Raw genomic sequence first — 112,341 nt, 5'->3', positions numbered from 1 at the left:
GCATGGAGTCTTAACCACTGGACCACCAGGGAAGTCCTTCTCCTCTCACAGCCTTGACAAACTTCCTACCTCAGGTACCAGCCTGAGGGGCAGCGTACTGTCCCTGTGGGGCCTGGCAACTGGAATGCCTGCCTCCTCTACCCCTGCTTCTGAACCCCTCTCAAGTCTTAGTATTTCTGCTTGCAGGGTAGAGAGGACTGTGGAATCCTGGCCTTCAGACTTTGTGCTCCTGCATAGAGTGCTTGCCTTCCTGAGCCCTCACAACCCACTCTTATCCATCTCCCCCATCTTTCTGTCTCTCTGGACACAGTAAGGAAACATACTTTAAGGATATGTGAGCAGGTGTGATTTTGTGGAAGAGGTGTGTAGGTGGGTGAGAGGGTGTGCATTATGATGTATGAGGGAGGATGTGCGTTTGTGCAAACCCTAAATGTGACTGATGCCTTGTGGGTGGATGGGGAAAGGATGTGTGTGTGACTGGAGGAGGTTGGCTGCCTGTGCAAATACATGCCTGCAAAAATCTCCCTTCCTTTTGTAAATGCATTGCTTGGAAGGAAACTAATCAAATCAACAGGAAATGTATTTGACCTAACATAGGAGCAGATGTCCAGTGGTTCCTGTCCTTAAAACAGAAGCAGAGCCAGCTATGATCTATCTAGAGAGGAAAGGCCAGAAGCAGCCCCTTATTATGGGTGGAGCCGGGTTGGGCCTTGGCATCACACTACTCATGTGAAATAAGTATCTGCCCATTCTCTGCCTTTTATAATCCATGACTGTCCAAGGAGGTCAAGGAGCAAGAGAAGACAAAGACAAAACTGGAAATAAAAGCCACCTTCCCATAGCAGCAGAACACCTTGATGACAATTTCCAGCAGTCTCAGGATGTAGCTGTTTCATCTTTCTCAGAGTTAGGACTCCTCCTCCACAAGAGAACCAACTCACGGAGTCATGGCAGCCTTGCTGGCCCTGTGAGCAAGGCTATATTCTTTCCCAGCTACTGGTTAAAAGGTTAAGAGTTGGGAAGTTTCCTTTAAGGAAGGGGGCAGCCAACTGAATCTGTTCCTCATCACCTTAGAAAAGCAGAGAATCTATGACTTTGGGGTCTGGAGGAAAACTACCTTATGGTGTGATGTCACAGGTGCTAGGGACTATTGCTGTACCTGCCAAATGCCCCTTGCCTGAAATCTGTAAATCAGAAATAATGCCATGCCTTGCTCAGTTGACGATAAAGCAAAAAAGTAAGTTTCTAGGAGAGACCACACTCTGAAAGGGGGATTTTCAAATGAGCAGATTTTTTCCCAAAAGTAGATTTAGGAAATAGGAAGAGAGCAGTTAAGTCTGGGGTTTCTGAAATAGTAGGTGAGTCCAAACATGTGGAAAAAAAAAAACAACTGTACTCTTCAAAGTTTCACTGAGGGATGGCCCTGAGAAGAAGAGTGTAATAGGTATGTGCGTGTGTGAATGCCATGTATCTGGCTGTCTATAGTTCTTTTTTTGAACTGCTTTAATAGCAACATCGTAATTTAGGCTATTTTAAAAAACTTTTTTGGTTATGAAATATTTTAAACATATGCACAAGTAGAACAGTATGATGAATCCCCAAAGTACCCTTCATTCTGCTTCGATGATTATCTTAGCCAATCGTGTTGTATTATTCCAATTTATTTTTATTCTTTTGCTGGAGTTTTAAAACCAAATCTTAGCCATATAATTAATTTCAGCTGTAAATATTACAGTGTATCTGTAACAGGCTTTAAAAAACTCACCCATATATAGATTCAGATAGTTACATAAATATTTATAGATATGTGTATATGTTACACATACACATATATTCCCTTTGTCAGCTGAGAAGGGCTGACAGAATGAGTATATCTAGCACCCAAATCTTGGTTTTTAATACCATTTTCCAATATAAGAGAACCAAGGGTCCTTGGAGAAATGGCTGATTCTACGACTGGGGCAGGAAATACACAAGATGAGCTTGGAGCATTTTGTAGTGCCAGAAAGTAAGGAAGTGTTCAAAAACAAAAGCTGAAAACATAAATCAAGCATATACACACAGGGAATTCTGTCCAGTGGTTAGGACTCCAAGTTTTCACTACTGAGGGACCTAGATTACAAATAATTTACGTAGGTACTCCAGCCTCAAGGAGGGGGAGGACTTCAAACTCATAACCTCAGTCTAATCATGAGAAAATCATCAAACAAATCTCATTGGTGGGATATGGCACAAAATACCCTACCAGTACTATTCTAAACTGTCCAAGTCATCAAAACAAAAACAAAAGCAAAAAAAACCCTCTATGAAGCTGTGACAGCCAAGAGAAGCCTAAGGAGTCATGACAATGAAATGTAATGTGGTATCCTAGATGGAGCAGGAAAAGGACATTAGGGAAAAGTTGAGGAAACCCGAATAAAGTACGGACTTTAGTAATACTATGCCAAATATTGGTTTATTAATACCAACAAACCTACCATATTAACGATAGATGCTACTATGTTTGGGATAAATGGAATGTTTCTTTCTTTACAATTCTTAAAGCTAAAGGTATTCTAAAATAACGTTTATTTTTCATAAACAACCACATCCATACCCGAAACATTTAAAAAAAACACATTTTATTTATTGACTTGTTTATTTAGCTGCACCACTCGGCTTGCAGGATCTCAGTTCCTAACCAGAGATTGAACGTGGGCCATGACAGTGAAAGCACTGAATTCTAACCACGAGACCACCAGGGAACTCCCCATATCCAAAAAACTGTTTTAAAAATACTTAATAGTGTGTGTTTTAGTTTTAGTTTTTCCAAACAGTCTCAAAAAGTATCATTGTATAGTAGGTTTGTTTGAATCAGGATACAAACAAATCAGGACCACATATTTAGTTAATAGTCCCTTAATGCAGTTAGACATGATAGAGCTAGACGCTTGACTCGGTTTAGCTTCAATTTTTTTGTTATAAAGGCTTCCTAGGATGTGTTTTGCACTTTCAGTGGCATCTTATCAGAGGGCACATTATGCCCAGTGGCCCCACTTTCAGTGATGTTAAGATTCATCAGTAGGTTAAAAAGCTGGCCACCTGATCCATCCATCCAAAGTTCTCATCAACCTTTTACCTAATAGTTTTATCAATCATTGATGATCATTGCCTGCAGTAATTATGTCATTAGTGGTTGCAAACAATGATTTTCTATATCCATTCTTCCTGCATTTTTGGATTCAATTTCCCTCCCTCACTCGCCATCAACTTCTGACTAGCCAGTACTATTTGGATCCCAAGATTGGCTAAATCCTAGCAGCTGAAATTTACTGCCGCAGTTGAAACCAAGAGAGCTAAAGAAGGATTTTATAGAATACTTGGAAAGTTGCTAGAAATGCAAATTCTTGGTTCTTGTTAGAGACTGAGTGAATCAGAAACTCAGATGTGGCCCAGAAATCTGGTTTAACAAGACCTCCAGGTGTTTCTGATGCCTGCTAACATACTGGCTGCCCTAAGATGGCCTTCAATCAAGCAATGATTTACTAAGGTCATATGACCATGGCAATATACTGGGTGCTGAGCATGATGGATGCAAAAAAGAAGGCCTGATTTGCCCCAAGGAACTCAAAGTTTACGCAAGGGAACAGGGCACATGCCTGTGAAAAGGTAACTGGTGATAGTTGATAGTGGGCAGTATGCTCCCAACATGACACACAGGTAGTGTAGATGGAAGATTCGAAGGAATGCCTTGGGCTTCACCTTTCCTTTGTCCTGGTTATTTTCTTGTTCGGTCACCGTCGGCTCTTTGTGACCCCCATGGACTGTAGGCCACCAGGCTCCTCTGTCCATGGAATAATGCCGGCAAGAATACTGGAGTGGGTTGCCATTTCCTCCTCCAGAGGATTTTCCCGACCCAGGGATCGAACCCGGGCCTCCTGAGGCTCCTGCATTGGCAGGCAGACTCTTTACCACTGAGCCACTTGGGAAGCCCCGGTAATCTTCTTACTCGTCGTCCATAATCACACTGGGGAGGCTACCGTCCTGAGTATGCAGGTTTCTATGCGCTGCTTCTGAGCTTGGGTGCTGGAGTGTAGTAGCATACGGTTATCCCGGCTGGTGAGTGCGGGAGGGCGTCTGAGTAACTCTTTGCCTCTGTCACTGGTATTGTTTGTGTGGAGTCTGCGTAAAGCTTACTTGCTGGAGTACTTTCCTGTTCAAGCGTCCCGAACCCCCAAACAGCCATTCCCTCCCAAGAGTGGGCGGAGCCGGGATGCGGAGCGGAAGCTCAAAACCGGCGGCGGCGGAAGCCCGGCCCCAGCGAGGCAAGATGGCGGCGCCCAGGTGGTTCTATACCGAGTAGGTGGTTTGGCTGCCGGGACGGACTGCAGGAGATCCTGGCAGAGGGCTCTGATGCAGGGTGTTTAGTTCTTTGTCGGAGCCTGCTCCAGTGTCTGGTGTGGCCAGGGGCGGCCGCGGCCTCTTCGATGCGGAGACCCTAAGCACGGCCCTCCATCTGCAGGCAGCATAGTCTGAGACTCCGTGGTTTCTCTTTGCTGACACGAGTGATCCTGGAGCACTTGCGACCGTAGAGCCCAGTTGTGGGGCCTGACAGAGTACAAGTCATGGACTGCTTTGGTGAAATTTATTACTAAATATTTTATTGTTTTCAATGCTATTGTAAATACAATTGTTTTCTTAATTTTGTTTTCTGATTGTTCTTTGATAGTGTGTAGAAATACAAATGATTTTTATATATCAATCTTTTATAGCCCAAGGTTTTTAATAATTTGAATACTTTTAAACCAGGCGTGTTCCCACCAGTCTGATACTGAATCATTACTCCCTGGTATGACACATTTATCTGCCTGGCTTTTGAAGGCATTTTCCTTAGGTCCTCTGTGGTTGTTCCTGAGTTTTTATAATCCACAGATTGTAAACAACCTAAGTTGGCAGTAAATACTGTTGCTGGGCTGTTGACATCAGGGAAGGCTAAATAAAGAGAATGGCAATCAGGTATGAATGAGGAGAAATGAGTCCACATGAACCTAGGGAAAAGGAGCCTTCTCTGATGCACAAAAAAGAACTGAGGTTCAGTTGCAGAGGGCCCATTATCTTTATGGCTTCTAGGGTGAATCCCCTACACTGAAGCAGTGCTGGAAAGAGTTGAACTAGGGAGGCAGCTGGACCGTCAAGATGCTGTCAAGACCAAAGCCAGGGGAGTCGGAGGTGGACCTGCTGCGCTTCCAGCGTCAGTTTCTTGCAGCTGGTGCAACCCCAGCAGTACAGCTGGTGAAGAAAGGAAGTAGGAGAGCTGGGGATGCCAACCTGGAGCAGCCTCCAATGCAGGATCATCGGGATGTGGTGATGCTGGACAGTGAGTGGCTGTGGGTATGCGGTTGAAAAGGAGAGGGGTACAACCTCAGGGTCTTCTCCCTCTTCCTGATGTAGCTGGATTGCCTGTAATTGTTTCAGAACTGCAGAACTCTGTTGCTGCAGCCCCATTTTACATATGAAGAAACTGAGTCCAAAAAGATTAAATACCTTACCCAAAGTGACAGCTTGAGCCAGGGCCCCACAGCAGCTGCCTTTCTTTCTTTGGCTTCCCTCTAGCCCTCAGTCTCTTCCTGGGAAGATAAGAGTAATCTCACATCTGAGTTTTTTCCTTTCTTAGGTCTCCCAGATTTGCCCCCAGCTTTGGTTCCTGCCCCTCCAAAGAGAGCCAGGCCCAGCCCTGGCCATCTCCTGCCTGAACATGAGGACCCTGAAGAGAGGCTGAACAGGCACGATCAGCACATCACTGCTGTCTTGACTAAGATAATTGTGCGTCTCACCCTGGTTAAATGGAGCAAGGCATCCTAGGGCAGCAGGGATGTTGGGTGTGGATGGTGAGCCTTACTGAGTAGAGTGATTCAGAAAGATGGGACTCCATCCCCCTGCAGTCAGGTTAGGGGCTGGTTTAGAATCATTGTGCCTTAAGAAGAAAGGTGGGTTCATGACTCCTTAGGGTGAGGTTCTAGTCATACAGCACTAAGGTTAATGGGATAGCGTTGAGCTTGGGGATTTGTCTATATCTTTACTGCTTTGTACTTTTTTGCTGCAGGAACGAGATACAAGTTCAATGCCTGTGAATCTGCCTGTGTCCAGTGGCGTTGCTTTCCCTCCTGTATTCCATCGCTCACAGGGGAAACAGGTAGGCAGAGGTCACCTTAGGTGGTGTTTAGGGGACAGTAGTGAGCATCATAGTGAATCTTCCCCAGGTAGATAATCTTAATAATGATAAACAATTCCATTGTTAAAACAGCACAGCACTAAGCACTTTATATGCATTACTTCATTTAGTCTTCATAACAGTCATATAATATAGGCATTATTATCTTCATTTTTCAAATAAGAAAACTGATAGCTTGTCCTACACCACACATCTAATAGAAGAGCCAGAAGTCCACCCCAAGTCTGTCATACTTCAAAACTTGTGCTTCTATGGAGCCTTGCTTTTCCTGAGGACTAGGGTTGTGACCCTTGGAGATTAAGTCTCTTATATCTCCTTGTTCCAGCGACATCAATAGGTTGAGTAGAGAATAGGGTAATGAGCATTTGTCACCCGGTTTTTCTTTTTGCCCTTTAGGGGAAGCCAGTGACAGCTGGTAAGAGAAGCATCTTTGCCCAGGAAATTGCAGCAAGGAGAGCATGTGGAGCCAAGGTCTCACCAGTTGGAGAAGTTGCATCTATCTTGGATCCATCAGAGAGTGAGTGGGGATTGAAGAGGCTTGGGCTCAGCTTTTTTGTAATACACAATCATAGAGTCATCTCTGGATATTCATCTTTTCTGCTTCAAACCTGAAGTGCATTTGAGCCATCTAAAGAGGAGCTGTCCCATACCCTACTGAGAGTATTGAGTGTGGGCAGCTTGGGTCCATATCTGGGTCTTAGGTGCAGGCAGAGGACAGGTCATTACTTGACTATAGGAGAAAAAAAGGGCATAGAAATGTCTGGTGTGTGTGTGAGTGCGTGTTGAGTTGCTTTAGTTGTGTCTGACTCTTTGCGACCCTGTGGACTGTAGCCTGCCAGGCTTCTCTATTCATGGGATTCTCCAGGCAAGAATATTGGAGTGGATCTTCCCAACCCAGGGATTGAACCCGAGGCCTCCTGCATCTTCTGTATCGCAGGCAGATTCTTTACTCCTGAGCCATTGGGGAAGCCTGAAGCGTCTGATAGAGGCTGTAAAATAAAGATGTAGGCCAAAATTCTTTAGGGATGCAAATTACTAGGAGAAGAACTGGGGGCAGACCTCTAGAGGCAAACGTCCACCTAGACATCCAAGAGAAGAGTCAGTGGGATGTTTCTGAGGGAAACCTTCTCATGTAAATCCAAGGGGGGAAATGAATACAGAGGTCATCACCCCAAGCCGGGCCCAGGGTGCCTGGAGTCATGTGTCATATCCGGGGGGGGGTCTCCGCTCTGTGGCTGGGAAGACTCTGGGACCTCTCTCTCTCTCCAGAGCTAATGGGATTAGAGAATAGGCCCAGTATTCTTCTTGCAGGTGCTGTGACCTGTGAGGCACTCATACCTAGGGAGTGGGGCAGCCAGCCTCCATGGAACAGCTACAGCTTCCAGGGACCCCATCTGGTGACAGGGAAGGGGCTCAAGAGCCAGGAGGCGGAGCAGGAAGCCCAGACCATCCATGAGGAAAACGTAGCAAGACTGCAAGCCCTGGCTCCGGAGGAGATCCTGCAGGAACAGCAGCAGTTGCTGGCTCAGCTTGGTACGGGTACAGGCCTTTCCTGCCTAGACCGGACTAGGAAGGGATTGCCATTTATTGAGGAAGGCTTACTGTGAGTGCTTTTCATTCTGTCCTCAAACTGTACCTGTGAGGCAGGTGGTGCTAACCTGATTTATTTAATGAAAAGCAAATAAAACTGAGGCTCAAAACTTTAAGAAATTTTCCCCCAGGTCACGCAGCCTGGTACCACATCCTTTTAAGGAACACGAATGTGATGTAAATCCAGGTCTACCTGGTCTCGTGGGTTGTGCTTTTAACCAGTAGATCATGTATACAGTACAGATGTATTATAGTATACACTGTATTCTGGCTGTACTCTAGTACAGCTGCAGGGCACTCTGTTTTATGTGAATTATATACTGTGCCGTATTACACCTCCCTCCTAGTTTTTAGTCACCAAAACAGTAGTGTCAAGTCAATCTTATTTCAAACTATGTATCTAGCACTTACATAGAGCATAGCATATATTAGGTTGTTAGTGACTATTTGTGCATTAGTAAATAAATAAAATAACTGAAAGTGAGAAACTATTCCCCTAAACGCTTTCTTTTTGGCCCTAGTCAACATCGATTCATTTATTCCATAGCCCCTTGTTTTGGGCCTTGACCTGAAGCCAAGCACAGGGATGGGCAGAGAGGCCTGGACCAGAGGACTGTGAAAAATGGAGGGATAGGTGGGTAGGCAGGTTCCAGTGACAGATATGGGTCACTGAGGCTGCAAGAGAGCCCAGGGGGTGCATACCCTGGCTGGGAAGTGCCTTGCTTGGCCTTGGCACCCACAGACAGGCCACATTCAGCAGGTTTTGGGTCTACTGGATGCTGGGAAGGGTATGCCTCCAACCACTCTCCTCTCCATGCTCTGTTCTAGATCCCAGCTTGGTTGCCTTCTTGAAATCTCATAGCCGTACCCGTGAGCAAGCAGAAGAGAAGGCCACAAGGGAGCAGAGACCAGGAAGACCCTCTGCTGAGGTCACTGGAAAGGAGGCCATTGCCCCAACTTCTGCCAGTGTGCCCAGGCAGGAAGATGAGCTGGAGCCAGAAACCCCAGGTGTGGAGGAGGAGGGGACTTTGGAGGAATGAAAGCAGAGGAAAGTATTCCTTCTCCCGGGTCTGGCAGATGGGAAGAGAGAACCTTCTCTGTCCTTGAACATGTAATGCTAATCCTCATGCTTGGCTTGAAATCAGTCTTCATTTGCTCATGCATATATTCTTCCCGCACACGCTTCCTGTGTTCCTGTCCTGTTAACTGCTCCTTCTCCCCCTTCCCCGGTAGGAGACAGCACAGTATGATGGCTGAATGGCCCCCTCCCCCGCAGACCATCTGCCCCTTGCCTTTGCAATAGCTGCCCCAGCTCTGGCTCCACCCATCCCACAGTTCTTTCTGCCTCTGCTCTCTCTGCTGATGGCAGGGCGGTGGGAGAGGAAGGGCCTGATGCAGGTCTTGTGAACAGGCCAGACCTGAAGCAGAAAGGCCAGTGGGAGCCCTCATCTTCCAGGAACTGGATTATTTTATTAGTGATTAACAAAAGAAGAATTGAATTTGGAGAGCCCTAGGAACCTCCTGCTTGGAGATGTGCTCCAGAACAGCTGAGCAGGTTGGATGAGGCTTGGGTGGGGTGAGGATGGAGGAAGAGGAGGTGGCAGGTGTATGTCTCGGTATCTTGCTTTGCTGAAACGTAGCTGCCGCCTCCTCATTGTCTCCACTCCCCTGCTCCTTTGGAAAGTCAGTGCTAGAGTGGAGAACTGGGTTTTCCTGATGTCTGTGGTCCTCCCTTCCTCGTTTGCTCCTCTCTCCTCTCTTCTTTATCTCCTCCTCTTCCTCTTTCCCCTCCCAGCAAATCTTTGGGGTCAGCAAGGGGCTAAAACCCAGGACAGGATGTCTGCCATAGTAGTCATTCCAGGCCATGCGCCGTGCTGTGAGCCACAGCTGAGGGCAGAGGCTGCCAGACGCTTGGGCAGAGGTGGATGTGGCAGCTGCTGGACACCTGGGACCCCAGTGGATCGGCAAGCTGAGCCCCTTAGGGAAACTGTTGTGCTCCCATCTCCCTAGCTCTGGCCTTGCCTGTGACCCCCCAGAAAGAATGGCTGCACATGGACACTGTGGAGCTGGAGAAGCTCCACTGGACCCAGGACCTGCCTCCACTCCGGCGGCAGCGGACACAGGAGGTGGGGAGGGCCCGCTGGCCGCCGGGTGCAGCGGGGCGGGAGGTGGGGAGGGCCCGCCGGCCAATGAGGGCGCAGCGGGGCGGGAGGTGGGGAGGGCCCGCCGGCCGACGGGTGCAGCGGGGCGGGAGGTGGGGAGGGCTCACTGGCCAACGGGTGTAGTGGGGTGGAAGGTGAGAAGGGCCCACTGGCTGACAAGGGTGCAGTGGGGTGGGAGTGAGTGGAGCTATTGCTCTTGCACCCAGAACTCAGGCCCTCCTCATCCCTCTAGCTGGAGAAACTTCTCTGTGCTCACCCCTCTCTTCCTGCCTGGCCCCTCAGGCCAGAGGAGCCCCACTTTGGGTCAGAGGTCCAGGCAGGACCTAAGTCCTGAGAGGCCTGGGGTTACAGTGAGGAAGGACGTGAGGAATTCACACTGCCCCAGTGCATAGTCCGCTTTCTCTACCCATTAGAGGATGCAGGCCCGATTCAGTCTTCAGGGAGAGCTGCTGGCCCCCGACATGGACCTTCCCACCCATCTGGGCCTGCACCACCATGGAGAGGAGGCGGAGGTGAGGCGTGGGCTCCTAGGAGTACTGGACAGTTCTCAGCAAGTGCTTTTAACAACCATGTGGAGAAGGGCGGCTGCTCAGCTGCCTCGACCCTCCTGTGCACCGATTCCAATTCTTGACCCTGCTGGTTCTAAGGCTTGAAATCCTTCTCCACGTTCTCTCACACTCCAGCCAGTCGCCAGAACTTGCCAACTTGTTTGTCAGCTCTCCACGTTGCTTCCACCCTTGTTCCTTCTTGTCCGCTCAGTCACCATGTCTTCTACTCACTCTGTCCTGCGGTTCGCTCCCCCATGGGATTGCTGTACTGATTTCCTCTGACCTCGTTCAGACTATCGCTTGCCTCAGAGTTTCCTTGCCCAGGGAATGCTCCCAGAATAAGGCCCTGGCTCCTCAACCCAGCAGAACAGCCCTTCTGCTGTCTGACCCTGCTGACCCCACAGCTCTGCCTCCTTCCCTCCCGCTGCACATTTGGCCACCTTCCCCCTACACACCCCCTCTGCCCTCCAACACACAGTTCCTGAAGCCCGCTCCAGGGAAGCCTTTACCCTTCACTCCATGCCCGGCCATCAGGGCTCTATCCGCTCACTGAGACCACATCACTTTTCCGGGACCCCTTCTCTCTCTCTCCTGTTCTTTAGTAACAAATTAAACACCGATGACTACATTTCCCCCAAGTCTGCCTTAGGCTGTGGTTACTTGTATGCAAGTCTTATTTTCTTTACCAGTTTAAGGACTCATGGAAAGCAGAGGCGAGAAACATCACTTACTTTTCTTTGTCTTCGCCTTGACAGCCAACTCCATGTATGGCAGATAGGGATTGCCGCATATTTGTTAATGGGTGCTGCCCTCTGTCATGGCTCCTTCTGACTTCTTGTCCCTGTTCCAGAGAGCAGGGTACTCCCTTCAGGAGCTCTTCCACCTGACGCGTAGCCAGGTGTCCCAGCAGAGAGCCCTAGCGCTGCACGTGTTGGCCCAGGTCATCGGCAGGGTGAGTGGACCGCTGGCCTGGTCCTGTCCCCCCCACACCCCTTAGACTCTCCCACCCCTTGCCCATTTCATTCTGACTCACTGGTCCATACCTCAGCTGTCTGTGGGTCACACTGGGAACAGGTCAAACCCAGGGTCCTAGACAGGCAAGTGAAGACTCTAGGACGAAGACTTGGTACCTTCAGCAGATTCAGCAAGGTTTTCTCCTCCTGCCCTCAAGGCCCAGGCTGGAGAGTTTGGGGACCGGCTGGTGGGCAGCGTCTTGCACCTCCTTCTGGATGCCGGTTTCCTCTTCCTGCTGCGCTTCTCCCTGGATGACAGAGTGGATGGGGTCATCGCAGCTGCTGTCCGGGCTCTTCGGGCCCTGCTGGTGTCCCCTGGAGATGAGGTACAACATGCAGAGGAATGAAGCTTCGCGGCCTCATGGTCCCTACTCCCCCTGCTGGGCCTGCCCTCACTGACGACCCATTTCCTGACCCGATCCCTTCTTCTTTCCACCCCTACTTTCCTCTCTCAGGAGCTCCTCGACAGCGCCTTCTCTTGGTACCACGGAGCACTGATGTTTGCTCTGATGCCCAGCAAAGAGGGCAAGGAGGACGAGGACGAGGATGAAGAACCCCCAGCAGAAAAGGCAAAAACCAAGAGTCCTGAAGAAAGAAACCGGCCTCCATCTGACCTGGCCCGACATGACGTCATCAAGGTACAAGTGCGGGCAGCTGCACCAGTCCCGTGACCTCTAGGGCAAGCACGTGTTGGGCAGGAGGGTTCCTCAAGGCCTGGGGCCCAGCTACATTTGGCGTGGGGCTTGTGTCTGAACCTCAGGGGCTTCTGGCTACCAACCTGCTGCCTCGGCTGCGCTACGTACTGGAGGTAACCTGCCCAGGACCTTCTGTGGTTCTTGACATCCTGACCGTGCTCATCCGCCTGGCCCGGCATTCCCTGGAGTCAGCCACAAGGGTGAGAGACAGGAGGCAGGGACTGGGCAAAGAGCCTTGCTGGGCCTGGCCTTGCCCCTCAGCCGCCCGCATCCCTTTTCCTCCTGGCCCTCACAGGTGCTAGAGTGCCCTCGGCTGGTAGAGACTGTGGTTCGAGAATTCCTGCCCACCAGCTGGTCCCCCATGGGGTCGGGGCCTACCTCCAGTCTACACAGAGTGCCCTGTGCTCCTGCCATGAAACTGCTTCGTGTCCTGGCCTCAGCCAGTAGGAATATTGCTGCCCGGCTGGTGAGCAGGACACAGGGCAGGGGATGGGGGCTTGAGACAGAGCTGGACTGGGGGCTAAGCATGGCTCTTGTACTTTTAGGCAGCCCAGTCATGCCATCTTTCTCTTCCTAACTGTTCCAATTGCTTAAAAGTGCAACAGAAACCCCCAGGAAGGAGCCTAGTGTATCCTGTAGGCTTGCTCTGCGCTCATTAAGTGACAAGAAGGCTCCCTGTTCCCTGCACCCAGGCCAGGAGGGCCACATACAAATAGGCACCAAGCAGCCTTGGCAAAGGTGCCCAGCAAGTGCCTGCTAACAAGAAGGCAGGCAGGAGGGTGGAAGGGAGGGATGGATGAGGTAGTTTCACCCGAGCCCTGAACTATGACCCTGTGGCACCAGAGGGTCCTAGAACAGGGCTCTCAGTGATCCTGATCCCCGGACTCTCTGCCCACCCCCAGCTGAGCGGCTTTGATCTCCGGAGCCGCCTGAGCCGCTTTATAGCGGAAGACCCACAGGATCTGGCCTTGCCCCTGGAGGAAGCCGAGACACTGAGCACTGAGGCCTTCCGCCTGTGGACAGTGGCGGCCTCCTACGGCCTAGGCAGCAACCTTTACAGGTGAGAAAAGATGATGGTAGGCCCCTCAAGACCCCTCCAGCCCTGCACTCTGGACTGAACTGACGATTCAGCCTTGCTCGAGGTCCAGGCTTGAAGGGAGGCTGAGCATGAGGAAGAGGTGATTCTGGGAGGAATGAAGACAGCTGGGGCGTCAGGGCTAGCCAGGAGGGAGTGGAGCAAGGCTGGGTTAAGCACATTCTGTGCATCACAGCATTGGTATCTGGGTGAAATCAGATTGAAATTCCCTGTGGTGTGTAGTGTGGAAGCCTTGAGGGGCTGTCTCCCTCCCTCCAGCCCCCAGCCTCCCTCGAAGCCTCACCAGAGTACCCGGCCCAGGCCTCCCTCCTGCTCCTCCTCAGCCAGCCTGCGGAGGCCCCAGAGCGGGCCTTGCTCTGTGTCTTCTGTCTCTGTCTCCTCCTCACACTGAAGAGCGGTCTTTGTCTCCCCTCACCACCACCACCAGGGAGCTATACCCTGTGCTGATGCGAGCCCTGCAGGCTGTGCCGAAGGAGCTCAGTAGCCCACCGCCTCGGCCTCCTACCCTGCAGAGGATCGCCTCGCTGCTCACCCTCCTCACCCAGCTGACCTTGGCAGCGGGCAACATTGCCCTTGAACCCAGCAGGTAGACCCTAGCCCTGAGCTGCCGGTGGAGAGTTGTCCTGCCGGGAGCTCTGGGATCAGTGGGAAGGCACCTCCACAGAAAGAAGGTGGCCAGAGCCTAGAGGGCAGTCCAGGCAGCCAGATCCTCACCGCGGCCCCTTTTGGCTCTCCTGTAGTGACTCTGCTGAGGTCAGTCTATTGGCCACCCCTTCCTCAATCACTTGGACACAGGTGTCTGGGCTCCAACCTCTAGTGGAGCCATGTCTCAGACAGACCTTGAAGTTGCTGCCCAGACCTGAGATGTGGAGTGCCCTGGGCCCGGTGCCCACTGCCTGCCTGCTCTTCCTGGATGCCTACTACCAGGCCTGGAGCCAGCAGGTGAGTGTTGCCTACTCGCCTTCCCCCCTGCGCTAGGTGCCCTGTCTGTGTCTTAGCGTTCTGCCCTCTTTCTCCCTGTCTCCACCTGTCCATACCTCCCTCTTGCCACCTTTTCCTGCCCTCCACCTTTTCCCTCCTACCATTCTTCCTCTTTCCACCTTCACGTCCAGTAGAGCTTTCAAGGAGCCATGCTGGTGGAGGCCAGAGAACCCCAAATAGCAGCTCAGCCTCCCTGGAGCTGTTATACTCTCTCATGACCCCTGCCAGCACAACCTCAGACTCTTCTCTTCCTCCAGAAGGGTCAGAAAGCAGAAGCCTCTAAACACTGGCTCTGGGGATCTTGGAATCATAGGCTCGGCCTGAGTGCACAGGATCTAGGAGGATGGGGGCTCCTGGGCCATCAGCTCAGTGAGTGTCATGGTCTTCCAGCCAGGCCTGTGCCCAGAGGATTGGCTGCAGGACATGGAGCGCCTGTCAGAGGGGCTGCTGCTGCCCCTGCTGAAACATCCTTCTCTGGGCAGCCTGTGGGATTCCCTGGGGTATGTACTATGTGTGTGGTGGAGGTTGGTGAAGGGAGGCAGTTTCACTCCTTGTGGGGTTCCTGAGTCTAGCTCCCTGGTCCATTCAGCTTGAGGGAGACCTGAATCCCTAATAGGCAGAAGCTGGGGGCTCCAGGGACTGTGGGCCCTGTCTGCATGGCCACCATGCCACTGGCCTTGGTTGCAGACAACCCAGCACACCTCAGACCAGAGCCCCCTCGGCTTCTCCACTCTGCCTCCAGGTGCTGCTCCCCTCTGTGCAACCCACAGTCCTGTGCTGTGGCCCCCGAAACTATCTCCAGCCTCGCATCACTGGGCTGTGCAGGGGGCTGCCCCCCTCTCAGTCTGGCTGGCTCAGCCTCCCCCTTCCCGTTCCTCACGGCCCTCCTGTCTCTTCTTAACACCCTGGGCCGGATCCACAAAGGACTGTGTGGCCAGGTGAGTGCTGGGGGCCAAGATGGCAGGATTCCAGGGGAGGGCACCCCTTGGGGAAAGGAGGCCTCTTTTGTCAAACCCTCATTTCTGAGTTTGGCAGAGGGGGCCGGCTGGGGAGCCCCAGAAGGCATCGAAGTCACCTTCTGAATCTGAACACACTTACTCTTCCTCAGCTGGCCACCGTACTGGCTGCTCCGGGACTCCAGAACTATTTCCTGCGATGTGTGGCTCCCGTGGCTGCTCCGCACCTCACCCCCTTCTCTGCGTGGGCCCTGCGCCATGAGTACCACCTGCAGTACCTGGCACTCACCCTGGCCCAGAGAGCGGTGGGTGCCCCTAATCCCCCACCCCCATTAACCCCATCCTGCCTCTCTGAACACATGCTGCTTCTAACAGGCTGTGCAGCTCCTACTTTCCTGAAGACATGCCCAGAACCTGTGCCCGTTGGCACGTACTCTCTTCCTCACTTCTGTTCCCTATGTCTCCCCTCGCCCTCTCTGCCTCCTCCTCCCCCTTCCCCCTTTTCTGTCCACAGGCAACACTCCAGCCACCAGTGTCAGGCACTGACGCGGCCCTCTGTCATGGCATGGCTTTGGCCCTGCTGGGCCGGCTGCTGCCTGGGAGTGAGCACCTCGCCCATGAGCTGATGCTGAGCTGTGTGTTCCGGCTGGAGTTCCTCCCGTAAGTCCAGGCTTGGTAGCATCAACTTAGCCCTTTGAAAAAGCTGCTGTGGTGGTTGCCAGAGCAGCTCTGAATTGGGAACCAGAAGACCCGGGCTTAATTTTCTTCCTTCCATGGATTACGCTTAGCCTGTCTTGAGTTTCTGTTTCCTCATTAGTCAAGTGAGGATGAGGATGACACACTAGGGTATTTTTATGAGACTTCTGTGACTGTATGGCTAGTAAATGGTTATAGACTAGCTGTACACTTGTAATAGCTAACAGTTACTCAGTGCTTACTCTTTGTCTCATCCCCCCTTAACTATATGTCTAATTATTTAGCCCGTACCATGAGGTGGGTATTATTATCATTATTATCATCCGCATTTTACTATGAGGGAACCGAGGCACAGAGTTCTGTAAACGAGCACCTAGGTAACTGGCTCTAGTGTCCATCCTCTTAACTGCCACGTGGATGGTTATTAGGGGGACAGGAAGGAGCAGCATTGGACCTGGGAGCCTCTTCTGAGAGGCCCTGGAGAGCTGGTGGCCTTGTGGGTTCTTGCCCTCATTTTTGTTTTTGGGTTCTGTTACAGAGAAAGAGCATCAGGGGGTCCGGAGGCAGCTGACTTCTCTGACCGGCTTTCCTTAGGAAGCGGCGGAGACCTTGGATGTGGGCGAGGGGCTCTCCTCGTTCAGGCCTGCCAGGACCTCCCCAGCATCCGCAGCTGCTACCTGACCCACTGCTCACTGGCCCGGGCCAGCCTGCTCGCCTCCCAAGCCTTGTACCGAGGGGAGCTCCGGCAAGTCCCAGCCTTGCTGCTCCCTGTGCCTGAGGAGCCACTGCTGCCCACTGACTGGCCTTTCCTGCCATTGATTCAACTCTACCACCGGGCCTCAGACACCCCCTCAGGGCTCCCTCCTGCTGACACTGTAGGCACAGCCCTGCGGGCCCTGCAGTGGGTGCTCATCCTGGAGAGCTGGCGCCCCCGGGCGCTCTGGGCTGTGTCTCCTGCTGCCCGCCTGGCGCGGCTCATGTGTGTGTTCCTGGTGGACAGTGAGTTGTTCCGGGAGACCCCAATACAACGCCTGGTGGCAGCCCTCCTGGCCCGGCTCTGCCAGCCTGAAGTCCTGCCAAATCTCAACCTGGATTGCCCGCTTCCTGGCCTGACATCTTTCCCGGACCTCTATGCCAACTTCCTGGAGCATTTTGAGGCTGTCTCTTTTGGGGACCACCTCTTTGGGGCTCTGATTCTTCTTCCCCTACAGCGTCGATTCAGCGTCACCTTGCGCCTCACCCTCTTTGGGGAGCACGTGGGTGCCTTGCGAGCTCTGGGCCTGCCACTGACCCAGGTATTTTCTCAGCCCAGCAGGGCCCACCATGGGCATCCTGTCCTGAGCAGCGGGGCGCTTTGGTGGCCTGAGGTTCTTTATCTTACCTCTTGGGGACTTTGAGGAGATGAAAAAATACATGAAAAGGGTTTATCATGGTATCTGGCATACCATAGGTGTTCATTATTATTAATGGCACAGTTCCTTGCTCGTGAGGTGCTACAGTGTTGACAAGAGATGTACTGAAACCAATATAGTTCTCAATTATTCAGATTCTAGGTGTTAAGTCAGGATTCAGAGAAGGCAAAGATCAAAGTGGATTTTCGATGAGGAGAAGGTTTTGTGGAAGAAGTGGGAATTGATCTGGACACAAAAAGTTGGGTAGAATTTGGATTGTTGAGGAAGGACAGAATGTATCTAGTGGAACAGCATAAGCAAAAGCTCAGAGGCAGGAAGAAATATGATAGGATGGGAGGAGGAAGGAGTCTAGAACAGATACCATTCTGGGAACTTGTTGGTTATCAGGCTAAGAAGTTAAACTTGTAAGCTGTAAAGAGTTCCAGGCTTTTTTAGATTTGTTTTTTTTTTTATTTCCATTACAACTTATTTTGGTAAGCTTGAAATATAAACATTTTAGTATATGTATGTAAAGTATAAATGTATAGATAAAAAACTAAAAAGAAAAATAAAATATTTTTAAGAATTAGAACATAACAGAGAATTCCCTGGTGGTCCAGTGATTAGGACTCTGCGCTCTCACTGTAAAAGGCCTGGGTTTGCTGTCTAGTCAGGGAACTAAAATCCCACAAGCTGTGCAGGCTGCAGCCAAAAAAGGAAAAAAAAAAAAAAATAGATTAGTAATAAAAATAATGTTACCGTTATCCATAATCCTACTGCCCAGTGGTGATTATTTTGATTTTGATTTATCTTTTTCTAGTCTTTTAATTTTTTTCCACATGGCACAGCATGCAGGATCTTACTTCCCCAACCAGAGATCAAACCTGTGCCCCTTGTAGTGGAAGCACCGAGTCCTAACCAGGGAATTCCCTCTACCCATTTTCATGGATATGTGCATATATATATATATATATATATATCCTAACCAGGGAATTCCCTCTACCCTTTTTCATGGATATGTGGAGCCTAGTAGGCTGCAGTTCATGGGGTTGCAAAGAGTTGGACAGGACTGAGCGACTTCACTTTCACGCATTGGAGAAGGAAATGGCAACCCACTCCAGTGTTCTTGCCTGGAGAACCCCAGGGATGGTGGAGCCTGGTGGGCTGCCGTCTATGGGGTCGCACAGAGTCGGACACCACTGAAGCGACTTAGCAGCAGCAACCAGGGAATTCCCTCTACCCTTTTTCATGGATATATATATGTTGGCAGCACTGTTGCTTTGTGAGAGCTTTCTCTAGTTGTAGGTGAGTGGGGGCTACGCTTCGGGCTTCTCGTTGTGGTGGCTTCTCATTGCAGAGCACAGGTTCTAGGCATGTGGGCTTCAGTAATTGTGGCTCAAGGGCTCTGAAGCACTGGCTGAGTAGTTGTGGCACAGGGACTCAGTTGTTCCACGGCAATGTGGAATCTTCCTGGAACAGGGATCGAACCTGTGTCTGCTGCATTGGCAGGCCAATTCTTATCCACTGCACCACCAGGGAAGTTCTTATGTGTATATGTATTTTTATAAAATTGGGATCACCACATAATGTTTTCTTAATTTAATGTTATATAATAAGCATTTCTCACATTATTAAATAGCCTAAGAAATCAACATTTTTATTATATAATAATCCATTGTGCAAGTATGTCACAGTTTATTAGAACCCGTTAGTGGGCATCAAAGTTTGTTTCTGATTTTTTGCTATTTTAAGTAATGCTCTGATAAACACCATTGCACATAAACACATAGTCATTCTGCATGGAATTAAGAAAGAATAATTTTTTAGAGAAATAATTACTATTCCAAAGAACATGAACTTTTGAAAGGTTTGGTAATAGAATTGAGCAGCTGCATGTGATATTTTGAAAGTTTCAACTAGATTAAACAGGCAGTGGTGGCAGTAGAAATTCACAGCTGCTTCTCCGTTTCCCAGTTTCCACTGCTTTCCAGCTCTTTAGTCTTTTTTTTTTTTAATTTATTGGTGTGTAGTTGATTTACAATGTTGTGTTTCAGGTGTACAGCAAAGTGAATCAGTTATATATATATACATGTATCCACTCTTTTGTTTTAGATTATTTTTCTGTTTAGGTTGTTACAGAATTCCCTGTGCTATACAGCAGCATTTTCTTATTAGTTAATTTATTTTATATATAGTTGTGTGTATATATCCCCATCTCCCAATTTATCTCTCCCCCCATCCCCTGGTAACCATAAGGCTTTTTTCTGCATTTGTGAGTTTGCTTCTGTTTTCTAAATAAGTTCATTTCTAGCTCTTTAGTCTTTAACCTTGACCCTTGTGATAGAGAGGGATGGATCTCTGCCCTCAGGATTTGGTTCATGTGACCATCAACCCTCCACCCCATTGTCCACTGATACACATCATGCCCTCACCCTCAACATGTCTCATATCCCCGTCACAGCTGCCCGTGTCCCTGGAGTGCTACACGGCGCCTCCTGAAGACAACTTGGCCCTCCTTCAGCTCTATTTCCGGGCTCTGGTTACTGGTGCACTCCATCCACGCTGGTGCCCTGTGCTCTATGCTGTGGCTGTGGCTCATGTCAACAGCTTCATCTTCTCCCAGGACCCAAATTACTCAGTAAGTTACATCCCCATCTCCAAAGGGAGGAAGGGGCCTGCAGTTGAACTGGGTCAGCTGGGGAGGAGGTGAGGGTCCAGCCAGGCCAGCGATAGGTACCTGCCCTTGGCCTGGTGCCACCTCTTCTTATTCTGCCCTAGGACAAGATCAAGGCTGCCCGCAGAAGCATGCTGCAGAAGACTTGGCTGCTGACAGATGAGGTAGGGGGAGCACATCTTGGAGGTGGGAGAATGGAGGGTGTTGGGGAACAGATCTCAACAGGATCTCACTACCTGCTACATAAAGTTTCTTTCTTCTCTGCAGGGCCTTCGGCAGCACCTTCTCCACTATAAGCTTCCCAATTCTGCCCTTCCTGAGGGTTTTGAGGTGTATCCCCAGTTGCCCCCTCTGCGTCAGCAGTACCTTCAGAAACTCAAGATCTCAGGGGTGCTCCCAAATGGGGTATCAGAGACATAGTATAGCTGCTGCAGATGAAGAGATGGATGTACTCTCCTAGAGTTACCAACAGATACCTGGCTTTGTGTCCTAAGAGTGGGCAGGAAACAAAAGAGCAGAAGGCCTGCCTTCCTGGGAGCAAGCAAGCTCTTTGAGCTTTTTTGGAGCTGGGTGAACCTACCTGTATATCCTGATAATTGGAGCCCATGATCTGGGACTTCTGAGGGTCTATACTGGAGTGAAGGGTGACTTAGCTATGTCCCCTTCTTGGGGACAAGGCAAACCAACTATACCTCTCTTCCTCTGCCCACGCCTTGGCATTAGTGTGTATGAATACTGGAGCTGGGCATTGAAATAAATTTTTTTGAATCTTCTGGGAATGTGATTTGGACTGGTTTCAGATATGCTAGTTCAGGATTGGTATCAAGGGATGGGTTATCCCTGAGGGAAGCAAGACTGCTGTGAGAGAGACAGGGGAGAAATCATGAATGGGAGGCAAAAACTAAGTCCACATCTGGGATGACAAAAATATGGGTCCCTGTTCTGGAGTGAAGCCAGGCTGGGGCAATGCTCTTGGGAATGGGGCACTTCTAGAAGGACTCTCTCAGCAGTCCACTTGAAGTGTATCCTTAATGAGGTCATTATCCTGTCTCTGCATGCATGTGTGTAAGTGGTTTCACCCATGTCCATCTCTTTGCAACCCCATGGACTATAGCCCACCAGACTCCTCTATGGGATTCTCCAGGCAAGAATACTGGAGTGGGTTGTGGGTTGTCATGCCCTCCTCCATAGGGATCTTCCCAACCCAGGGATCAAACCCAAGCCTCCTACAGTGGTAGGTGGTTTCTTTACCACTAGCGCCACCTGGGAGGCCCCCAGCTTGTCTCCTGTGTCCCCTTATTTCCATCAGTTGCTATCCTGAGACAAGAATCCAACAGTCAGACTGGTGTGGTAGCTGTCTGTCTTAGATCTGTTTGGGCTGCTATATTAGAATACCACAGGCTGGGTGGCTTATGAACAACAGACGTTTATTTCTCAGAGTTCTAGAGACTGGGAGGGCTTCCCTGATAGTTCAGTTGGTAAAGAATTCACCTGCAATGCAGGAGACCCCAGTTCAATTCCTGGGTCGGGAAGATCCACTGGAGAAGGGAGAGGCTACCTACTCCAGTATTCTTGGGTTTTCCTTGCAGCTCAGCTGGTAAAGAAAACATCTGCAATGTGGGAGACCTGGGTTCAATCCCTGGGTTGGGAAGATCTGGAGATGGGAACAGCTGCCCACTTACAGTATTCTGGCCTGGAGAATTCCATGGCCTGTGTAGTCCATGCGGTTACACAGAGTTGGACACGACTGAGCAACTTTCACTTTCAGAGACTGGGAAGTCTAATATCAAGGTGCTGGCAGATTTAGTATCTGGTGAAGACCTGCTTCCTGGTTCATAGACAGCTCCCCCATGGCAGAAGGGACAAGGGAGCTCCCTGGGGCCTCTTATTTTTGGCCACACAGCTTGTGGGATCTCAGTTCCCTGACCAGGGATTGAACCCAGGCAATGGCAGTGAAAATGCTGTGTCCTAACCACTAGGCAACCAGGGAACTCCCCTGGGGCATCTTTTTATAAGGGTACTAATCCCATTCCACTCATGAAGGTGAAAAACCTCATGACTTAATCACTTCCCAATGGCCCCACCTTCAGATATGCTCAATATGGAGATTCAGTTACAACATATGAATTTGACTGATGGTGGGTCTGGGGCAGGGTGTGGGTAGGGGGATTCTCTATAGTAAGGTTCTACAACACCCCTTCCACTGTGGACTTTAGTGGTGGTAGGCAAAGACTGGGGAGGATTGGATCGAAAAGTAAACTCTGGTTCATCTCTTCCTTTTGGCACCTCTAGGTTGTTCTTTTGTCTGAATTCCAACACTAAGCTTTCTTAGTGTCATTTGCTGTGTGAAATTATAATCATTGTGTTTACAGGTCAGGGTGAGTGCTATGTGCCATCACTAGATAAAGAACCCATCCCCTATAAATGGAGCTGCTGAATACAGAATTAAACAGTATGTTTTACTGAGCAACTCCCATATTTATGAAACATCAGTAGTTCTCAAACTTACATGAAAAAAAAAATCACTTGGACATGGTGTTCAAACAGATCACTGGGCCCTACTGCCAGTGTTTCTGATAAAGTAGGTCTAGGATGAAACCCAAGAATTTGCATTTCTAACAAGCTCCCATCTGCTGCTGCTGTCCAGAACCAACCACACTTTGAGAACCGTCGGCTTACAGGGACCTTGTAAATTCTGTGACCTCATAGTAAGAGTTAAAAGAAGACATGGATGCCAGACATTTTTTTTTTTTAAATCACTGTAATGTCTACAACTAGCACTATACACTCAGAGATTACCAAATAGCTAACTACTATAACTTCTTTTTTTCAGTATATTTTTATTAGGTGTCAGCCTTCAAAATTGGTATTTTGAGCAAAAAAAATGAAGAAGACACAAAACCACCTGATGGTGCATGGCCCTCTCAGTTATCAGGTGCCTTGTGGTTTACAAAGCAACTTCCCTTCCTATGTTTTTGCAGGTGGTAGAGAAACTCCTTGAGTTGTGATCTCTTCACCAAACCTAGTTCACTACAGATGCTAGTCTTTTTTTCCCTGCAGCACAGCATGCAAGGTCTTAGTTTCCCAACCAGGGATTGAGCCCATGCCCCTGCAGTGGAAGCACGAAGTCCTAACCACTGGATCACCAGGGAATTCCTGGCACTCTGGTCTTTTGATATCAGGCCCAGGCTTTTCACCAAATCGTGGAAGTTGTGCACAGAGTTGACATAGGCAACAAAACTGTACAGGTGAACACTTGATATTCCAGGGTCTGAGCTGGGAGTAGTCAGGTCGGCTTTAGGACCCAGTGGTCTCCAGTAAGAGGCAGGACATTGCTAAAAGCAGCACTCTGAGCCTGCAACTCTTGACTGCAGTGGGCCAGTCCTCTTCCTTTGGCTACTGCTGTGTCTCTGGTAACTGCCTTCTGGCAGTCAGGGGACCATAATGTTAGAGGCAACTTCCTAGACTTGGGGGTGGCAGTTGAGACAAACGGGGTTCCCAGTGGCTCCTGCAGAGGCCTTGAACGCTTGAACCCTTGCAGCCAAAGCACAGGGAGTGCAAGTAAAGAAATGTGGTGGGTGCCTGATCCCAGGATCCAGATCTCTGCTGGGGAAGGAGAGACAGGCCCTGGGCCTCAGTATGGCAAGTGGAGAGAAAAATGGGGGCCCTGCAGGATGGACCTCAGTGCTCTGCTCAAGTCATCCACTGGGAAAAGCTCTCTGGGGAAGAAAAGTAAGCACACATCACCCCTACCCCACCCCAGTGGGTGTTTGGCAACCAGAGTTGGCTTGGGCAGCTTCCAGGTGCTAGTATGTCCCAGCTAGGTGGGGGTAGGGGTGTGGCTGCAAGAGGCTCTTCATCTGCCATTCTGTTAACACATGTGCCCTCTCCCAACCCTGCCGTCGCCTCCTCACCTTTCAGGTGCAATTCTCTGTTCCAGCTTGGGGTCCCAGGCACCATTTCCCCAATCCTCGTCCTTGCTGCCACCGGCTCCAAGCCCCTGGGACCTGAACATCACCACCCTGCCTAGCAGCTTTGAGCCAGCCTCTCCCCTAATTCCCCCAGGTGAGATCTGAGCTCCTTCCTCCCTTCTCCACTCTCCACTCTGTGTGGGGTCCTTCAGGCTGGGGCCGGTGCTCCTGATCCTTTCCTCCCTCCCTGCTTCCAGGCACAGAGGGGCATTGGCTCTTCTCTGTCTGCAGGGTCAGGAGCTGGCTTGGGCCCGCACACACAGTGGGCCCGGGACCACGCTAGCAGCAGTGTGGTGGTAACAGTGGGGGCCCCTGGGACTCTGAGCAGTTGTGGTAGGCATGGGGTGCTGGCCAGTATCTGTAAAGAATAGATACTGGCAGAAACAGGAGTAGATGTGGACAGCAGCTGCAAATCTGAGGTTCTGTGGTCTGGGGAACCAAGGGTACCTGTGCTCCACTTTGAGTCTTGGTGTATCCCACAGTGACAAGCAGCTTTGTCCCTTCTTCCAGCCAAACCCTGGAAGGGGTGGCAATAGTTGCCCAAGTTAGCTATACCCAGGAGCCTGTTCCTGCCAAAGGGAGTGTTCATAACCAGCCGCTGCTGCAAGAGTTGGCTTGAGGCTCCCTCACCATCTCCATTAAGCCTCTTGAAATAAGTGCAAAATCTAATTTTACGGTGTGCATACCTAGTCTCCCCATTCCTTCAAAATACACTACATCCCCTAAGTCCCTCAGATAAGAACTTCTGGAACCTCCTCCATCACTAATCTCTACCTTAGGCGGGCAGGCCAAGGACCAATGGTCAAGGGCCAGGGACTCAGAGCCCGCTTTCCGCAGGATCTCAGCCCATGGCGCCTCCGGCAGCAAAGGTGCCAAGAGCCACCTATCAATGGCGCATGGAATCTTCGTCTCTGCCATCTTCTCCCTTGGTTGCGGGAGAGCCGCCTTACATCCTCGCGGGGCAGCTGGGAGAGGATGCCTGTCTGGAAGGAAGCGGAGCGGTTCAAGAGCCCCAGAGCAGGGGTTGGGTGGAGGGAGGGGCGTTTCTGGGGTTCAGACCTCAACACTGGGAGGGGAGGACCCGGGCCTCCACCGACTGCAGCACCGGCATCGGACGCCCGCGGGAGAGTTTCCGAGACGCTGAGGAGAGGGCGGCGACGTATGGGATCGAAGGGGTCCCAGGGTCGCAGAGCTGGGAAGGAGGCGGCGGAGGTGGTGGGGGCGCCACCTACGTCTTTCAGGTTCGTACTTCCCTCCGCGCGGGCTGCCCCGGTCTCCAGAGCTAGGCGTTGGGGTCCTTCCCACCGAGCGAGCACTCACGGGATCTCCTTGGCGCCCCCAAAGCCCTGGGCCTGACTGCGAGCCCCTACCTTTAGTCCCTGGGGCGCGAGCCCGCGCTCAGCGTCGGGCTCCTCACTCGACGGCTGGAGGGCGCGCCCCTGTATGTCGCTGCCACGTAGCTGCGCACGGGTGAGCCGAAGCCGTTGCTGGTGGCAGCCGCAGGAGGCGGTCGGGCGTATTTGAAGCGGCAGGACCGAGGGGGTACTCAGACCGCCGCCCAGAAACTGGAGAGCCGCTCGGTGGCGTCCAGGAGCAGCTGGAGAGGCGGGGCGGCAGGTGAGGGCGCGGGCCAGCCACCCCGCGCCTCTCTGCAGGTGCAGGGGGCGGCTGGACGTCGCGGGCCCCCTACACTCCCAGCCGGCGGGTCAGCGAGGAAGGGGTGGGGGCAGCCAGGGCGACGCGGAGGTCTGGGCTAAGCTTGGCTGGGTGGCAGCCGGCGGCTTCGAGGGAGGCGGTGGGGGCGGTTAGGTGTACCCTTGGGGAAGGCAGCGGGGCAGAGAGTGAAGTGAGGTTACACCCTTAAGGACAGACCTAGTCCCTCGGAAGACAGTTGGGAAAGGTGTTGAGCCCGCTCTCCAGGCCAGAGCAGGTAGAGTAATAAATATCAGAAAAGGAAGTCGGGTAAGTTGCAAAGCACACGTGCAGACTGGACTCCCTCGATTTTCTTTTACATCCAGGATCTTTGTCAGCACAACAGGTCTCATCCTTGATCTGTAGTAGTCCTGGGAACTTAGAGCTGGCTGCATTATTAAGGTGAACTGGGAGGCAGAAAGGCAGGGGTAGTTTAGGTCAGCAGTTCTCAGAGCGTTGTGGCTGAGCCATTAGCACCAACTAAGTTGCTACATATACAAATTCTCAGCCTCCCTCCAACCTTCTGAATCAGAAGTTTAGGGGAGGGTCCCATTATCTGTGTTTTAGTCAAGTCTCTAGGTGATTCTTATACACTCCGGAGTTTGGAAACCACTGCTATAAAGAAACAGAGCCTTCCTGTCTGGCTGGGCAGTACTGTTACTAAGTACTTTATACACATTATCTCCATAATTGCAGAAGTGGAACCTGTGGGTTGGGCCTCTTCCATTTTATAGTTGAGAACAGGAGATTTGAGAGGTTCAGACAGACAAGGAGCCAGCCAACCTGAACCAGGCTTTCAGATTCCAGCTATTATTTCTTCCCACCTCTCTGGTCCCTCAGCTCCCACCTACCATCTGGCAGCACTAGTACTGTGATGTGAATGTAGACAAGGCCACACTGGGGTTTCCATGGGGAGACTCCGGCTTCCCTGCTGTATAAGCCAGCTTCCCATCTGTGAGGAGCTGTGTGTCCCTTCCTTCCCCCATTTCATAGCCAAACCCTCTATCTCAGTTTCTGGCAGGGAGTGATGCCTCAGAGACTGACATCCCCTGGACTGATGAGGAAGGAGCAGTATTTGTCATACACCCCAACAGTGAGCTCTACCTGCAGCTTCTGGCAGGTATTGGCCCCTATCCCCCACCTTTCAGCCTAGTCTAGCCCTTTTCCTCAGTCCCTCCCATCTGATCACCAGCTCTGCCCTGTGAACTACCTGGTCTTGCACAACTCAGGAATACTTGGGAGCTGGGCTGTCACTTGTGATGCCAGAATGGGGCATTCTGGTCTGCTTGTCAAATTATCTCTTGCTCTGAATTCTCTTCAACAACCTGCAAGCTCAAGAATCCCAGAAAAGGAAGCATAGAAGCTTGACTGAAGTCCCCCAAGCTCTCCCACCCTCCTTAAATGCCTGCTATTGCTCCTTGTTCCAAAGTTCAGGGCTAAAATTAACCACGAGACTGGAAAAAGTACATACGCCCCCACCCTCACCCAGCAATATCAATTCTTTTACTCATTGTCACGGAGAGTCACAGAGAGGTGGAGATTCGACTAGACCTCAATTGCGTCTTTGTCTTTTGAAGATCTGCCAATGCCAGGCCGAGCTCCAATTGGCCAACTGCATGTGCCCAGAGGGCATGGAGCTGGCTGCAGAAGACATCACCTGCATGGGTATGTCCTGCCTGTGTCTGAAGTCTGGACTCATGGGACTGTGGGAGGGGAGGAGCAGTAGGGCACTGGGAAGGATATCTGCTGTGTGCCAGGCACTGTGCTGGGTGTTGGACAGGGGATTAGAGGTGTATCAGTGCATGCTCTACCTTCAGGGATCATGTAGTCTAGTGGTCTAATGTGGTAGGGGAGATTCCGATCACTGTCTCTATATATGTCTACATTTATATCTAGATATCTACCTATATCTTGTAGTGACAGTTGCCATGGGAGGTGTAAAGTGTCTTAGGGGTGATGAGGAGGGAGCAGTTGCATTCATTTAGGATACGTGAGGGAAGCATCATGGAAAAGTGGACACTCGAGCTGAGAGTTGAGGCATCACTAAAAGTTGGGGTAGAGGGACAGAGAGGAGTTTCCCACTGGAGGACCTGCCCACCCCCTCAGGCCCTTTGATTCTGATGGTGGCTGTGGTGGTGATCTTGACACTGAGCCTTCCTACAGTGTGTGGGGTCCTGATTCTGGGTACAGAGCACTCAGCCGGCATGGCTGATTTCTCCACTGAGCCAACAGGCTTCTGTGGGGTCCCGGGGGCAGACATAGTTGATTTCAAACCTCTACTCCCAGGAGAAAGAAAAGTGAAAGTGAAGTCACTCAGTCATGTCCAGCTCTTTGTGACCCCATGGACTGTAGCCTACTAGGCTCCTCAGTCCATGGAATTTTCCAGGCAAGAGTACTGGAGTGGGTTGCCATTTCCTACTCCCAGGAGAGAAGTGGCAAACTCCTCTGGGGTTCTAAGAGTAGAAGCAGCTGGGGAGGGCTGAGAACAACATTTATCTTAATGGGCATCTGGAGAGGTGTCCTGGGCAGGGAGGCAGGTCAGGGCGGGCCTGATGGGCAGGTAGAGAGTATGCCAGTGTTCCTCCCATCCTTGGTGAACCATAAGAAGTGGCAGGACCTGTGGTGGATGAGGCTGCCAGGCCTTGAGCTCCAGACCAGCAAGCTTCACATCTCCACCATTAGGACAATCCCCAACCCCTACTACTTCCAGGTGAGGCTGGGCCCAGCCCAGTCTTGGATGCTGCCGCCAGGGCTTATGGAGGTTTCCTCAGCCAATTTCTTTCTGCTCTCCCTCCTTCTGAGAGCCTATGCACTCTGGATCCCCAGCCTCCATCCTGCTCCCTGCTGTGGTGAATTATGAATCCCAGTGAGCATCTGGTCCAAACCCCTTGTATAGAGGAGATGGGGGTCAGAGAAGCCCCCAAAGGGGAAGTAACCTGGCAAAGTCAGCTGTCATCCCCAGTTCTGGGATGGTAGGGACCCTAAATATGATTCCTTTGGCATAAGGATTGCCTTCACCCCAGAGCATCTGCAGGGACCCAAGGGAAGACTTAGCACAGAATCCCACCCCACCACCTTACCCCACACCGGCCCTTTCTTCTGCCCTGGTCACCGTCACCCCTGCAGTGCTTGTCCTTGGGGACATGCCATGATGCAAAGAGCTCAGACCCTCAGAGAGGGCCAACTGGGGATATGGAGGGTGAACAGGGGGACAGGGGAGGTAAAGGAGGCTCTAGACCCTCAAGGACCCTTCCCCAGACCCAACCACCCACTCCCTTCCAATCTGCCTTTCTGCAGAGCCCTGGCGCATGGTATCTTTGGAGAGGCCTATGAGGGACTGGTAATTGGCCTTCCTGAGGACCCCACCCTCCTGCAGGTGACTATAAAGGTGAGAGGGGTGGGGCTTCTGACAGAGTAGAAGAGAAGGGTCTCTGAGGAAGGAGTCATGGCTGGAGCTAGGGTCAACACACCCTCTTGAAGTGTCCGGGGTGCTCAGGAGCTCTGTCATCTTCCTCCCTAGTGAAAGTCGCTCAGTCATGTCCGACTCTTTGTGACCCCATGGATAGTCCGTGGAATTCTCCAGGCCAGAATACTGGAGTGGGTAGCCTTTTCCTTCTCCAGGGGATCTTCCCATCCCAGGGATCGAACCCAGATCTACCGCATTGCAGGCAGATTCTTTACCATCTGAGCCACCAGGAAATCACTTCTTCCCCCCTAGACTCTGCCAGAACTCTGCTGTCCACAGGATGGGCTGGATTTCCTCACCGAGGCGCTCATAGTGGAGTGCACCTGGGGCCAGGGGCAGGGGGGCAAGTGGGAGGGAGACACCCAGACCTGCCTGCAGAAATAGCTTCTCTTCACCCTGGGGCTGAGAGGTAGCAGCTCTAGGGACACAGAACTTCTCTCCAGCCTTGTGGAGCCTAGAGCATGGTTTCTCTCCCTGCTGGTGATGGGGTATGTGCACCACCGGCTCAGCGAGTTCAGCCATCAGAACATCAGAATACTGTGATTGCATCAGGGCTACCTCTTGCCTAATTCTGTTGGAGTTGGTGTCTGGAGGGGACATGAAGGGTTTCCTGAGTCAGAGCCAGCTGCAGCTAGTGTGACCCTTTTCCAGCCCTCTAGGCTCACCTAAAAATCTGTTCATGCATCCCCAAACCTGTATGGTCTAATGTGCGTTCTGCCTGACCCAGGCCCAGCCATCACCTCTGGCCATGCAAGACCTCCTCCAGCTGGTCGACACATGACACATAGCCGAGGGTTGCCACTACCTGAAAGAAAATCACTTCATCCACAGGTCTCAAGTGATCTAGCCCTGGGGACCTCCCATCCTGCTCCCTCCCCAAGGAATAGCCCTTTTACATAACTTTTAAAGAAAAGATCAAGGCTGGAGTTCTGGCAGTGATTTTTTGCCTGACTCTGCTGGGCCACAAGGAACTGCCTGCTGAGCTGCACTGGATCCAGCCAAGTGGCCAAGATTGGAGACTTCTGGATGCAAGCAATATCTACAGATGTAGAACCTGGGCATGTGGTGCTCCAAGGGAGTTTACCAGCACCTTGGGACCATTTGAACAACTCATCACTCCCTTCCTCCCTCCTGTAGGGCCAGTTATTACAAGGGGGCCCAGGCTCTGCAGGGGCCCCCAGAAGCCTCCCTGGAGGGCATCTTTACATCCAAGACAGACTCCTGGTGATAACATGCACTCCACTACCTTGGGTCACCTCGTGTGAGGGAAAGGGAAGCTGTTCCTGATGGGCTCCACTGTACTCAGTTCCCCCCACATGTGATGCAGGCCTTTAAATGCTGCTCTGGGAGATCTCACTGGGCTATATGCCCTACCCTGGGTACACCAGTCAGGAGGTGCCGACTGTGTCATGGGGCGGGGAAGTGGGGGATGGATGATCCTCTCAGTGTGAGTATGGAGTGTTGTCTTGAGGGGGAGGTTTTTCACTGCCAGGTTTGGCAATGAATTCCTCTCCCCAGGTACTGTATCATGATTCAGTGTTGACAGGATCAGCTGAACTTTGCCTTCGTTTTGCCAGCATCTTGGAGCATCTTCAGTACAGCACTCAGGTATGCCATCTGACCCGCCCCAACCATCCTGGACTTGGGGACCAGGAGCGAAACCATAAAACAACACTGTGAGCCCCTATTCCCCTACCTTCCTATTAAAGAACCCTGCTGTGCTGAATTCACCCCTTTCAATGGAATTAACCCATCCTGGAGGAGGAAGGGCCTGGGGAGCCTGTCTTTGGGGGGCCTAAGATCTCCACAGGCCCAGGAACTGAGTCTAGGGAACCTGAAGAGCTGGGGAGGGAGCCTCTTTGGTCCCCAGCTGCCCTTTGGCCTCAAGTCCCCTGAATCCAGGAGTAACCAACCTTGGAACCTTTGGAATCTCACCTGAGGTTCCTGGGTGCCACAGGGTCCTAAGGGTGAGGACTCTGGCACTGATGGTGACAGTTCCTCCTTGCATTCCTCCCCAGGCTTCTAGGTGGCTTGTGTCCCATGTAGCCTCTGTCCCCTGCAGTCTGTGCTGCATGTCTGGGCCTGTCGTAGGGCTGGCCTGGCACCATTGAACTCCTCATCCTGGAAACCAGTCTCAGGCCTCCTGGGAAAGATCCTGGCCACTCCCAGCCTTTTTTGATATATGGGACTAGAGGCCACCCCCACCCACAAGATGTAGATGGGGAATTGAAATTGCCTCCTGCAGGGAGCCTTCTCTGGATTGCCCTTACCCCATTAGCATCCTCCACCTGGGAAGCCCCCAATGCTACACATGCCTCTAAAAAAGAGCTCTTCTCATAGACCACAGTGATCTGAGTGCACCTGACAGATGCCAGGGAATCAAGAAAGAAGGGACCAGAGGGAGGGAGGGGATGAGGCCAGAGTCAAAGCTGGTGTCTTTGAGTTTTATTGGGAAGGGGAGTCCATTGTAGTGTGGGAGTTCAGACCAATAGATCTAGTGCCTGTGAAACAAAGTTCTTTATCTGGCTTCTCTGGAGAGGTATGGAGCCCCCTCAGAAGAGCTGGGCTGAAGAAGAAGCCACTTACCCCACTCTGCTCCTCCCTCCCCCACTTAATTAGTGTCATCGGCTCTGGGAACACTGGGGCTTGTAGGGGGCCAGGCCCTGCGCGTGCAGTGTGTCCCACAGTGGTTGGCACTTGGCCTACAGGGCCGTATGCACTGCCCTGCATCGCGGGGTTTCAGTCTCTCTTGCCTGCATGCATGGTGGGGATGCAGGCGCAGCTCCATCTGTCAGACCCTCAGGTCAGCAGGGACAGGGGCCCAGCCTCATCTCTCCGCGAGGCTGGCCAGGATACCAATGAGATTGTCCAGCCCCAGCAAGTAGCCGTCCTCTCGGTTGCCCTCTTCCCAGGGCCGCCGGTGGTCCAGGGTCTGGCCGTCAGGGAGGGGTGTGGTCTTGCCAAAATCGATGAGCCACACGCCGGCGCGATGGCAGTGATCATGCACGAAGAGGAGCGAGCTGCCAATCACCTGCCGAGTCCCCCACCATCAGGCCACGGCTCTAATCCTGAGAAGCCCTCCACCCTCTTCCCTCACAGACCACAGACCTGTGAGCTTGCCCCTTACCTCGTGCCTCCTAAAGAACTCAGAGACCTCCAGAGTGTCCCGGATCTGCTGCAGGCGGTTCAGATACCTCCTCTGGAGAGGGTGGAGAAGAGGAGGATAAATTAAATACCAACTGAACCTCTGCGATTATGAGATTATGAAGAACGCCAGGATGCATGCTTGGCTTGGCAAATACCATGGTGAGGCAGGCGCAGGCCCCCACATGGCGCGCAGCCCAGAATTGTTGTAAAGCAATAACAGCGCAGTGCGATAAACACTGGGATGGGGGTCACGTAGGGTAGGGTGTTGCGTCAGATGACCTGACCTGGGGGCACCCCTAGGTATCAGGCTTCCCAGCATCATCTCAGGGTTCTGGGATCCCACGCTCACCAGCACTTCCGCATCCCCTTGCACAAATTCCTCAAAGACGCGGATCACCTGCTCCCGGCTTCGAGTGGTCTTGAAGTCGGTGCTGCAAGAGCCGTCGGCTTTCTGTAGAAGGTAGGCAGAAATCGTCAGGGGCCACGTGTGCGCCCAAAGGGAGAGGATCTGGCTAGAGCAGCGGTACCGCCTAGGGACGTTGAATGCCAGGGACAGCAAGACGGCCGCCAGAAGGTGCCTCTTCCTGGGGCAGTCGGGGTGGGAGGTCAACACGGAGGACAGACACCGCACAGTGGGGCTGGGGCGGAGGAAGGGCCCGGGAAGTACAAAGCGACGCAGGCCTGGCCCACCTTGATGCCCTCAATGCGGAAGCCGAGAGTGGTGCTGGAGCTGATGCCTTCTCGCCACTGCATGTAGCGCGGCTTGGTGACCGCGCGCTGCGCGTGCTCCTCCTCGGTGGGTGCCTCAGGGTCGACCGCCAGCATCTTCTTGTACATGTCCTTCCGCAGCTTGGGCCGCTCGCGGGCTTTGGTCAGCTCCTCTTCCAGGTAAGTCCTACGGAGGCGCAGGCAGCGGCGCGGCGTGAGCGGGCGCACACCTGAACGTCGTCGAGCACTGCCTTGGGCAAACGTAGAGCGCTCGATCCCGCCCTGGGCCCTTTACTGGTTTCCAGCCGCCCGGCAGGGCACGCGTACCTGACGCCCATCTTGCAGTCTAGTACGCAGGGCCCATCGAAGCCGTCGAGCAAGTCCTGCAACTGCAGGTAGCTCTCGCCGTCGCGCTCCACAACGCCGTGGAAGGCGGGCACGCAGCCGCGTAGCGCATCCGCCATGAGCCGCGCCAAGCAGTAGCGCTCCGGCTCCGAGCTGCGCTTGAGGATCAGTCCGCTGGTGCCCGCTGCCTTGAAACTCCCTGAGGGCAGACCCTGGTTAGTGCCGCCTAAGTCCCTTCCTCCCGGCCTCCGCCCCCGGCACCCGCCACGGCTCAGTGCTCACCCGTGTGCCCCGCCAGCTGCACCCAGGCGTAGCGCTTCTTGAAAGGGCTCATGACCGGCAGGTTCACCATGGTCCGGATCTTCTGCCAGTGGCTTTTCTGAAAGCGACACGACCCCGGTCTGCCAGTCAGCGTCTCAGCAGTACACAAGCCCTCCTTCCTCTGGAACGTGGTCTTGCCCGTCCCACCCTACCCTAAGCAGCTCGTGCCTGGAGATTCAACCGCTCATTCACTCAGGGGAAGTTTATCGTGAGCCTGTGTGGCGGACCCTGAGACAAGCTCCTGGAGATGACAGATATCCAGTGTGCTGCAAAGAGCCCCAGCCTTCGCGTCAGAAAGCTCAGTTCTGCTGCTCCACAGCTGCATGGACAGGTTACTGAACTGCTCTGTCGAGGTTTTAGGACTTTTGTGAGGAAAACAATCTCGTGATGTTAAAAAAAAAAATGCAGATTTTCAGGTCTACCACAGAGAAATTCTGAGCATTGCACTGTTACCAATGCCTCGGGAGACTCTGGGGCTTGAGAAGCCTCTGAGTTCAGTTTCTTAATCTGTAAAATGGGGAAGTAACCACTCCCACCATGTTGTTGTGAGTAGTAGTAAATGAGACTTGAGTGTGACACCCCCCACCCCCGGCCCCATTCCTTGGCATGGACCACTACCTCCACAAATCTGGATTATCATTTAATACTTGGGACCATTGGTTCCTCTCATTTAGGGAGAAAGACAAACATGGAAACAAATCATTACACAGGCCCAGGGCAGGGAGGCCAACTTGGCAGGGTCTGAAGAAAGAATGGCTTGGTGCTCCCCAAGGCCCTCTTCCTATCCTTGGATGCCATCTCACTCCCTACCAGTTGACAAGGCCAGGGTGCCCCAACCTGGACCCAGAAACCTGGGTTTTGAAAATGGAATACAGAGAGGAGGGTCTGTCATCTTAGATGAAACTGAGAGGGAAATTGAGATTTTGGTGTACCTTTTGCCTCGACCGTTGCGTCTAGTCTGAGAGCACCTGATACTCTGAACCTTTCCTCTTCCATGCCAAGCTCATCACTCCTGTGTCTACCCACTGGAGCACACAGGTTTGCTCATCTCAAGAGTGTGTCTGCTGCCTCCTCCCAGGGCACCTGCCTTTTAGAGAAATGACATGTGTGTGCCTCCACAGGACTGGAACCCAGGAATCCAGCTCTCAATCCACTCGAGTGAGAGGGAGAACTGGGGTGGAGGCTTAAGCAGAGGAGGCTGCTGACTATAAAACCACTTTTCATGGGGAGGAAATGGGAGTCAGTGACAGAGTACTGGAGGGGGAGTCCAAAGTTGCTTCCAGTCTTGGCTCTGTCACTTTCTAGCTGAGTTGAACTCAAGTGAGAATTTCATCTGTGTGAGCCTGTTTCCTCTGGACCTAGCTGTTGCCATAACACGAGCCACCATTTACTGACCGCCCACTGCACACCAGGCTTCTCATCTCCAACAGACAGCATTGCTCCTGCTTTCCTCTCAAAGTCCCTACATGGCACAGTAGGGTGTGATCACGTGTCCAATCCCCAGGGATCTGGGGGTGTAGCCAGAAGCAGCCCACCAGAAGCATGACATCTTTTAAAACTCCCTTTTTCACTCTTTAAATACATACAAGGTTTGCATTATGCTGCATAATAAATCCAAGTTTTATTATAAAACTCTCCCACCTCCAAATCCTCAAATAAAATTCCAGGAGGATGTATGTGCCAGATACCTTGAGTGGCACATCCTATACCCTCTTCCCCCACACTCAGTTTGAAATTCATGATGCTGCTGCACACGCACAGTAAGTGCCTGAGATGGTAACTATTGCCATTTTACAGACGGCAATCAAAGTTCAAAGAGTTGACATTCCTGCTATCCCTGCTTCCAGCTCTCTGCCCTAAGCTCAAGTTCAAAACCCACCCCCATGTTCCAATCGTCCCAGCAGGTTCCAGAGGTCAAATGGACCCTGCATGAAAAAGAGCTTTGTACAAGATAAAGCAATTTGCAGCCACAAGGTGGTGTGTTTTGATCTCTGGGGAAACACTGAGATCTGCCTGGGGTCCCCTCTCTGTTGGTTGGACACCTTTAGTTTATGCAAAGGGATGGGTTTAGTGGTGGGGCTTCAGAAAGCTTTAGGGACTTACTGGCAGAATTTGGGGGGACAGTGGGGCCAGAATGGACTTCATTATAGGGTTAATCTAGTACCGTAGCCACCCCAGTAGAAGATGGAATCAGCCTTGGATTAGGTGAGATGGGAGAACTGCATCATCCTTTCTTCTGCAATCATGTAGGAGCAGTGAGTGAGGCTGGAAGGTGACAGGTGGACCTGGTAGAAGAGGCTCTAGTACCTGCAGTCCTGGGCTACTGCCTCTTGAGTGATGTGTGATAATATAGCATTGACTTGCTCCCAAACTGAGATAACATTGGGTGATCTCTCCACTCTCCCCACCCCAGTTTTGTGAGATCATATCAGCCAAGAGCAGCAAAGACTAAGGTTGTTTCCAGCCATGTGGGTTACAGAAGGCTTTCAAACCCATTATGCCATTTGAGCCCTTCTAGCCACCTTTTGAGGTTGGTTCGTAATGACAGGATTTAGTTGCTCTGCCAGTAATGGATAGGGTCCGATATGGAAGGAGTTGATGCAAGCATCATGGAATTCTGCCATCTTCATCTAGGGAGCTACCTCCCCCAGGGAACATAATGCATAGAAAGATGCATATATCCAGAATGGTTCTTGGGGAATCATTCTTTGGCGAGTGGGTGGGGATTTTGGCACATGAACAACAGCAGGGAAGATATTTTTGAGCAGGTAAGGCTTTTATTGTATGAATATAAGAAAGCAGATTTATTATGTTACAGAGTGAAACCTAGCTGAAAAAAGGGTTAAAACCCCATTGCCTGGCCCAGGTGAACAGAAGTCTGAGAAAGCATCTCACAGCAAGAGGCTACCGAGACACCTTGGGACAAAAAGCTCAGGAGAACTGACCATATGAGGGTCTTTGATGAAGTCACAGGAGGACCCTCTGATAATTCTTCACCCATGAGGCTGGACAGGGAGCATCTCTCTCTGGGCAGAGCTTAGCTGAATACTAGCCTCAGACCCTCCTTTGTCTGAGCTCTGTTTAGAAGCCCTGAGGACTCCAGCTTCTTGTATCACACCAAACACTCTGTGTATCTTCTGCCAGAAGCCCTTTGCTTTCTTTGTCTTTGGTATTCATCTCCCCTCTTCCTGACTTCCATGCCCTACCTCCAGCCATCCAGACTCTGGCTAAAGCTCTCTACCAGCCCAACCCCCTTGCCTTGTTCCCAATACTTTATCAAGTAAGCACTCCTGGTGGTGGTGGTGAGAACAATCAGTTTAAATTTGTAAAATGATTTGCACCAAGGTATAAGTGACCCACGACTTCACCCTCCCAGGGGCATTTGCTTTTTAAAAAGGAAGTCTGTTAACCTAAATTCTGCTCTATAATTAGTGAAAAGTGAAGTGTGGGAGTTCTGGGCCCAGGACAGGATTGCATCCAGGTCTCCTTACCCATCCTGGAGCACTGAGAGAAGAGAATCAAATGAACAAGAGTCAAACAACCTCTCTTCTGCTAAAGTAACACCTCCAAAATTGTTTTAAGAAGCAGACAAGGCCTAAGAATGTCATGCCAGCTGCCCTTGGGGACAGGCCCCCAACTCCTCTCTTGGCCTGTATGGTTCTTCTTCCCCGTGACTCTTCCCTCTACCGTAGGAAAGGAAGCAGGAAGGAGGCAGGCTGCCCAGTCCCAACTACCTTGAGTGGGAGCCCAGCTCCAGGCTCTGGGCACACAGTGTGCGGCTTCTAGAAAGAAAAGGTGAAGGACGTACAAGCCTCGCAAAGGCTTCCCGCTATTCACATTATCCACCCAGGCCGGAGTTGTAAGTAGCTGGCGAGCTGAGAGTTGAGGAGTGCTGCCGTAATACCCTTCTCCTAGGCGCATCCTTCACGGTCAGCTAGCCTATGGGCTCTGCTTCCTGCCTGGGGAAGCCCTAAAGGCAGCCTAGGCGGGAGCGCTGTGCGGCTCCGCGAGGCAAAGTCCGAGCCGGGCCCTTCCACGCGGACGCAGGCGGCCTCTGTCAACAGCCCCTGGCTTATCTGCCACCGCCGTGGCTGTTTGCCTTCGGGGAGGCCCCGGCGGGCTGGGGGTTGGGAAGGCCTGGTACTCGCAGCCTTGGAGCTGGAAGGGCCGTCCACGGCCATCTGCTCCAGCTCCTGCCGCGCCGGGTGACGGGGAGGCCCAGAGTGGGAGAGGCTGGCCGAAGACGCCCAGGGCACAGCTGCGACTGGTCCCCGGAGTCTTGACCCCCAGCTGGCCTGCCTACGTAGTAAGCAGTCCTGGGCCGCAGGTCCTCCTCCGCCTTTAGGAGGAAGAGTGAAGCCGGGGGCTGCCCTCGCGGCGCCCTGCCTCCAGCGCCCGCCTCTCAGCTCTCAGAGATTTGAACGGGGGGAGCGTTGGGCCCACAGTTACTGCTCCGGATTTTCGGGGGTGGGGAGGGAGGAGTCCTCTCACTGCCCCTCATCACCGCCTTAGAAACCCTCGAGCAGCACCGCCTCCTTTCAGGGACCAGGGTTACACCAGAAATGTCAGGGGTCAGGGGTACCCTTACCCCTGGGGAGGAGAGAGGGACTCCCCGCACCCTCTACCTGGTGTCGGGGTGGGTTCCTGCTCTATGAGACTTTTTCCTTTTCCCTCTTGTGTCACAAACCACGTTGCCCTGAGGATAATGTAAGTCTCATGGGTAACTGAATCACGGAGCCACTGCAAGCCATTACAGTGACTCTCGCGCCTCGTCCAATCGGAGCGCGGGGGGAGCCTAGGTTCCGCAGGCCCGGCCGCCCCGGCGCACGTCCGCTGCTCTCACCGCCCTTCTGGGCAAGCCCCGAGCCACCAGAGCTTGAGGGCGCCCTTCGCCTCTCCCTCCACTCCAGGGACACTTGCATAACGTGGATCTAGAGCAACTCCTTCTCGTTGACCGCGGATAGTTATTTAAAGTATTTGGCCTTGATTAAAACAAGGGGTACAGGACGGCTGTCCTGGGCGCGGCACGACCCTTAGGGGCAGGCACGGGGAATGACTGCACCGCATCCTAGCCTGGGTTATCAAAGGGTCAAACCTGGCCCCAGAACATCCAGGCTACCGGGGGCGGAGATCGGCAGGCTGGTCCCACCCTCTCAGCCTCAGTTTACCTCCCCCAACCCTCCCCGGCCAGAATTAGGGGCAGTTAGGCGGAGGAGGGCAGCGTTCCGCCCCCTGCCTAAGCTAGTTGTCCCACGCCCCTCCCTTCCCCGCGTCCAAGCCTGGTGCGGGCGCCGGGAGCAGACGGCGGCAGTTCGCGAGCAGAGCCTGGAGCTCGGCTCCACTCCCACTCAGGAGAGGGAAACCGTGGCAACGGCGGGGGTGGGGCCGCGGCGCGGGAGAGGGGGCGGCAGAGAGGGAGGCTCGTCCTCCCGTCTCGGCGAGAGTTTGCCGGGTAACGCTAAGCCCCTCCGATCCCTCCAGCCATCTCACGGCCGGCAAGTCACGCTGCCCCGCCGCCCCACCGGTCCCCGTGGCCAGTCTCGGGGATTCCTCACTCTCTTAGACGCCCCAGGGCCAGGGTCGCGACTCGCCTGTAGAACTGGAGTAAAAACTGTCAAGGCGAGGGGTTGGCCCGGCGCCTCCCACCGACCCCACTGCCTAAAGAGGGAGAAGGGGACTCTCGAGGGAGGGAGCTTAGGGCTGGAGTTGGTCCGCCGCGAGCTCCAAGCAGGTCCCCGCTCCGGCCCCGCCCCGCGGCCCGTACCTGACCCACGTCCTCGCCCGCTTCCAGCTGCACGTTGCCGCGGCTCCGGCTCTCGCTGTCGCTCAGAAGATCGTCCTCCGAGTCCTCGGGCAGCGACGAGGAGCCAGTGGAGGAGAGCGACGAGGTGGAGAGGCGGCGCGGCTGCTGCAGGTGCGACGAACCCACGGCCGGGAGCCAGCTACCCTCCGGCTCGGGCGGCCCGGGGCTGGCCGGGGGCACGTCCGGCTCCTCGGCCGTCACAGTCAGCTGCGGGATCACTGGGGCAGGGGGAGCCCGCGGAAGCCCGTTGGGGACCTGTCCCCCGCGCCGCTTGGCCCCGCGAGCCCGGGGCTGCCCGGCGGCGGCGGCGGCAGCGACCGCAGCGCAGCGCGCCTCGAAAAGCAGGCGCAGCTCCCCGACGCTCCGGCGCGGGGCCCGCTCCAGCCCAGGGCTGCAGGGCCCCGCGCCTCCCGGCCGCGCCATGCCCGTCGGGCCCCCGGGCAGGGTCATTTCCCGGTAACAGAGCCGCGGCGGAGCCCACCAGCCCGCGGCGCGGCGGGCACTGGAGACGCTCGGCGCCCCCGGCTCGAGACTGCCCCGAGGCGGAGCCTGCGCCGCAGCCTGCCTGGGCCCCGCCTCGGCCGCGCCCCCCGCCCACTCCTTTCACTTTCAGAGAAAGCGCGGGCCTGCCTGGGCTCCTGCCCAGCAGGGAAGGCTCCCTGTTGCTCCGGGGGTGGCCAGGAAGCCCAGGCCTCCTGGATATACAGAAAACCCGGGCCTGGCCCTCGCGGCCTCTCAGTGCCCACCTTCGCTCGGGAAGGCCAGAAGGATTGCTCCGCCCCACGCCGCGCTCGACACCCCAACTCCACAGGGATTCCTCCAGGAATTCCTCCAGGGCAATTCCAAGGGCCCTGACCCCGCGGGGGTGGAGCTGGTCCAGCTTTGGCTCTCGAACCCGGTCCCCTCTGGCTCCTTTCCTCGTTCCACCCATTCTGCGCTAAGGCGTCCAGGTCTCGGGGGCTTTTCCGCCCGGAGCCTCTTCGGCGCGGAGTTCACGGCCTTCGGCTTCCCCAGGAATCCTCACCCCAGGGCGTGTGCCCAAGTGGGGACTGTGTCTTGGGAACTAGCTGAGGCTTTCCCCACTCCCTATCCCCGAGGCTGGCCGAGTACAAGGTCAGGGGGCGGGGCCTGGATCTCTCCACGTTTTCCTGGCGGAGACCCGGGCAGCATCCCAGGCTGCTGGCTGGCGGAGGCTGGGGTGGGGGCGGCGAGCCCTTCTTCCTCCTTCCCTTTTGGAGTTCGGAGCTTAGAGTCTACGTGGGGCTGGAAGTAAGTCATTCCTCCTCCTTGAACTGCTGATTTTTCTTGACAGGGTTGTTGTCCGCCTCACAGGATTGCTGTGAGAATAAAATGACAGATGTGATATCTCGAAATGGTAAGAATAATTTTAGTGTGGGTGGGAGAAAGAGCCAGCCTCAGGTTCACCACACTCCAGATGTGATTTTAGGCAGTCTAGTCACCGTTCTAAGTCAGTTTTCTTACTTGTAGATATAGGTAAATCTCACCTGACCCACAGAGTTGTGGCTGTGAAACTGGGAAGAAAGTGCTGATGTTGGAGAAGGATCTCATACACCACAGCGTGCTCATTGGTAGCATCGTTGTGGTAGGTCTTTGGCCACTTTGCATGTTAGTGGTCAACTGAGCTGCAAAGGCTGCTTTGTATGGAACTCAGCATTTCACAACATTTCCTGTTTTTTCTCCAAATGCTATGAGAGAGAATTCCTCATTGGGTGTCTGATGTCTAGAGATGACTGGGGGACCTGTGGGGATATAGCCCTCAGAAGGATGGCCTCTGAGCTGATGAAGACAGAAAGGAGCTCTTATCTCCTTTCCTTATCTCCCTTCATCCAGAATTCAAGAATGGCCCAGGAGGAGAGAAAAGGAGGGTTCAGAGAGACAGTGGGCACCTTCAGCAAAGAAGAAAACGGAAAATCCCTAGGGAAGATTGATGAAGAAAGATTGAGTGGAAGAAAGAGTAGGAGGAGGGAGGAAAAACGGAAGAAATGAAGGAGTAAGAGAAAGAAGGAAATACAGGAGTCTGAATACTCAAGTCCTCTGTGGAGAACCCGGGAAGCTACATGGTTACCTTCTCTGGGGCACAGAGGTTTGGAGGAGCCCGGGTGTTTGTGTAAGGGGTGTACTTGAGGGCTTGAAGGACCAGAGACACCTATGTCTCATGCACTCATTTCTTTCCCTCCTTCAAAGCTCCCCTGGTTAGGGGAGAGCTGGGAAGGTAGTACCCTCAGAGAGGGGACTAGGGGCAAAACCAGAGTGGAGAGAGCTGACAAGGACCTGTTAGAACTGGAAAGGCGGAAAAGGAAGTGAGAAGAGGAATATGCAGGTCACACCTGTGTGGCAGTCAATGGATGGGCAATGTTGGAGGCACGAGCAGGCTGGGAGCCGGTGTCATCCTGACTGCTGTGAGGAAACTCAGGGCAATTCCTTTTTCTTGTATCAGGAACCTGCCCAAGGCAGGCAACCAAAGAAGAGCTCTTTGCCATACCTGCTCAGGCCTTCCTCCCTGGAAAAGTAAGGACAAGCCTTGGAATGAGTATTGAAATGAGTTAATTTCATAGATTTTCAAGTGGGAAGTACATTTATATGCCTCTATCATCCTCACAATACAGCAGAAGTAACAAAGAGATTAAATGATTCAACCAAGGAGGTGAAGGCGCTTGTGCAAGGCCACACAGTTAGGTGGTGGAGTGTGTCATAACTTCTATTCTTGTGCTATGCTCAGTTTCTTAACATCTTGTAGTTCAGTCTCTAGGTCCTTATCCAGTGAAGGCAAAGTCTACCTCCACCTATCACAGGCAGAAAACATAGGCACAATCATAGGGCAGGGTGGAGGGGTCCCAATACAGCTGTGGGACAAGGTCAAAGGGTCCTCATGTCCTCCTAGTTGAGCCAGGAATGACCTTTCAAATGCTGGAATTCTGTTTTTGTACCTCAGTTTTCCCAGTCCTTGAAGTTGAGTAGATGGATGTGAGTTAGAGGAGTGTGGAGAAAGTCAGTCTGCTACAATTACAGGCATAGGAATGGCCTCTTGTATGATGCAAAAAATGGTTGTGCGGGGGCCAAGAAGATTGTTTCAAGGTTTTGATGGTCATTAGGTGGCTGATCTGAGATTGGCTATGAGAATCCTTCTGCCTTATCCACAAGGTCAGCTACATGTCTGAGAAGAAAACTGATCCTTCTTCTTGTGGCTTCTTTGTTCAGGGATCCTCCTGTATCCTAGATGCCTGCATCCTGGAGTGTCTGAGTCTTCATCCCTCTCTGTGTCCTTCAGGACTTATCAGGCATGGGGGCTACATCCCTCCTGGGGGTAACTACCCTGGGGCACAAAAGTTGGGGAAGGGGTGCCTAGAGATTGAGTGAGAGGTTTCTGGTTTATTCCTTAGCCTGCCTCACTTAGCTCTGTGCCTCCTATGCAACTCACAGTACAGGACCATTGGCCCCAGGGGCAGGAGCAAGGTCACTACTCACTATTTCTATGCCAGTTTCTGCTTCCCAAGACCCCTGGGCAGGGCTTCACACCTTGGAGAGAGAGGATGTGTGGGCTACCTGTTTTTGTTTTTTTTATTAACTTTATTTATTCGGATTTGCTGCACACAGGCTTTTTCTATTTGCAACAAGAAGGGGCTGCTCTTTGTTGTGGTGTGCAGGCTTCTCATTGCAGTGACTTCTCTGGTGGAGCATGGGTTCTAGGGCACGGGGCTTCAGTAGTTGCAGCACGTGGGCTCACTAGTTATGGCCCCTGGGCTCCAGAGCACAGGCTCAGTAGTGGTGGCACACAGGCTCAATTACCACTTGGCATGTGGGATCTTCCCAGACCAGGGATTGAACTCATGTCTCCTGCACTGGCAGGCAGATTCTTTAGGAGTGAGCCATCAGGGAAGCCCCCACCTGTTGTTTTGAAAGCCTTTCCAGCGAGAGCTGAGCCTCATGGGGTGTGTATGAGTGTGTGAGAGTGTCTGTGTATATGTTGGGAAGGTAGTAGTGGCATATTTTCCTTTAGGCCAGGTGGTACAGGGTCTCATTCAAGTCAACAACTCCCAGATGTGCTCTGTGAGGCTTAGTGTCCTCCAAGGGAGTTTCTGACCCCAAGATTCCAATATTTTGTGACCTATGACTCATTTGTCATTTATAGAGCAAATTAACTTTCATTAAGCAGCTGCTATGAACAAGGTATTTTGGTAGGTGAAAGGGATACAGGAATGATCCCTTACTAGGGGTGGTGGTACATCATTTTACATTGTCTTTTGGAGGAAGGAAATGAGAAAGGACACAACAGAAAACAGGCCCCAGGAGATTCTGTGCTTCCAATGCAGGGGGCATGGGTTCTATCTGTGACTGGGGAACTACAATCCCCACATGCCACACAGTGCAGTTTTAAAAAAGAAAAGAAAGAAAACAGACCTCAGGATGCTAAATGGCTGTATTTACTGTTTCCAAGGAACTTTCAGTGAGACTTTGGTCTTCAGCTGCTTCCTGCAAACCATTCATTCTCCAACCCTGATCAGTCTGAAGCCCTTTTCTGCCCAGAGCATTATAGAGAGAGTGCTGAAGGGTTTGCCAGAGCCAGGGTTATTGCAAATGGAGAAAAATTGGTGTTCTCCTTCCTCCTGGAAAGAGGAGTGAACAGCCATCTTCACTTGACAACTCCAGGCCCTTTTCCTTGCCTCTGGGTTTCTCCTCCCCATGCAATCTCTGACCCCATAATGGATACAGTTTGTGGAAATATCCTGGGAATATCTTCTGATAAAACTTGGGACCTAGCAACATTTACTGACCCACCACCCTCTGAATCACCCTCCTCCAAAACAGTCAAAATGTGTCACCACACCTGTGTATGCTCAGTAAGAACATTTTCTCTCCTGACACACTTCAGAAACAAGGTTTCCCATCCCTCCCAGGAGCCTGTGTTCCTGTGGTTCCCCCTCCTCCCTCTCTCTAAAACTCAGAACCCTCAGAATCTCTGCCAGTGGCCAAGAGGAGGCAGAGGGGACTGGTAGTGTCTGAGGTCAGGGATGCAGTCTTTCTCTGTCCCCCACATCCCTACCAGGGTACCTCCAGATCTTTCTCTGCCCCAGATGGGCGCATCCCCTAATTTGTGATCTCTGCCTGCCAGCCTGACCTCCACCCGGTGTGCGCAGAGAGCCTCCAGTGGCTAGGTGGAAACAGGAGCCAGTGGGAAGTGGCGCGCAGGCCTCAGGTCCATGGAGCTGATGCTTGCTCCTTCTCAGCATCAGTGCCTGGGCGCCTCAGGCCACCCGCCAGGAGCACCGAGCCATCTGAGGCCCCACCTCCCAACGGCAGGTGGGGGGCGGGTGTGGGGAAGCCGCCAGGGCGCGCGCCCAGCCGGGGTCCACGGTTGGAGACCTGCATGGCGAGCGCATGCACGTGCAGGCGCTGTGGTCACAGCCCCGTGGGGCACTCGGACTTGGACTCCAAGGTCACTGAGGTCGCGAGCGGGCGAACAGAGGCCGAGGCTGTTGGCTCGTCGGGGCCATGAGGGGATAGCTCCCATCTGCCACAGCCGTTTTACTCGCGGACTCAGGCTGAACCCATAGGACGGACAGCTTGGGCTTCCACTGCAGGCGGCGGGGCACCGCTGCATCTCATTCCTGCGTGCGCTGCGGTCTGGGGACACCATAGAGGGGAGTGGTGGGGTCAGAAATCCCAGAACGCAGTCAGCTGGTCTCGCCCCCCTTTCCTCCACTACGTTTATTGGGCGTTAACTAGGTCCCAGGATAGAGGTGGAGACTCACAGATAACAGAACTACAGCGTGGTGTGTGTCGCCCTAGGGAAGCCTACGTGCTCCCAAACCGGAGCGGGAAGGGGCAATCAGGGAAGGTTTCCTGGAGGAGGTGACCTTTGAGCGCTGAAGGGTGAAGAGTAGTTCTTCAGGGAAAAATCGATGGGGATAGACCTGTGCGTTTCAGGAGAGGTGGATGTGTTTATGGCTGAGCAAGATGTGCTCTCCACATGAATTTAGAGACACAGGTTCGTACGTGCACGCCTGCTAAGTCGATTCAGTCCTGTCTGACTCTTTGTGACCTCATGGATTGTAGCCCACCAGGCTCCTCTGTCCATGGGATTCTCCAGGCAAGAATACTGGAATGGATTGCCATTTCCTTCTCCAAGGGACCTTCCCATCCCAGAAACAACCCGTGTGTACTGCATTGCAGGCAGACCATTGAACCACTGGGGAAAATGCAGGGTCATGGACAGCTAAAAGAGACAAAAAAGTGATATTCTGAAGATGCTATTAAGTCATCATGAAACAGATCAGAACTTGGTTGAACTTATTTACATTCATTTTCCAGTTTGACACGGTTTTTATGTTTTAATTACTCTCTGTGGTGTTGAGGAGGTGAAGCCTCACAGTCTGAGTCCCCTGGGGCAGTGGTGAGGTGGAGGCCTTCGGAGCCAGTGAGGGCTGGGAGCAGGAGGGTGCTTTCAGACAGACCATCAATAAAGAGGGTGTGTGTTGGGGCTGCAGAGAATAGCAGCAGCAAGTTGGGACCAAAAGGCAGCTGTCCTTCTCTGGACAGTTCTCCTGGCCAGCCCCAGTGATCATCGGAACCTCCATAGGGAGACTGAGTTTCTTGACCTCCCTCCCCCATTTCAACACACACACACACACATGCACACACATTCCTAGGTGGGAGCTACCTGAGTCTCTGGGCCAAGTGCTCCAGCTTCTGGAGCTTCATGCCCTCTGCTGACACTGGGGCTATTCTGTGGCTTCTGACCCATTCCATCACATTGCCCCTTCCATCCCCACCCCACCACTCTGCTCCAAGTCTCTCCTGTGAAGCCTAATGGCCTCTACTCTGACAACAGCACTTACCGAACCTTTACTGGGAAAAGGAACATTTCATCTTGAACAGGCTCCTGATAGATTTTATATTAAAGATGGGGAATGGGCTCAGAAGAGTTAACTAGCTTCAGCCCTAGGTAGTTAAGTGGTGGAGTTGGGGTATGAACGCTGCACTGAGCCTGTTTACCTTGTGGCTTTTAGTCTCTCCCTCAGGTCCAGAGCACAATCTGGAAGTCCTCAATACGCCTGTGCTGCACTGGCTAAGCCCCTATTCTGGGCCAAGAAACTCTGGCCCTGGGGGCCAGCCTGGGGAACCTTACAGGGAAGGCAGACTGCCCCTCTGCCCTCACCCCCTAGTGCTGCTGCTCCCTCCAAACCTCTCCTCCGCAAAGCAGTTCAGCTGCCCACTTTAGTCAGGTAAGTCACACAAAAGAATCGGAGCTGGAGGCCCATGACTTCCCCATTCCTGGACGCCACTACCATGAGATAGTTAATAGACCCTGTACCCCTCTCCCCTTTGCATTCCTCCACCCAAAGCAGTCACAGCCAGTGGCTGCCTCACAGCAGAAAACCCTGGGAAATAACTAGACAAGGCTGTCCTCTAGGCTGGACTATAATCTCTACTCTCTAGGGCCCAAGAGCCCACTGCTTCCAACAATCAGGTGGCTGGTGTGATAGGGAGTTTAAAGAAAACCTCATTAGATGCAGTTGCTAGGTGAGCCCCAGGGACCCACCTCTCCCAACACCAAAGGCAGGCCTGGACTGGGCTTGTACCATTGCGTTAGCCACCCCCACCTTCCCAGGTCTAGAAAGGTTTGAGACACAGCCTCATGTAGTGAGGGCAGGGAGCCTTACATATGTCCCCAGTTGGGGCCCTAAGGGAAGGATATCAGTATTTCCTCCAGAGCCATATTAACAAGCCCTGGGTTCCCCTTCACACTCACAACAGGCAGAAAACAGGTTAACAAATTATACCTCAGCCAACTGAAAGCTAGAAGGATGACACTCTCACTAGGGTTAGGCAGTGTATCAGGGGCCTATCTAGTTCTGTTAGAGCTTGTTGGTATCTTCCAAAGTAGGAAGTAAACTAGGCCAGTTGGAGGTTGCTTTGGCTCTAGACAACCAATGTCTCAGAGAGGCTTCTGGGAACTGGGTAGCTGAAGAGTTAACAACAGCCACTTTCACTTGGGGGTGGTGCTGGTTCAGGGCTAAGAGTAGGGGGAGGGAGAGAAACCAAGCAAGAGAGGCTCTCTTGGACTTTTAAAACATCACTTGAGAGTTGCCACTCAGGATGCAGTCTTTGGACTAAATCTGACTCCCTTGTTAAAACAGGGCATAAAGTTTATTTACAAATATCTGTACAGTTTGAGTGACAGGTCAGGACTTCACAGAAACAAAGAAAACAAAAGTATTCTCTTTGAAGGAAAGCTGTAGGCAGGAAGACTTTCCCTGCACCTGTCAGAAGCAAGACAGACAAACAGACCTCTATACATCATGAGCTCGGCATACGGACATTGGCCTTTTTGCTTCTTGGAAGGAAGTGAAAAATGTATAAAGCAGCTTTAGGTGCCACACCCTTCAACACTGAAACCACCTGGGGGAGTGGGGTGGGGGTTGGAGCGGTGGGCCGCTGCTGCCATTCCCCAGCACAGGAAGTACTTCGAACCTCCAAGCAGCTCAGCTGGTGGGATAAAGCCAATGTATTATGCCTGGTCAAGATCTCAGTTCAGAGGCCCTGCCTCAGTTGAGACTGCAGACAAGTCCTCAGTCTTGATTCCAATCACCAAAATAGGCTACTCAGGTGAGAAGTTAACTGTCGGTCTTCTTTGGTTGGCTCTGCTCCCTGCTGTTTTTGGCGTCTCAGAACGAAAGTTTCAGCAGCTGCGTGTGGGGAGGTAGTGGCACAGTGGCTACAGGGTGATGCAGTTTTAATAAAAATTTTATTACACAGCCATAATGTAACCGACACTTCTCCAAATCCAAATGATACTAAATACAGATCTACATGGTGGATCAGAATGTCTCCAGCAAATTATATGGATTCTATCATTTCACGTCTTTTAAAACAAGAAAGAAAAAAAAAAGTCCAAGTTTGTCATGATACGAGAGGTCCCAGCAGCCTCCAGGACTCTTCTGGAGTCCAGGCAATGTTTAACAGTCTGTGATTCCACATTTACACAACAGTCTATAAAGAGTTTTGGTCAATGGACTATTCAAGTATATATGATTTTAATGAGTCCACCACCACTCCTTTGCCCAACTGAACTGTCACAGCCACCATATACTGTGTTACAGTCATATTTATCAATTTTACAGTCACAACTCTTTTTAAAAAAACATTGATTGCTGCTTTTTTTTTAAATAAAAAAAGTGTAAACTAAGTTAAAGCAACACTGAGGCTCTACTAAGCCCAGAAGAGTTACCAAGTTCCTTTTTGTTTAAATACAACTTAATCCATGATTTCCCATCATCCCACTTTCTTATAGAAAGTAGGGTGAAGAGATACAAAGCGGGGCTTTGAGATTCCTCTCCCTCTTGTGGGAATCAGCAGCTCTCAGCTGTTCCTTTAGCTTAGTTCTTGTTTTATATAGTCAGCTGTACTTTGTTCTGAAAAGATTTGTTAAATGCCACTTTTATTTACACTTGGAGCTTTACACCTGAGAATGATTATCAAGCAGTCAGCTTATCTCTTTGCAAACATTTTATAAAGACATACATACTTCTTTGCTGGCTTCACCCTAGCTGCACAACAATATATATGCTTACCATATATATGTATACACACACACAGAACTGCACATGCTTGTAACATCTGCAACCTATATCTTTGTGTTCGTTCTCTCCACATTCATGTTGAATTCTTTCTCTTAAAAAACAGAACAAAATATTATTCTTGCTGAAACGGCAAAACAGAATCACTAGGAAGAGACAAGTAGATGGGGCGGGGAACAGACACACTCTACACTCAGCCAAGAAGCTGTGGGCTGAACACACGGGCTGAGCAAGAGACCTGTAACTCCCTAATACCTGGCCTGGGCTTCCCTCCCACCTGCCAGGGCACAGCTGCCAGGGCAGGGCCAAACTGGGGAGATTTCTCTGAGGTGGGAAGGTGATGGGAAAGAGGAGGTGGGGGAAAAGTTACACAGCTACAGCAGTCAGGCCTGTTTAGTAAGAAGAATCACATTTAATGAGTTTCTTTCTTGCCGTTTCAGATGGTCAAGTACAGCTGAAAAAAATCTGAAACAGCTATAGCCCCATGACAGACAGATACAAAGAGTACTGCATTTTAAAAAAATGATAAAAAAATCCACACACTTACAGACACATACACACATACACACTCTCTCTCAAATAGACCCCCTCCCTCCCCACAAATGTACACTTTTTGGAAACTAAATTGAGTTTTGAAAACCCTTCTTCCGCAAGATCGGAAGAAGAGAAAGATGAGAGGGGAAGGGGACTGGGGTGCCCAGCCCCCACTCCCCCCACAAGGGCCAGGGGCCAAATGTTCAATGGTTGGGCCCAGGGCCATCCCGTACAGGACGCTGCCCAGTGCTGCTGCTGGGGGCTCCAGCAAGAACCCCAGCTCCACGGTAATACTGAATGCGTGCAGAGTGGCCAATGAACTGTGGTTTAAAAAAAAAAAGAAAAAGGCAAACACAAATCTAAAGACATGGATAAAGCCCAAGAGAGCCCAGGTTCACATTGGGTGGGTCCTGGGGGGTTGATGGAGATGTTGCAGACCGGGGAAGTCTATACAGCAAATGGTTTATATTACAGATGACTGGCAGTTTAGAGTCTCTTCCCAGTTCTCCTGCTGCTCCAGCCCAGTGAGGGTAAATCAAGAGGAAAGGAGGAAAGGTGGGACACTGTGATGGGCATGCGGGGTCAGACGCAGGAGGCTGGGTGCGCTCAGATAAGCCCTCGTCGTTTTTTGTAGTCTTCCAAGTTCAGAGATCTCCTTGGAGCTCCATCCTTGGCCGGTGGAGCCTTGGAGGTGATGGCCAAAGCCTTTGATTCTACAGGAAAGAAGAGCAAACCGGCATCTGAGGTCCCCTGGTCTTGTGCTTCACTCCTCCAGGTAGCCTTTCTGACTGTCCCTGTTCCCTCTCAAGACAGACCTGCAGCCTATCTTACTCTGGCCTCCATAAATACTGGTGACTAGACACCCTCATTTCTTCCCCAAAAGCAGGCCTCCTTGCTGGCTGAGAGTCATGGAGCCACCCTGGTCCTTGGCCATGACCAATCTGTACCTTCACCTACCTGAGCTGGGAACTTGTAAATCAATCTTCACGTCGAAGTCATGTACTTTGAACAAATCTTCTGAGAGGTCACTGGCTGACTTAGAATTTAAATCTTTATCCTTTCCCTGACCCTGCAATGGGAAGAGAAAAACTAATTACAAAGGGATAAATGCAACTGGACTTCAAGAAGCAGCAACCAGTAACGGTAAAAACTGCTGCTCGAGTTCATTAGATCTTCCTACTAAAGACTTTTCTGATTTCTTCTCTCAGAGGGAGGAGAGGAGAGTCCATAAAGAGGTTTCATTTCTGAGCCTAAGAGGAGAGGGAAGGGAAGATTCATGTCTGTGGTGTGAGGGTAGAAAGGGTAGGCTTAAGACAACAAGTCACCCCTGACCCAAGATCTCTGGAATTTCTGGGAGTTTGGGCTCCTCGGGAAAAGGCAGAAAATGGCTTCTAAATGGGCAGTTTCTCTTGGTTTAACATTTCAGTTTACAAGGAGCTTTCACTTTTACAACTGTCTCATCCTTACATATCATCTACTCCTAATTGTCCTATGAGTTAGGCAGGGTATATAATATTACCCCACTTTACATAGGAGAAAATGTGGATTAGAGGGCTACAGGTCAGCTGCCTAAAGCCACAGTCAGGGGTTTCATGAAGTAGTGGTGTGGGTTCAGAACTTACATCATCTGACCAAAATTCAGTAGCTGTTTATTACATTTGTAAATAATGAGGATGAAGAAAGGATTACAAGTGGGACGCCAAGTTCCTCCAGGTGGGGATAATCAGGCCCAAACCAGGAAGTGCCTGCTTTGGTGTCCAGGCCAGTGGCCGAGCTTAAGTGTTATACTTGCCTTGCTCATTTCCTTTGGAGCATCTGGTAACACTCCAGAACCGTATTTTGCGTTCAGCTGGGCCAATATGGCAGCTTGAACAGCTGGGTCTCTGGACTGAGAGAAAAAGTAAGTTATTTTGGAGACTCTTCAACACTCTCACAGTCCTACTCCCAGTTTCTATCCCACCTACCACCACTAACACAAGCACCACAGTAGGCCCATCAGCAGTTCAGTGGGGTTTTCCTCCAGTCTACAAAAAGGGACAGTTAAAAGCTTTGAAGTCCAGCCCAGCCAGGCCCTTGCTAGGTGACCTAGCCTACACACTCCTCATGTCTGCTGCACTGGTAAACCTGCCCTCGCATCGCACGTTAGTCCATAGGTTTCTAAAATCCATGCCAGGTTTTTACTACCTGAATGTCCTACAGTAAGATAAAAAAGGAAGTAACCAGACCCAAGTGTTTGAGGCGAGCAAATCCCACTAAGACAACAGTATTTTTAACTTCCTTATTAATCTCCTAATGGAATTCATTTATGTCCCAGAATCTAGGTCCTGACTAAATATGTCCTCTTTAGGCACTCACATTAGAAACGATGGTAGGTTTACACTGTCGCCTGGTAAAGGGATCCATCTGTTGGTTTTTCATGTTGTGACTTTCAGCCTGAAACAGAGAGCATGTATTACAGAACTCTATCTCCTGCCTGCCCACACCTCTCATTTATCATAAGCATACATGTAAGTAACAGTCTTTGCAAGGGCCTGAAAAAGTCAAAGGCTGTCTATTAGCCTTTTATCAGAACAGATTATGGGAGCAACAACAAAAAGAAAAAACTGGAAACTGATAAAAATAAATATGTGTGGAATAGAATCTAAAGATGGGGAGGGGTTAGCACAGAAGACTGCTGCTTTTTATTATAAATTAATACCTTATGTAGTTGTATGTGTACATACAGAGAGACTATGTGTGTGTTAGGTGTACATGCTACTTTAATAATTAAAAGAAAACATACTCAGGTGAGATACAGAAAAGATTACACGTTGTCTTATTAATTAAAACTATACCTAGTGATCCAGATCAAGCTATCTCACTCACCACAAGGGCCTTCTCAGACTCCACAATGTTCCACTCCCGGTTCCGCTGGTTGATGTAACTGTGGGTGAGGAAGAGAGATGAGTCAGTGGGCTGTGAAAGGAGGGAGGGAACCATGGTGCCTGACCCCAGATATGTGGAGCCACTGGAGCATAGCACATACAAGGCCACAGCTCGCCTGATAACTGTGGACCAAGGATAGGAGCCCAGTCAAAACAGGCTCTGAAGCACACCTGATAGCAGATATGTTCTTGGTCCGCTGGCGGTCCAAGGCCTCTGCTCGCTCCTCTAGCTCGTTCAGCTGGTCTTGGATTTGTTTGGCCTTGTCCTGATCCCCCAGGTCCTCAGCCATGGCCTGCACACAGAGAGATGCATGAGATTTTGGCTATGACCGGCTCTGTATCAAGTGTCCCCTTCCTTCCAACACAGGCAAGATATCTCACTTGATGAACAAATGACCGGAGGTGTGAAGGAATAGCAAAAACAAACACCTCAGAACCCAGGCCCCGCCTGGCTAATTCACCCTGACAAGGCTCACTCCACCCTGACATGAAGAACAGAAAACCACCTGCCACAGTAGGGCTTGGCAATATCATTCGTCTGTTCAGACCCAGTTCTGATACTACCCTGGTGTCTATCTTATTATACATGAAACTAAAGTGACTAGAAGGGGGGGAGAATGGAACAGGCAAGATCAGCTTCCATTTAGAGAAAGGAAAACAGCCAAGGGATGCTGCCCAGATGCTAAGAAAATCTATGCTGCTTACAGTCAAGCCCCGCATTTTCTCCCAATCCTGCCACTACTGACTTGGCAGAGGATGAACAAGTCTGGTTTCCGTATCTGCTTGCAGGACAGGGAAAGAGGTTCCAACACAAGTCCTCACCTTTTCCTTCAGAAGCTGCGTTTTCTTCATAGCATAGTTGGGTGGAGCTTTCCTGAATCTTTCTTTCTCTTTTACAATCTGTACCAGAGAGGAGACACCAGCAGTGAGGTATTCCTAAACTACTTTTGTAGGCAGGACAGGTGAGCCCATTGTGGAGGTGAGCAGCTAGTTAAAAGAGGGCTGCTCTTCCTATGGCAGTGCCATGCCCCAAACACAGAGCGAGTTCATTCCAAGGGGTACTATGCTGCTTCCAGGGTCACGGAGATTCTTCCAGGCTAGCGTGAAGGAACATGCACCAATAAACAGCAGCAGCCCAAGGACCTTGTACTGTAAGGCTAGCCACTGTCCAAGAGAACACAGATCAAACAATTTTACCAAAATGTCTTGGAGAAAGGAAACTCTTGAAGGACCAAGCCTAGCAGAAGAATAGAAATCCCTGAGCCCTGAATCTACTTTGTTAGGCTATGACTTCAAGTAACAGTGTACGAGAAAATCCTGATGAACTATAAATTCTACAGTAGCAATAACAGAATTCCCTCTTCCTCATGCAATAGTAGTAGAACTAAAAATGTCAAAATACAGGAAAGAAAAGACAGGCATGACCTTCTCTAACACTTGGCTCTTGATGAGCCTCCAGACTCTGGGATACCAGGTTTCTTACCTCTTCAATGTCCTGGTCATTGAATTTATAATTAAGAGCTTCTTTAATAGATAATTCCTTCTTATTGATTTCATCTAGAGTGGGCAACTGCATGCCAGCAGAGAACATCTGGACCAAAATGCAATAAAAGGGCTGTTTATAATAAAGAATTCTGGAAAGAGGCTCTGTCATTGTTTTCATGAACAACTGCTAGGGAGGTGCTGTCTACTCACTCACCGCTTCTTTCCACTTCATGAATTCGCTCTCCGTGAACTCTTGGTTTGAGACAAACTCTAGGCGGAACACTCGCTGGTCACTGCCGTGCCTACATGAAAAAGAGACAGCAGCTTCAGGAATGGCCACGTTGACTGCAGCGCCAGCAGATCAATCCCACCAGACTCCACACTGCCTATCTCCGAGGGCCTCCATCTTGGCCACCCTTTAGAATCATCTACGAAGATTTACAAAACTTCCAATGCCAAGGCACCACTCTAGATCAACTGAATTAGAATCTCTGGGAGTAGGAACCAGCCACTCAAATAACACAAACAACAACAAAAAACCTTCCAGGTTGTTCTAAAGAGCAGCCATGAGTAGGCATCAGAGTGAGCACTGGAAGCAAGTAGGCTTAGCCAGTGCTTCGAAAGTCCATCTACAATAAAATCAGTCACAGTCAGCTGGCATCAAGAATGTGAAATGTTATGGAGGCATCTGAATGACAAGGAGGCTCTATACCTAGAGAGAAAGAACACTGCCTTTCTACTTCCCTGTCCCGGCCACATGAGTCAGTGCCTGCCTCACAGGGACAGTCACTCTTGGCATGTCATGGCTACTGCCTAACCCAACTGGTCTTTTCAACAGTCCAGGAGAAATGATGGGAATGGGAGAAGAGAACAGAGAGACCACAGAGACCAAATAAGACCATGGCAGAGGTGTGTCTGTGACCCACTATTTGCAGTGACCTGGCAAGCTACTTCTATTCCTTCCCATATGGGGCCTTTAGAATTTTCAGGCTCCAAGAAGGTAGGGACTTGTGTGTTTTGTTCTCACCTCTATCCTGATGCCTGCAACTGTAGCATATAGCCAGCATTCAGTCAATATCATGTTACTGAGGCACAAACTAAATCCAAAAAGGTGACCTGGCTTGTGAGAGATCAGGCTGGTGACGGAGCCAGGACCAGAAGCAAGCCTCCTGACCGCAGGCACTGCGGAGTGCCTGCAGGACTCTGGGAGGCGTGGGTCTTGTGATCATCTTCCTTCTATGTGTTCCACCACTCAACATCCCCTATGAGACAGCTACCTCCTACCTTCCCTATAGGCAAAGGCAGAATACAAGTTTCCCTCCAAGTCCCTGGTGGGGACAACACAAACAGTATTATAAGAAACAGAACACTGGGAGTGAACAAGAGCCCCAACAGGCGATGCTTGTTTGCAGTGGGAACAGAATCGGCCAAGGAAGCACCTCTCCTACCGTAGCTGTAGCCCTTTGTTTGTTCTGGTGCCACCAAGCTGGTAAACTTTGGCGGTTTCCACAACACCCGTGATCTCAGCAACCTAAGTGAGGACAGAGATACCAGTCACAACAGACTCGTTCGAAGTCCTCCACCCCACCCTCTGGCTTCATCTGCCTGAGTGCAGATGAGTGACCCTAAACTGAGAGGAGCCCACAGCTTCAAGGTGTTCTGGGCACCGTTCTCAGGCTTAGGACTCAGATAGCCAAGCACCTGTGCCCAGAGTAAGTGAGGATGCAGTTAGCCTGGTGAGGCCCATTGGCCAATTCCCCTCTAACTTAATTCTGCCGTATTGGGGGTGCACTTGGCTTTCAGAGGTCAGTTTTATCAATCAAATGTGAAGACCATGAGGTCTGTTTCTGTTGCCAAGGTTTCTGGGACGTGGCATGGCCACTGGTCCTCACACAGGGGGTAAACACAGGTTAAAATCAAACAACTCAGAACAAAACAAACAAAAAAAGGGAAAAAAAAACCAACCAGCTATGTTCTAGTCATCCAGACCACAGAAGCAGAGCTGTAACTCACAAAATAATCTCAATAGGTTGGAAGGTTTTGTTTATTTTTTAAACCTCAATATAACTCCCTGTTCCAGAAGTCACTTAGTATGTAATGTGGAAATTTTTCATTATTTTTCAAATGAATAAATCTTCCAGATTACATAACTCCTGACAAAGACTTCATAAATGTCTCCCGTCTTGCTTTTATATGGAAGGATAGAAAAAATCATTCTAAATCTAAACTTTTGGGCTCCAAGTACTCTTTCTGGCAGCAGGTCAGCTTGATCTCTGGTTGCCTCTGATTGTGGCTAAGCTAATGACATCTCAACTGGAATCTATTTTCCCATCAAATGGTAGCAGGAAAGTGACAGGTTTGTTCAGTAGTTCATACTCTTTGCCAAGAATCATTATATTTAAAACATCCTACAACTGTCCAAGGAAAGAAATACTAACCCGGTAAACTGGTTTGCTGTTGTGGTTTCCAATGCCAATCCGTACAAAACATCCTGTGACTGTTTTAGCGAAGAAGGGCATATGACACCAACGTTCCAGCTTATGCCGTGATAATCGAACCCGATTCAATTCTTCTGGTAAGGAGACTGGTTGTGATTTTGGAGGGATCTCTTCCTTCCTGTGAGGAACAAAGGACGCTGAAAAATGTTCATTGTAGTAACAGATCAAGCTAAATAAAAAATACCAACTTCTTAAAACTTAACTCAACTTAACTTTGTTTCCTGTGAAAATATATGTGATTTCACACAGCAGGAGAAATACATGAAGCAACAGGAAAGTGAGACTACAATCCTGTTCCTAACCAGGACTGTGAACTGTCTCGAATGAGGCTGCCATCCCAGATAACCCACTATTAGAGAAAGCAAACTAATGGAAGCTCCTGGCCAATCTGAGGGTGACATGAAGGCAATTCCTACCTGCCAAATCCTGATGAAATGTTCAGGGGCGCAGCCTATAAGCCAAAGGCAGAAGCCTGTTTGGCTGATGTGCTGGCAAACTCAGCTCGGCAATTCAGGGTACTTGACCAAACCACAGTTTGTCACCAAACAGGAGGAGACATTTGGAAACTACACTAAGCCTTTCCCCGTAGAACCCACCCATCCTGATTACTAGACCAAAATGTGCACAGCTTACTCCTCTTCCTCATCGGATGATGATGTTCGGGATGAGCGGTCTGACTTTTCACTGGACTTGTCATCCTCCTCTTCCTCCTCGTCGTCAGAGTACACCTCACTGGTTTTTAATGGCTGTTTCTTGGCGAGGAGTTCAGCTTAAAAAAAAAAAATGTTTACTGAGGTTCTCTTGATAAGAAACTGAAACATCTTTCATCCCTGAAAAAGGACTGGAATATAGAAAAAGATTTAATGGATAGTTCCATCGTCTCTTGCCTAGATTGTGATTATTTGGGCTATCTATACAAGTGAGTTACCCAGAAAGTTTAAAGTCATACCAAATGTCAAGCCCCAGCAGACAAAAATAAAGGGGATGGGGGGTGTGTTGGAAGATAGTCACTAAGTGGGCAAAAAGGGAAACCAACTCTGCTGACACTTGTCTTTTATTGTTCTCAAGACACTTGGAGATGGGCAGGAAAAATGAAGAAAAACTAAAGATGTCTTCAGAGTCTTTCAGGGAAACCTTATTTTGAATTTACAGCACTACATATAATAGCACAAGACTGAAAACAACCCAAATGTCTGCAAAGGGGAGTGGCTGAATCACCTCTAGCACACTGACCCAGTGAACTACCCTGCAGCTGTGAAACAAGGAATGAACCAAGTGGAGCCATTACATTGCATCCTGAGTCAGAAAATCTTTTAAATGAACAGATAGTAAATATTTCAGGATGGGCTTCATATGGTTACTGTATCAACTATACAGCTTTGCTACTGTAGACAGAAAGCAGCCACAGACAATTATGAAAAAATGGGCATCACTGTATTCCAATCAAATCACTACAAAACAGGTAGTCTACCAACCACTGCTCGACCTAAAAACTAAGGAGTTATCTCTAGAATATACGAGTAAGTGAAAAAAGCAAGGTAGAGAGAAGTGTGTATAATGCACTACCATTAATTCAAGATGGAAGGTGAATCTGTTCCTTTTGTTTAAAAAACTAAAAAGGAAGGCTGTCTGCTACGGGAGGGAGGCAAGGAGTGAGACAGAAGGGTATAGGTGCTAAATTTCTTTGAACATACCTTATTTAGAAAGTTTGACTTTGGAACCTTGTATTTTATATAATCATAAAACAAAAAATAATAATAATGTCATCTCTACAGATCACAAACAAAATGAAACAAAGTATTCACTTGATGGCACAACCACACAAAAAGAACTCTAATAAGTGACTTTTTTTGGGCCATGCCACCTGGCTTGCGGGAATCTCAGGACCCTGACCAGGGATTGAACATAGGCCATGGCAAATTCTAACCACTAGACCACCAAGGAACTCCCAACAAGTGACTTTAAAAAAAGTCATTTGAAAGATATACAGACCAATGAAATAGACAGCCCAGAAATAAACCCTTGCATCTATGGTTAGATGATTTCTGACAAGGATGTCGAGACCAATCAGTAGGGAAATGACAGTCACCTCAAAATCTTGTGCTGGGAAAACTAGATATCCCACATGACAAAAAAAAAAAAAAAAAAAGTAGACTCTTACCTCCCACCATACAAAAAAATTAAACTGAATCAAAGATCTACATGTAACAGTTAAAACTATCAAACTTTTTGAAGGAAACAGGGGGAAAACTTATGACACTGCATTTGGCAATGATTTCTTGGATATGATATCCAAAGCACAGGCAACAAAAGAAAAAAAAAGATAAACAGTAGAAGATAATAAAGAAGTCCTTCTACTCAATAACAACAAAAAACAGAGAACTTGATTAAAAAACGGGCAAAGGACTTGACTAGACATTTCATCAAAGAAGATATCCAAATGGCCAATAAGCATACAAAAAAATGCTCAATATCACTAGTCATTGGAAAAAGGCAAATCAAAACCACAATAAGATACCACTTCATACCCACTAAGATGGTTATAATAAAAAAGACAATGACAAGTGTTAGTGAGGATGTGAAAACAGGGGAGAACGCTCATACATTGCTGGTGAAAATGCAAAATGGTTAAGTCTCTCGGAAAACTGCCTGGCAGTTTCTCAAAAGGTCAAACACAAAGTTACCATATGCTTCAACAATTCCACTCCTAAGTGTACAGACAAGAGAAGTGAAAATCTGTCTACCCAACAACTTACACATAAATGCTCAGAGCAGCATTATTTGTAACAGTCAAAAAGTGAAAACAATCCAGTGTTGCTCAAGAGGTGAAGGGACAAATAAAACGTGCACAGACATATAATGGAACATTATTCAGACATAAAAGGAAGAAGTATGATACATGCTACAATATGGGTGAATCTAGAAAGCATGCTAAGTAAAAGAAGTCATACACAAGAGACCATATAGTATATGATTCCATTTATCTGAAATCTCCAGAACAGGCAAGTCTATAGTGACAGAAAGTAGACCAGTGCTTGCCTAGGGCTGGGAAATAACAGGACTAAGGGGGTGACAGCTAAGGGATATGAGGTTTCTTTCTAGAGTAATGAAACATTTGCAAACTCATTGAGTTTTATTACACAGCTGTGAATATACTAAAGGCCACTGCCCTGTATGCTTTAAATGAGTAAACAGTATGGTACCTTAATTATGCCTCAAGAAAGTTGTTATAAAGCAAAAACAAAACAAAACAAAAAAACTTTGGCATCCTAGTTTTGAAACAGATATATCAGTATGAGGCTCAAAATAAATTTATCCTAAAAAAAAAAAAAAAATCCTAGCTCTGGATATCGAAAAGACTTAGAAGTAATAACCAATCCAGTAGCATTCCTTGTGCCTAGATGATGGTTAAAATACAATTTCTCACCAGGGAGGAAAAAAAACTCACCCCAAGACACAAAGACGAATTGGGCTCCTTAGAGAAATGGCTGACTCTAAATACAGGAAGCAAGAGAGCTATGAAAGACCACTGGATTATTAAAGACTAAGGCCTTTGTTTTCTGTCAAAAGAATTCAGGCTACAACTGGTTGAAGATAAGACAATTTGAGTCTCAACAATAATAATAACTGCAATGGAATAAAAACATAAAGTATGTTAAAAATCCACGAGTTCCCAAGGATATTCAAAACAAACAAACAAATCTCACTGGCTACAGTTGGAGTTTGCTAAGGAACTATCTCATTCTTTTAAGAACTAGTAAATACAAAATGTCCCTGGTGGTAATGAATAGCTGGTAAGTGTCTCTTTATATAAGTATACCAGATAGTAGATGAAAGAATGATATCACCATTTTGTGGCTTAAAGACTTAAATATAAGACATGACACCATAAAACTCCTAGAAGAGAACACAGGCAAAACATTCTGATATAAATCACACCAATGTTCTCTGTCTCCCAAGGCAATAGAAATAAAAGTAAAATAAACAAATAGGACCAACTCAAACTTACAAGCTTTTGCATAGCAAAGGAAATCATAAATAAAACGAAAAGACAACCTACAGACTGGAAGAAAATATTTGTCACTTTTTTTAGCTATGGTAATGGTACTGTAGTTATATCTAAGAGTCCTAATCTTTTAGAAATACATATTGAAGTATTTATGGTTGAAATGTGATGATGCTGAGATTTACTTTAAAATAACCCAAAGAGGGACTTCCCTGGTGATTCAGTGGCTAAGACTTTGCACTCCCAATGCAGGCGGCCTGGGTTCGATCCCTGGTCAGGAAACTAGATCCCATACATCGAAACTCAAGAGTTCACACGCCACAACTAAAGATCCCACATGCCACAACTAAGACCTGGTGCAGCCAAATAAATAAATAAAAATAAATATTAAAAATAACCCAAAGGAAGAGGCAGCACAGATTTAATAAGATTGGCTATGAGTTGACTGCTGAAGTTGGAGGATGGGTTCATGAGTTTATTATACTATTCTCTGTGTTTGGAACTGTCTATACTAGAGAGCTAAAAGGGGGGGTGGGGATAAAAATGGCATTGGGAAGTCAAATCATATGATCAAAGACACAAAGTAGCTGTTACATTTTCCCCACTTACCTGTTCTATTCTTCCGTTTTTCTCGCTCTGCCTTTAGTTCCTCCATGGCTTGAGATTTCTTATCTAGTTTCTCATCCCGTTTGGAACGTCGTTCCTTGTTGTGGGATGTTACCTGGGAAGGGAAAGGTATGTAGGATGGTTCTCTTCACCAGTAGCTGATAACATTCTCTGTAACTAACAATAGTTCAGTTCTCCAAAGTGAATCTACATTGGCTGCAGAAACTGAACTTTGCTTAAGGGGAGACAGCATCCTCTTGTGGACAAAGAGGACTGAGCAGTATAGTCAGTCCCTGTCTTTATCTGGCTCATAAAGAGAAACCCCAAGAAACATCAGAGTAAACACTTTCTGAAAGGACTCCCTAGATCGTAGCTAATATTTGTTAATACTGTCAACAAAGCTTTTTGTGATAAATGCAGAGATGACTAATTTTCCCAGCTACATTTATTACCAAGTCCAGGATGACATACACCTGAGTAAACATCATAACCAATTTAGCTACCTGGGACAGGAAGTTTACCAACTTTCCCTTAAGGAATGCTCACACACCAATAAGCTGCTTTTTTACATGCAGACTTTAGTAGAATTCCCAAGGAGTTAAACAGCACAGCTAATGGTGAAATGATATGTCCAGAGATTAATGAAACCTATAAGATGAAAACACCGCATGAACAGTCTTGCACTAACTGACCTAAGCTGATTAATATAAACCCATCTTTTACATAAACATACATACACACTCAAAACAGAGGTATTACTCTTTGGATAACAAGGACTACTGTATCTCCTACCTGAGATTCTTGAATCTGTGTCAGTTTTTTCTTCTCCTGCTCCTCTTCTTGCTTTTTCTTTTTTTCTTTCTTTTCTTTCTTTTTGGCTGTTTTCAGTTTTTTCCTGATTTCAAATCTGTTTAAAAGATATTTGTTTGGTTTTTAAGTGGCAATGAAATATTTGTAAGGACTGACTTCTATTAGATAGGAGAAAGAAAATAAGTATGGGGGAAGGAGTTAATGTTTTGGTTTCCGACAAGAAACTCCAGTGTATAAGTACATTAGAAATACTGAATATAAGCACACCAAAAGTATCGGACAGCATTCAGTTGAAATAGACTTAAAAATGAGAGAAGATATTTAGGATCGTCCTGTATCTTGTTGGTAATACACAGCTGTTCCTCAACTTCACAAAATGGAAGAAAAGAGTTAGTTACCGGATCATCTGATGAGACACCATTGGAGTCTCATCAGAAACATAACGGAGCCACAGAGAGTCACTGTCACACTTTGAAGGCGGTCAGGACACAGGCTGTGTTTTAAAAATACCACTCAACATATTTCTTATTTAGGAAAAATAACTCCCTCAGCTCTGCCCCAGCAAACATGTGAATGAATAAATACACTATTCTCTTAAACAAATGCAATTGAGGCTCTCTCCCTGTAACAAAAATCAGGCTTTTATGAAACAAAGCTATTGTTTTGTGTGAATTTAAGGAATTTTATGGAATGGATAAACAATAAGAATATTAAACTTTTTTCATAACATTATAAAATAACTCCAATTATAAAATTTTTTTACTTAGTTTTAATACAGTCAATATACAAAAATTAATTGTATTTCAATATACTTGCAATGCATAATCCAAAAATGAAGCAAAGAAAACAATTCCATTTACAGTAGCATCCAAAAAAAAAAAATTTTAGGAATATATTTAACAAAACAAGTGCTAGTCTTTTACACCAAAAACTAAAGAACTGTTGGAAGAAATTAAACAATATCTAAGTAAGTAGAAAGATATCATATTCACAGATTGAAAGACTTAAGATGGCAACAGTTGCAAACCTGATAAACAGATTCAACACAATTCCTATAAAAATCCCAGCTGTTTCTTTTCACTGCTGTGAAAACTGATAAGCTGATACTAAAACTCCTATGGGAATGCAGAGGACCTCAGATAGCCAAAACAATTTTGAAAAAGAACAAAGTTGGATAACTTAACACTTCACAAATTAAAAACTGACTACACAGCTACAGTAATCAAAACTGTATGATATTGGCATAACAATAAACAATGATCAATGGAACAGAATAGAGTCAACAAATAAATCCACATATCCACGGACAACTGATTTTCAACAATGGGGCCAAGACTGGGGAAAGAACAGTCTTTTCAACAAGTGATACTGAACAACTGGATAACTGCACCAAATAATAAAGCTGAATTCATACCTCACACCATTTAAAAAAAGAGAGAGAGAGAGATCTGAAAATGGATCAATGAGGGGCAGAGGGGTAAATTAGGAGGTTGGGATTGATATATACATAATACTATATGTAAAATAGATAACCAACAAAGACCTACTGTAGACCACAGGGAACTCTACTCAATACACTATAATAGTCTATATGGGAGAAGATTCTGAAAAAGAATAGATACATGTATAACTGAATTGCTCTGCTGCATACCTGAAACTAACACAACATTGTAAATCAACTATGCTGCTGCTGCTGCTAAGTCGCTTTAGTCATGTCCGACTCTGTGCGACCCCACAGACAGCAGCCCACCAGGCTCCCCCGTCCCTGGGATTCTCCAGGCAAGAACACTGGAGTGGGATGCCATTTCCTTCTCCAATACATGAAAGTGAAAAGTGAAAGTGAAGTCGCTCAGTCGTGTCCGACTCTTAGCGACCCCATGGACTGTAGCCTAACAGGCTCCTCCATCCATGGGATTTTCCAGGCAAGAGTACTATACTCCAATGTAAAATTTAAAAAACCAATGATCTAAATATAAGAACTAAAACTATAAAACTCTTATAAGAAAACATAGGGGTAAATACTCATGACTGGATTTGGCAATAAATTCTCAGCTATGATACCAAAAGCTTGAGCAAGAAAAGAAAACATTTATTGTACATACAAATTTTTAAATTTTGTGCATTAAGCAATACTTGACAGTGAAAAATACAACCTACAGAATGGGAAAAGATATTTGCAAATTATGGTTCTGATAAGGGCCCACTGCTGCTGCTGCTAAGTCGCTTCAGTCACGTCTGACTCTATGTGACCCCATAGACAGCAGCCCACCAGGCTCCTCTGTCCCTGGGATTCTCCAGGCAAGAATACTGGAATGGGTTGCCATTTCCTTCTCCAACGCATGCATGAATGCTAAGTCGCTTCAGTCGTGTCCGATTCTGTGCGACCCTATGGACAGCAGCTCACCAGTCTCCTCTGTCCACAGGATTCTCTAGGCAAGAAAACTGGAGTGGGTTGCTATTTCCTTCTCCTATAAGGGCCTAGTAACCAGAATACATAAAGAACTCTTAAAACTTAACAACAAAAAGACAAACAACCCAATTTAAAAAATAGGCAAAGCATTTGAACTAACATTTCTCCAGCAAGGATTTGAAAAGATTCTAAACATCATTAGTCAACAGGAAAATGCAAATCAAAACCAAAATGAGCTACTTCACAGTCACCAGGATAGTTATTATGGAAAAATAACAAATGTTGGCAAGGATATGGAGAAACTGGAACTCTCATACATTGCTTGGGGGAAAGTAAAATGATGCAGCTGCTCTGGAAAACAGTTTGGTGGTTTCTCAAAAAATTAAAACATAAAATTACCATATGACTAAGCAATTCCACTCCTAGGTATATATCCAAAAGAACTGAAAATAGATACTCAAATATTTGTACATGAATGTTCATAGTAGTATTATTCATAACAGCAAAAAGATGTCAAAACAGATTAAACAGGTAAACAAAATGTGACATATACACTTAATGGACTATTACTCAGCCATAAAAAGGAATGCAGTACTGACACATGCTACATGAATGAACTTCAAAAATATGCTAAGTGAAAGAAGTCAGGTACAAAAGGTTATATATTTATGATTCCATTTATATATAATGCCCAGAACTAGGCAAATCTATAAAGACACAAAGTTAGTGGTTTCCTAAGGCTAGGAGGCAATAGAAAGAACTGAGTACCAGTAAGTACAGGATTTTTTCCTGGGGTGATGAAAATGTTCTGAAATTAACTGTGGCAATGGCTATACAACTTTATCAATATATTAAAAAAATCACTGGATCACTTTCAACCACTTTCAATGGGTAGATTCTATGGTGTGTAAAAATATATCTGAATAAAGTTCTTTTTAAAAGTTAATCCCTGAGGTGCTGGAAAACTAGACAGCTACATGCAAAAGAAAAAAATTAGAACATTTTCTAAAACCATAAAAAAAACCCCTCAAAACGGATTAAAGACATAAATGTAAGACCAGAAACCATAAAACTCCTAGAGGAAAACACAGCAGAATACTGTTTGAGATAAATTATAGTAATATTTATTTGGATCTATCTCCTAAAGTAAAGGAAATGAGAGCAAAAATAAACAAATGGGACCTAATTAAACTTAAAAGCTTTTAAAGAGTAAAGGAAACTATTGACAAAACAAAAAGACAACCTACTGAATGGGAGAAAATATTTGCAAATGATAAAACTGATAAGGGGTTAATTTAAAAAATATATAAACAGCTCACACAACTCACCATCAAAATAACAAAACTTGATTAAAAAATGGGCAGAAGACCTGGACAGACATTTTTCCAAAGAGGAAATGCAGATGACCTATAGGCACACGAAAAGATGCTCAATATTACTAATCATTATGGAAATGCAAATCAAAACCACAATGAGGTATTATTACTTCACAGAATGGCTATCATCAAAGAGAACACAAAGAACAAATGAAGGAAAATTAATTGGTGCAGCCAGTGTGGAAAACAGTTTAGAGGTTTCTCAAAAAACTAAAAACAGAATCACCATATGACCCAGCAATTCCACTCCTGGGTATATATTTAACAAAAACAACAAAAAACTAATTCAACAAGATACACACTCCCATGTTCATAGCAGCATTATTTACAATTACCAAGATATGCAATGAATGGATAAAGAAGATGTGGTGTGTATCTACTCAGCCATAAAAAAGTATGAAACTTTGCCATTTGCAACAACATGGATGAATCTGGAGGGGATTATGCTAAGGGAGGGGATTTCCATGTGGCACTAGTGGTAAAGAACCTGCCTGCCAATGAAGGAGACCTAAGAGATGCGGGTTCTCTTAGGGGTGGGGATCCCAGGGTGGGGAAGATCCTCTGGAGGAGGAAATAGCACTCCGGTATTCTTGCCTAGAGAATCTCATGGACAGAGGAGCCTGGAGGGCTGCAGTCCACTGAGTCACAGAGAGTCGGACACGACTGAAACAACATAGCACAAGCTAAGTGAAGTAAGTCAGACACAGAAGAACAAATACTGTAATGATATCACTTACATGTGAAATCTAAAAAATACAACAAACTAACGAATATAACAACAACAACAACAACAACAACAAAAACAGATCCACAGACACAGAAAACAAACTAGTGGTTACCAGTGGGGAGAAGAAAGTGGGGAAGGGCACTATAGGGGTAGGGAATTAAGAGGTACAAACTACTATGTATAAAATAAGCTACAAGAATATATTGTACAGCATGGAATATACCCAATATTTTATAATAACTAACAATATAAATTGGGAAGAGTATAACAAGGCTGTATACTGTCACCCTGCTTATTTAACTTCTATACAGAGTACATCATATGAAATGCTGGATGAATCACAAGCTGGAATCAAGACTGCAAAGAGAAATATCAGCAACCTCCTTATATGCAGATGATACCACTCTAATGGCAGAAAGTGAAGAGGAACTAAAGAGCCTCTTGATGAGGGAGAAAGAAGAGATTGAAAAAGCTGGCTTAAAATGCAACATTCAAAAAACTAAGATCACGGCATTCAGTTTCATCAGTTCATGGCAAACAGGAGAGGAAAAAGTGGAAGCAATGACAGATTTATTTTCTTGGGCTCCAAAATCACTGCAGATGGTGATTGCAGCCATGAAATTAAAAGATGCTGGCTCCTGGGAAGGAAAGCTATAACAAAGCTAGGCAGCATATTAAAAAGCAGATACATCACTTTGCTGACAAAGGTCCGTAGAGTCAAAGCTATCATTTTTGCAATATTCATGTACAGATAGATGGAAGAGTTGGACCATAAAGAAGACACAGTGCTAAAGAATAAAGGCTTTTGAATTGTGGTGCTGGAGAAGACTCTTGCGAGTCCCTGGGACTGCAAGGAGATCAAAGCAGTCAACCCTAAAGGAAATGAACCCTGAATATTCATAGGAAGGACTGATGCTGAAGCAGAAGCTCCAATACTATGTCTATTTAACGTGAACAGCCAACTCACTGGAAAAGACCCTGAAGCTGGGAAAAACTGAAGGCAAAAGGAGAAGAGGGTGGCAGAGGATGAGATGGTTAGATAGCATCACTGATTCAATAGACATGAATTTGAGCAAACTCTGCGAGATAGTGGAGGACAGAGGAGCCTGGTGTACTGCAGTCCATGGGGTTGCAAAGAGTCAGACACAACTTGGCAAATGAACAACAATAAACAATATAAGTGGAGTATAACCTTTAAAAATTGTGAATCACTATACATGTTACTTATATAATATTGTATATCAACTATACCTCAATTTAAAATAAGTTTATATTTATATTATGCTTTTACATGTATCATCTCACTCTGAACTTAAAACAATCCCTCAAGGGGAGGCTGAGGCAGGAGGAGGGTCAGATCATCTGGCTAGTGAGTTGGACTTGAGCCTAGACTTTCTGACAGAAAATATCAGTGCTCTTTGCACAACCAAGTTACCTTTATGCATTAAGCTTGAATAAGTAAGTAAATAAATAATAAAAAAGGGAAAGCTCTAGAATAGGAGAAGAACCTAACAACTAAAACCAACACTTCAGGAGTTCCCCAGCGGTCCAGTGGTTAGGACTGAGCCTCCACTGCGGTGGGCATGGGTTGGATCCCTGGTCAGGGAATTAAGATCCTGCATGCTGCACAAAGCTGTCAAAACAAAGACAAAAAACTCCAAAACAAACAAAACTACCCCCCCAAACAAAACACCACCAAAAAGGATGCCTCATTACTGGTCCTGCCACCACATCTCACATTAGGATCCTAGTGATGTTTACACAAAAGTTTCTGAGTTAACATGTACTGCCCTGCAGCTAAACAAATAAGCTACAAGCCCCTCAAATTTCTGAGAATGGCTCTGAACCTCTGTCTTAATTCTCCTCACTGCAAACATTCTTCAACTGCCTCATTCATATAAGGTGAAAAACATAAAAACCAACCTTGAGATAAGCCACCCACTACTCTTGAGCTACTTGGTGATTTTACCATAGGGCCCCACTGGCCTTGGTTGAGAACCTCTTGCTATTCTCTCCACAGTTCAGAAATACAAATTTTCGAAGTCATTCTTAACCATCTGGAAACTCTGGTACTGTTTCTTAAGTCCTGTTTGTTCCAATATAGGTAACCGTGGAAGCATCCACACTCAAAACAAACGTCTATGACTTGTTGCTGACTGAAAGCCAAACATTCTTGTCTCGGATAACTCACCAGACTTAACATGGTCTCCAGAAGGGACAACCAGGCTCCCAGATGAAATGGGACTACTTGCTGCCAAAGAAAACGCTTCTATATTTCTTTCATATGATCAGGTAGGGACGGAATAATCCTAGTTCTGAGAACTATTTCCTGACATGAAAGCCAAGTTTATTTTTACCTTGAAATTCTTTTAGGAGATAAGGAAAGACTTTTGTCATTTACACATGTAATCCTAAACACTGAAACACCTTTGTATACCAAAAAGCAATTTAACATTCAGTTCAGTTCAGTTTAGTTCAGTTGCTCAGTTGTGTCCGACTCTTTGCAACCCCATGAACTGCAGCACAGCAGGCTTCCCTGTCTATCACCAACTCCTGGAGTCTACCCAAACCCATGTCCATCGAGTCAGTGATGCCATCCAACCATCTCATCCTCTGTCGTCCCCTTCTCCTCCCGCCCCCAATCCTACCCAGCATTAGGGTCTTTTCCAATGAGTCAACTCTTCGCATGAGGTGGCCAAAGTATTGGAGTTTCAGCTTCAACATCAGTCCTTCCAATGAACACCCAGGATTGATCTCCTTTAGGATGGATTGATTGGATCTCCTTGCAGTCCAAGGGACTCTCAAGAGTCTTCTCCAACACCACAGTTCAAAAGCATCAATTCTGCGGCGCTCAGCTTTCTTCACCGTCCAACTTTCACATCCATACATGACCACTGGAAAAACCATAGCCTTGACTAGACGGACCTTTGTGGGCAAAGTAATGTCTCTGCTTTTAAATATGCTATCTAGGTTGGCCATAACCTCCCTCTCAAGGAATAAGTGTCTTTTTATTCATGGCTGCAATCACCATCAGCAGTGATTTTGGAGCCCCCCAAAATAAAGTCTGACACTGTTTCCACTGTTTCCCCATCTATTTCCCATGAAGTGATAGGACCAGATGCCATGATCTTAGTTTTCTGAACGTTGAGCTTTAAGCCAACTTTTTCACTCTCCTCTTTCACTTTCTTCAAGAGGCTCTTTAGTTCTTCTTCACTTTCTGCCATAAGGGTGGTGTCATCTGCATATCTGAGGTTATTGATATTTCTCTCGGCAATCTTGATTCCAGCTTGTGTTTCTTCCAGCCCAGCGTTTCTCATGATGTACTCTGCATACAAGTTAAATAAGCAGGGTGACAATATACAGCCTTGACGTACTCCTTTTCCTATTTGGAACCAGTCTGTTGTTCCATGTCCAGTTCTAACTGTTGCTTCCTGACCTGAATACAGGTTTCTCAAGAGACAGGTCAGATGGTCTGGTATTCCCATCTCTTTCAGAATTTTCCACAGTTTATTGTGATCCACACAGTCAAAGGCCTTGGCATAGTCAATCAAGCAGAAATAGATGTTTTTCTGGAACTCTCTTGCTTTTTCGATGATCCAGCGGATATTGGCAATTTGATCTCTGGTTCCTCTGCCTTTTCTAAAACCAGCTTGAACATCTGGAATTTCACGGTTCACGTATTGCTGAAGCCTGGCTTGGAGAATTTTGAGCATTACTTTACTAGCATGTGAGATGAGTGCAATTGTGCGGTAGTTTGAGCATTCTTTGCCATTGCCTTTCTTTGGGATTGGAACGAAAACTGACCTTTTCCAGTCCTGTGGCCACTGCTGAGTTTTCCAAATTTGCTGGCATATCGAGTGCAGCACTTTCACAGCATCATCTTTCAGGATTTGAAATAGCTCAACTGGAATTCCATCACCTCCACTAGCTTTGTTCGTAGTGATGCTTTCTAAGGCCCACTTGACTTCACATTCCAGGATGTCTGGCTCTAGGTGAGTGATCACACCATCGTGATTATCTGGGTTGTGAAGATCTTTTTTGTACAGTTCTTCTGTGTATTCTTGCCACCTCTTCTTAATATCTTCTGCTTCTGTTAGGTCCATACCATTTCTGTCCTTTATCGAGCCTATCTTTGCCTGAAATGTTCCTTTGGTATCTCTAATTTTCTTGAAGAGATCTCTAGTCTTTCCCAATCTGTTGTTTTCCTCTATTTTTTTGCATTGACATTAGAGTTTGAAAAAAAAAATACAAAAACCATTGCTAGAAGGATAGTCAAGATTCCTAACTCATAAATAATGAGAATTTCAAGTCATTTTTTTGGATGGGGGGTGCTGTGCTGCATGGCTTGCTTCCACAACCAGGTATTGAACCTGTGCCCTAAGCAGTTGAAGGGCGGAGTCCTAACCCCTGGACCACTGGGGAGTTCCCAAAATTTCAAGTCTTAAACCCTAGAAAGACAAGGCTCCAAATGCGAACTTTGAAAAATTACTCTATTAATGTATAATTAAGGAACTACTACTTTACCTTTTTTTCAACACTTCCCTCTTCTCTATGCGGTTGAACAGTTCTTGTTCTCTCTCCTTTTCTGTCATCTGTTCCAGACGGGCCCTGTCTTCTTCATCTCCCATGAGGTCTTCTCCGTAGCCATCATGGAATTCCTCATCTTCCGAGGAAGAGTCTGAATCTGAACTGGAGGAGGAGCTGTTGCTGTCAGAATCTGACACTTCACCTGCAGCACAGGCCCAAACACAAGATTAGGGGATGCTGCAGAAGACACATGTTGATAATCATTCCTCCTCAGCTCTCCTAGGTGAAGTGGAACATGGTCGTCTCATTTCCCTGGTGAAAATTCTTGGTCTGCCTTTGGCAAACGCAAACACAGGTTACAGAATCTTAGGCTAGATTAAGAAATCACCAGCATGATTTCTTAAATTGGATTTTTGTACTTTCAAAAAAATTACAGACCAAAGAAAAAAGTTGCAAGAATACCCATTGTTAACATCACCAATTTACTTTCTATCTACATATATAAAACAACGTACACATTTCTATCATTTATTTTGCTGAACTGAGAGTAAGCTGCAGAGATTGTGACTTTTCACCCTTAAGTAATTCTTGTAAAAAGGAGAGTCTCTATAGCAAAATATACAATGATCAAACTCAGGAAATTTAACATTTAAGAAATAGCATTATTTGACATACAGCCCATATTCAACTTTCATAGTACATACAGGGAGATGCTTTGAGACTGTGTAAACATCTTGTTCTTCAACAAACTCTTGCCCAGTGGTTTTAACACATGTCAATAACTCTTCAGTAAATCAACTATTACCATGAAGGTTGAAAATGGTGATTTTTTAAACTATAGTTTCTTCTACATCTATTAGTCAGCATTTAAAAAAAATCAATGTTCTAATAAATCACTGAACTGATTAGTGAATTTCTAATGAAACTGGATCTTGGTAGGACAAAGGGTGATGGACAAAAGCATGACATGTTACAACTGAGTTTTTATTAAGTTAAACTAGCAACTTTATGCTTGACTCATTTGAGTTAACATTCACAGGCATGTGCTTAAAACCAGGTTAGGCCAATTCTGTACAAGCCAGTTTGTATATAAATATTATTACTCAAAAGAAATGTAAAAGTTTACCAGTTTAATCTGGGAACAAGTTCATTTTCAAACTAGTGTTAGTAAAAATTCTGATTTCAAAACAAAAACATTTTTTACTGAGTTTTGTATTTGGTTCAAGGATTCTCCTCCTCAGGTACCCTATGAATATCCACGAAAAATGAAGGAGAAGGTTCTCAGGTTAAGGTGAATGGAGACTCTAATGCAGGGATTCCTCGTGGGTTTCCTGGATGGGTTTCAAGGGCCTAACTAATGCTTTGGAATTGCATGTATTTTTCTTGCTTCATTCAGATTCTAAACAGTACATGACCACTGAAAAGATTAGAGAGCTTTACAATAAAGGCAGAGATCATACTGTAAATCAGGTGGCTTTCCCCCTGATTTCTGATTCTGCAGCTTCTACCACATAAGAGTTCACTCCCAGGTCTGGACCACTTGACTCACCTTCCTCAGGGGCTGAGCTCTCAGCTGAACTGTCTTTGTCTGAACTGCCTGAGGAAGCAGTTTTATTCGCTTGTTTCTTCATGGTTCCTTTCTTCTCTATTTTTCTGGCTTTTCCTTTCTTCTTATTTTTATTGCTCCCAAAAGTCCACTATAAGGAAAAAAGAAAAAGGAAAACTGAAACAGGAATTTTATTGAGAAAAGCTGTAACATTCGAGAGTTAAGAGTTTCTGGTGTTCATCGAAATAATTTCAAGAGTCTCTATTGCTTTGAGTCCAAAACAAACACGCTTTTATAGGAAGAAAGATAATGATTTTTGAAATTTTAATTAAAAGTTTGTAACTTTTGGTTTATAATTTCTTAAAGACAGTAGATAATTGATACAATAAATAAAAATTAATAACTTTTTATCAATAGAAAAGCAAGTATGTCATCTTAATGGCAAGTCAACTGAGTTAACTAAATCTCAGTTGGTACAGAAAACAGCTTCTAATGTTTCCTGTGGCAGAGAGGTCAGTAATTGCTAGAGGCTGGTATGTCTGGGTTTCAGTACACAGTGCATAGTTTAGTTCTGGAGTGGGTCCCAGGAAGGCAGGCGGAATAAAGCATGTTAGCAAGAGAGAACTTCAGAAAACACAGGGAGAAAAGGATGAAGGCCACTGTTTGGCATGAACGGTAGCACTGGTACCAACTCCAAGGAGGCAGAAAGTATATAATAGATCACTGAAAAATATCCATGTGTATCTTTTTAAAAAAATCTGGATGTATTACACTACAATGCAGTGCTTAAATTGGATCATAAATAGGAGATCCCATACATCTAAACATAAGGAACCTGCAATTTGTATTATCAAGGTAACAGGCAGGCAATATACAATCACTCCAAGGCCAAAAAAAATCATCTTCATCAAGCACTTTAATTATAAGGCTGAAAGACCATAAAATCATGATTCAAATTCACAAGACACTATTTAGTTACACTAAACCGTAACTCCTTTGATATTGTATTTATCAGTTTAGGAGAATGATTTTAGGTGAAAAGTACTTTACTTGGAAAAATTTCATTTTATGTACTCTAAAAATAATATTTATAACCATCATGGACCTATTGTATAGCACAGAGAACTATACTCAATATCTTGTAATAATCTATACTGGAAAATAATCTAAAAAAGAATATATATATATAGATACATCTGAATCACCTTGCTGTACACCTTAAAATAATACAACACTGTAAATCAACTATACTGCAATAAAAATTTAAAAAAACCCAGGAATTATAAAGCAAACTCAGACAATACTAAATAAGCCAACAAACCACCATGGAGAGGAAAGATAAAAAATAACATTCATCTTTCCAACATCACAGATTGAATTATAAATCTGGTATTGATATAAAATTTCTATATCTAATATATATATTTTTTATAAAGGCATTTAGTTTATTTTTCAAAAAATACTTTTGCTAGAAGGTTTGAGTAATTTTACATGATCACAATCTTTAAATTTTTTCTGACCAAAAGTGGACAGCTTGTCTAGATCTGCTTTTGTTAACACCCAAATACAATTAGCACATCTGATGGTATGCCCTAGGTCTTCTTAAATTATCTACAGGCCAGGAGGCAGAGCCTAGCACGTAACAAAGTATGTGCTTTATAACTGCTGATTAGTTCAGTTTCATAACAATTAAGCAGAGCAGGTAGTCAGTGTATCTAATTCACACTATTAACACACTGGTTCTTGCCTGAAGGGTCTGATCATTGCAGAGCTCCCAGTTATTCCTTCCAACCCAGGAAGTAGTAAACCACAACTGCAGAGAAAGGGGGCAGCTCTGCTTAGGCCAGTGCTGGCAAAGTCTCAGGTCTGTTCCTTTGTTCCAACTATGAATTCAAGGTGACCAGTGTTAATTATAAATTCAATGATACGTAGAAAATAAAATGCAAAGCCAAAAAAAGAGAGCGGCTGCTTCTCCCTTTCTTAAGAGAAGATTGGTTTTCTATGATTGAGAGAACTAAAAGTGAAAGTGAAGTCGCTCAGTCGTGTCCAACTCTTCCCGACCCCATGGACAGTAGCCTACCAGGCTTCTCCGTCCATGGGATTTTCCAGGCAGGAGTACTGGAGTGGGCTGCCATTTTCTTCTCCAGGGTATATCTAATATTTTTTAAAAGCACCAAGTCTTTGTTCCTTTTATAATATGATCATAATAGAACCTACCTAACAATAGCCAAGATCAGAAGTAAATTTATTTTGGAGTTTTTTAGGGGGTGTGGGTGGTGGGATAGTTCTGATGAGGTTTCCATCTTAGAAATGCTCCAGATGAGCTATTTTTAAGAACCAACGTCTGTTAATTTACCTTGATAAAATATTGTGAAAGGGTGTTATTTTAATCTTCTGATTTTTCATTTTAATTTACTCAGTTATTTTAATTGCTACTTTATTTTTGTACTCAGGAGCTAGGAAGAAGGGACTGCTGCTGCTGCTAAGTTGCTTCAGTTGTGTCCGACTCTGTGCGACCCCATAGACGGCAGCCCATCAGGCTCCGCCGTCCCTGGGATTCTCCAGGCAAGAACACTGGAGTGGGTTGCCATTTCCTTCTCAGTGCATGAAAGGGAAAAGTGAAAGTGAAGTCGCTCAGTCGTGTCCGACTCTTAGCGACCCCAAGGACTGTAGCCTACCAGGCTGCTCCATCCACGGGATTTTGCAGGCAAAAGTATGGAGTGGGGTGCCATTGCCTTCTCTGGGGAAGAAGGGACAAGTGAAAATAAAACAGCTACATGTTCTAGATGATACCTTAAGTGAACAAATGACATATTAAGTAATACATCATTTATATATTAAGTGATATATAGTTAACAGCAACTCTATAAGTGAATTTACTTCTCAAACTTTTAACATTTCAACACTTAGTCACTATTTAGAAACAAATTCCAATGCTTTTAATGGCTATGTTTCAACCACTTCAAATCTTAATCATTCAAGGAAGATACTTTCTAGGTCATTTTGAAAGAATCCAAGAGGCCAAAGTGATCAGTTTCTTAGTTAACTGAGCTAAAATATATCAACTTCCTATGCTGACAATAGAGATATTACACTTGTTTCAAGAAATATCCCAACTATGCACATGATAGTCAATAAATATTGATCATGAAAATGAGCATGACCCATCTCTTCTAAACAGGGTGTCTTTTGGGACTTTGTACAGAAATCCCTTCTTTGTACAAAGAGGTCCCTTTATACTTCTACCCGAAGGTAATATGGAAAGGCTCAGAACATAAAGGCTGAGCTTACTGGGGTCACATGTATCAAGACGAGACAGGGTCTACTTCCGCCCACAGATTAGTATTACTCATCTGCAACAGAGTCAAATTCTGAAATTCGGGGTGAGGGCAAGGGGGGAGTGTGTAAAAGCAAAAGGGCTTAAATTAGAGGCCACACAGATGAACTCAATTCAGGAGGTGCTAGAAAGCTATGTGTCTTCCTTTTCCACTGTCTATCTGCTTCAATCTGCCATTGCCTAAGCTTAGCAACTGTCATCTACAGCTTATGATGCTTAACCCCTGGGGGAGAGGGAAAAACGGTAAGCATTAAAATAGAAAAAAATAAAATGTTTCAATTTAACAGGCGTTTTCTTGGCTGAGCCGGCAATGTGGGAGACCTGGGTTCCATCCCTGGGTTGGAAAGATCCCCTGGAGAAGGGAAAGGCTACCCACTCCAGTATTCTGGCCTGGAGATTTCCATGGACTGTATAGTCCATGGGATTGCAAAGAGCTGGACACAGCTGAGTGACGTTCACTTTCACTTTTCCTGGCTGAATCTAGGTGTGGGAAGGGAAACTTGTTTTCTTTCCAACAATTTTCAAAAGAAATGAGATGACAAAACTGCCTCACCTCCCATTATGCTGACTCAATAGAGTCTGTCATGCCAACGGCAAACAGCCAAACTCACTATATATTACAAGCTTTCAGGGAAATTTTAATAATGTAGGTAACTTTAGCTTAAAAAATAAAAAGTTCTTATGAATACATCTTTAAGAATAATATGCGTTCATTATATGAGGCTTTGGGGAAAAAATAGTATTTTTAAAGCTAAGAAAAAAAAAATCTGTATTTCTACCAGCTAAAGGCAAATAATCACTTAAAATATGGGGCCCAGTCTCATTATTCCTATTTAACATAGAGAAAGAGACTCAAATTGGTCCTGATAATCTCCCAAAAGATTTTTTCCCCCTGGAGAACAAGTCATATTTATAATATTTTACATTTATTCCTATAATCCAGAGGTTTCTGAGTGTTTTCTTGGTCTAAATACATCAAAGTACACATTTTAAATATTTACCCAGTACCTCTCCTCTCAAGATCACAGAACCTAATAAACCATAAAGGAGATGGTCAAGAATTGCGGCAGGCAAAATCAATGTAGAAATAATCTTAACCCAGCCATTAGCTCAGAGATTGCTTACCTACTCCTATAAAAGTCTCATTCTGTTGACTCTAAGAAGGAAAACTAATTCTTTCATTGCCAGAGGGTGATAATAAATGGAGTCTAAAGAGTACAGGATAGGATTAAAGAGATACTCTTGGGCTTTCCCCATCCAGGAGAGAGTAGAAGAAATGACCTGGCTTTTCTTAATTTGGTTTGGGAACTATGGCTGTAATGAAAGGCAAGCTCTGTGGTGACCTTAAAGTGCTCTAAAATGCACCACACAGAAGACAAGAATGAGAAAATGAGTGCCTGCCGATCTGCATCCGAGTACAGAGCCAGAGCATCCCCTGAGGATAGCTGCTTAAAAACAATCTGGAAAAGGGAAAGGATCCACTGCCAGTCAGGACTCATACACACTGACATCCTGCTTTCCCCAGCACTCACATGCAAGCAGGCCCCCACAAAATACCAGGGAAGCATTATGTACATATGCAGTGATGGAAACCTAAAACAGTGACTAGAAGGAAGATGTTTTCTTAAGTAATAAATTAAAAGAAATTAGCACTTTGACTTTCACTCCTATAACAGATACTCTAATGGATGGCAATTATCTAATGATACAAAGAGGGTTGGGAAGTACTACATCATCCTGTGCCAGACTGAGTGTGTGGGGTATTATAAGTAGGACCCTACTCTGGGAAGCAGCTGACCTTTCTGGCACTCAGCTGAAAGACAGGAAGGAACATGGGGTGGGGCGTGGCTGCTTTGGACTTGGGTGGCATTGACATGCTGCGTACTCTGAGTATCCTGGAGACAGAAAAGCAAAGAAACTTCAGTATTTCAGAAAGGTTATCTCTAATGCACAAGGAAAATCATATTCTAGGTCTCAGGACCCAGAGTGGAAACCACTGCAGTAAATCCTGAAATGAATTTAGAGTGAAATGACATACTTTGAGGTAAGCAGGGTTTGAGAAGAATAGCTGGGCTAGTGATAAACTACAGGAATAGAGGTTCAAAGAATTGGACTAAGGCCCAAGCCCTCAACTTGAGACTGTTTCCTTATCTGTAAAGAAGGAATAATACTTGATCACATATCAGGGTAGTGTGAGACTCAAAGGAGACTGAATGAAAGATGTTTAGGGCACATCAGAAACCATGAAGCTCTGTATAAATGGAGGGTACTATTTTATGATGGGAAAAGGAAACCAGATATTCTGTGAGCCTCTGTTCTCTAATCTGTAATAAGGGAATCCAAATGATCTCTATGATCCCTTGGAGTTTTAAAGTTGTAGGATTCTATATGAACTGAGTATTATACTAAATTGAAGCATTTGTCAAAAGGGTTCAGTAGTCATTATTCTAGATCTAAACAGTGACAATAAAGAGCTGTGTGGAGAGGGCACGATTCCTGATTTAGGTAGTTTTCTTTCTCCTCATGAAGACAGAAAAGGATCAGCAAAGTTGAAGAGTAAACGCAAATGTCAGCCTAAAGGACATGAGGAATAGCTAAGTTTTCTTTTTCCTTAAAAGAAATTAATTACTTTGTAATTAATCACAGTACAAAGAACACTACTATACCTTATAATCAAGCAATCATGCATATTTAACTGGAAAACACAGAATCCCTACACTCAACCACAAAAACTTATAATGTGGTTGTGGAGATAAAAAGTGAAACAGAAATGATACCAAAAAACAAAGTAAAATATTATCAGTACTCCACTGCAATGTGTGGTAAGAAGTGTCAGAATTTGCTGTACATAGTTTAAGCAAGTGGTCCATGAAAATCACTTTATTTTTCTTGTGATGAGATTTTTTGGTCTCTAGAAAATGAGGTGCTACAGTATGGTAATCTACATAGCCAAGAACCAAGAAGGATGTTAAAAAAAAAAAAAAAGGCTTATGAGCAATTCAAACAGCTACTGTTAAATTCAAGCAGAATATTCACACAAACTCTATGGGGCCCTGGATTCCTGATCCCAGAGCAGATCAGATACAGGAAGCCAGAAGCAGAGCCATCACTAGGAGACGAGACACTGGCCACTGCTTACTTACAATACTGGGGGGAGAAGGAAAGGTACCAAAACCAGCACTACACAGCCTGGAATTCTGGAAGTCATAATTTCATAGTAAAAGAACTGCCATTCATAATCATGACTAAATCAGTTTAAAAAACTATATTTAACAAAATTTATCCAAAAATTTCAAATATAATAGATTTAAACTTTCAAGAGTTTAGTTTTACTGTTGGGATAATTCATCTCCATGTAACATCTTTTTCTACAAGTATTGTGTGTATGAAAACCTTACTAAATGAATCTACACACGGAAAAATATTAGCTTGGCGGTGATGGCCTTTATCAGAAGTACGTGCTAATTATGTATTATCTGCATGGTAAAGCAGTAACAAAACTTTGCTCTTGGGTATCTCGGCCAACTTCCCAGAAAAGTCATTACTAAATGAATTTTAAGTAAAAGGTGTATCCTTTTCAAAATGTCCTGTTAAAAATATTGGAGCCAGCAAGCAATAATAAAGTAGTGGAATAGGAGTGCAACTAGATCAACCTGGGAGCGCCCAAAAGATTAATGGGATAAAAGGGAAAGAGAAGAAGCTTCAGAAAGAAAGAAAGTAGAAAACAATGGAATGGGGAAAAGCAAGAAGAGACCAGAGTCTTGAAGAGGTGGTAAGCTGGAGCATGAAGCTCGTCCAGGAGGACTGACACAAGTTCTGGGGAAGAAAAACCTGGCGTGACAAGCAGTGTTTGAACAACAGGGCTGGGCCAGATGCTTTTATTTCTCAAAAATGTAGAAACAGGGCTATACATGAAGCTTTTTAAAATAATCATTCTCAGCCAGGCTGAGGGTATTAGAACATAAGTCTGATGTCCCCTTACTTTGTCTAATGTAGTTATATTCTGCTTTGAACAACAACAACAGTTTTCTTGGTATCTAACATGATTTTTACTGGTAGCAAGTGAAAATCTAGGCTTTCTTCTTATGCCTTATCTAGGTGCAGCTATCTCTTTCCACGAGACCCACCGTGTTTCTAAAAAGGACTCTGAACTACTCGATTTAGGATTCTGTTCCTCCTAGTAGACTTTTGTTTCAGGCATTTTTTTTTTTTTAAACTTCATCTCATGAATGAGCACTGCTAATTCTCTTCCTTCTAAGCTTGTTATTTTTCTTCCCTGCCACTCCTGTCTGCACCCTTGGTGGTGCCTCTCTTATCAAATGCTTTCAGGGACAAGAAGTGACGGTACCAAAACGCCACAACACAACATTATAAACTACCATTGAAGTGTGTTTTCCAATTTCCCAGGCATGGTCAATGTAAACATTACAGAAAGTGTTGGACTTCTTATTTTCTCATGTGCCCAAGATATGACTGAGAATAATTCATTCACCAAAAATAATACCGAAGCATATTTTCTTTCATTAAAGTTAGGTATTCCCTCCCCCCTACAGAGACTATAAAAGAAATCTCTACTATTCCCTCCTGAAATGAATGTTTTCTTTCTTTTTTTTTTTGACTATACCACACAGCCTGTGGGATCTTAGTTCCCTGACCAGGGATCAAACCCGTGCCCCAGGGAGCAGAAGCACTGAGTCCTAACCTCTGGACCACCAGGGAAGTCCCCGTAATTGAACCTTATACTTAATATCCACTGTACCCACTTTTTTTCTGGATAGGAAACTTTCATAACTTGTTTGCATCTCCCTCCCCACCCCTATCAGTTAGCTAGATATGTTCTTGTTCTAAAGTCAGTGCGTGTCTCTCCTTAAGACAAACCACCTGTTAACCTAACTCAGTTGTTCCTGACAAATTTTCTGTTCTAGCAAATCTGAGGGGAACAATATACTTCTTTCTATCTGTATTTATCATTGCTAATGACAATAAACCATAAAAGAGTCACGTGGGAGGGGAAAAGTGTTGGAAGGTGTATGCTGCTGCTGCTGCTGCTAAGTCGCTTCAGTCGTGTCCGACTCTGTGCGACCCCACAGACAGCACACCAGGCTCCCCCGTCCCTGGGATTCTCTAGGCAAGAACACTGGAGTGGGTTGCCAGTTCCTTCTCCAATGCATGCAAGTGAAAAGTGAAAGTGAAGTCGCTCAGTCATGTCCGACTCTTAGCGACCCTATGGACTGCAGCCTACCAGGCTCCTTCGTCCGTGGGATTTTCCAGGCAAAAGTACTAGAGTGGGGTGCCATTGCCTTCTCCGTGGGAGGTGTATATGGCAGCCATAAATCTGAGTTTACCATACTACTGAGTTCTCTAGTGGTTGGTAGGATTTTTTAAAAAAAAATTTTCTTAATTGTCGAAAATAATGAAATATTCACCCTAACTTTGAGATGCTCTGTGCTTAAGCTAGTAGCCTGGGCCAGAAACTGATAATGCAGACCAAAAAAGAGGCACCTTTCAGAATGGCCATGAAATGGAGACTGCTATTTCCAGTGAAGGGTGAGGAGAAGATTAGAGCAGAGCTGCAAGGAGCCAGTGAGCTTGGGGGATGGGACGTGGAGGCAGCAACAAGAGCTAAGAACTTTGTGGGGGGAAAGTTACTCAAACTCTAATTCCCTACTAGACAGGGTGCAGCCTGCCTGTCAGCTTTTTCTCTAACTACAGAAGTAGCTGGTAGCGTTCTAAGGATGAAGACTCAGAGTTGGTAAGTAGCTGTGAGTGACAAAGGGAATCCTAAGCTGGAAACATGTTTATGACGCTCGATCTACCCTAGCACATGTTTGGGCTCCTCTAATGCTGTGGAGTTGACACATACTCTGACTGCCTGGTAGAAGCAGTTCAAAAGGATGAAGGGAATCCCTATAGTAACAGTACTCAGGAATGATCTAATGATAGTACTATGGAGCTTCGAAAGACAGCTACTGATTTTTTTCTTAAGGAAGTACAAAGACCATAAACGTGCTACAGGGTATTCCCAACTCAACACAGATTTGGGATTACACTATAGTAGCTGACTTCTGAAACATGGAAAATGAAAGTAGTTAATATAGGAATAGTGGCTGCTGCTGCTGCTAAGTCACTTCAGTCGTGTCCGACTCTGTGTGACTCCATCGACGGCAGCCCACCAGGCTCCCCCGTCCCTGGGATTCTCCAGGCAAGAACACTGGAGTGGGTTGCCAGTTCCTTCTCCAATGCATGAAAGTGAAGTCGCTCAGTTGTGTCCTACCCTTAGCGACCCCATGGACTGCAGCCCACTAGGGTCCTCCGTCCATGGGATTTTCCAGGCAAGAGTACTGGAGTGGGTTGCCATTTCCTTCTCTGAGGAATAGTGGGGAAGGGAATTATTTCAAGATTTTTCTGTTCTATTTTTGCTTTTTTTAAAATAGAAAAACAAAGCAAATTATTTCATAAAGCCCACTGCTTTTCTAACAGATTGGGTTACTTTATCAATTTTAGAGGAATTATAGTTCCTCCATGAAAAATAAATGAAACAAAGAATAAAATTCACACATTCACTACCTCTTATTGTCAAAATAATTTTAGGTCTGTTAAATTATTTAAGATTAAGAGAATATCACTACAGTCAATCAGAATGTAATCATTCCTAATCTGAATATGCAAGGCACTGGTAAATACTGTTCTGGCTGTTAACTAAATTTTATTATAACAAAATTTTTTTTTTACTTCAGTGGAACTTTAAAACAAGATACTGTTAGTACACTGTTAAAAATATTTCCTAGAGAGCTTCCTTGGTGGTCCAGTGGTTAAGAACCTGCCTTGCAATGCAGGGGACACAGGTTCAATTTCTGGTACAAGAGGATCCTACATACCTCAGAGCAACTAAGCCTGAGTGCTACAACTACTGAAGCCCGCACACTGTGCTTAGAACAAGAGAAGCCACCGTAATGAGAAGCCCGCAAACCACAATGAAGGGCAGCCTCTGCTTATTGAAACTAGAGAAAGCCTGCACAAAGCAACGAAGACCCAATACAGCCAAACAATAAAATAAATAAATACAAAAATAAAATTTTTTTTTAAATAAATTTTTTTTCCTAGATTGTAGGGTAAGAGATTAAACACAAAGGTGATATCCAGCCTCCCTCCAGGAAATTACTAAGGGGAAGAAAAGTATTTTAAATCAAATGAGGAACATGCAGGAGTGTTTCAAACACCTTTCCCCTAATCTCTCTCTTCCATTAAAGTTCTAGATCTTTTAGGGCCTTGTTTGGTGGTGGGCAGCAGATTGGGAAAGTCACCTTTGCTTAAACAATGAACGGCTGGATGTTTCTCCGTAATACCTAATGACACCACTTTGGGGGATGTTGATTATGTTTACCCCAAAGAAAGCTTCCTGTCTTCCTAAAGTATTTGCCACTAAAATTTGGCATTCTTGATAGAATTTCTTTTCTAACATAGAAATAGGATTAAAAATGTTGACAAAAAAAATAAAAGAGATGATGACTAACAGGTTGTGCCCTTCTGTAAGCGTGCTGAAAATAAAAGACTAAAAAACGGTCACGGATGCACTGCAGAGGTACCTGCTGGTAACTAGCAGTACAAAGACTATCACAATGTGAGAACTTTCCATACACAATTTTCTTTTCCTAAGAAGTTCTCATAGATCTTAGGCGGGAAGGTCTCAGGTTAAAGAAAAGAGGCTGTCAGGACTCTCAAATGCCCATCAGAGGCCTACCCCTCCACACCCACCTCGTCATCACTGTTAGACGTCTCCGAGTCTGAGGAGGCAGCAGGCTGACTCACAGGCGGCTCCTTCTCTTCAGAGTCACTTCGCTTCCGTTTTGCCAGGGACAAGAGTTCCTGAGAGGGCAAAGTAGCCAAATGAGTTTTGTTTACAGAGAAAATACATCCAAAAATACTACAATGCCCACCTTCCCTAAATCTCTTCTACCTCTTTGTGGTTGCAATCAAAAAATATCATCATGGGAACTTTCATCACATGAACAGTCGGACTGCCACACTTCTAAGTGCTAAAGAAATGTTTTCAAAATCTGTCCTGGGAATTCCCTGGTGGTCCAGTGGTTAAGACTCTGCACTTTTACTGCCAAGGGCCTGGGTTCAATCACTGGTAGGGGAACTAGGATCCCACAGCCATAAAGCACAGGGGGAAAAAAAGAGTCTGTCCCCTCAATGGGAGGTGTATGTCTGAAATGGAAAAGTGACTAGAAAACTGAACTGTAGGCTACCCCCATATGTGTCACTTGCTCACTCAGTTGTGTCCAATTCTTTGCAACCCCACAGACTGTAGCCTGCCAGGCTCCTCTGTCCATGGGATTCTCTAGGCAGGAATACTGGAGTGGGTTGCCATTTCCTTCTCCAGGGGATCTTCCCAACCCAGGGATAGAACCCGGGTCTCCCCCATTGCAAGCAGATTCTTTACCATCTGAGCCACTAGGGAAGCCCCAGGTTACCCCCAAATTTCCTCTATAAGTTACAGAAGTACTGATTCTCAGGACCATGTCTACAAAGGTAATCTGCTCCCTGTCCTTAGTGGTACAGCCAATACTCTGAGCATCCTCTTACTATATATATAATTCATGGTAAAACTGGCATCTGTGGCGCTGTTCGGAATAAGCTGACAAACTGTAAGTTTCTGAAAGTGAAAGTCGCTCAGTCGTATCCGACTCTGTGACCCCATGGACCTGTCAGGCTCTTCTGTCCATGGAATTCTCCAGGACAGAAAGCTGGAGATCTTCCCAACCCAAGGACCGAACCCAGGTCGCCTGCATTGCAGGCAGATTCTTGACCGTTTGAGCCACCAGGAAAGCCCAATAAGTTTCTGAGGTAGTTTTATTTTGAATGCTTAAACCAGGGGGGGAAAAAGTATATTTCTGGTGCTTAACCCAGGGTCAAGCAGGAAGGATGCTGACCACTACATCAGAATCCTAATTTGACAACCCAAATATTTCCATTCACCATCTCTGCCTTGTCCTGGTGATTTAAGAGATTAAAGGAGAAGAGATATGCCATTTAATAAGTTGTGGCTACAACCAGGATTTGCTCTTTCATATGGTTCCCCTCTCCTGTTAGTTCTCCCCAACTCAGTCCAGTCATTCAAAAACACAGCAAAAGGATACTTGCTCTGGTTCTTGCTCTTAGATAATATCAATACCAGCCCAAAATTATATTGTACTTACCAGACATCAGGTACTTTTCTAAGCATCTAACATGTAACAACAGCCTTAAGGTAAGTATCATCATCACTCCCATTTAAAGATAAAAAAAACTAAGTAGTAGGAAAGGTTAAGTAATTTACCCAAGATAATACAGCGAGTGTATGCTAGAGTCAGGAATCAAACCAGGACAGATAAAATCCTAGTTCCTATTTCAATCATGGTTTACATTTTCCCCTTGTGCCAAAAAAAGAGAAAAATACAATGAATAAATACTAGTAGCATTATTCCTTGATGATGATGGTGCTATACAATTAAAGATTAAGTGCCAAGACAAAATTTTTAAAGACTGCTATAAAATATCTGTTTTCCTCTTCCAGTCTCTTTCTATTTCAGGAGTATACCCTCCTTGGCCAGAATGAGAAAATGACCTTCTCAGATTAACAGCTGACATGACCTCTTCTTCATAAGCAGTCATGAAACGTTACTCTTCTCATTTCCTTAGACAGAGCTGGCATACTAACTTCCTGAAAAGGCTTCAGATCATAAGAACACTCTCCTTTTTCATACCAAAATGGTAACTCCTACTGACCAAATACAAATTGCAACAATATTTGTGTGCTGATAGTCTTTTAAAAATGAGTATGTAATTTACATATAGTATGTTTTATCCCTTCTTATGGACAGTTCTATGAGTTTGACAAATACAGCTGAACTACTCCCGTGAACCAGATATAGGACAGTCTCATCATGCCCTCCAAATTTTGCTGTACTTTGCACTGGTCAATAGGAGTCACTACTTTTGTATGAAAAAGTAGAACATGTATGATCTTCAGCCTTTTCAGGAAGTTAGTGCTCTTCTTCTCCCTCCCTCCATCCCCTAGCAATCACAGACCTGCTTTCTGTCCCTACATATCTGCCTATTATATAATATCATATAAATGGAATCATGTAGCATGTAGTCTTTTGAATCCGGTTTTTTAGAATAATGCATTTAAGATTCACCCATGTTGCAGGGACAGGTATTGGCAGTTTGTTTCTTTTTATTGTTAAGTAATATTCCATTGTATGGATACACCAGACTTTACCCATCTGCCAGTTGAAAAACATCTGGATTGTTTACAGCTTGGGGCAATTATTGGTTCATGTACAGGTTTTCATGTAAATACTAGTTTTTATTTCACATGGATAAATGCTGAGGAGTGGTATTGCTGGATTATATGGTAAATTGCATATGGCTTTTACTATTATCTTTTCTCCACATTACCTTCAGGCAAATTTATAAAAATTGGAAGGATTTCTGATTAGTAATTTTTTCCTGACCCTTTGAGGTTCACAAATGCAACAGAATTCTGTTTTATAATAATACCAACTCATTATAACATGGATTTGGATATGCTGGCAATCAAATTCTTCCCTGAAACAGACTATTACAAGCAGTAGATATGCATTAACAGTTACTGTAACTAAAGTGTTAAGATGTTAATATTGTCTTCCTGTTAAAGAGATTCCACATGATATTAAAAACCTAAGGCAACTAATAAGAACCCTTGTAAGTTATCTGTATAGCACAGAGAACTCTACTCAAAACTCTGTAATTGACCTATATGGGAAAAGAATCTAAAAAAGAGTGAACATATGTATTACTGATTCACTTGGCTGTACACCTGAAATTAACACAACATTGTAAGTCAAATACACCCCAATAAAAATTTAAAAATAAATAAGTAAATAAAATAAAAGATAAAAACCTAGCAAATGGCTCTTCATTAGTGGACAATTGCATCTGACAGGCACAGTCCTTCTTCTACAGCATTAAATACCATATTAACAACAGTACCGAGACAGCAAAGACCTTAAAAAGTGTGAAAGATACTCCTTCCTCAAGCTGAGAACTGTATATGAAGTTACTGGGGAACTCATGGCAAGGGTACTCTTCACAGTTAAGTCCTTTATATTCCGAGGGCTCATAAATCAGCTGAACACACTAATGTGCACAGAAAGGTCTTGCCAATACCGCACACATGAAGAGATAGATTTGTTACCTGTAGGGGTGGATTTATCTAACACCAACACTCACAAAAGCCAGTTTAAAACTGATTCATGCATGGGGGTAGATCCACCTGCAGCTCTCTCTTGCCAGGCCCACTTCACTGTGCCACACTGGTTGAGATGATGTTGGTGTGTGTTCAGTGGTTCTCTCTCCATCGTCTCTGTATTTCATCACAGCTAGTGAAAACTTCCCTACTTTTCTCGGCATGCCTCTAGGATGCCATGGCAGTGTAGGGTGCCAGCATGGTTTATCAAATTGAAGCTGAACTAAAGATCTGCTGAGAGTAATGCCAATGCCCAACACACCGCAGGTAAGGCTGTGTAGGATGCCACGTCTGGCTTCCAGAGGAGCTTCATTAACACTGCTTGATATTTAACACTAAACTAGATAGCCAAAACTCAGACCCTAACATAAAGCAAGCCTAACTACACTAAGGTAATATTTATTAAAATAGTATTATTTTGGTTAAAATTCGAATTTTAATCCATCAATATGTGAAGATTCATAAACCTGAGGATTGAATTTCCCCCACCCCATCATTCACAGTGCGCTTTTTACGATGCCATGTTGGGATCAACTTGGAATAAAGCAATTTAGCTTCCCCTTACTCAAAGGAAATTAAGTCTCATCTCTTTCATCAAACCTCCCATGATCACATGAAAGTGGGATACATATTCTGTACCCCAGATAAGGAGAATAAATGTGGATAAACCTCAGAGGTTGTTTTTTTTTTAATAGTTAATTAGCATGTATTTTTCACTTATTTATTCCACAAATACAACTGATGTAAGTGATTACTGCCAATTAGAGTGACCAGACATCTTGGTTTGCTCAGGGCTGTCCTGGTTTTAGCACTGAAAGTCCTGAATTCTGGGAAACTCAGTTCCTAGCAAGCCGGGACAGATATTAATAGTTTCCCTGCTATCAGCACCTACTATATACCAAGTTCTGAGTAGACAGTCATGAAGATACATAATCCTTTGATCTCACAGAACTGAAAACCAAGTGAGGGGGTATATGAACAACTGATTCACTTTGCTGTACACTTGAAACTAACAACATTATAAATCAACTACACTCCAATAAAATTTTTAAAATAAATAAATAAAATCAAGTGAGGGAGACAGACAACAAATAGGTAAAGAAACAATTATATCTAGTAATAAGTGCTGCCGCTGCTGCTGCTAAGTTGCTTCAGTTGTGTCCGACTCTGTGCGATCCCATCGACGGCAGCCCACCAGGCTCCCCCATCCCTGGGATTCTCCAGGCAAGAACACTGGAGTGGGTTGCCATTTCTTTCTCCAATGCAGGAAAGTGAAACGTGAAAGTGAAGTTGCTCAGTTGTGTCCAACTCTTAGCGACCTCATGGACTGCAGCCTACCAGGCTCCTTCGTCCATGGGATTTTCCAGGCAAGAGTACTGGAGTGGGGCGCCATCGCCTTCTCCGAATAAGTGCTGAGAAGGTGGTTATCAAGTGGATGGAACACCTATCTGCAATAGGGTGATTGGGGTACGGCTTCTTTGAGGCAATGGTATTTAGGCTGAGACTAGAAACCTGGCGAGAGGAGACAGGGGTGCAGCAGTCTTTTCTGGACAGCAGTCTACAAACAGAATAGATAAGGCCCTGAAACTGGCAACAGCTTGGCTTAACCAAAGAACTGAAAGGGAACCAGTGTGACTAGAGCTTCTCAGGCAAGGGGTTGGAGGTGATGGAACAAGGCAGGTTAGAGGCAAGAAGAAACCACATCATTCCCAGGTTTATAAAGCAGGATCAGGAGAACAAATTTTATTGGAAGGCAGTGGGGAGCCTTCATCAAATGGTTTTAAGCTAGGGAAGTAACCATCCCCTGAGAGGGTTTTTAAAAGAGCACTCTGACTAACAAGAATAGACTAGAGGGCCAGGGAAGAAGTACAGAGGAGTCCACAGCAGGGTAATCAGAGTGGATGGTGGCCTGGACAGCCTAAGTAGCCACAGGGACAGAGGAAGTAGGAGGACTTGAGAGATGTTGAGTAAAGAGTAGCAATTCACAGAGGTGTAAATCTGAGATTAATTCCTATTTTTTCTTTCATATCAAAATTGTTGATAGAAGAACACCATTCCAACAGTAGACACTGGTTATTTTTAAAGAATAAAGAACACAGCCACTGTGTACATACAAGTTTGTGGGATACATGTATCCCATACATGTATCTGTATATACATGTATGTCCCATTCTTTTTTGCTGGAACTGCTTCAACAAGCATGTTCTATTTTTATAATTAAAAAACAAAAGAAAACAAACCAAACCAATGAACAAACACAAAAACCCTTCAGAAGAAGTAATTCCAAAGTGACAGTATAACATTCTTTTACATATTAGATGACTAGAGCTAAATATGGCAACTTCTCCTTCCAATTTCCAGCAAAGTGATTATAGTTATAGATAAAATACCGTGCTATATAAATGCCCACACTGCCACAGAATTGATAAAATAAAATCAGCTTTCAACACAATCAAAATAAAAAGTATATAAAAATCTTTAAAAAATTCTATTACTGTTACTTATTTCTAATTGGTTCCCTCTTTGAATACTTTCTAACTAATGCACATTAGGCCTTATAGAAGAGGTATCAGTATTACAGCAGAGGCTAGAGTAAGAACTCCCAATCTGACAGTGTCCCTTTTATCTCTAAGTGACCCTACTATACAGAAAAGTTAAAATCTAACCTTCTACCATGGATATGCCACAAGCAGCATTTGCTTATTCAGCAAAGATTTATTAATTGTCTACTCTGTGTCAGGCAGGCATTACTTTCAACTACCTACAGTGTTTCCACTTGAGCGTCTCATAAGACAATTTTAAACTCTACACAATTAATCTCTACACATCTAAGACTGAACACAAACTCTTCACCTCTAAACCTGATCTTCCTCCAGGGTTCCCTATCTCATGCCAGAACATCCTCTTCCTCACCCCCAGCATTCAATCAATCATCAAACTCACAGTTTCATAGTGTGAATATTATGTCCTATTGAATCCACTTTCTGCCGTGTCTATAACTACACTGGTCTAAGTCAGGCATTCATTCAACAAATATTGACAAGGTACATGCAGCAGGCCAGACACTGTTCTAGATGCAGGAACACTCCATTGCCCTTTCGGAGCTTCCATTCTATTGGAACTTACGGTCTCCACCATCTCTCACCTGGACTCCCCTATCTGCCACCTAACTGGTGTCCCTTCTCCAGGTTACTCTCCATATAGCAGCCTGGGAAAGCTTTTCAAAAGACAAATGGGAACACCTCTCCCAGCTTAAAATCCTCCACTGGTTTCTCATTTACCCTCAGAATAGAGTTCACAGTCCTGAATATTGCTGACCTGATCCTGCCAGTGGCTTAAAACTTCTTTTCAACCTCAGCCCACAGAGAGAGAAATTATACCTTATGAAACAATACTTATCTTTACTAGGTCTGACACACAATTTTTTTTTCTATTTGATTCAATTTTGTTTTTATTTTTAATACTGGTTGTGATCCACTAAACTGGTTTTTCCATTCTCAAAGGATCCAAAGAGACTACTTCTGCAGCTTCACCTGTACCACTCTCTCTCCAACTAGTGATATTGCAGTCACTCTGCTTCTTTCAGTTTCATGAGGGTGCTAGGTCCTTCCTGCCTCAACGGTTTTGTACATTTTGGTCCCTCGACCATGAACACTCACATGTCCCTGTACTCTTCAGTCACCTATCTCCTTGTCTCTAACCCATATTCCAGGTCTCAGCTCAAATGTCACTTCCATCAGGCTAGCATTGGGTCCGAGGTCAAACTGTCACAGCATCTTTTTTCTTCCTTCCTAACCTGTAACACAAGTGTAAGGAAATGACTCTCTGAGCAATTCCAGCACCTGTCCCTCTCTCTGTGCTCCCCTACTCCCAGCTCCTGGAAGGTGGAAATTGCTTCCATTTTGTTCATCCAATAGCTTTATTGTCTAGCACTGTCTAACACATTTGTTGAAAGATTAAAAAAAACAAAAAACAATCTTTCCTTTTGGGGGAACTTAGGAAGGGAGCAAATAAGTACACCAAGAGAATGGGTGTTGAAAGACAGGTTTTCAATTTTTCCTAAAAGCCTCTCTGTTATGGTTCCCACTGGACTCAACCTTCCCTGCACTATTTCTAAAGGAAAATCAAGTGAAGCTGGCAGATGAGTTACATCAGGCTAGACGCAACATTATGACACAAATTTAAAAACTTCACAAGTTAACACTGACACCTCTCACAAGTTCATCCTAGACTTCAAACTGCTCTGACTCATGAAAAAAGACTTTAGGGACTTCCCTAGTGGTCCAGTGGCTAAGACTCCGTGATCCCAATGCAGAGGGCCTGGGTTTGATCCCTGGTCAGAGAACTGGATCCCACATGCTGTAACTAAGAGTTCACATGCAGCAACTAAGAGTTCGCATGCAGCAACTAAGAGTTTGCATGCCTCAATGAAGACTGAAGATCCCATGTGCTACAACTAAGACCTGGCACTGACAAAAAAAAAAAAAAACTATATTAATGAGAAGCACAACTTCTAAATTTCCCAACTTCTATATGAAAGATGTGTAGAAGGATACTTTGTAACAATGATATTTTAAACACATAATGTCTAAAAATAATTCCTAGAAAATACTTAAGAAAGTGAAGTCGCTCAGTCGTGTCCAACTCTTTGCGACCCCATAGACTGTAGCCTACCAGAATCCTCCGTCCATGGGATTTTCCAGGCAAGAGTACTGGAGTGGGGTGCCATTTCCTTCTCCAGAGGATCTTCCCAACATAGGAATTGAACCCGGGTCTCCCGCATTGTAGGCAGATGCTTTACCGTCTGAGCCACTTAGGGGCATATTAAAAAAAAAGTTTAATTTATGGCTACCTCAAGCAGCATGAGCAAAGAGGACAGGATAACACAACTACTATCATTTTAAATAAGGATGAAAACTACAAAATAACTGCATGTAGCTTTTCTTTTTTTCCTTGAAAAAGGCAGAGTAAAGTTCTTTTTATAAACACTGAATTGTATTGACTTGAATAGACAACTTCTGATTCCTTTCTTGTCTTGTATGCTTTTCATATTACAGGACCCACTGCATAAATATTATTCCAAAAGAGTGACACATTATTTCCACAGAGGTACATGGTGGGGTAAAAAAGCCTAGATTCGGCTCAAATTGTGTTTTTTTTCCCAAGAAGCACCAAAAGCAAATAACTCCATTATTTGCAATTCTAAGATGTTGAAAAAAAGGTGTGGCCAACATGAAAAATAAGGTCACTATCAGGTTAGATGTTAAAATGAATCCTTTAAAGGTCTGAGTTTTTAAAACCTTTGAAAGTTAAAACAAATTTCAAAGAACTTCAATTCAGTTACTACATACCTCTTCCCACCAAGAAGAAAGGGAAAAAATAAACAGGCTTCAAAAACAGCATCCCAACAATTCAAATGGCTTCAGAGATTAGAAAAACCAGCTGCTTTGCCACCTTAAACATCTCTGTTAAGTTCCTTTGGTTATACGTGCACACACACTATGGCTGAGACAGGAAGCTATTTCTCTCCCAAACTACTTACAGTGTCTTACGAAAAAGATTAACTTGCATACAGACAGTGGTCTCAGTGTTTAACACAAATATGTACCTGGACTATAACTGGTAAAATGCCATATTTTATCTCAGAAGATAGAGTCCCCTGAGAGTCTTATGATTCAGTAGGTCTGGGATGGGAGGCCCTGCAAAGTACATCTTAAACAAGCAATCCAAGCAGTTTCAGACATACATGTTCTTTCTCTTACCACCAGGAAAAACCAGTGTAGAAGGCTGACCTGCCTCACCTTCAGTAAAGACGAATTTGGAGGTAATACTTCTGACATAATGGCTTAGATTCCCATTTGGAAAACTCATAGACATAGGATCTCCTTACTGTGTTCCATTCTCACACTTGACACTCAGAGATTTGTCATGGTTTGTTCTTTTCCACAAGGCCTGCACATTAAACAGCAAATATGATGTTATACCCCACCAACGAAGACCAAGAAATAGATGGAGTAGACCAAGGCATCTTGGTGAGGTAAGGCCCAGAAGGCATTAACTTTGTTCTGAGGATTCCTAAAGACCGCAGAACCAGGCTGACTTTGAACTTCTGCTAAACATCTCTGGGAAAACTTCTAGACAGCATAGAACTTTTTGATTCCTCTGAAAGCCAGGCACAGGGCTGAACAAATAGAAAGAAGGCACTGATGCCTGTTAGGATGCACAGGAAATGGGGATTTTGATCTTGTTCCCATCTGATAAAAGAATGCCAATGAGTTGAAAAGGAGAAAGTTGAAATTGCTGCTAAAATGTATTAGGTATTACTTACAAATTTTATGCTAATTTCTTTTTACAAATAGATAAAGTTGGGTTTAAAGTTGTAACCTCTTCAGTTTCCACTTTGAAAAAACTTTTTTGTGGATAAGGAAAAATCTTTCTGCTACAAAAGGAAGCTTTCTACTCATTTTATTTGTCAGACTTCTGTGGAAAATAATCAAAGACAGAATACTTTACAGCTTAGTTCATTTATCATCAGAACAGATGTCTTAAGAGTGCTTTACCAAGGAAGCCCCCCAAATCATCTTTTAAATTGATGCATCAATTTCCTCTATTCAATATACTTTACAAACATGCATTTGAGTAACAAAGAAAATGGCTATGAAACATTATTTTGCAATATGAAAAACAGATTAAGTTGGTATAGTGGAAAGAGCATAGGCCTTGCAGTCATACAGATTTGGGTTCAAATTCTACTACCAAGTTGTGTGAATCTAGGTAAGTTATATCTTCAAGCTCCATTTTTCTTACATCTAAAATGGGGAAAATGGTACCTACTTTATCAGAATTTGAAAACCTGACAATGTAAATAAAGCACTTAATTGAGGTGAATGGATGGCTCAGCGGGTAAAGAAACCACCTGCGATGCAGGAGACAGAGGAGATGAGGGTTTGATACCTGGGTCAGGAAGATCCCCTCGAGAAGTAAATGGAAGCCCATTTCAGTATTCTTGCCTGAAAAACCCCACGAACAGAGGTTAGTGGACTACAGTATGTGCTCAGTCGATCAGTCGTGTTCGACTCTTTGTGACCCCAAGGACTGCAGCCCACTGAGCTCCTCTGTCCATGGGATTCTCCAGGCAAGAATACTGGAGAGGGATGCCATTTCCTTCTCCAGGTCTCAAAGAGTCGGACATCACTGAGCGACTAAGCATACACAACACATAGGTGACTGGTTCACCTCAGGCCCTATGTAAATGGTAACTGATGCTATCATCAGAAATACCTACATTTTAAAATTAGTAAATAGTTGTTTTTTAAGTTCTAATCCTACGTGCCAGTCTAAACTTATCAGCCAAACTTTTACAGTCAAGAATATATTTTTACATATTTCAGGAGTCCTTCCTGTGAACATTTTCACCTTACCTTTCACTTTCTATCCCATAACAAGGTTTCTATCCCTCTGATACTTCTCCACAGGCCCCACTACTTCCTCATCTCCTACCTCCGTATTACCATTTTCAAAAGAGCTCTCTTTTCTTCAACACCTCTCCAGTCCCTCTTTCTCAAAGTCCTCCCCTTTCATGCCCTAATATTTAAGTCCTGAGACCTCTGACCTAATACAGAGGACTCCCAAGAAGCCATTCGTAGAAAAGCTTTAGTTTTCAGGTGCTTGTACCAATTAATTCTTACAAATATTCAATCCTTTGTAATAACCCAATCAGATACACAAGGCTGATGTTTTATCTAGACTTTGTAGTTATGGTCAAAGATACGTAGCTAGAAAACAGCACAGCCTAGAACTCAAAAATTTCAGAGTCTAAGTTCAGTACCCTCTACTCAACTTAAAGAACTACTACCTCTTGCATATCCTTTCTTTATATAATTTGTTCACTAAACATGGGGGAAAACTCTCTTGGAATCTTCTGCTATCACTGGAGCACTGCTACAAAGGACAGCTTCCTCCTATAGTATCTTCCAGAGTATATAAACAGTTCAAGCAACCCCAAGACAGTGAGACCTAAAGTCAGTTTCAATGGCTCCTGAACATCTTCAAGCAGAAAGAATTCTGAGATGCTGCATGAAAAGGGCCAAGAGGCCCCGCCACAGTCCCTCTATGCCGCCCTAGATATTTCTCCACTTTTGCCACTTTCCTCCTCCCAAGAGCTTTCCTGGATCTGACATCTCAACGGGGAACCTTAACAAACACAAACCACCCTAGCTGCCAAGTAGATTCGTGTCCACAGCTAAGTATTCTTCGCCAAGCACGGAGAGGTTCTCCTCCACTCTGTTCACACCTTCCTCTGAAAAACTTCATCTTCCACAGCCTGCACCTTCTCGGCCTCCCTCTCCCGCCCCCCACCCCCCTCACCGCCCCACGATCACCCTTGCACCTCCTCCAAAACCTCCCAATCTCCCGGGTTGGCGAGCGATACTTTCTATCTCTCCGTGCCCGGATCGCCTGACCTGCAGCCTGCCGCCCCGATCTGGCCGTGGCAGACCAAGGATTCCTCCAGTTCCCCCAGTCCGAGGCCCACCAGCCTGGCCCCTGCCCCGCCTCCCCGCCCAAGGCGCCAAGTCCTCCGGGCTCAGTCTCCAGGCCCCGGCCAGACTCCAAGGGCCGCGGGCACTGCGGGGAGGACAGAGGGGGCGGCAGCGGCGTTCAGGACACGAGGCAGGCCGGGCGCTCCAGCCAGGAGGCCCGGGGCCCGACAAGCTCCCGACTCCTGTGGCCGGGACTCAGCCCTCCCGCTCCGCTGGCCCGCGCCTCCGCGGCCTGTCCTAACCTGATCCAGGTTCTCGTCGCTGCCGCTGTCTTCCGTGTCTGAGTCGATCACGACGCGGCCTTTCCGCTTCTTTACCATCGTGGTCCCCCGGCTCTCACGCCGGACGCCGCCCGGACTCCCCTCTTGCCCGCCTGCCAGTGGGACCGCCACTGCCGCCACTGCCACTGCCGCCGCCGCCGCCGCCGCCGCCGCCGCCACCACCGCCGCTGCTGCTGCTCGACCCACACAAAGGCGACCGCGCATGCGCGCTCCGCTCCGCCCCTGGCCCCGCCCCCTCGCTCTTCGCACGTCGTTCGCCGGCGCCCAGAGCCCCGCCCCGCCCCGCCCCCGACGCAGCGTGGGAGGCGGGGACAGCCGGCTGGGTTCCGGGCTGTGAACCGGGGTCCTGTACTCAGCGCCGGCAGCTGGAAGCTCTGGGTGTGTCTCTGCTGCTGGGCCGAAGCTTCATGTGGTGCCTACTTGTCTTGGACTGGAGCCGCAAGCATCTGGGTCTGCTCTAAGGTGCCTTTCGACTGTCCGACACTGATGGAGTCTCGAGGGCACCATCAGGGCGCCTGAAAGACAAATCGTCTGGACCACGCTGAGGGCACCTGTTGTGGAATGAAGCCTGCCTACCTGGGCTGTGCGAGTGACAACTGATCTGGGACCTGAAGGATGCATCTGATTTACCCAAAAAAGAGTAGAGGGAAGAGTTTTCCAAGCAGAGAACCGTTTGGTCAAAGACACAGGGATAATAGAAAAAGTTGGGTTCAGGGAACTGAAAATTCATTATGGCCGAACAGAGGGCATGGTGTGTGGGGATGAGACTGTGGAGGCACGCAGCAGCCAAATCATTCAGATCCTAATAAACTATATTAGGGAAGTTTTAAAATCTTTGGTATTGAAAGATTCTAAACTGTAGAAGGACATTATCAGATTTGTATTTTAAAAAAATTACTCTGGCTGCAGTGTGGTGAGTGAACAAAGAAGGAAGGAGACTAAGGCATGAAAACCACATAGGCTGTTGAAGGCATTTTGACAAAAGATGATAATGCCCTGAACTAAGGAAAGTGAAAGTCGCTGAGTCATGTCCTACTCTTTGCGACCCCATAGACTATACATATAGTGTAGGCCAGAGTACTGTAGTGGGTAGCGGTTCCTTCTCCAGGGGATCTTCCCAACCAAGGGATTGAACGCAGGTCTCCCGCATTGCAGGCAGATTCTTTACCTCCTGAGCCACCAGGGAAGCCGGAACTAAGGAAGAAGCAGTGAAATTGGGGAGAAATGGATGGCTTCTGGATAATTTGGAAGGTAGAATGACCAGGACTTAAAGATTAGTTGGGAAAGGGAAAAGGTGATGTCCCAAATACAAATGATACTCAGGTTCTGGTTTAGAAAGCTGGTGGTGAGTGGGTCCTTCATGGAGATAAGGAACACAAGTGGAGAGGACATTTGGGAGACTGGGTGTGTAGGAGATCAGTTTTATGCCTGTTGAGGGCAGCTGATAAAAAGAAAAACTTCACAGTGATTTCTTTGTGGGATTTGAAATATAAGGTAGGGAGCATCAGAAACAATAATTTGAAACTGTTCTCAAAAGTTTTTGGAGTCCATTAATTCTTTATTTTGGTTGTGAACTTGAGACTTGAGGCTTCCCTAAGTGTTACTGAAAAGTGTTCAGAATTAAGGTAGAGAAAACAACCCAAGTAAGGCCCAACTATCTCTACTCCAAAAACCTTGTCCTAAGAGAAGTCCCCTAGACTTCTCTCCCCCAGTGTATCCTTGAAACTGAGCCCATGGCCAAGGTGACCCAAAATGACCAGGTTACCTCCCTGGTTTCTAGCTACCTCAAAGGCTGGTGCCCTTCTCTGAGGACTGTCTTTAAATCTGTGAATAAAAGAAAGCTATAATATAGTCAGTGACCCTTGACTGCAATTAAGAAAGATGGGTTCTTTATTTGAGTGAAATCTACTGATTTTTCAGCAAGGGGTCTTCTAAAGCATTGTGGACTGAAATTAGTCCATGTTGAGACCAAACTGTGTCTGAAATGAATGAATGAACATTCTGTACTCTGAACTCTTGAGTTGGCTTCCCAGGGAACCCAATCTGTGAAAGTTTCCTCTTTGTAAAATGAAGATAATGATAATATCTGCCTCTTTGGGGTTTGATAAAGTATAAATTGGGCTTTTCTGGTGGCTTAGTGGGTAAAGAATCTGCCCAAAATGCAGAAGACCCAGGAAACCACAGGTTCAATCCCTGGATCAGGAAGATACCTGGAGGTGGGCATGGCAACTGAGTCCAGTATTCTTGTCTGGAGAATCCCATGAATGGAGGAGCCTGGCAGGCTACAGTTCATGGGGTCACAAAGAGTCGGACATGACTGAAGCTACTGAGCACATAGCACACACAAGGTATAAATTACATAACATATTTAAAAAGTGCTTAAATACTTCCTGGTAAAGAGTAAGTACTCAATAAATGTCTATAGTTGTTACAACTTCCTGGTAAAGAGTAAGTACTCAATAAATGTCTATAGTTGTTACAACTGGGGAGGTAAATTACAGTAGAGTGAGTAGGGGCTGGAGGAATAGTGTTGGAAATGGGAAATTTTTACTTTTGTATACTATGCTATTGTGTGAACTTATTACACTGAATATGAATTTTTCATCATTATCTTATTTATTTTTAATTTTAATTTTTTATTTTTGACTATGCTAGGTCTTTATTGCTGCACACAGGGTTTTTCTAGTTGCTGTAGCAGGAGCTACTCTAGTTGTGGTGGGCAGCCTTTTCATTGCAGTAGCTTCTCTTGTTGCAGAGCATGGGCTGTAGGGTGCGCAGGCTTCAGTTGTGGCACATGGGTTTAGGTGCCTCTTGACGTGTGGAATCTTCCCGGACCAGGGATCAAACCCTTCTTCCTTGCATTGGCAGGCAGATCCTTAAGCACTGGACCACCAGGGAAGTCCTTATAATTTTAAAATGTTTTTGGGGAAATAGAATATTTTTTAAATTATAAAAAAGTAAATTTAAGGGCGGGGCATAAAGGAAAAAAAAATCTATGTAAAATTCTACCATCCCAAGATATTCATCCTCTCTTTATCAAAACAAACAAGATTGTTTGCATGTGTATATATTTGTTCAACCTGTATTTATCAAACACTTACTATATACCTGAGTTCAGACACTGAGCTAGACACTGAATAAGATGAGTAAGTCACCAAGACAAGATCCCTGCTCTCAAGATCTTATATTTATTCACACATACACATTGCAAACCATACGCACATTTAAAGTGCTATGAGAATCCATTTCAAGTAGACTACCCCAAAGGCCAAAAGAGATATTTTTAACATCTGTTGTTTTTGAGAAAATGCAAAATGACAAAAATTACTATGGATTCCTAATCCCCAATGTGTGGTATTAGTAGATGGGGCCTTTGGGAGATGATTAGGTTGTAACGGTGGAACCCTCATGAATAAGATTAAGTGCCCTATCAAAGAGACACCAGAGAGCTTTCTCACCACTTCTGACAGGTGAGGACACTACCGAAAGATAGCAGTCTGCACCTGAAGAGGGTCCTCACCAGAACCCAACCATGCTGGCAGCCTTATCTTAGACTCCCTGCTTACAGAACGGTGGGAAATAGATTCCTGCTGTTTAAATGCCAAAAAAATACTTTGAATGCATTAAACATTTTAAATGAACCTGTATCCTGTTCCTAACAACTGTATCTAAAAATATATTAAGAGTCATACAAGTAGGTATGTGAACTGTGAGAGAAGAACTGGGAAATCATTACTATGTAATTTACCATGCTGTTGTGGAGTCCTCCTTTTGGTGACCTGACCTTCTCTTAATGAGTTCAGGGTCTGAAAACTGACCCAGATCTAAGAGTGGGCAAAGGATGGTCACTGTCCATTGGGGCAACAGCCCTCAGGCCCTGGTCACCCAATCTTAGTTTCTTCTGATTAAAAATTGAGGAGTTCACTTGTTGTTTGACTATCTATTTTGTCTTTGGGGATGCTATATTCTGTTAATCATTTCCATGATTCGCTGAGGGTCAGGATTCTGCAGCTGTCATTCTGACCTTTCCACTCTTCATAATAATTACATCTGCCTCACTACAGTTCAGTTCAGTCACTCAGTCATGTCTGACTCTTTGCTACCCCATAAATCGCAGCACGCCAGGCCTCCCTGTCCATCACCAACTCCCGGAGTTTACCCAAACCCATGTCCATAGAGTCGGTGATGCCATCTAACCATCTCATCCTCTGTCGTCCCCTTCGCCTCCTGCCCCCAATCCTTCCCAGCATCAGGGTCTTTTCCAATGAGTCAACTCTTCGCATGAGGTGGCCAAAGTATTGGAATCTCAGCTTCAACATCACACCTTCCAATGAACACCCAGGACTGATCTCCTTTAGGTTGGACTGTTTGGATCTCCTTGCAGTCCAAGGGACTCTCAAGAGTCTTCTCCAGCACCACAGTTCAAAAGCATCAATTCTTCGGCACTCAGCTTTCTTCACCGTCCAACTCTCACATCCATACATGACCACTGGAAAAACCATAGCCTTGTCTAGACGGACCTTTGTTGGCAAAGTAATGTCTCTGCTTTTAAATATGCTATCTAGGTTGGTCATAACTTTCTTTCCAAGGAGTAAGCATCTTTTAATTACATGGCTGCAATCACCATCTGTAGTGATTTTGGAGCCCCAAAAAATAAAGTCTGACACTGTTTCCACTGTTTCCCCATCTATTTCCCATGAAGTGATGGGACCAGATGCCATAATCTTAGTTTTCTAAATGTTGAGCTTTAAGCCAACTCTTTCACTCTCCTCTTTCACTTTCATCAAGAGGCTCTTTAGTTCTTCTTTGCTTTCTGCCATAAGGGTGGTGTCATCTGCATATCTGAGGTTATTGATATTTCTCCTGGCAATCTTGATTCCAGCTTGTGCTTCTTCCAGCCCAGCATTTCTCATGATGTACTCTGCATATAAGTTAAATGAGCAGGGTGACAATATACAGCCTTGACGTACTCCTTTTCCTATTTGGAACCAGTGTGTAGTTCCATGTCTAGTTCTAACTGTTGCTTCCTGACCTGCATACAGGTTTCTCAAGAAACAGGTCAGACGGTCTGGTATTCCCATCTCTTTCAGAATTTTCCACAGTTTATTGTGATCCACACAGTCAAAGGCTCTGGCATAGTCAATAAAGCAGAAATAGATGTTTTTCTGGAACTCTCGCTTTTTCGATGATCCAGCAGATGTTGGCAAATTGATCTCTGGTTCCTCTTCCTTTTCTAAAACCAGCTTGAACCATCTGGAAGTTCACAGTTCACGTATTGCTGAAGCCTGGCTTGGAGAATTTTGAGCATTACTTTACTAGTGTATGAGATGAGTGCAATTGTGCACTAGTTTGAGCATTCTTTGGCATTGCCTTTCTTTGGGATTGGAATGAAAACTGACCTTTTCCAGTCCTGTGGCCACTGCTGACTAGATGGACCTTTGTTAGCAAAGTAATGCCTCTGCTTTTTAATATGCTATCTAGGTTGGTCATAACTTCCCTTCCAAGGAGTAAGAGTCTTTTAATTTCATGGCTGCAATCGCCATCTGCAGTGATTCTCGCAATTAAGTGATATTACCTGACTTCTTGTTTCAAGACCCTATTGCTCCCCTTGTGGAACCCAGTTTTCCAACAGCTGCTCCTACTGTCAGTCCTAGCTTATAAAGGAAAACCACAACTGAACTTTCAGTGATGCTGGTGCACCTCTTACCATCACATTCCTTACAGTCTTGATGAATTCATGGGTCTCCTCTTGGTCTTCCCACAGAACATAATCATTCTGTGGGATTTCTGATCTTAAGTACATTCACCTCATGCTGACTTCTCTAAATTTTTTAACCTCTTCCTACACTATATGTCTTGGCAACTCTGGCATTTTTTACCTCATGTAGGCTATAAAGTTTTCCATGCCTCAAGGAGCCATCCTTATAACAAATTTGTACCATTTCCTGGGGTCCTTGGCAGAGTGCTAAATTCTGTGACTTAGAGTGCTCCCAAATCAATAAACTCCCCCAATCCAATTTTGCATTAAGGAGTTTATGATCTGAGCCACAGTCAGCTCCCAGTCTTGTTTTGGCTGACTGTATAGAGCTTTTCCATTTTCTGCTGCAAAGAATATAATCAATCTAATTTCGGTATTGACCATCTGGTGATGTTCATGTGTAGAGTCGTTTTCTGTGTTGTTGGAAGAGGGTGTTTGCTATGACCAGTGTGTTCTCTTGGCAAAAATCTGTTAGCCTCTTCCCTCCTTCATTTTGTACTCCCAAGGCTAAACTTCCTGTTACTCCAGGTATCTTTTGACTTCCTACTTTTTCATTCCAGTCCCCTATGATGAAAAGGACATCTTTTTTGGGTGTTAGTTCTAGAAGGTCTTGTATGTCATCATAGAACCGTTCAATTTCAGCTTCTTCAGCATTACTGATTGGGACATAGACTTGGATTACTGTGATATTGAATGGTTTGCCTTGGAAACGAACAGATCATTCTGTCATTTTCCAGATTGCACCTAAGTACTGCATTTCTAACTCTTTTGTTGACTGTGAGGGCTACTCTATTTCTTCTAAGGGATTCTTGCCCACGGTAATAGATATAATGATCATCTGAATTAAATTCACCCTTTCCGGTCCATTATAGTTCACTGATTCCTAAAATGTTGGTGTTCACTCTTGCCATCTCCTGTTTGCCCACTTCCAATTTTCCTTGATTCATAGACCTAACATTCCAGGTTCCTATGCAATATTGTTCTTTACAGCATTGGATTTTACTTCCATCACCAGTCACATCCACAGCTGGGTGTTGTTTTCACTTTGGCTCCGTCTCTTCATTCTTTCTGGTGTTATTTCTCCACTCTTCTCCAGTAGCATATTGGGCACCTACCGATCTGGGGAGTTCATCTTTCAGTGTTATATCTTTTTGCCTTTTCATACTGTTCATGGGGTTCTCAAGGCAAGAATACTAAAGTGGTTTGCCGTTCCCTTCTCCAGTGGACCACGTTTTGTCAGAACTCTCCACCATGACCCATCCGTCTTGGGTGGCCCTACACGGCCTGGCTCATAGTTTCATCGAGTTAGACAAGGCTGTGATCTGTGTGATCAGATTGGTTAGTTTTCTGTGATTGTGCTTTTCATTCTATCCGCCCTCTGATGGGTAAGGATAAGAGGCTGGTGGAAGCTTCCTGATAGGAAGGACTGGCTGTGGGGGAATCTGAGTTTTACTCTGTTGGGTGGGGCCATGCTCAGTAAATCTTCAATTCAATTTTCTTTTGATAGGTGGGGCTGTGTTTCCTCCATGTAATGGCTGTAATGGTGACCTCTTTCAAAAGGACTTCTGCCAAGACTGTTGTATTCAGTGCCCCTGACCCCATGGCAGACGACTGTTGACCCACGCCTCCACTGGAGACCCCTGGACACTCACAGGCAAGTCTGGCTCAGTCTCTTGTGGGGTCCCTGCTCCTTGCTCCTGGGTCCTGGTGTGCACAAAGTTTTGTTTGTGCCCTCCGAGAGTCTGTTTCCCCAGTCCTGTGGAAGTCTGATAATGAAATCCTACTGGCCTTCAAAGTCAAATTCCCTGGGAGTTCTCAGTCCCTTTGCTGGATTCTCAGGTTGGGAAATCTGTTTGGGGCCCTAGAACTTTCTTGAAAGTGCGAGAATTTCTTTGGTATAATTGTTCTGCAGTTCTGCTCTGCACCTCTATGGTTGGAGGTAATGGCGACCTCCTCCAAGAGGGCTTATGCAACACGCCACATGTCCCAGGTCTGCTTATTGAAAAATTCAGACTTAAATTGAAGAAAGTAGAGAAAACCTGGAGAAGGCAATGGCACCCCACTCCAGTACTCTTGCCTGGAAAATCCCATGGACAGAGGAGCCTGGTGGGCTGCAGTCCATGGGGTCACTAAGAGTCAGACACGACTGAGCGACTTTACTTTCACTTTTCACTTTCATGCACTGGAGAAGGAAATGGCAACCCACTCCAGTGTTCTTGCCTGGAGAATCCCAGAGACGGGGGAGCCTGGTGGGCTTCCATCTATGGGGTCACAGAGAGTCAGACACGACTGAAGCGACTTAGCAGTAGCAGTAGCAAAGAAAACCACTAGACCATTCAGTTCAGTTCAGTTCAGTTCAGTCGCTCAGTCATGTCTGACTCTCTGCGACCCCATGAATTGCAGCACGCCAGGCCTCTCTGTCCATCACCAACTCCCGGAGTCTACCCAAACCCATGTTCATCGAGTCGGTGATACCATCCAACCATCTCATCCTCTGTCGTCCCCTTCTCCTCCCGCCCCCAATCCTACCCAGCATTAGGGTCTCTTCCAATGAGTCAACCCTTCTCATGAGGTGGCCAAAGTATTGGAGCTTCAGCTTCAACATCAGACCTTCCAATGAACACCCAGGATTGATCTCTTTTAGGATGGATTGATTGGATCTCCTTGCAGTCCAAGGGACTCTCAAGAGTCTTCTCCAACACCACAGTTCAAAAGCATCAATTCTGCGGTGCTCAGCTTTCTTCACCGTCCAACTCTCACATCCATACATGACCACTGGAAAAACCATAGCCTTGACTAGACGGACTTTTGTTGGCAAAGTGATGTCTCTGCTTTTAAACATGCTATCTAGGTTGGTCATAACTTTCCTTCCAAGGAGTAAGCGTCTTTTAATTTCATGGCTGCAGTCACCATCAGCAGTGATTCTGGAGCCCAAAAAAGTAAAGTCTGACACTGTTTCCACTGTTTCCCCATCTATTTCCCATGGAGTGATGGGACCAGATGCCATGATCTTAGTTTTCTGAACGTTGAGCTTTAAGCCAACTTTTTCACTCTCCTCCTTCACCTTCATCAAGAGGCTCTTAAGTTCTTCTTCACTTTCTGCCATAAGGGAGGTGTCATCCGCATATCTGAGGTTATTGATATTTCTCCCGGCAATCTTGATTCCAGCTTGTGTTTCTTCCAGCCCAGCGTTTCTCATGATGTACTCTGCATATAAGTTAAATAAGCAGGGTGACAATATACAGCCTTGACGTACTCCTTTTCCTATTTGGAACCAGTCTGTTGTTCCATGTCCAGTTCTAACTGTTGCTTCCTGATCTGCATACAGGTTTCTCAAGAGACAGGTCAGATGGTCTGGTATTCCCATCTCTTTCAGAATTTTCCACAGTTTATTGTGATCCACACAGTCAAAGGCTCTGGCATAGTCAATAAAGCAGAAATAGATGTTTTTCTGGAACTCTCTTGCTTTTTCGATGATCCAGCGGATATTGGCAATTTGATCTCTGGTTCCTCTGCCTTTTCTAAAACCAGCTTGAACATCTGGAAGTTCACGGTTCACGTATTGCTGAAGCCTGGCTTGGAGAATTTTGAGCATTACTTTACTAGCATGTGAGATGAGTGCAATTGTGTGGTAGTTTGAGCATTCTTTGGCATTGCCTTTCTTTGGGATTGGAACGAAAACTGACCTTTTCTAGTCCTGTGGCCACTGCTGAGTTTTCCAAATTTGCTTCTTTGTCACACCCAATATGTCCTCTACTGGATTATATATGGTGTTTCAACCGTATTTATCAGCCTCGTATCCAGGAGGGAGACACAGGCAGATTTTGAAGAGGGTACATGCAGTGTTGCAGGGTACTGGCTTCTGCACTGTCTACAAGCAGGAGGTGAGGGATGGTGGGCCATTTCTGTAGGTTCAGGGGGGTCAGAAGAATCTGGAAATTCAAGATTCAGGAGCATCAATCAGATATCCTCATTCCATGTGTTGTGATCCCATTATTTCCTAACTAGGACCCTTAGTTGACTTGCGTTGCTTGGAAGTTTAACCTTATTGAAGCTTAAACTATTTTGATGATAATCCTGGGCCTCACCTTTCCCTGCTGCCCCACTGCAGGTGTTGAAGCCCTTGTTATGTGCTGTTAAGGAAGCCCTCTGGATTTCATATGCTTCCATGGTGGCTCAGTGGTAAAGAATACACCTGCAATGAGGAGATGCATGTTCAATCCCTGGGCTGGGAAGAGTCCCTGGAGAAGGAAATGGCAACCCGCTCCAGTATTTTTGCCTGGGAAATTCCATGGACAGAGAAGCCTGGTGGGCTATAGTCCATGGTTTCACAAAAGAATTAGGCAGAACTTAGTGACTAAGCAACAACTGGATTTCATATTTAGCTTTCAGTAACAGAACCCAATTTCACTATCCTTGTAGTTATTATGCCACCCATATATATTTTTTGAAATATTGTTGATTTACAATGTTGTGTTAGTTTTTGATATACAGCAAAGTTATTGAGGTATTCTTTCCATTATGGTTTATTTATTACAGGATGTTGAATATAGTTCCCTGTGCTATACATTTGTGTCTGCAGAACATAAACTCCTAATTTATCCTTCCCCTACCCCCTTTCCTCTTTGATAACCATAAATTTATTTCCTATGTCTGTGAGTCTGTTTCTGTTTTGTAAATTAGCTGAATTGTATCATATTTTAGATTGCACATATAAGTGATATCATATGGTATTTGTCTTTCTCTTTCTGACTTCACTTAGTGTGATAATCTCTAGGTCGATCCATGTTGCTGTGGCATTATTTAATTCTTTTTTCATGGCTGAGTAGTATTCCATTGTGTGTCTGTGTGTGTACATATATATATATATATATATGTACACACATACATCTTCTTTATCCATTTACCTGTCAGTGGATGTTGCTTCCATGTCTTGGCTATTGTAAATAGTGCTGCTATGAACATTGGGGGTGCATGTATATTTTCTCTTTTTTTAAATGTTTATTTTACTTTTGATTCCATCATGAAGCATGTAGGATCTTAGTTCCCAGATCTGGGAGCACAGAGTCTTAACCACTGGACCACCAGGGAAGTCTTATCTTTTTAAAAATTTTTACTGACATATAGTCGGTTTACAATATTGTATTACTTTCAGATGTATAGCAAAGGGATTCATTTATACACATATATAAATATATATTCTTTTCTCACATTCTCTTCCGTTATAGGTTATTACAAGATATTGAGTATAGTTTCCTATGCTATGCAGTAGGTCCTTGTTGGTTATCTATTTTATATATAGTACTGTGTATTTTAATCCCAAATTCCTAATTTATTCCTTCTCTTCTTTCCCTTTTGGTAACCCTAAGTTTGTTTTCTATATCTCTGAGTCTGTTTCTACTTTGTAAGTAAGTTTATTTATGTCATTTTTTTTAGATTCCACATATAAGCAATAGCAAATGGTATGTGTCTTTCTCTTTCTGACTTACTTTGCTTAGTGTGATAATCTCTGGATCCATCCATGTTGCTGCAAATGGCATTCTTTCATTCTTTTTTATGGCTGAGTAATATTCCACTGTATACATATACCACATTTTCCTTATCCATTCATCTGTTGTTGGACATTTAGGTTGTTTCTATGTCTTGGATACTGTGAATAGTGCTGCTATGAATAGAGGGGTGCATGTATCTTTTCGAATTAGAGTTTTATCTGGAGGTATGCTTAGTAGTAGGATTGCTAGAGTATGTTGCAATATTTTTAGTTTGTTGAGAAACCTCCATACTGTTCTCTATAGTGATTGCACCAACTTACATTCTCACTAACAGTGTAGAAGGGTACCCTTTTCTCCACACCCTCTCTAGCATTTGTTGTTTGTTATTTTATTATTATTATTTTGGTTGCACCACGAGGCTTATGGGATCTTAGTTCCCTGACCAGGGATCAAACCTGGGGCCTGTCAGTGAGAGCGCCAAGTCCCAACCACTGGATCACCAGGGAATTCCCTGGTATTTGTAGACTTTTTAATGATGGCCATTTTGAATGGTGGGGCTTCCTGGGTGTCTCATTGGTAAAGAATCTGCCTGCTAATACCGGAGACATGGGTTCAATCCCTATGTTGGGAAGATCCCCCGGAGGAAGAGATGACAACCCATTCCAGTATTTCTGCCTGGAGAATCCCATGGACAGAAAAACATGGCAGGCTACAGTCCATGGAGTCACAAAAGAGTCAGACACGACTGAGCAAGTGAGCATGTATGCACACAGGATTCTGACTGGTGTGAGGTGATAGCTTGATTTGCATTTCTGTAATGATTAGCAGTGGTGAGCATCTTTCCATGTGCCTATTGGCCATCTATATGTCTTCTTTGGAAAACTGTCTGTTTAGGTCTTCTGCTCATTTTTTGATTGGGTCATTTGGTTTTTGTTATCAAGTTTATATGAGCTGTTTATATATTTTGGAAAATAAGCCCTTGTCAGTCACGTGATTTGCCAATATTTTCTCCCAGTCTGTAGGTTGTTTTTCACTTTGTTCGTATTTCCTCTGCTCTGCAAAAGAATGTAAATTTGGGTCCTGTTTGTTTATTTTTGATTTTGTTTCTGTTGCCTTGGGAGGCTGATCTAAGAAGATTTTGGGTAGCTTTATTTCAGAGAATGTTTTGCCTATGTTCTCTTCTGGGAGTCTTATGGTGTCATGTCTTATATTTAAGTCTTTAAGCCATTTTGAGTTAATTTTTGCATATGATATGAGGGAGTGTTCTAACTTCACTGATTTGCATGTGGCTGTCCAGCTTTCCCAACACCACTTGCTGAAGAAACTCTTTTCTCCGTTGTTGATTCTTGCCTCCTTTGTCAGAGATTAAGTGACTATAGGTTTAACTAAGCTGTACGTTCTGCACATGTTGAATGCTTATTAAATGGGAAACCTGGGCTTCCTTGTATTTAATTGTTCCTTTCTGGTGAGTGAGAAATGTTCTTAGGATGCTGAAAATCAGCCCTCTCTGGCCTTGCTCAGTATAGCTGCATGGTTCATAACTTTTTCCTACCTCAGCACACATAACAGATGCTGTCTATATTTGATATATACATACCCTGAAGTGTCCTCTGTACTCAAAAAAGCACTCAAGAAAAGCATGTCAAAATGCCAGGCAGTGAAAAGGATGTGACCATTGGGATAACTTTTGTCTTTAAAATTATTTTTTGAAGGGGCTTCCCTGGTGGTTCAGTGGTTGGGACTCTGAGCTTCCACTGCAGGGGGTGTGGGTTCAATCCCATGCGGCACAGCCAGAAAATAAAAGTTATTTTTCTAAGTTAACTTGTTTGTCAACTTTGACTTTTAGTGTGATTAATTACTTGTTACTTGAGACCCCTATGACAATGGATATAACACACAATAAATCCTATAACTTAAAATATTTATCAAAAGTCAAACCTGTGGCTTATTTAGTAGCACAGGATTCCCAGATTTACACATTCACGTGTCAAACTTTCAATTGAGGGAATTCCCTGGCATTTCAGTGGTTAAGACTCTGAGATTTCACTGCCAAAGGCTGGGGTTCAATCCCTGGTCATGGAACTAAGACCCCACAAGCCACCAAAAACAACATCAACAACAAAAACATTCAATTGAGCACACGAACCAGGTACTGAGGAAACAAAGGTGAACAAGACGCCATCCCTACTCCCAATCTAGTATAGCAGTTCTTGGCTTAACTGAGAATCAACTAGGAGCTTATTAAAATGCAGCGTCTGATTCAGTAGGTGAGACCAAGGAATTTGCAGAACAACATCTATTTCTGCTTTATTGAGTATCCCAAAGCCTTTGACTGTGTGGATCACAATAAACTGTGGAAAATTCTGAAAGAGATGGGAATACCAGACCATCTGACCTGTCTCTTGAGAAACCTGTATGCAGGTCAGGAAGCAACAGTTAGAACTGGACGTGGAACAACAGACTGGTTCCAAATAGGAAAAGGAGTACGTCAAGGCTGTATATTGTCACCCTGCTTATTTAACTTATATGCAGAGTACATCATGAGAAATGCTGGGCTAGAGGAAGCACAAGCTGGAATCAAGATTGCCAGGAGAAATATCAATAACCTCAGATGTGCAGATGACACCACCCTTATGGCAGACAGTGAAGAGGAACTAAAGAGCCTCTTGATGAAAGTGAAAGAGGAGAGTGAAAGAGTTGGCTTAAAGCTCAACATTCAGAAAACTAAGATTATGGCATCTGGTCCCATCACTTCATGGGAAATAGATGGGGAAACAGTGGAAACAGTGTCAGACTTTATTTTTGGGGGCTCCAAAATCACTGCAGATGGTGATTGCAGCCATGTAATTAAAAGATAGTTACTCCTTGGAAAGAAAGTTATGACCAACCTAGATAGCATATTTAAAAGCAGAGACATTACTTTGCCAACAAAGGTCCATCTAGACAAGGCTATGGTTTTTCCAGTAGTCATGTATGGATGTGAGAGTTGGAGTGTGAAGAAAGCTGAGTGCCAAAGAATTGATGCTTTTGAACTGTGGTGCTGGAGAAGACTCTTGAGAGTCCCTTGGACTGCAAGGAGATCCAACCAGTCCATCCTAAAGGAGATCAGTCCTGGGTGTTCATTGGAAGGTCTGATGTTGAAGCTGAAACTCCAATACTTTGGCCACCTCACGCAAAGAGTTGACTCACTGGAAAAGACCCTGATGCTGGGAAGGATTGGGGGCAGGAGGAGAAGGGGACGACAGAGGTGAGATGGTTGGATGGCATCACCGACTCGATGGACATGAGTTTGGGTAAACTCTGGGAGTTGGTGATGGACAAGGAGGCCTGGCGTGCTGCGATTCATGGGGTCACAAAGAGTCAGACACGACTGAGCGACTGAACTGAACTGAACTGAACACACCCATGGGGGGTTTCCTCAAGAGTATAGGATGGTCTCATTTTGAAAAACACTGTTCTCGACACAGAGAAGCCCCAAAATTACATCAGGGGTTCAAGATCAGGGACTCTTTTCTATCCCTGAAATAAGTAGCACATGCATATTATCACGTACTAAAGTTAAGAGTGACCCTCTGACAGTGACTCAGAAAGAACGAAATGGAGAAGAATGCAGACTTCTTTAAACAACTTGTCTGTGAATATGTAGGAGTTTTCAGAAGATTCCAAATCATCAACCCCCTCACTTGATAAATATTGAGTGCCTACTCTGTCCCAGGTACTGGTGGGCATTCCCTTCTGTCTAAAGCTCCTCTTAAGGGGACTACCCTAGTGATCCAATGGCTAAGACTCCACCTTCCAATGCAAGAGGCACAGGTTTGAACCCTGGTCAGGGAACCAAGACCCCACATGTCATGCGGTATGGCCAAAAAATAAAAAACAAAAAAGCAAAAAACCAAAACCACCACCACCACCACCACCAAAAAACAAACAAATGAAAAACCCTCCTCCGATCCCCTACATGCTGCTACTTCTATTTATCTGAACCATTATTCTATTGATAATTGCCCTCTTCTGTGTCTTCAAGCTCTCTTTTTCTGCTGGATCCTTCCTTTTAACACATCTCTTTGTCTGAAAAGTAAAAAGTCTTTGACCTTGTGTCTCCTCTTGCTATAGTTGTGTTCTAATTTCTTCTTCACAACCTCATCAGTTAGGATGCTTTGGCTGCAAGTGACAGAAAACTCAGCACACATTGGCCCTAGGCTTGACTCTGTGAATTTAATCCATGGAAATAGTCACCATTCAGCCAAGCAGAACTCTTTTCTTCAGATACGTGATCTCTTTCATAATTCTGCGCTTTGGGGCATGCATGCTGCCTCACTGGATTGCCTTTTCCCCTCTCATGTGTTAAACGCTTTATCCTTTAGTACTCATCTCAGTTTCCTCTAGGAACTACTCCCTGACCCAGGTGAGCAGATAAGACACAGAGTAGTAGATAATGAGCTTGTAGCCTGGAGAAAGGCAACAGACATAGTTTGAATCCCAGATCCACCGCTTGACCAGCTATGACAAGCCTGTGACTAGTAAGTTACTTAATGTCTGTAAGATTCAGTTTCCTTACCTGTGAAACAGGCATAATATTAGTACTTACTTCCTAGGTACTTCATAGGTTGCGAAGATTAAAAGAGAAAATGCCGCAAAAGTGTTACGTTCAATGCCTGGCCCATCACACCTTTGGGGCACCCTGCACCTCGTATCTCCCTCTATTATAATTCATGCCTCTCACACTGTGCTGGCATTTTCTATTTGGTGCCATGTCCTGCACTGGACTGTGGGCTTGTTGAGCACTGTCCCAGAGTTCAACAATAATAGCTAGCTACTTTTTTGTGAACACAAAAAATTTCAAAAATTATGCTAACACTTTGCATATATTATCCCGCTTAATGTTAATTGAAAACTACATAAAGGTCATGCTACCTGCTAAGGTTGGCCAGTACTGGACAATGCTTCTACCTCTTTTCTCTCTTCATCACAGGGGACTGCAGGGATTGCCTGGTTCGGGTCCCATGCTCAGTGGCTTTAATGTCCTCTGGTCCCAGGCTTCCAAATGATGCTTCTAGTATTCATTTCATTTTGAGCAACAGGGCATTTCTTTGCAGTGGCCTGCTCTTGATCTGTCTCATTTTGTTCCTTTTATTGTTTTATCA

The 112,341-nt window shown here is 45.9% G+C and overlaps 4 protein-coding genes and 1 long non-coding RNA gene across 19 annotated transcripts; 2 read left to right on the top strand and 3 right to left on the bottom strand.

Moving 5' to 3' along the window:
• Window positions 1-4,292: 4,292 nt before the first annotated feature.
• On the top strand, window positions 4,293-20,786 carry RPAP1 (RNA polymerase II associated protein 1). Of its 14 annotated transcripts, XM_081507706.1 has the most exons (26): window positions 4,293-4,338; window positions 4,502-4,617; window positions 5,110-5,356; window positions 5,654-5,802; window positions 6,083-6,172; window positions 6,608-6,728; window positions 7,523-7,744; window positions 8,630-8,809; window positions 9,812-9,927; window positions 10,377-10,475; window positions 11,362-11,463; window positions 11,683-11,850; window positions 11,980-12,162; window positions 12,285-12,419; window positions 12,515-12,685; window positions 13,122-13,279; window positions 13,743-13,901; window positions 14,056-14,257; window positions 14,687-14,796; window positions 15,039-15,234; window positions 15,405-15,557; window positions 15,767-15,912; window positions 16,487-17,243; window positions 19,801-19,977; window positions 20,118-20,177; window positions 20,281-20,786. In XM_081507706.1, exons 3-26 carry the CDS (start codon window positions 5,176-5,178, stop codon window positions 20,431-20,433), a joined length of 4,188 nt encoding a protein of 1,395 aa, XP_081363832.1. In that variant the 5' UTR covers window positions 4,293-4,338; window positions 4,502-4,617; window positions 5,110-5,175; the 3' UTR covers window positions 20,434-20,786. The 14 variants fall into 14 exon arrangements, with proteins under 14 accessions (XP_081363832.1, XP_081363828.1, XP_081363833.1 ...); XM_081507702.1 differs by lacking the exon at window positions 4,502-4,617; XM_081507707.1 differs by lacking the exon at window positions 4,502-4,617 and having other exon boundaries at window positions 10,377-10,482; window positions 11,369-11,463.
• Window positions 20,787-23,671: 2,885 nt separating this feature from the next.
• On the top strand, window positions 23,672-30,868 carry LTK (leukocyte receptor tyrosine kinase). The gene is given in 11 exon segments (XM_081510788.1): window positions 23,672-23,745; window positions 23,954-24,078; window positions 24,216-24,305; window positions 24,308-24,344; window positions 24,822-24,915; window positions 24,917-25,007; window positions 25,122-25,225; window positions 25,445-25,601; window positions 27,254-27,341; window positions 28,974-29,064; window positions 30,661-30,868. Coding segments are annotated over 11 exon segments (1,113 nt in total). The 3' UTR covers window positions 30,823-30,868.
• A 704-nt stretch (window positions 30,869-31,572) lies between these two features.
• ITPKA (inositol-trisphosphate 3-kinase A) lies at window positions 31,573-40,000 on the bottom strand. Its single transcript, XM_081507692.1, has 7 exons — window positions 39,428-40,000; window positions 33,625-33,721; window positions 33,325-33,541; window positions 32,980-33,184; window positions 32,639-32,740; window positions 32,270-32,341; window positions 31,573-32,173 (listed from the first exon to the last, which is right to left on the bottom strand). Exons 1-7 carry the CDS (start codon window positions 39,914-39,916, stop codon window positions 31,970-31,972), a joined length of 1,386 nt encoding a protein of 461 aa, XP_081363818.1. The 5' UTR covers window positions 39,917-40,000; the 3' UTR covers window positions 31,573-31,969.
• A 3,886-nt stretch (window positions 40,001-43,886) lies between these two features.
• On the bottom strand, window positions 43,887-44,826 carry LOC145512951 (uncharacterized). Its single transcript, XR_014058933.1, has 2 exons — window positions 44,604-44,826; window positions 43,887-44,091 (listed from the first exon to the last, which is right to left on the bottom strand). It is a non-coding gene; the product is annotated as an uncharacterized LOC145512951 (long non-coding RNA).
• Window positions 44,827-47,616: 2,790 nt separating this feature from the next.
• On the bottom strand, window positions 47,617-96,171 carry RTF1 (RTF1 homolog, Paf1/RNA polymerase II complex component). Of its 2 annotated transcripts, none has more exons than XR_014058925.1 (18): window positions 95,909-96,171; window positions 83,607-83,717; window positions 72,518-72,665; window positions 70,966-71,170; window positions 61,911-62,025; window positions 61,122-61,233; window positions 57,140-57,275; window positions 56,447-56,624; window positions 55,457-55,539; window positions 54,223-54,310; window positions 54,007-54,114; window positions 53,346-53,423; window positions 52,695-52,816; window positions 52,465-52,522; window positions 51,955-52,032; window positions 51,388-51,487; window positions 50,557-50,662; window positions 47,617-50,312 (listed from the first exon to the last, which is right to left on the bottom strand). XR_014058925.1 is itself a non-coding variant. In XM_081507658.1 (18 exons), the coding sequence occupies exons 1-18, from the start codon at window positions 96,149-96,151 to the stop codon at window positions 50,206-50,208; spliced, it is 2,178 nt and encodes a 725-aa protein (XP_081363784.1). In that variant the 5' UTR covers window positions 96,152-96,171; the 3' UTR covers window positions 47,617-50,205. The 2 variants fall into 2 exon arrangements, 1 of the variants encoding a protein (XP_081363784.1); XM_081507658.1 differs by having other exon boundaries at window positions 50,557-50,668; window positions 51,392-51,487.
• Between the last annotated feature and the right edge of the window lie 16,170 nt (window positions 96,172-112,341).

The sequence above is a fragment of the Giraffa tippelskirchi genome, chromosome 7, assembly GCF_054371585.1.
Source record: "Giraffa tippelskirchi isolate mGirTip1 chromosome 7, T2T-mGirTip1v1.2.pri, whole genome shotgun sequence".
Taxonomy (NCBI): Eukaryota; Metazoa; Chordata; class Mammalia; order Artiodactyla; family Giraffidae; genus Giraffa; species Giraffa tippelskirchi.
The sequence above is the reverse complement of the archived record's forward strand: the minus strand, read 5'-3'. Positions and strand labels throughout refer to the sequence as shown.

Excerpts from the sequence above, each read along its gene's own strand:
- RPAP1 (XM_081507702.1), top strand. The coding sequence starts at position 5,176 with ATGCTGTCAAGACCAAAGCCAGGGGAGTCGGAGGTGGACCTGCTGCGC. Across the intron at positions 5,803-6,082 it reads CTGTCTTGACTAAGATAATT|GAACGAGATACAAGTTCAAT; the intron begins GTGCGTCTCACC and ends TTTTTGCTGCAG. Across the intron at positions 12,163-12,284 it reads CCCGACATGACGTCATCAAG|GGGCTTCTGGCTACCAACCT; the intron begins GTACAAGTGCGG and ends TCTGAACCTCAG.
- ITPKA (XM_081507692.1), bottom strand. The coding sequence starts at position 39,916 with ATGACCCTGCCCGGGGGCCCGACGGGCATGGCGCGGCCGGGAGGCGCG. Across the intron at positions 33,185-33,324 it reads GACTGCAAGATGGGCGTCAG|GACTTACCTGGAAGAGGAGC; the intron begins GTACGCGTGCCC and ends GCGCCTCCGTAG. Across the intron at positions 32,342-32,638 it reads AAGGGGATGCGGAAGTGCTG|AGGAGGTATCTGAACCGCCT; the intron begins GTGAGCGTGGGA and ends CACCCTCTCCAG.
- RTF1 (XM_081507658.1), bottom strand. The coding sequence starts at position 96,151 with ATGCGCGGTCGCCTTTGTGTGGGTCGAGCAGCAGCAGCGGCGGTGGTG. Across the intron at positions 52,817-53,345 it reads CGCAGCTTCTGAAGGAAAAG|GCCATGGCTGAGGACCTGGG; the intron begins GTGAGGACTTGT and ends CTCTGTGTGCAG. Across the intron at positions 50,313-50,556 it reads TTTACAAGTTCCCAGCTCAG|AATCAAAGGCTTTGGCCATC; the intron begins GTAGGTGAAGGT and ends TCTTTCCTGTAG.